This window comes from Thalassophryne amazonica, chromosome 6, assembly GCF_902500255.1.
Source record: "Thalassophryne amazonica chromosome 6, fThaAma1.1, whole genome shotgun sequence".
NCBI lineage: Eukaryota > Metazoa > Chordata > Actinopteri > Batrachoidiformes > Batrachoididae > Thalassophryne > Thalassophryne amazonica.
In genome coordinates, this window is record NC_047108.1 from 91,291,222 (window position 1) to 91,412,104 (window position 120,883).

The window sequence follows — 120,883 nt, forward strand, 5'->3', positions numbered from 1 at the left end:
ACCACTGATATTACTGCTAAAGTTACTCTAACGTCTCAGAACCACTGCTAATTTAATGTATAGAATTCACGCCTTGTGAGGTATTTGCAAGATGTACTTACTCAGATTGAAGCCAAGTGATGACAGTTCTGAGTCAAACACACAAAACAGCAACCTTCTAATGTGTTAAATCTAAAATGCTGCATCCGAGCAAATTTTATATCCTAGTTACAGAGCAGAGCTGTAACCCTGAGGGGACGGTATGACTGTGCTCGATGTTTGTCAGAGGTCCAAATCTAGTTTCAGTATGACTGTGTCAAAGCACCAGCCACGAAAAACACAACTGCATACAAGTTAGCCAAGAGACGACGGCCTTACTGTAATGACTCACTAATATCTCGGTGTTGTTAAAAGGGCATGCACACTCATAGGATTCAGTACAAACCTTGGACCAAGGAAGTCCATTACCTGACTGGCTCTCTGTGCACACAGGTTGCCACTGTTATGTTCAGTGTCACGCTAAACTCGGCCTCATGCGAGGTGAACCTCTCTCTTCATCTTTCTCTCCCCCTGCCTCCTACCACCTCTCATCTATAATTGATTGCTCTCACTGTACTAACTTCATTTGCTGGTTGTGAATAATGAATGAAACACGGTGTGGAGGCGCTTTTTCTTATCCATTGGTTTGATACCAGATTGGCCATTTACAGTGTATCCGTGGTATCTATCTGTCACCAGGCTTGGAGCTCCCAACGTGTAAAGAAATGCTGCCAACAAGACTGGCCTGCCTCATACCCTTCAGAATTTTGGGAATGTATTTTGATTCTAAATTAAACTCCATATTGAGCTGTGTTTTTTATTGATAGCTTATTAAGGCAACAGTAAATGACCAAACACTTATTAACATCACAAAATATAGGGTTGTGATCATCCTGGATCAAGACTAAGATCCCGGCTTTCATTACCATCCTGGGCTTGACCATCAAAAGTATATCTGTATGTGGAGAAAGTGTTGAGCTTGTAGAGATATTCAGTTATCTCTGCAGTGACATACATGTTTCTGAGTCCTTGACCTTTGAGACTGACACGCATGGGAAGAGCTTATGGATTCATGAGTTTGGTGGACAAACCAAGACTTCAAGACTTGGTGGCAATCTGATCGCGCACAAGCCCATTTTTGCAGGGAATTTTCACATAAACAAGTTCAGCTCTTTATGTTATCCTGTTTACATCCAGACGACACAAACCATGACAAAAAGCAAGCATTACACAAAGCCTGATGATTAGAGGACGATCTCTGTATTTTTTGTATTCTCTTTGGTGGTGAACACAGTAGGCAGAAGGAGCAGCCAGAAAAACGTCTCAACATGGGGCATGTTGCGATCACCGGTCTGTGTGTGGAGGGGGCATACTGGTGCCAGGCAGTCACAGATGCCATGGCCAACTCGATGCTGTCTGCTGCGGGATTGACCAGATCGGAGGCTAACAACAATGCTGCAGCCACTATGACAGGGAACAGGGAGTCCTTTATGAAGAAAAACGGAGAACGGAAATTGAAATTCAGGTACCAAGACACATTTTGATGCTGGATAGCAGTGTACATTAGTTCCATTCTTCTAGGTTTTTAAGTAAGTCGCACCGAAAACATAACATTTCCGAGTGTTTTCTGACAGCATTTATGTAACTGAGGAAAATGTCCCAGCGTGCACTTCAATAGAATGTAGCTGCTAACATTAAGAACAAAGCCACAGATTAACTGCAAAGTTTCCATAAGTATGATGTCGTGTTATGGCAACTCATTTTTAAGTCTTCTTCTTTGTCTTTCGGCTGTTCCCGTTAGGGGTTGCCACAGCAGATCAATCATTTCCATCTCACCCTGTCCTCTGTATCTTCCTGTGTCACACCAACCACCTGCATGTCCTCTCTCAGCACATCCAGGAACCTCCTCTTTGCCCTCCCTCTTCTCCTCCTGCCTGGTGGCTCCATCCTCAGCATCCTTCTCCCTATATACCCTGGGTCCCTCCTCTGCACATGTCCAAACCATCTCAATCTCGCCTCTCTGACTTTGTCTCCAAACCGTCCCACCTGAGCTGTCCCTCTGATATGGTCATTCCTAATCTTGTCCATTCTTGTCACTCCCAAAGAGAATCTCAACATCTTCAGCCTCTGCCACCTCCAGCTCCGCCTCGTGCCTTTTTGTTAGTGCCACCGTCTCTAAACCATACAACATAGCTGGTCTCACTACTGTTTTGTAAACTTTCCCCTTCACTCTTGCTGATATTCTTTGGTCACAAATCACTCCTGCCACCTTTCTCCACCCACTCCACCCTGCCTGCACTCTCTTCTTCACCTCTTTACTACACTCTCCATTACTGTGAACAGTTGACCCCAAATATTTAAACTCATCTACTTTCACCACTTCTGCTCCTTGTAACTGCACGATTCCACTGGGCTCCCTCCATTCACACACATGTACTCAGTCTTGTTTCTACTGACTTTCATTCCCCTTCTCTCCAAAGCATATCTCCACTTCTCCAGACTAGAATCAACTTGCTCTCTACTCTCACTACAGATCACAATGTCATCATGCAAACATCATAGTCCATGGGGACTCTGTCTTATCTTATCTGTCACACCTGTCCATCACCACTGCAAACAAGAAAGGACTCAGAGCTGATCCTCTGGTGTAATCCAACCTCCACCTTGAATGAGTCTGCACTGCCCTAACATACTCTCTGCCACTCCAGACTTCCTCATACAATACCACAACTCTTCTCTGTGCACCCTCTCATAAGCTTTTTCTAAGTCCACCAAACAAACAGTGTAACTCTTTCTGGCCTCTTCTCTGTACTTCTCCAACAGTATTCTCAGAACAAAACATTGCATCTGTAGTGATCTTCTCGGCATGTAAACCATATTGCTGCTCACAGATCTTCACCTGTTTTCTAAGCCTCTCTTCTACTACTCTTTCCCATAACTTCATGCTGTGGCTGATCAGCTTCATGCCTCTGTAGTTACTGCAGCTCTGCACATCACCCTTGTTCTTGAAAATAGAACCAGCACACTTCGCCTCCACTCCTCAGGCCTCCTCTCACTTTCCAAGATTTTATTAAACAATCTGGTTAGGAAACTCTACTGCCATCCTCTCCTAGACATTTCCATGCCTCCACTGGAATGTCATCTGGACAAACTGCCTTTCCACTCTTCATCCTCTTCATAGCAGCCCTCACTTCTTCCTTGCTAATCTCAGGTATTCATCATCACCCCTTCAATTTCCAGCTTCACATCATCACCCTGTCAGACACTCGCTTAACCTCCAACACACTCTTTTAACATACTCTTCCTTTAAAATGACCCCAACACCATTTCTCTTCCTGTCCTCACCATGGTTACAAACAACTTGTACCCACCGCCAATTGCTCCTGCTTTTACTTCCCTTCCACTCGGTCTCTTGCACACACAATATGTCTACCTTTCCTCCTCTCCATCATGTCGGCCAGCTCTCTCCCTTTACCAGTCATACTACCAACATTCAAAGTCCCCACTCTCATTTCCACACTTCTAGTTTTCTTCTTCTCCTGCTGTTTGTGGCAACGTTTTCCTCCTCTTCTTCGTCATCTTCGCCCAGCAGTAGCCAATTTTCCACCGGCACCCTGTTGGGCAATAACACCGGTGTCGGACGTTGTTAACCCGGGCCGCGACAGTAAAAGCAGCAGCTGCTTTCCATTGTGAGAAAACATAGAGCACGTGCACATTCATCATAAATGCAACCTGTTAAAAACAGTTTGCTAGAGGCTCACCTTTGTGCATGGTAGTATTGTCATCAATACAACTGTGAAAAATCTAAGGAAATCTAAGAAATACATCTGTGTGATTGACTTTGCTTGGTGAAAAAAAAAACAGACTTAACATTAAAATGATTATTTTCTCATATTTTGAAGTTACACTATTGTTTTTTTACAAGTTATATGATTTATATGATTTATATGATTTAACTACTGCATCAGTTTTAAATTACTTACAGTAGTTTGTAAGCTATCACATATCCACTACTAAGGCGCCTCTATTAGTACAGCAGATAACTGCAAAAATCATTCAAATCCAGTTACAAGCACCAAAATTTGACTGTGTATACCTTTTGGTACATATCGTATAAAATAACTTTAGCATTTGAATTTTCAATAGGGGGCCAAGTAGGGTCAATTGAAGAATTGCACAGGGTCAAAATTAAAAAATGTTTCCAATCATATTGAAAGTGATACCACATTATGTATTTGATGACATTGATTCCAAAAAGGTATAGTTTGGACTATCTATAACTGAATGTTCTGGAGTTATGGGGTAAAAACAGCAAGAATGGTGACAAAGGTCAGTTTCAGTTTGTACAGGGGTCAAAAGTTAAAGTTTTGGCAAAACGTGGTGCAAATTACTGGCTGAACTAATAGGATTAACAAATGGAATAGTTCTGACTGTGTTTAATGTTTGGTCTCCAAAGTAAAGGTCAAACAATGTCGACGTCCATTGGATTCTATGACGTGACATATGTTACCCCGTAACATGATAACGAAGCATGACACATGGTGCAAACTATTCCTTTTTAAAATCCTACTAACTCAACCAATAAGTTGCATCATGTTTTACCATAACTGGAGCAACTTTAACTTTTGACCCCTGTACAAACTGAACGTTGTCGCCATGCTGGCTGTTTTTACCCCATAACTCCAGAACATTCAGTCACAGACAGTCCAAACTATACCTTGTTGGAATCTTTGTGATCAGACACATAATGTGGTATAGCTTTCAATATGATTGGAGCATTTCTTTTACCCCTATGCAGTTCTTCAATTGACCCCTACTTGGCCCCCTATAGAAAATTCTAATGGCTAACATTATTTTTCTAAAATATGTACCAAAAGGTATACACAGTCAAATTTTGGTGCTTGTAACCTGATTTGAAGGATTCCTCTGCAAATATTCTGTTATCTGCTGCCCTACAATTTGCAAAAGACTTTTCATTGACAATAGTTTTCATGTCTTTAAGTGTATTATTTAGCAAAAGTAGAGGGTGCAATTATTGATTTGTTTTGTAAAATACACTTATAATTTGATGAATGTAGAATGAAAGCAATGAAAGCAGAATTAAAGTTGATTAATGCAGACAGTCAGTCCATTTGTGTAATATACTCAACAAAAATATAAACGCAACACTTTTGGTTTTGCTCCCATTTTGTATGAGATGAACTCAAAGATCTAAAACTTTTTCCACATACACAATATCACCATTTCCCTCAAATATTGATCACAAACCAGTCGAAATCTGTGATAGTGAGCACTTCTCCTTCGCTGAGATAATCCATCCCACCTCACAGGTGTGCCATACCAAAATGCTGATTAGACACCATGATTAGTGCACAGGTGTGCCTTAGACTGCCCACAATAAAAGGCCACTCTGAAAGGTGCAGTTTTGTTTTATTGGGGGGGATACCAGTCAGTATCTGGTGTGACCACCATTTGCCTCATGCAGCGCAACACATCTCCTTCGCATCATCCGTGAAGAGAACACCTCTCCAACGTGCCAAATGCCAGCGAATGTGAGCATTTGCCCACTCAAATCGGTTATGACGACGAACTGGAGTCAGGTCGAGACTCCGATGAGGACGACAAGCATGCAGATGAGCTTCCCTGAGACGGTTTCTGACAGTTTGTGCAGAAATTCTTTGGTTATGCAAACCGATTGTTCCAGCAGCTGTCCGAGTGGCTGGTCTCAGACGATCTTGGAGGTGAACATGCTGGATGTGGAGGTCCTGGGCTGGTGTGGTTACACGTGGTCTGTGGTTGTGAGGCTGGTTGGATGTACTGCCAAATTCTCTGAAACGCCTTTGGAGATGGCTTATGGTAGAGAAATGAACTTTCAATACACGAGCAACAGCTCTGGTTGACATTCCTGCTGTCAGCATACCAATTGCACGCTCCCTCAAATCTTGCGACATCTGTGACATTGTGCTGTGTGATAAAACTGCACCTTTCAGAGTGGCCTTTTATTGTGGACAGTCTAAGGCACACCTGTGCACTAATCATGGTGTCTAATCAGCATCTTGTTATGGCACACCTGTGAGGTGGGATGGATTATCTCAGAAAAGGAGAAGTGCTCACTATCACAGATTTAGACTGGTTTGTGAACAATATTTGAGAGAAATGGTGATATTGTGTATGTGGAAAAAGTTTTAGATCTTTGAGTTCATCTCATACAAAATGGGAGCAAAACCAAAAGTGTTGCGTTTATATTTTTGTTGAGTGTATATTACAGACAATACATACAAGATAATAAATAAATAATGATGAATTTCCCCTTACAGGGGATGAATAAAGTATTTATCTCTCTATCTATCTAAATAAAACTGACCAAAGTGCTCTCAGAATGGACCAAATTGCACATTTTTTTTTCAGGGGGGAATGCCCTTGGACCGACCTCGTGCCCGCGGCGCTCATGCTGTGTGGCTTTACCACACAGGTCGTCCACTCAGAAAATGTTCATTAAAAAAGTTTTCAGTTGCTTGCAGCCATGTGAATGGATTTCTGAGTATCAAAGCAATGTATGGTATGTCCTTGACAACTTCTGTGCCCCTCCTCCTCCTCCTCCTCCTCCAAAAAAAGAGAAGTCATAAGAACTTAATTATATGAAATCATAACAATCTACTTTCTCTGACAAAATGTTAAATTATAGAAACGCTGAATTCAAATGGGTTTAATTCCAGAGTGAACTTTGTGAACCTTCATGTTTTGTGTGAATATAAACCCTGTGACCTATGGTGAGAGCATAAATTACTTCCATTTAGAACCTCACACTGTCAGCAAAAGGCCTCTGAACAGAGCTCAATGTTTGATGCCACTATGTGATGTGTTACAGTAGTGTTCAGAATAATAGTAGTGCTATGTGACTAAAAAGATTAATCCAGGTTTTGAGTATATTTCTTATTGTTACATGGGAAACAAGGTACCAGTAGATTCAGTAGATTCTCACAAATCCAACAAGACCAAGCATTCATGATATGCACAGTCTTAAGGCTATGAAATTGGGCTATTAGTAAAAAAAAAAAAAGTAGAAAAGGGGCTGTTCACAATAATACAATAATAGGATTAATCTGGATTAATCTTTTTAGTCACATAGTACTACTATTATTCTGAACACTACTGTAGGTAGACAAGGTTCACATTATCTGAAACGAAACAGGCATGACTAATCACAGTTCTGATTAATTTAGAAATATGCATTTAAGGTACTTACATTAGGAGTAGTCAAAAGAATTATTCAGGTGAAATTGCAACTCTGACACTTAAGCTCCTGTCACACATAACAAGAATGTGCAGGAATCATGCCCGACATAGCAAATATTGCTATAATCCAACGCAGTTGCGAGGAAAAAAGGAGTGGTCAGAACACATCCGGAATACCTCGTCCACACCTGCACCATGGCATCCAATGTGCACGTAGACAACAAGTAGATGACACAGACTGCTGTCAGACGGCCATAAAAGGTGCTGGACTACCCGATGTCCAAATGTCTGGGTGGCAAATACGGGTCCAGAGTGGGAGGCAGCGCTGTGTTCCTCACACGGACGTGCACTCTGCGCACATGCGTGGGGCTGCAATTATCACTCAGCCGTGTCTGTGTGTGTATGCATAACGCTGCATGAGCCACTAAGTGCATGCATGCAGGGCGCACGTGCACCCACGTGCCACTCAACAGCTTCGCTGAAAGTTTGCTGGCAGTGCGCCATGTTGTCCCCTGCGTCAGACGCAGCGCCTTTCCAGAGAACTTCAGGAGCACAACGCAACTCTGGACATGGTTGATGGTTGGATTATCACATGGGACTTATTTTTTTATTTTAGGTGAAAGGATTTTAACCACAGGCTGCAGTCCGGCTCCACGTCCGCGCTGTGAAACACTCCTGGACCGCTGTTGGAGGTGAGATTTATGTTTATTAATGTTGTCACGGCCTGGCACAACAGCTCCATGTCATATCTCTTACAAAGTTTGAAGGTGATCATTTATTACAGCGTGACATCTATTCAGCTCCAAGCCAGATGCGTGTAATGACGCGTTAGTGCACACCACAGAGAGGCGCAGCTGCACATGTTATATACAGTTATGATGGAGACAATATTCTGATTATTTACATCAACCATGGGAAGCAATGGACAAATATCTGTACTGTAAGGTCTATTGTCAGAACGTTTTGGAACTGAAATCCGACATTTTTTGGATGTGCGCCGATTTGTCATTCTGATGCCATTCTGTGTTATTCTGGCTATGTGTGACAGGGGTATTATTCCAATCAGAGATGTACTCTATTCAAAATTAACAACACAGCTGGGATTGGAGATGATTTTAATACACTTTAAGTTATGTACCAAAATAAAATAAAAAAAACCGAGCAATCTATGATATCTATAACAGTCTATTATATGTAAACTGATTCTGTAAATTATATGATAGTGCTAGTGAGTTTGTTGCTGAGTGCTCTTTAACTTGGTGCTAAGTTTGTCGTGTGTGTTTACAGATACATAACTTGGAGAGATTTGGGATCATTTTTTGTGCATCAACTCTCACATTCCCCATTAATTCATTAAAGAAATGCATTCAACTTTCTAGCATTTTCAGAATCCCCTTTGACATGCATGTTACCTTACTTAATGTTATTTAACGTGCTAACATCCACTACAGTGGGGGATTTTCAACTTGCGCCGCCATCTTGAAAGCAAGACTTCCAGTTAGTGAGCCTCTCATGTGTTTGGCGTCATTAGAAACAACAACTTGTTATGACGCGTCAAGGAGCGGCTAACCGATCGGATGTTATGACGCCTCAAGGAGCGGCTAACCGATCGGATGTTATGACGCCTCACGGAGCGGCTACCCTATCGGATGTTATGACGCCTCAGGGAGCGGCTACCCTATCGGATGTTATGACGCCTCACGGAGCGGCTACCCTATCGGATGTTATGACGCCTCAGGGAGCGGCCGACCGATCAGTTGTTATGACGCCTCACGGAGCAGCTAACTGATCGGATGTTATGACGCCTCAGAGAGCGGCCGACTGATCAGTTGTTATGATGCCTCACGGAGCGGCTACCCGATCGGATGTTATGACGCCTCAGAGAGTGGCCGACTGATCAGTTGTTATGATGCCTCACGGAGCGGCTACCCGATCGGATGTTATGACGCCTCAGGGAGCGGCCGACTGATCAGTTGTTATGACGCCTCACGGAGCAGCTAACCGATCGGATGTTATGACGCCTCAGAGAGCGGCCGACTGATCAGTTGTTATGATGCCTCACGGAGCGGCTAACCGATCGGATGTTATGACCCTTCACGGAGCGGCCGACGGATCGGATGTTATGACGCCTCAGAGAGCGGCCGACGGATCAGTTGCTATGACGCCTCATGGAGCGGCTAACTGATCAGATGTTATGACGCCTCAGGGAGCGGCCAACCAATCAGTTGTTATGACGCCTCATGGAGTGGCTAACTGATCGGATGTTATGACACCTCAGGGAGCGGCTAACCGATCGGCTGTTATGACGCCTCACGGAGCGGCTGACCAATTGAAGCTGGACGCTGGTTAAACGATGTCTCTGGATGTCAACCTAACTTCAGATTTCTTGTTTCTTTTTAGCTTCGGTGTCATTCGTTAGTGCCATGTGACTGGGGCTTTACATTTGTTGATAAGAAAGTTCAACAACCAAAATACCAACATTCTGGGTGCACTGAACATGTTTTTACTATTATTTGATTTCTGATGTCATTATTTAAGCCTTCAAAAGGCTATTCCTACTTCCACACACCTCCAAACAGCGACCAGAAAGTTTATTGACAATTCTTGTTGTTGAACCAAACCGCTTCTCACTAACCAGACAGAGTTGTGACGTCATCATGCATGTGCATAGACACTGCTCTAATGCAATTTGATTAATATGCAATAAAAGAGGTCAGAGTTTCGGCAAACTGTAAATCATCAGTCAATTCAATTCAATTTTCAGCTTTATCGAAAGACAGATATTCATTTTTGAAGCCAGACATGCTATGTAACCAAACACATGCACACAATAAATAAATAAAGTGCTTGGACATCAGATGGCCAAAACGTTAAGTATCTACATTTTTGCCACTTATGTGTATCATAGGCAGCTCTGGAGTAAGCCTTCCTAGGGCTCTACCCACGTAAGCATTTCAGTAGCCTCATGAGGCAAATGACAGTTTCCTTTCAATCCTATGTTTTTAAGATCACTTTCTCAAATTCTGTTCTGATTGTATAACACCCCTATTTTCTATAGCACCAACAAGACATATTTATTCACGGCACTGGGACCAACTTTGTGAGTAAACAACACATACGTATTGCAAGATGTATTTATCTTTTCTGTTATTAATTTTGCTTTTATACAATACCATGATTAACTATTGATTGTTTACTTGTTAATGAAGTACAAACAGGAATCAAACCAGTGACCTGATGCTTGTGAAAATAAGAAACATGAGGACAGAAGACTAACCTTCAGAGAACAGCCATCCCCGAAGAGAGGCTGTCTCTTTCCAGACATTGTCAGTTTTTTCTTTCTTTCTTTCTTTCTTTTTTTTTGTTCTGTCTTTAGGGTTTCCCAACTTTTCCAAATTTTCAGTTGTGTTGGAACAAAAGTCTAACTGTTATGCATTTTCAGCAGCATTTGCTATTCCTTTTTGTAGCTGTTGTGTACTGCATGTGTGAATTAACAATATGTACCATATTTTCAGGCGTATAAGTCGCACCTGCCCAAAAAAAGCTTCTTTGGAGAAAAAAAGAAAACATACATAAGTCACACCAGAGTATAAATTACATTCAGACAGACAGATGGATTCTCTATTGTCATTGCACTTGGCTCTATAACAAAATTCTCTTTGAGCGCAATCCTTTTCACATATACCACTTCATGCAACAAGAAGCAAAATAAATTTAATCTGTGCATTATTTATTTGTAAGGTACACACAGCATTAAGAAGCACAATTAATGAGCTAATTAATGTTACTATACTAGGCACATACACATAAAAAGTAAACTGCTTCTTTAAGCCACTGAATAGAGCATCATATGTGAGGTAAACGTGCAATGGAATTAAATGTTTGAAAACTCCTTTGTAATTCATTTGTAAGAGATAAACTCATTGCCAATTTTCTTCTTGTTGTTCAGATTTTGCACAGGATTTTTAAAAGCTGTCCTTTTTGTTTCATATAGTCCAAATAAGTTTTTTCCAAACAGAATAAAAAAATCTTTTTTATTCAAGAGTGTGGTCTTCCAGTTAAAAAAAAAATTTGTTAAGAACAAAGAACATTGTTTTTCTTCTTCTTCATATCATCTTTATACTAGAAGAAGATAGCCTCTGCTAATATATTAGCCTACACTTTTGGGATAACTCCGGTTCGTGATCTTACAAAATATTGAGAGTCAATGTACACAGCATTGATTATGCTGTTTGATGACAATGGATTGTCATATGTGGATCTGAGGATTTGAGCCCTTTAACAGCACTGACTCCACTGTTGGAAACATAGCAGTTAGGTTGTGGAGTTCTTTGTATGTGGAACATTTCCTGGAGTGAATGACAGTGGTACAACAAAAAGGTGAGTCCAGTGCAATCCCAGTTCACCGGGGCATTTAGCTGTTATTGCTGACATTTGGTTTTCTGGTGTGTGCTGCATCAAAACATCTCTGGTAGCAGTATGGAGGAATAGACATCCATTTTGTCAGTTCTTGGTGTTATTGAACAGGATCTTTTGCTGTTTGATAAAATCACCCATTCATATTTGCTTGAAATGGGCATGACCACATCTCTCTCTCTACACACACACACACACACACACACACACACACACACACACACACACACACACACACACACACACACACACACACACACACACACACACATACATATATATAGATAAGATAAGATAATTATAGTGGGCGATTTTAACATCAATCAATCAATCAACTTTTTTCTTGTATAGCGCCAAATCACAACAAACAGTTGCCCCAAGGCGCTCCACATTGCAAGGCAAGGCCATACAATAATTATGAAACACAGTCTACGTCTAAAGCAACATAACCAAGGGATGGTCCAGGGTCACCCGATCCAGCCCTAACTATAAGCCTTAGCGAAAAGGAAAGTTTTAAGCCTAATCTTAAAAGTAGAGAGGGTATCTGTCTCCCTGATCTGAATTGGGAGCTGGTTCCACAGGAGAGGAGCCTGAAAGCTGAAGGCTCTGCCTCCCATTCTACTCTTACAAACCCTAGGAACTACAAGTAAGCCCGCAGTCTGAGAGCGAAGCGCTCTAATGGGGTAATATGGTACTATGAGGTCCCTAAGATAAGATGGGACCTGATTATTCAAAACCTTATAAGTAAGAAGAAGAATTTTAAATTCTATTCTAGCATTAACAGGAAGCCAATGAAGGGAGGCCAACACGGGTGAGATATGCTCTCTCCTGCTAGTCCCCGTCAGTACTCTAGCTGCAGCATTCTGAACCAACTGAAGGCTTTTTAGGGAACTTTTAGGACAACCTGATAATAATGAATTACAATAGTCCAGCCTAGAGGAAACAAATGCATGAATTAGTTTTTCAGCATCACTCTGAGACAAGACCTTTCTGATTTTAGAGATATTGCGTAAATGCAAAAAGGCAGTCCTACATATTTGTTTAATATGCGCTTTGAATGACATATCCTGATCAAAAATAACTCCAAGATTTCTCACAGTATTACTAGAGATCAGGGAAATGCCATCCAGAGTAACGATCTGGTTAGACACCATGCTTCTAAGATTTGTGGGGCCAAGTACAATAACTTCAGTTTTATCTGAGTTTAAAAGCAGGAAATTAGAGGTCATCCATGTCTTTATGTCTGTAAGACAATCCTGCAGTTTAGCTAATTGGTGCGTATCCTCTGGCTTCATGGATAGATAAAGCTGGGTATCATCTGCGTAACAATGAAAATTTAAGCAATACCGTCTAATAATACTGCCCAAGGGAAGCATGTATAAAGTGAATAAAATTGGTCCTAGCACAGAACCTTGTGGAACTCCATAATTAACTTTAGTCTGTGAAGAAGATTCCCCATTTACATGAACAAACTGTAATCTGTTAGACAAATATGATTCAAACCACCGCAGCGCAATGCCTTTAATACCTATGACATGCTCTAATCTCTGTAATAAAATTTTATGGTCAACAGTATCAAAAGCAGCACTGAGGTCCAACAGAACAAGCACAGAGATAAGTCCACTGTCCGAAGCCATAAGAAGATCATTTGTAACCTTCACTAATGCTGTTTCTGTACTATGATGAATTCTAAAACCTGACTGAAACTCTTCAAATAGACCATTCCTCTGCAGGTGATCAGTTAGCTGTTTTACAACTACCCTCTCAAGAATCTTTGAGAGAAAAGGAAGGTTGGAGATTGGCCTATAATTAGCTAAGATAGCTGGGTCAAGTGATGGCTTTTTAAGTAATGGTTTAATTACTGCCACCTTAAAGGCCTGTGGTACATAACCAACTAACAAAGATAGATTGATCATATTTAAGATTGAAGCATTAAATAATGGTAGGACTTCCTTGAGCAGCCTGGCAGGAATGGGGTCTAATAAGCATGTTGATGGTTTGGATGAAGTAACTAATGAAAATAACTCAGACAGAACAATCGGAGAGAAAGAGTCTAACCAAATACCGGCATCACTGAAAGCAGCCAAAGATAACGATACATCTTTGGGATGGTTATGAGTAATTTTTTCTCTAATAGTCAAAATTTTGTTAGCAAAGAAAGTCATGAAGTCATTACTAGTTAAAGTTAATGGAATACTCAGCTCAATAGAGCTCTGACTCTTTGTCAGCCTGGCTACAGTGCTGAAAAGAAACCTGGGGTTGTTCTTATTTTCTTCAATTAGTGATGAGTAGAAAGATGTCCTAGCTTCACGAAGGGCTTTCTTATAGAGCAACAAACTCTTTTTCCAGGCTAAGTGAAGATCTTCTAAATTAGTGAGACGCCATTTCCTCTCCAACTTACGGGTTATCTGCTTTAAGCTACGAGTTTGTGAGTTATACCACGGAGTCAGACACTTCTGATTTAAAGCTCTCTTTTTCAGAGGAGCTACAGCATCCAAAGTTGTCTTCAATGAGGATGTAAAACTATTGACAAGATACTCTAACTCCCTTACAGAGTTTAGGTAGCTACTCTGCTCTGTGTTGGTATATGACATTAGAGAACATAAAGAAGGAATCATATCCTTAAACCTAGTTACAGCGCTTTCTGAAAGACTTCTAGTGTAATGAAACTTATTCCCCACTGCAGGGTAGTCCATCAGGGTAAATGTAAATGTTATTAAAAAATGATCAGACAAAAGGGAGTTTTCAGGGAATACTGTTAAGTCTTCTATTTCCATACCATAAGTCAGAACAAGATCTAAAATATGATTAAAGTGGTGGGTGGACTCATTTACTTTTTGAGCAAAGCCGATAGAGTCTAATAATAGATTAAATGCAGTGTTGAGGCTGTCATTCTCAGCATCTGTGTGGATGTTAAAATCACCCACTATAATTATCTTATCTGAGCTAAGCACTAAGTTAGACAAAAGGTCTGAAAATTCACAGAGAAACTCACAGTAACGACCAGGTGGACGATAGATAATAACAAATAAAACTGGTTTTTGGGACTTCCAATTTGGATGGACAAGACTAAGATACAAGCTTTCAAATGAATTAAAGCTCTGTCTAGGTTTTTGATTAATTAATAAGCTGGAATGGAAGATTGCTGCTAATCCTCCGCCCCGGCCCGTGCTACGAGCATTCTGACAGTTAGTGTGACTCGGGGGTGTTGACTCATTTAAACTAACATATTCATCCTGCTGTAACCAAGTTTCTGTTAGGCAGAATAAATCAATACATTGATCAATTATTATATCATTTACCAACAGGGACTTAGAAGAAAGAGACCTAATGTTTAATAGACCACATTTAACTGTTTTAGTCTGTGGTGCAATTGAAGGTGCTATATTATTTTTTCTTTTTGAATTTTTATGCTTAAATAGATTTTTGCTAGTTATTGGTGGTCTGGGAGCAGGCACCGTCTCTACGGGGATGGGGTAATAGGGGGATGGCAGGGGGAGAGAAGCTGCAGAGAGGTGTATAAGACCACAGCTCTGCCTCCTGGTCCCAACGCTAGACAGTCACAGTTTGGAGGATCCCAAAAAATTGGCCAGATTTCTAGAAATGAGAGCTGCTCCCTCTAAAGTGGGATGGATGCCGTCTCTCCTAACAAGACCAGGTTTTCCCCAGAAGCTTTGCCAATTATCAATGAAGCCCACCTCATTTTTTGGACACCACTCAGACAGCCAGCAATTCAAGGAGAACATGCGGCTAAACATGTCACTCCCGGTCTGATTGGGGAGGGGCCCAGAGAAAACAACAGAGTCCGACATTGTTTTTGCAAAGTTACACACCGATTCAATGTTAATTTTAGTGACCTCCGATTGGCGTAACCGAGTGTCATTACTGCCGACGTGAATTACAATCTTACCAAATTTACGCTTAGCCTTAGCCAGCAATTTCAAATGTCCTTCGATGGCGCCTGCTCTGGCCCCCGGAAGACAATTGACAATGGTTGCTGGTGTCGCTAACTTCACATTTCTCAAAACAGAGTCGCCAATAACCAGAGTTTGATCCTCGGCGAGTGTATCGTCGAGCGGGGAAAAACGGTTAGAGATGTGAACGGGTTGACGGTGTACACGGGGCTTCTGTTTAGGGCTACGCTTCCTCCTCACAGTCACCCAGTCAGCCTGCCTTCCCGACTGCACGGGGTCTGCCAGGGGGGAACTAACGGCGGCTAAGCTACCTTGGTCCGCACCGACTACAGGGGCCTGGCTAGCTGTAGAATTTTCCACGGTGCGGAGCCGAGCCTCCAATTCGCCCAGCCTGGCCTCCAAAGCTACGAATAAGCTGCACTTATTACATGTACCGTTACTGCTAAAAGAGGCAGAGGAATAACTAAACATTTCACACCCAGAGCAGAAAAGTACAGGAGAGACAGGAGAAGCCGCCATGCTAAAATGGCTAAGAGCTAGTAGCTACGCTAAGCTAGCGGATTCCCAAACAGGGAATCCGACACTAGACAGGCTGTGGAGCAGCACAGGTAACGCACGACAACAGTGCTAAAATAAAATAAAAATCCACTAGACAGGCTGTGGAGCAGCACAGGTGACGCACAACAACAGTGCTAAAAAATAAAATAAAATAAAAATAAAAATCCACTGGACAGGCTGTGGAGCAGCACAGGCAACGCACGACAACAGTGCTAAAACAAAATAAAAATCCACTAGACAGGCTGTGGAGCAGCACAGGTAACGCACGACAACAGTGCTAAAATAAAATAAAAATCCACTAGACAGGCTGTGGAGCAGCACAGGTAACGCACAACAACAGTGCTAAAAAATAAAATAAAATAAAAATAAAAATCCACTGGACAGGCTGTGGAGCAGCACAGGTAACGCACAACAACAGTGCTAAAAAATAAAATAAAATAAAATAAAAATAAAAATCCACTGGACAGGCTGTGGAGCAGCACAGGCAACGCACGACAACAGTGCTAAAACAAAATAAAAATCCACTAGACAGGCTGTGGAGCAGCACAGGTAACGCACGACAACAGTGCTAAAACAAAATAGAAATCCACTAGACAGGCTGTGGAGCAGCACAGGTAACGCACAACAACAGTGCTAAAACAAAATAAAAATCCACTAGACAGGCTGTGGAGCAGCACAGGTAACGCACAACAACAGTGCTAAAATAAAATAAAAATCCACTAGACAGGCTGTGGAGCAGCACAGGTAACGCACAACAACAGTGCTAAAAAATAAAATAAAATAAAAATAAAAATCCACTGGACAGGCTGTGGAGCAGCACAGGCAACGCACGACAACAGTGCTAAAACAAAATAAAAATCCACTAGACATGCTGTGGAGCAGCACAGGTAACGCACGACAACAGTGCTAAAACAAAATAGAAATCCACTAGACAGGCTGTGGAGCAGCACAGGTAACGCACAACAACAGTGCTAAAACAAAATAAAAATCCACTGGACAGGCTGTGGAGCAGCACAGGTAACGCACAACAACAGTGCTAAAACAAAATAAAAATCCACTAGACAGGCTGTGGAGCAGCACAGGTAACGCACAACAACAGTGCTAAAACAAAATAAAAATCCACTAGACAGGCTGTGGAGCAGCACAGGTAACGCACGACAACAGTGCTAAAACAAAATAAAAATCCACTAGACAGGCTGTGGAGCAGCACAGGTAACGCACTACAACAGTGCTAAAACAAAATAAAAATCCACTGGACAGGCTGTGGAGCAGCACAGGTAACGCACAACAACAGTGCTAAAAAATAAAATAAAATAAAAATAAAAATCCACTGGACAGGCTGTGGAGCAGCACAGGCAACGCACGACAACAGTGCTAAAACAAAATAAAAATCCACTAGACAGGCTGTGGAGCAGCACAGGTAATGCACGACAACAGCGCTAAATAAAAATCCACTGGACAGGCTGTGGAGCAGCACAGGTAACGCACGACAACAGCGCCCAAAAAAATAAAATAAAAATCAAAATCCACTGGACAGGCTGTGGAGCAGCACAGGTAACGCACGACAACAGTGGTAAAAAATAAAATAAAAATCCACTGGACAGGCTGTGGAGCAGCACAGGTAACGCACGACAACAGTGCTAAAAAATAAAATAAAAATCCACTGGACAGGCTGTGGAGCAGCACAGGTAACGCACGACAACAGTGCTAAAAATAAATAAATAAATAAATAAATAAAATAAAATAATAAAATAAAAATCCACTGGACAGGCTGCGGAGCAGCACAGGTAACACACGACAACAGTGGTAAAAAATAAAATAAAAATCCACTAGACAGGCTGTGGAGCAGCACAGGTAACACACGACAACAGTGCCAAAAAAAATAAAATCAAAATCAAAATCCACTGGACAGGCTGTGGAGCAGCACAGGCAACGCACGACAACAGTGCTAAAACAAAATAAAAATCCACTAGACAGGCTGTGGAGCAGCACAGGTAACGCACGACAACAGTGCTAAAATAAAATAAAAATCCACTAGACAGGCTGTGGAGCAGCACAGGTAACGCACAACAACAGTGCTAAAAAATAAAATAAAATAAAAATAAAAATCCACTGGACAGGCTGTGGAGCAGCACAGGTAACGCACAACAACAGTGCTAAAAAATAAAATAAAATAAAAATAAAAATCCACTGGACAGGCTGTGGAGCAGCACAGGCATCCACACAGATGCTGAGAATGACAGCCTCAACACTGCATTTAATCTATTATTAGACTCTATTGGCTTTGCTCAAAAAGTAAATGAGTCCACCCACCACTTTAATCATATCTTAGATCTTGTTCTGACTTATGGTATGGAAATAGAAGACTTAACAGTATTCCCTGGAAACTCCCTTCTGTCTGATCATTTCTTAATAACATTTACATTTACTCTGATGGACTACCCAGCAGTGGGGAATAAGTTTCATTACACTAGAAGTCTTTCAGAAAGCGCTGTAACTAGGTTTAAGGATATGATTCCTTCTTTATGTTCTCTAATGCCATATACCAACACAGTGCAGAGTAGCTACCTAAACTCTGTAAGTGAGATAGAGTATCTCATCAATAGTTTTACATCCTCATTGAAGACAACTTTGGATGCTGTAGCTCCTCTGAAAAAGAGAGCTTTAAATCAGAAGTGCCTGACTCCGTGGTATAACTCACAATCTCGTAGCTTAAAGCAGATAACCCGTAAGTTGGAGAGGAAATGGCGTCTCACTAATTTAGAAGATCTTCACTTAGCCTGGAAAAAGAGTCTGTTGCTCTATAAAAAAGCCCTCCGCAAAGCTAGGACATCTTTCTACTCATCACTAATTGAAGAAAATAAGAACAACCCCAGGTTTCTTTTCAGCACTGTAGCCAGGCTGACAAAGAGTCAGAGCTCTATTGAGCTGAGTATTCCATTAACTTTAACTAGTAATGACTTCATGACTTTCTTTGCTAACAAAATTTTAACTATTAGAGAAAAAATTACTCATAACCATCCCAAAGACGTATCGTTATCTTTGGCTGCTTTCAGTGATGCCGGTATTTGGTTAGACTCTTTCTCTCCGATTGTTCTGTCTGAGTTATTTTCATTAGTTACTTCATCCAAACCATCAACATGTTTATTAGACCCCATTCCTACCAGGCTGCTCAAGGAAGCCCTACCATTATTGAATGCTTCGATCTTAAATATGATCAATCTATCTTTGTTAGTTGGCTATGTACCACAGGCTTTTAAGGTGGCAGTAATTAAACCATTACTTAAAAAGCCATCACTTGACCCAGCTATCTTAGCTAATTATAGGCCAATCTCCAACCTTCCTTTTCTCTCAAAAATTCTTGAAAGGGTAGTTGTAAAACAGCTAACTGATCATCTGCAGAGGAATGGTCTATTTGAAGAGTTTCAGTCAGGTTTTAGAATTCATCATAGTACAGAAACAGCATTAGTGAAGGTTACAAATGATCTTCTTATGGCCTCGGACAGTGGACTCATCTCTGTGCTTGTTCTGTTAGACCTCAGTGCTGCTTTTGATACTGTTGACCATAAAATTTTATTACAGAGATTAGAGCATGCCATAGGTATTAAAGGCACTGCGCTGCGGTGGTTTGAATCATATTTGTCTAATAGATTACAATTTGTTCATGTAAATGGGGAATCTTCTTCACAGACTAAAGTTAATTATGGAGTTCCACAAGGTTCTGTACTAGGACCAATTTTATTCACTTTATACATGCTTCCCTTAGGCAGTATTATTAGACGGTATTGCTTAAATTTTCATTGTTACGCAGATGATACCCAGCTTTATCTATCCATGAAGCCAGAGGACACACACCAATTAGCTAAACTGCAGGATTGTCTTACAGACATAAAGACATGGATGACCTCTAATTTCCTGCTTTTAAACTCAGATAAAACTGAAGTTATTGTACTTGGCCCCACAAATCTTAGAAACATGGTGTCTAACCAGATCCTTACTCTGGATGGCATTACCCTGAGCTCTAGTAATACTGTGAGAAATCTTGGAGTCATTTTTGATCAGGATATGTCATTCAAAGCGCATATTAAACAAATATGTAGGACTGCTTTTTTGCATTTACGCAATATCTCTAAAATCAGAAAGGTCTTGTCTCAGAGTGATGCTGAAAAACTAATTCATGCATTTATTTCCTCTAGGCTGGACTATTGTAATTCATTATTATCAGGTTGTCCTAAAAGTTCCCTAAAAAGCCTTCAGTTAATTCAAAATGCTGCAGCTAGAGTACTGACGGGGACTAGAAGGAGAGAGCATATCTCACCTATATTGGCCTCTCTTCATTGGCTTCCTGTTAATTCTAGAATAGAATTTAAAATTCTTCTTCTTACTTATAAGGTTTTGAATAATCAGGTCCCATCTTATCTTAGGGACCTCGTAGTACCATATCACCCCAATAGAGCGCTTCGCTCTCAGACTGCAGGCTTACTTGTAGTTCCTAGGGTTTGTAAGAGTAGAATGGGAGGCAGAGCCTTCAGCTTTCAGGCTCCTCTCCTGTGGAACCAGCTCCCAATTCAGATCAGGGAGACAGACACCCTCTCTGCTTTTCAGATTAGGCTTAAAACTTTCCTTTTTGCTAAAGCTTATAGTTAGGGCTGGATCAGGTGACCCTGAACCATCCCTTAGTTATGCTGCTATAGACGTAGACTGCTGGTGGGTTCCCATGATGCATTGTTTCTTTCTCTTTTTGCTCTGTATGCACCACTCTGCATTTAATCATTAGTGATCGATCTCTGCTCCCCTCCACAGCATGTCTTTTTCCTGGTTCTCTCCCTCAGCCCCAACCAGTCCCAGCAGAAGACTGCCCCTCCCTGAGCGTGGTTCTGCTGGAGGTTTCTTCCTGTTAAAAGGGAGTTTTTCCTTCCCACTGTAGCCAAGTGCTTGCTCACAGGGGGTCGTTTTGACCGTTGGGGTTTTACATAATTATTGTATGGCCTTGCCTTACAATATAAAGCGCCTTGGGGCAACTGTTTGTTGTGATTTGGTGCTATATAAAAAAATTGATTGATTGATTGATATACGAGGTCTGTCTGAAAAGTAATGGACCTTTTTATTTTTTTCAAAAACTATATGGATTTGAATCACGTGCGCTTGCATCAGACAAGCTTGAACCTTCGTGCGCATGCGTGAGTTTTTTCACGCCTGTCGGTTGCGTCATTCACCTGTGGGCAGGCTTTGAGTGAGCACTGGTCCAGCCCCCTCGTCGGATTTTCATTGTCAGGGAAATGGCTGAGAGGCTGCTGCTTTGCTCCATGAAAATTTTTTCAGAAGAGAGACAGCCAGGTGGAAACCATTCGGAAAATTCAGATGGCTTTTGGTGAAGATTCTATCTGCGTCGCACAGATTAAGGAGGATTACAACCGGATTAATGATGGCACACAGCAGCGGAGGGCGCACCGCACTTCGAGCGGCCATTGACGGGCTGAAACGACCAGATGATTTCCAAAGTGAAGGCTGTGTTGATCCAGGACGTCATCTGACTACCACAGAAATGGCAGAAGACGTGGACAACAAGACTTTTTTGGCACATTCCACTGTTACAGGAGTTTTTGTAATGAAAGACGTGCGGAGGAATTCGCGCCAGCACGGAGCCGCTCATGGCGCGCAACAAAAAAAAACACCTCCGTGTTGGAAACCATTCGGAAGATTCAGACGGCTTTCGATGGCTTTTCAGTCGAGTGAGTATCCGAGAAATTGTGTAACAGCTGGGCATGCCACAACATGTCCTGTGAGACTTCCAACACGGAGGTGTTTTTTTGTTGTGCGCCATGAGCGGCTCCGTGCCGATGTGCGAAATCCTCCGCACGTCTTTCATTACAAAATCTCCTGTAACAGTGGAATGTGCCGCAAAAGTGCTATGTCCAGCTCTCTTGCCATTTCTGTGGTAGTCACACGATGTCCCGGATCAACACAGCGTTCAGTTTGGAAATGATCTGGTCGTTCCAGCCTGTCGATGGCCGCTCGGTGCGCCGCGCACCCTCCGCCGCTGTGGGCCATCTTTAAAAAGGTTTAAACACTCCTTAATCCGTGTGACGCCGACAGAATCTTCACCGAAAGCCATCTGAATCTTTTGAATGGTTTCCAACTGGCTGTCTCTAACAGTTTCTGAAATAAATTTCATGGAGCAAAGCGGCAGTCGCTCTGCCATTTCCCTGACAATAAAAATTTGACGAGGGGGCTGGACCAGTGCTCACTCAAAGCCTGCCCACAGGCGAATGGCGCAACCAACAGGCATGAAAAAACTCATGCATGCGCACGAAGGTTCAAGCTTGGCTGATGCAATCACATGTGATTCAAATCCATATAGTTTTTGAAAAAAATAAAAAGGTCCATTACTTTTTGGACAGACCTTGTATATATATATATATATATATATATATATATATATATATATATATATATATATATATATATATATATATATATATATATATATATATATATATATATATATATATATATATAATGTATTATTATCTGAATAATCCGAATGGTTTCCACCTGGCTGTCGCCCAGTTTCTGGCAAAATTTGATGCAGTCGCGCTGCTCCAGTCATTCCGCCATTTCCTTGCAAAAAAAAAAAAACGAGGACAAACTACACCCATCCTCACACAAATGCTGCATACAAGCAAATGATGCAACCGACAGGCATGAAAAAAAATCACGCATGCGCACGAAGGTTCAAGGTTGGCTCATGCAAGCACACGTGATTCAAATCCATCAGGTTTTTGAAAAAAATAAAAATGTTGGATACTTTTCTAACAGACCTCACTTTTGGTTTTTCTCCCATTTTGTATGAGATGAACTCAAAGATCTAAAACTTTTTCCACATACACAATATCACCATTTCCCTCAAATATTGTTCACAAACCAGTCTAAATCTGTGATAGTGAGCACTTCTCCTTTGCTGAGATAATAAATCCCACCTCACAGGTGTGCCATATCAAGATGCTGATTAGACACCTTGATTAGAGCACAGGTGTGCCTTAGACTGCCCACAATAAAAGGCCACTCTGAAAGGTGCAGTTTTATCACACAGCACAATGCCACAGATGAAATGTTGTGGATCGAGTGGCCCATGGTGGCGGTGGGGTTATGGTTATGGCGTCTGTTATGGACGAAGAACACAGGTGCATTTTATTGATGGCATTTTGAATGCACAGAGATACCGTGACGAGATCCTGGGGCCCATTGTTGTGCCATACATCCAAGAACATCACCTCATGTTGCAGCAGGATAATGCACGGCCCCATGTTGCAAGGATCTGTACACAATTCTTGGAAGCTGAAAATGTCCCAGTTCTTGCATGGCCGGCATACTCACCGGACATGTCACCCATTGAGCATTGAGCGTATACGACAGCGTGTACCAGTTCCTGCCAATATCCAGCAACTTCGCACAGCCATTGAAGAGGAGTGGACCAAATTCCACAGGCCACAATTGACAACCTGATCAACTCTATGCGAAGGAGATGTGTTGCACTGCATGAGGCAAATGGTGGTCACATCAGATACTGACTGGTATCCCCCCCAATAAAACAAAACTGCACCTTTCAGAGTGACCTTTTATTGTGGGCAGTCTAAGGCACACCTGTGCACTAATCATGGTGTCTAATCAGCATCTTGACATGGCACACCTGTGAGGTGGGATGGATTATCTCAGCAAAGGAGAAGTGCTCACTATCACAGATTTAGACTGGTTTGTGAACAATCTTTGAGGGAAATGGTGATATTGTGTATGTGGAAAAAGTTTTAGATCTTTGAGTTCATCTCATACAAAATGGGAGGAAAACCAAAAGTGTTGCGTTTATATTTTTGTTGAGTATATATATATATATATATATATATATATATATATATATATATATATATTTATTTCTAGTGTCAGATGATCACCAAAGATATGAAGAAAAGTTCAAAGTAGCGATGCCATCATGAAAATTCAGTAAGGTATATCTTGATGATCGTGATCACTCAAATAATTAATGCCTAAAGTTTGACCGACTCCCGCCCCGCATCAAAGTTTCCCCCTCTCACTGTCATATATATATTTCCACTGTAGTTAAAATGTACAGAACTGTGATTTTTGTGATATATCCCAGGAACTAGTAAAACAACACGGCTAATACTCCGGAAAATATGGTATATAGTAGTAAATTCAAATCTACTTTAAAATCTGGACTGTACAATTAATAAAATTCCATTAAATCATCATGCCCACCAATAAAATCTCCTGGAGCCGCCACTGATTGAAAGATATCTTTGAGTTGTTAGAAGACAGAATGAAACTGCATATCTGTAAAATGCAATTAGGAGCAGTCAATTCAAGCTTTTAATATTTTATTCATATGTTATGCCATGTGCTACACAGTTCTTACATTCTCACTCTTCTCAGCAGACTTTCAAACTATACGTCAAGCCCACTCACACCCTCACACTGTCACTTAAATTCACACTTAACAGTAATTAGTAATGGCATGTTTCACTTCCACAATGTGCTGCAGAAGTGAAAGCTTTGCAGTTCATAAATTGGAGGATTAAAATGACGTTACTGGGGTTTTTTTTTTTTTTGGGGGGGGGGGGGTTGTCAAAGTTATATAAATGAAAAAATCTGACAAGGTTCCTCACTACAAGTATTCTTGAAAGACTGGCTGTGTGTGGTATCCCCTCTTCTCACTGTACCAGCATCTCAGGCCCAGACTCACACGTGTGCCCACACAGTTTATATTTATATCCTCATTCATGAAACAAAACATTTGCTGACAGACTTACATGCAAACAAATAACCAGCCTGATGCTGGAGACTGTAGCAACTTTTTTAGTGATGTAATCTAAAAATGAGGATGCAGTGGAAGAGAAGTGGAGGGTGGGAGTGATGATGACAATGATGGTGGCTGCAGCTCCATCTTCATCTCTTTCTGTGGCCACATCCAAACAAAAAACAAAAAACAGTTTGTGTGTGACCCTGATAAACTCAAGAAGTATCGGAGTCTTGGTTTGAGGTTTGAAGTTACAGTAATGAAGTTAGACAAAGGATTGTGAAAAAAAGCACGCACGCACACGCACGTGCACACAAGAGAGCGTGAGAATGAAAGATGCACTATAGGGAGCTGGAGGGCGATGGAGAGAAAAAGCAAGCGAGAGACGGAGGGGGAATAGATGAGCGTGTGTGAGAGAGAGATAAATAGAGACAGAGAGAGCAGCAGGATGAGGGAGTGTAAACAGCAGAAGGTTCATTGGGTTCAGCGTGCAGTGGAAGAGCTGGAAGATGGGCATCAGATCTCACAGGCCGGCAGGCTGGATAGTGGTGCATGACTCAAATACTCATGCACGCACTCAGGCACGTGCACACATATGCATGCGTGCAATTAAAAATACAAATGCTGCTTTGTTTCTAATCATGAACAAAGATACATTCATACCTTAGGAAGACTAACAAACAAATAATACATTTACATTTCATTCCTAGGCTTTTCCAAAGCCAAGGTACCCTAACCCCTGAAGAGGAAAAACACATGTATAAGTCGCGCCTGTTTCTACATTTATTCTTTTATTAGTGGAGTTTATTTTGTTTTGTACTTTGATTTCTGGGACAATCATATATAAAATGTAAATTGTTATTAGAATTATTAATAATATTGTTGTTGTTGACTATTAATAACAACAATAATATAATATTGTTATTTTTAAATTGAATTTAATTCTTATGATTATAGTTTATTAATATTATTATTAATAATAATAATGAACATACATGTAATGAACATTACATATACCGTATAAGTTGCACTGGAGTAAGATAAGTTGCAGAACCTCCCAAGCAAATGAAAATAAAAAATAAAAAAGCTGCAACTCCCCAAATATGAAATTCATAGTTTGATACGATGCGCTATAAGCTGTCCAACAGGTGTCAGCGTTGAGAATGTCTTCTTTTGACAAAGACTCCAGAACGATGTTCCAGGTCAAACAGGTCACTGTTGACTAAAAGGTCAGTGTTTTTGAGTAAACCATCAATAATTTGCAGTACTGACAAAAAGTTCTGGCACCAACCCCAGCAACACACTTTATCCATCTTTTAATTCAGAATTAAATTTTCTGTTCTGTTGTACATTTTGTCTTGTATAGGCATAGACATCATATTTCTACCATTTTGTAGCGTAAAGCTAACATTCTGGAGTGTGTGTGTGTGTGTGTGTGTGTGTGTGTGGGGGGGGGGGGGATTGTTCAATTGTACTTTTCATCTTTGAGTGGATGAAAATATTCTTTCCATTGCACAAATCTAAAACATCCATTATTTGTTTTATGTGACACCTACACAGATTTGTCTAATTTATAATTGTTATTTTATTAATATTTTACTCAAAGTTAGAGAGGTGTTTCTTCTTGGAAGTAAGAATCAGAGGGCAGGAGGACTAAGTAGTCACTCTGGCAAACCAACTCTCTGAAACACTGCGGAGCAGAACAAGAGCCGCTGAGAAGTATTTCTATGAAAAGCGAATGGAGGCATGCAATAGAGCAAATCGATTGGGAAAATGCACAATAAACAGCACAGAGATGCACAATAGTGACGTCGCTCATATAATGGACAACTAAGGAATGTCACGTGACATACAATCTACTAATGAAACTACAAGGATCTGTTTAACTGCCATATAATTTCCTATAGAAGGGCGCAAGTAAACGTCACTTTTGGCGAAGTGGCGAATCCGAAGGCAAGAATTCGTACTTCTGCCAAATGAACCATTGTACATTAAATTGATGTTATTGACAAGTCTGATCCCTTTGAAAAGTGACCAAATTACATGTATTTGTATTGAATTCAGCAATGTTTTCAGCGTCCAAAAATGGCCACCAGAAGGTGATCAGGTGAAAGTCTGTGCCCTCTTACACCCCTTAAAATATTTTTACTTATTGCATTTTACTTCATTTATTTTATTGGTATTTGATCTTAATTGCATTTTGCAATTATTAAGTTGTTATTATTTGTATGTGTTTTTTAAATTAAATGTATACACAATGCTGCAAAGCTTGAGAGATGCCTTCAAAGTGTCTTTGTAGTGTAGCTTCGGTCTACCAAGACAGCGCTTGCTTGTGGACAGCTTGCCATAGAGTAGTCTTTTAGGGAGATGACAATCGTCCATGTGGTAGATATGACCAGCCCATCGAAGCTGAGAACGTATAAGGATGGCATGAATGCTCTCCATCTTAGCCCGCTGGAGCACATCGGTGTCTGCGACTTTGTTGTGCCACGTCACATGGAGCAGGGTCCTGTGAGACATCTCATATGGAAGGTGTTGAGCTGCTTGGCATGACGACTGTATACGGTCCAAGTCTTGCAGGCATATATCAGCGATGGCAGAACTACTGCTCTGCAGACTTTGAGCTTGGTGTCAAGGCTCAGTCCTCTACGCCCCATACCCAGTCCCTAAGCCTACCAGAGGCAGTGCTAGTGCTCGCGATTCTGTAGGCCACTTCCTCATCAATATTAGCGGAGCGTGAAAGAGTACTGCCAAGGTAGTTTTACACACACATATATACATACAGTATATATACATACATAGAGTATACAGTAGGAAGTGTTTAGAGGCTGTTATTTCTACAAAAGGAGGATCTACTAAATATTGGTGTTTTTTGAGTCAGTATCTGACATAATAAGTCAGTATCTGACACAATGAGTCAGTATCTGACATAATAAGTCAGTATCTGACACAATGAGTCAGTATCTGACACAGACAGCAACAAACCTGGGTGTAAAACTGGACATTCATTCATTCATTCATCTTCTACCGCTTAGTCCAATTAAGGGTTGCGGGGGGCTGGAGCCTATCCCAGCAGTCATAGGGCGCAAGACGGGGTACACCCAGGACAGGACACCAGTCTGTTGCAGTGATCTTAAATTTGATGCTCAGATTAGGTCAGTAGTCAAGTCCAGTTTTTATCAACTTAGACAACTGGCCAAGGTGAAGCGATTTCTTTCACGCATCATTTTGAGATTTTAATTCATACTTTTATCACTAATCACCTGGACGTACTACTGCAATGCACTTTATGTTGGGCTGAATCAGACACAGCTTACCCAACTACAGATGGTACAAAATGCTGCTGCTCGACTTTTAGCTGGTGTTAAAAATGCGAACACATTACACCGGTTTTAGCCTCACTACACTGGCTCCCAGTTGGCTTTAGAATTTATTTTAAAATTCTTTTATTTGTTTTTGTGGCTCTGCCCCACTATATCTGTCTGGCCTGCTCCATTATACGTCCCTTCACGCTCAGGTCAGCTGATCTGTCACTGTTAGTTATCCCAAGGTCAAAGAGGAAGCGTAGAGGTGACTGCGCTTTTTCAGTCGCTGCCCCAAACCTGTGGAATGATCTTCCTTTGCACATTAGGCAGGCTGATTCTCTCTCTGCTTTTAAATCTTTTCTTAAAACACATTGAATGAATGAATGAATGAATTGAATGAATGAATGAACATGTCACTGTGGAAATGTCTTATGTATCAATTTTTTGATGTTGTTGAGTTTGTGTGCCAAATAAATTCATTCATTCATTCAAACACATTTCTTCTCTTTGGCTTTTAACTCAGTTTGACATGTTGGCTTTTATTGTTTCTTGTTTTACTGTGGTTTATTTATTTTTATGTATTTTAACTTGCCTGTTCTTATTTGTGTACAGCACTTTGGTCATTGGTATTGATTTTAAAGCGATTTATAAATAAATTGAGATTGAGAGAGATTGACATTTGTTTTTTCTGTTGGGGTGCCCAAATTTATGCACCTGCCTAATTTTGTTTAAATAATTATTGCATTTCTGTTAATACTAGAAACTTCATTTCACTTCTCAAATATCAGTGTGTTCATCTGCTATATGATATATGTAACTGAAATTTCTGATCCAGACAACCAATGATTTATAAAGGAAAATCGTGAAAATTATCAGGGGTGCCCAAACTTCTGCATACATACTGTTGTATATATAGTAAACAAAAAGTGCAAATAGAACAAATTGAACATTGGGCATTTCCGATAGCAGCAAAAAAACTTAAATGAGCCATTACAATGATAGGAGTGACGCAGACAGACGCAGATACAAGAAGCATATATAAATGTTCGAACCCTGTCTTTTCTTGGATGGTGGGGGCTGGTGGAGGGGGCTTGAATTCCAAATTTTAGTTAGAGGACACAAAAAAAAAAGCTGTACCACATGCCGAGTTGACCGCTGGTGGAGCCGAGTAGACCGCGCGTACGAAACGAGTACACCTCGCATGCAGCGTAGCGCTAGCTAATCGAGCGATGCCTTCTATCGATAACGACCAATCAGATAAAACGATACAACGCCTACTTTGCCTGTCAGTTTGTTGACAAGATGGCAGAAGACAGGTTTGCGTCTGTTAGCGACGCTGCCTAAAAACGAATTTTACACGAAAAAGATGCGAAGAACACCTGCAGAAATACACAGTCAGCAGCCAAGCTGTTTCGCAAGTATGTCACTGAAAAGGGACATGCACCCAACTTTGAAACTTATGACAGATGGATGCTTGACGGAGTGCTCGGTCGATTTTACGCGGAAGCTACACAGGCGAATGGCGAACTTTATAAGAAAACAAGCCTGATGACTCTTTGTCACGGACTTAACAGGCATCTCCAGTCGATCGATGGGATATCAGTTGGTGCAGTATGACAGTAATAATACAGAGTGGAAGCTTGAGATTGATTTTTCAGTTTTAGTATGTTTGACAAACTCCCACTTTTCTTGTTTACCATATAATAAAGCAGTTATAGACTTTTGATTTCGGTATACCCGTGATTATGAGGACCTGGTCCTCATAATCACGGGTATACCGAAATCAAAAGTCTATAATTGTATATTGTATGACAGAATGTTTTTTTTTCCCTGAAAATATATTCAGATAAATTCATCTAATACATTTATACAACATTTGTTACCTACCCGCAGTGTAATGCAGATGTCTCCAATATCACAGATGTAATGCAGATGTCCAATATCACATTCACAAAACACTAAATATAAGCCTTCATAATTACAGGTCACCCCCATACATTTTAATGTGCGGTTTGCCATTTTTAATCTAACAATGACTAATATCCACAAGTAAATAGTCAGTTCACTGCTGTATATCAGTGGCAACACACAGTATGGCGAGTCAAAGCGATACTGTCAGTCACACGGTGTAAGCAGTCTGTTCGCTCTGCAGCCGTCTCATTCAGATGAAGAAAAATACTGCACACATTTTTAAAAAGTGACAACACAAAGCATCCACTCATCCCTAAAGTACTCCATCCAAGTGCAGACGATCACGTCTCTTCCACAGACAAATTTGTTTACTGCACGCATTTTAAACAAAGTGCTGACCAAAGTGTCATTCAAATATGGAAAAACAAATCTAAAAAGCATTCAGACAGAACGTGTCTCTACCAAGGGCACCCATCTTCTGTTTATCTGTCTGCGCGCTCAAGTGCAGGTGAGGACACCGTTTCTCCAAAGTACAGAATACATGAAAATTATTTTGAAACATCACAAAAATACGGTTTAAAACGGAATCTGGACTTGCACCCGGTGCACAACTGAACCAAATTCACGATCTGTGGACTCAGTTGCCACCAAAGTACTTTCTACTTTTATCATGCTGGCAAACAGACAAATGAAGACAAACAGTTCCCCCCCTGGAGAGGTTGTAGGTTCTTATTCAGTTTGTGCACCAGCACCAACAGGTCTCAGGGCTTATATAAGAATTTTACTTTTCTGTCTAAAAGTGTTTCCAAATCATCCAAATTTGATTTGTCAGAAAGATGATTGTTATGATCTTTCAAATGTGCTATTTTTCTATCTACTGTATGTTGTTTGCGCGAATTAATAACATTTACATAGTTGGCATTCAAAATTCACTTTCAGTACAAATTCTGTTGCCTTACTACTAAATAAGCAAGACCCCACCGTGGGAAAGGGTCACTGAAACTTTCATCTGAAAGAAGCTGCGACAGCTGAATTTATGTGCTGTTGTCGCATATGAGGAAGTTCTAAAAGAAAGAAATGTGACCCAACATATGGAACTATACTGTAAATCTATTTTTCAAATTCTTTGCAGCCAAGGTTGAAAAGCAAACATTTGAATGGTTGTATTATAAAGCATTGATGCTTTCACAAAAGCAGTCTGGTTTGACAAAGTTCTCTTGTCGCACTAAAAGATTTGCGTCTCTGAAGCGAGGACAATCTATAATCTTTCTACCATCTAACCTCCCAGTCACACAATGGTTAATTAGCACCTTGACGGAGCTGCGTTATCTCAGAACAAAAGCATGGCTCCTGTCGCCTCTGCATCCTGCTGCATTTAGCAAACAGCACCTTGATACAGAATCATTACATGCTCCCAGGCAGAAGTTGAAGCACTGGCAGGCAGGTGTGCGTGCTCATGCACGTGGCACTTGGAGGTCTGTTGCCATGGTGACCCCTAGACTATCCCCACACAGCAAAATGAGATATTTTTAATAAAGTCTGAGGACTTTGTTTTTTACTGTCTGGAGCCTGAAGTCGACGAGAAAGTCCACCGGGTTCACTCAGCAGACAAGAAGGTCCTATTTATAAGCCTTTACTGTTACCTGATGAGGATTTAGTGCATATAGCGGTGGGGCTAGTGAATGTTATCTTTCACAAGTTAACAAGTAAACATTCTGAGCCTGACCAGTTAACTAGTAAGGTCAAAAGAGACTTTAACAAGAGCAATCCAAGATTTCTGACATCCGCCAAGTGTTGACGAGGAATCAAAATAACATATGTGATTCACACTGTGACCCGGACTTTACCTGGATCTGGATTCCACAACACAGTGTAATAACTGCATACTGATCCAGAATGGCCCGACTGATCAAGATGTTGCAATCTGATATTTAATTCACAAGCTGAAACAAAATAGTGTCCTCCTGATCTTGGTTTTACATCGTGATGTCGTACCAGTGAAGAAGTTTTGACGTAATCCTTAAAAGTTTACAATGGGAAATCGTGATCCAGAATCCGGATCCAGATCATCTCCAAACTTTAATGGAGTCCTAACAACACCAATGTGTGGTGAAAAGTTGGTGAAAATCTGTTAGCTAGTTTGAACGTAATCCTCAAAATCCAACAAGAGAAGCGTATAAATTGAAATCCTGATCCAGAATCCAGATCAGGATCACTTCCAAAATTCAGCGGAGTCTTCCATGGTCTAATATCTATCTGTGGTACAAATGTGGTGAGAATCCAAGGAGTAGTTTTAAAGTAGTATGCATCTAGTATGTATCTATTTTATCTAGAACATTTTGGACATTACTAGTTGAGTTACAGTGTCTCTCACTAGTGTAAATAATGGATATTTCTTACCTCACTATTTAACTAGTAAGGATTCTGAGCATCGCTTGTTAACTACTGAGGTTCAAAGAGGCTTTGATGAATTTAACCAGTGAGCTTTTTGGCCTTAACTTGTTAATTACTGAGTATTTTGTCTATCACTAGTTCAACTAGAACATTTATGATGTTACTAGTGGACTAGCTGAGTCACAGTGCCTCTAACTAATGTAAATAGTGGATGTTTCTTACCTTACTAGTTGACTAGTAAACATTTTGAGCGTCACTTGTTAACTACTGAAGTCAAAAGAGCCCTTCACGAGTTAAGTAGTGAGAGTTTTGCCCCCAGTCTCAATTCTCTTTTGTTCCCCTTCCCCTTGGTCCTACCGCTATGCCTACCCCTTTAAAACAAGGGGTAAGGAGAAGGGGTATGCCTCTAGCCCTATGAATTCAGACACCCCTCTGCCTTAGGAAAAAAAAAACAAAAAAAACTGCCTGTGTCAAACTGCCGTCTTCACTGTTTGTCAACATGGCAACCGAAACGCAACTTGCTGCAGTAGCCTGTTTGCTCTTTTTATTTTCTCACCTTTCTGTGTAAATGCAAAGAAATAGAAGTCACAGACTTCTTTGATGCATCGCAATCATGTCATGTTAATTCATGTAATTAATTTGTAATTTATAATAATAATAATAATAATAAACAGTATTAATAATTAATTAATTAGTAATTAATTAATGTTAATAACACTAATAATAATTGATCAATAATAGTAATAATTAATATTGTTTGATTAATCATTAATTGATTGATTAGTAATTAATTAATTAATTAGTAATTAAAATAAACACTTGAAATATATCAGTCTGTGTGGAATGAATGTATACAAGTTTCACTTTCTGAATGGAATTACTGAAATAAGTCAACTTTTTCATGATATTCTAATTATATGACCAGCACCTGTATGTATTTTATGGGCTGCATCTGCTTCTATTAACCTTATATTTCTTTTTCAAATTCTCCCATTTTTTGCATCCAGCCCTATTTCCTTTAGAAATTTCCTTGACAAATAATAGTAGTCTATTAGGACGTCAGGTTATGTGTTACACATATACATGTGTGTATATTTTTGAACATTGGTGAAACTTCTCCTCATTTTCTGCCTGAAAGCTTATTAGGAGACGAGCGCGCTCAGGGCTTGCTGTTTGTTTACAAAATACACACACGGGTTACAGACCTTGAAATCCAACAGCAGGGGTCGCTATTATCCAAAGATTTATGAACATACAAATTAACGTGCTTACCCTTTATCATGATTTTCTCCATTGTGAGATATAAAAGTGTTTTATCGTAGTGTTCGTGTGTATGCGCATTATGGCCTCAGTGCATGAGCGACGTTACGATATTCTTCAGAACGACAATATACGCAACATGCATCCAGCAGCATACGTTGCTGTCATAGACAACTGCCTGGAAAGTTTTTTGGCAAGTTCTAACTTTCTAAACAGTGTAATTTGTAATGAAAGCCGCTTCATTTGTGCGGCTCTTTTGGCGCCATGTTTGTTTCTGTGGAGACAGCGGTAAGCTCCTCCTACCCTCCAGATTCACTCCGTTTGGAGGGTTTTAAAGGGTACCCAGGGCCCAGAGCATGGGGGGGGGGCACACAAAACTGGCATTAAATACATTTTTGTGCTGCATGTTATTAATGTCCATACAATTCATGTTGTAAAATAATATAATTAGAATGAATGTATAAATGTTGTGAAACATAATTCTATTCTAACAATACTATTGAAAGATCTCTGACGGCCCTTCCACCCCTGCACAGTTGTACATTGGTTTAGTCCAGGTGCACAGGCGGCACGCTGCCACACACACAGACACACACACACACACACACACACATCCCAAATGGGATCTGACAGCATGAGGAGAGGTGTTTAGTAGAACTGAAACAACTAATCAATTTAATCAATTAAAATAGCTGTCACCTAATTTAGTCATTGATTAGTTGCTAAATAACTTTGTTTTACCACAAATATTTCATTGCTTCCATGTAAGCAACCGTTTCTGCAGCGTGCGTTTGCTTTGAATCTTGAAGCAATGAAGCAGTGCTTCGATGTGCTGCTTCGTTGGTTCTTTGTTTTATTTTGCTTTATCTTAATTTTGCCCCGCAAAAAAACCCTAAAGAGCATATGTCTGCGAGTAATATTTACATTTTTTATGTTAAACCGACCTGTCATAGTCTTCTGAAACAGTTGATAGATGTATCCCTTAAAAACAGGACAGATACTAACGTGTTAGCATGTCTATGGCGTTTTCAATGTTAAAGTTAGCATTAAGCTGTTCGCATCTCAGCACGTTTGTGTGCATTTGTTTTCTGTCTAATAATTAATGGCTCAGCGTTTGTTGTCATAAAAGAGTCAAATGTATTACAAATTGTATTTTTTTTATTTATTTTTATTCATATATTAATAATAATAGCAGCAACAACAACAATAGCAATAATAACTCATAACACTACAATACAATTTTAGAGAAACAGACAAAAAGAACCTGATAAAACAAAACACAACAGAAAATATAAAACCAAGTAACAATGAACATAAATAAATAAATATAGAAATAAATAACTGTTTCCTGTGAACACCTAGTGACTCTTACACCTCCACTTCATCCGTGTTTTATTTAAGTTTAATGACAATTTATTTTGGTCAAACCACATCTAAGCTGTGTTTTTACACAAGAAAAAAATAAAGTGCAGTAAACTGCACATTTGTGTCTTTTTTCATGAAAATATCTTATTAAAGATCACATATTACACTTTAGTCATTCCTTTAAAATACTTTTGTGGACTCTTGCTGTAATATGTTGTCAGTGGTTGAGATAGTTGCTGTAGGCATCTAAAATGTTCATAACTGGGTTAAACCTGTTGGAAATCTCTTTGTGTCGGTGATGTATGTGTGTGCAAAATTAAACAAAACATTACTCCAGGTATGTTTTTGACAAGAATGTAACATCATAACTTTGTTACAAGGTCAAACATTGATGTTGCATGATAAAAGCCTTTTAATAATAACTTACTTCAAGAAATAATGGCAAAACTCACAAATAAGTAAAGAAAAAAATGATTAATCGAAAAAATAATCAACCGGTTAATCAATTACTAAAATAACTGTTAGTTACAGCCCTAGTTTTTAGGCTGAAATAAGACATGGCTTTCCTAAAAAAAAAAAAAATCAAAGTCCGGATTTCACAAAAGAAGAGGAAAAAAGGACAGGGAAAGCAAACTAAACGAGGGAAAACAGCTGCTAACCAAATTCTTTGAAGAGAGGTGAGCTTGAATACTAGCTATGTTGAGTTACGGGGTCTGGGGGACCAAATTGCACAATTTGGTCCCCCAGACTCCCCAACTCAATGTTGCTCCCCTTTAAAAACGTTAAAAAGGATTCTGACTCCCAGGTGTGATCTAAGGTATATGACATGATTTAGACCTGGTTTGACTACACATTAGAAATTTGGTGTTTGTGTTAATAAAAAGAACATAACAGTGGAGGGGAGCTTCAATATGGCTAGTACTTAGGGCCCAGAATTTGGTGCTACGCCCCAGCTAGCAACTCGTGAGGTCCAACCTATCCACCACTTACAGTACTGACAGAGATTTTGAGTCAGTTAGTAAAATCCAGAATATTCATGAGCTAAAGTAATGAAAGCCAAAATGCTTCAAAACCTCTTCGAAGCATTTGAAGCCTACGACTAGTAAGTAGGCTTTAACTAGTTAGCCAGCCTTCACTGGTTGGCACTTTGGATCTCAGTTAATTAGTGCAGATAATTGTGCATTGCTAGTTAACTAATGAGGTGAATAGGTGTTTGAATGGTTAACATGTTAGGGTGTTTGTAGCTCACTCGTTAACTAGTAAGATTTTCAGTTAATGTTCAGCCAGAGGGACACTAGTGCATCACAAAGCAGGATAGTTGGGACTAATGCAGCAGACAGTAAGGTTTCAAATCCATGACAAAATCCCAACAGAAAATGGCCCTGTGGACAGAATCCCAACACCTTATTACAAAAATGGACAGACTCCCAGTCTCATTCAAAAATCCCATTTCACTTGAACCCTAACCCTAACCCTACATTCATGTAGTACACTAACTCTAACCCTACATTAATGTAGTATACTAACCCTAACCCTATATTAATGTAGTACACTAACCCTAACCCTAAATTAATGTAGTATACTAACCCTAACCCTAAATGAATGTAGTACATTAACCCTAACCCTACATTAATGTAGTACATTAACCCTAACCCCAAATTAATGTAGTACACTAACCTTAAATTAATGTAGTACACTAACCCTAACCCTAAATTAATGTAGTACACTAACCCTAAATTAATTTAGTACATTAACCCTAACCCTTAATTAATGTAGTATACTAACCCTAACCCTAAATGAATGTAGTACATTAACCCTAACCCTACATTAATGTAGTACATTAACCCTAACCCTAAATTAATGTAGTATACTAACACTAAATTAATGTAGTACACTAACCCCGACCCTAAAGTAATTTAATACATTAACCCTAACCCTTCATTAATGTAGTATACTAACCCTAACCCTAAATTAATGTAGTACATTAACCCTAACCCTAAATTAATGTAGTACACTAACCCTAACCCTAAATTAATTTAGTACATTAACCCTAACCCTACATTAATGTAGTATACTAACCCTAACCCTACATTAATGTAGTACGCTAACTCTATATTTTATATTTATTCATGAGACTGGTATTTTGTTCACTTTTGTAGTAAGTAGTTGGGATTCTGTCCACTAGGATTCTGTCCGTTGGGATTTTGTCCTGTCACCGTAAGGTTACTGTTGGAACTAGTCAACAAATGTATCACTAGTTATTGAAAAAGAGTGACTAGTAAGAATGTTTGGTCAACTAGTAGAGCAAAATGCCAAAGCAGTGACAACAAATGTTCAACTAGTAGATCAAAGATATCGTCAATATGACTTAGGCCATTGTTTTAGGAAGGTGATGATATGGAATAAATGTCTAAAGTGCTTTTCATGGTGTGTTGTGCAATCAGTGTGTAACGTGAAGGCAAAGGGAACACTTCCTGTAGTCACCATGCGTTGTTTGCGTAGACGTGTTTACGCTCTGGTTGCGTCTTTGTGCGCGAGCATATGTGTATATTTACCACAGTATGACTCACAACCCACATCAGAGATGCTGCTGCAGATAAATAGAGACAACACGGTTTCAGAGAGGAAGCCGGCGCTGACAGAGCTGAAAGAGCAACAGGCACAAAATACTCATCCACCCCGCGTTCACCAACCCATGGAAATCCCCTTCTGATCACCTGAATGAATTCAGTCTGGAAGCATGTGAGGCACTTATTACTCACAAAGCACTGATGACTGTTTTCTCAACACCACAAAGCACACTTAAGTGAAATGAATAATAACAATGAAGAAGAAGAAGAAAAAAAATCCCTAAAAATTTCTTGTGATTGTAATAACATTTTCTCTTTCTATCATTATTTTTTGCAGAAGTGAAAAATAACTCCTTGAGATGCAGAAAATGATGCTTTTGAAGAGCAGTAATTGCGCACAGCAAAGTTGAGGTGTAATACACAGTCTTCACCAGCAGATGACAATATTGTCTAACCGATGTTTTTCTATGAGACCCTATTGAGATTTAATGTAAGAATGACCTGTCTGAGGCCAGCATGATTTGCATCTATTTCAAATTTAAGCCAAGGGTCTTGTTCCAAACCTACATGTGAGGCGAGCTGATAGACCCACATTCCATAAGATGAGGTCTTCTATGGACTCTATACCTCCTGTGCGTTTTCCGAGGCATTAGTGGTTACAGCAGAATGCTTTCTTCCATCTGATGTGGTGTAATTGCTTGTTAGAAGCCTCTTATTAGGAAAGAGGGTGTCACGATCTGCACGAATGCATGAAGCTAAGTGACTATTAACCCCCCGCATGTGTGGCACTTACTGTGCTCGTGGCTGTGTGATGTTATAGGCTGTTTTGTTCACATGGATGTGTGCTTAATGCATACTTAATTACATGCAAATCTGTTCAGTCGTGGTACTGTGAAGAAACCTTGTGAAAGACCACAAAGCATTTGTGAGAGTAAAAGATTTAAGCACGCTGCACAAGTCTGCAAACCTCCGCAGTGATCCAGTTGTGTGAAAGTATTACAAGAGAAAATTAGGAAAATGTTGCCACGAACAGCGGGAGAAGAAGAAAACTAGAAGGGTGGAAATGAGAGTGGGGACTTTGAATGTTGGTAGTATGACTGGTAAAGGGAGAGAGCTGGCTGATATGATGGAGAGGAGAAAGGTAGACATATTGTGTGTGCAAGAGACCAAGTGGAAGGGAAGTAAGAGCAGGAGCATCGGCGGTGGGTACAAGTTGTTGTACCATGGTGAGGACAGGAAGAGAAATGGTGTTGAGGTCATTTTAAAGGAAGAGTATGTTAAAAGTGTGTTGTAGGTTAAGCGAGTGTCTGACAGGGTGATGAGTGTGAAGTTGGAAATTGAAGGAGTGATGATGAATATGAATATCCCCACAGGTAGGTTGTGAGATGAAGGAGAAAGAAGATTTCTGGAGTGTGTTAGATGAGGTGGTGGAGAGTGTGCCCAAGCATGAAAGAGTGGTGATAGGAGCAGACTTCAATGGGCATGTTGGTGAAGAGAACAGAGGTGATGAGGAAGTAATGGGTAGATATGGTATCAAGGATAGGAATGGGGAAGGACAGATGGTAGTTGATTTTGCAAAAAGGATGGAAATGGCTGTGGTGAATACCTACTTTAAGAAAAGGGAGGAGCACAGGGTAACATATAAGAGTGGAGGAAGGTGCACACAGGTGGACTACATTCTTTATAGGAGATGCAAGCTAAAAGAAATCACAGACTGTAAGGTGGTAGCAGGAGAGAGTGTCACTAGACAGCATAGGATGGTTGTTTGTAGGATGACTTTAGAGGTAAAGAAGAAGAAGAGAGTGAGAGCTCAACAAAGGATCAGATGGTGGAAGCTGAAGGAGGAAGACTGTTGTGTGAAATTTAGCGAGCAGGTGAGAGAAGCACTAGTTGGAGAGGAAGCAATTTTGGACAACTGGAAAAGTACTGCAGATGTGGTGAGGGAGACAGCTAGGGCATTACTGGGTATGACATCTGGACAGTGGAAGGAAGACAAGGAGACTTGGTGGTGGAATGAAGAGGTCCAGGAAAGCATAAGGAGAAAGAGGTTGGCGAAAAAGTTTTGGGATAGTCGGAGAGATGAGGAAAGTAGACAGGAGTACAAGGAGATGCGGCGTAAGGCGAGAAGAGAAGTGGCAAAAGCAAAGGAAAAGGCATATTGCGAGCTGTACAAGAAGCTGAATAGTAAGGAAGGAGAAAAGGACTTGTACCGATTGGCCAGACAAAGGGACAGAGCTGGAAAGGATGTGCAGCAGGTTAGGGTGGTAAAAGATGCACATGGTAATGTGCTGACAAGTGAGGAGTGTGTGCTGAGAAGGTGGAGGGAATATTTTGAAGAGTTGATGAATAAAGAAAATGAGCGAGAGAAAAGGCTGGATGATGTGGTGAGAGTAAATCAGGAAGTAAAAGAGATTAGCAAGGAAGAAGTGAGGGCTGCTATGAAGAGGATGAAGAGTGGAAAGGCAGTTGGTCCAGATGACATTCCAATGGAGGCATGGAAATGTCTAGGAGAGATGGCAGTAGAGTTTCTAACCAGAGTGTTTAATAAAATCTTGGAAAGTGAGAGGATGCCTGAGGAGTGGAGACAAAGTGTGCTGGTTCCTATTTTCAAGAACAAGGGTGATGTGCAGAGCTGCAGTAACTACAGAGGCATAAAGCTGATCACCACATCATGAAGTTATGGGAAAGAGTAGTAGAAGCTAGGCTTAGAAAACAGGTGAAGATCTGTGAGCAGCAATATGGTTTCATGCCGAGAAAGAGCACTACAGATGCAATGTTTGCTCTGAGAATACTGTTGGAAAAGTACAGAGAAGGACAGAAAGAGTTACATTGTGTGTTTGTGGACTTAGAAAAAGCTTATGATAGGGTGCCAAGAGAAGAGTTGTGGCATTGTATGAGGAAGTCTGGAGTGGCAGAGAAGTATGTTAGGGTAGTGCAGGACATGTACAAAAATAATGTGACAGCGGTGAGATGCGCAGTCGGAATGACAGACTCATTGAAGGTGGAGGTGGGATTACACCAAGGATCAGCTCTGAGTCCTTTCTTGTTTGCAGTGGTGATGGACAGGTTGACAGATGAGATCAGACAGGAGTCTCCATGGATTATGATGTTTGCAGATGACATTGTGATCTGTAGTGAGAGTAGAGAGCAAGTTGAGTCTAGTCTGGAGAAGTGGAGATATGCTTTGGAGAGAAGGGGAATGAAAGTCAGTAGAAGCAAGACTGAGTACATGTGTGTGAATGAGAGGGAGCCCAGTGGAATAGTGCAGTTACAAGGAGTAGAAGTGGTATAAGTAGATGAGTTTAAATATTTGGGGTCAACTGTTCAAAGTAATGGAGAGTGTGGTAGAGAGGTGAAGAAGAGAGTGCAGGCAGGGTGGAGTGGGTGGAGAAAGGTGGCAGGAGTGATTTGTGACCGAAGAATATCAGCAAGAGTGAAGGGGAAAGTTTACAAAACAGTAGTGAGACCAGCTATGTTGTATGGTTTAGAGACAGTGGCACTAACAAAAAGACAGGAGGCAGAGCTGGAGGTGGCAGAGCTGAAGATGTTGAGATTCTTTGGGAGTGACAAGAATGGACAAGATTAGGAATGAACATATCAGAGGGACAGCTCAGGTGGGACGGTTTGGAGACAAAGTCAGAGAGGCGAGATTGAGATGGTTTGGACATGTGCAGAGGAGGGACCCAGGGTATATAGGGAGAAGGATGCTGAGGATGGAGCCACCAGGCAGGAGGAGAAGAGGGAGACCAAAGAGGAGGTTCCTGGATGTGCTGAGAGAGGACATGCAGGTGGTTGGTGTGACAGAGGAAGATACAGAGGACAGGGTGAGATGGAAACGATTGATCTGCTGTGGCGACCCCTAACGGGAATTATCATTCGAAAAATTTATCTGGCTTTTGGTGAAAATGTTACGGGCTTGGTAGAGAATAAGGAGTGTTACTGTCGCTTTAAGGACGGCCCCCAGCGGCTGTGGGGCACGCTGCGCTCCGAAGCCGCCATCGACAGGCTGAATGACCATTTAATATCTAAACGGATGGCTGTCTGGATCCGTGACCATCGTGTGCCATTTCTCTGGTTATCACAAGAGCTGGACATCAACCATTTTCCGGCAGATTTCACTTTTAACAAGAGACTTTGTCATGGAAAGCCGAGCAGAGGCTTCGCGCATCACGATGGATTCGCTACTGGAGCGAGACAAAACCACCTCCGTTTTGGTCTCACAGGACGGCTTTGAGATGGCGTTCAGACAGCTGTCGGTGGTTTTTCCATTGAGTGATTATCCGAGAAATTGTGGATGTGCCTGCACATGCCAGAACATGTCCCGTGAGGCTTCATCACGGCGTTGCTTTGCGCCATGCGGCACCGCCACGACACTCGAAACCTCCGCTCCTCTTTCCATGACAAAAACTCCTGTAACAGTGGAATGTGCCGTTCATTTCCAAACTGAACGCTGTGTTTTATCCGGGACGTCGTCTGACTAGCACAGGAATTGTGAAAAGACGTGGACATCAGCACTTTTTCGGCACATTGAGACAGACGTGCGGAGGCTTTGCGCATTTCAGCGGTGCCGCATGGCGCACAGTAACGCCGTGATGAAGCCTCACGGGACATGTTCTGGCATGTCCAGGCACATCCACAATTTCTCGGATAATCACTCGATGGAAAAACCACCGACAGCTGTCTGAACGCCATCTCAAAGCCTTCCTGTGAGACCAAAGCGGAGGTGGTTTTGTCTCGCTCCAGTAGTGAATCCATCGTGATGCGCGAAGCCTCCGCTCGGCTTTCCATGACAAAATCTCTTGTTAAAAGTGAAATCTGCCGGAAAATGGTTGATGTTCAGCTCTTGTGATAACCAGAGAAATGGCACACGATGGTCACGGATCCAGACAGCCATCCGTTTAGAAATGAAATGGTTGTTCAGCCTGTCGATGGCGGCTTCACAGCGCGGCGTGCCCCACAGCCGCTGGGGGCCGTCCTTAAAGCGACAGTAACACTCCTTATTCTCTACCAAGCCCGTAACATTTTCACCGAAGGCCAGATAAATTTTTCGAATGGTTTCCAGCTGCCAGTCTCTAACAGTTTCTGAAAAAATTCTGATGGAAAAAAGCCCAAATCATTCCGCCATTTCCTGACAATGAAACAATGACGAGGGGGCTGGACCAGTCCTCACTCAAAGCCTGCTCACCGGCGAATGACGCAACCGACAGGCGTGGAAAAACTCACACATGCGCACGAGGGTTCAAGCTTGTCTGACGCAATCACACGTGATTCAAATCCATATGGTTTTTGAAAAAAATAATAAGGTCGGATACTTTTCTAATAGACCTCGTATATTGATATATCCCTTTACAGAACCCAAGGGGCAACCAAAGCACTTTCCAGTATAACTAAAAATAGACAACACAAGGACAATATACAATAACAAAATAAAATAAGGATAATAAATATGCAGCCCAGTCTCACATTGTTTTTTTGTGACGGGGTTTTTTAACTCACTATTACTAACCCTACTCCTACCCCCAACCCTAACCTTAACCACCTTGACCCCCCCTGCACGTTTAATTACATGCAGCCATGACGGAATGAATTTGTGCTGCCATGATGAAAATTTTGCACTTTTTGTTACAATATGACGAACCAATAGATTAATGTATATTTCATGCTGCTGAATCACGACATTCCGTGAGACTGGGTTGTAAATATGTGGGTAAATAAAATCAGAATAAAATGTCACAGCACTACTAAGTGTTAAAACCCATTTAAAAAAGTCTTTAGTTTTAAGAAGACCTAAGTCAGTGATGATGCATAGATCAGGGGGGTGCTTGTTCCAAAGGCTGGGCCCAACGACTGAGAAACCCCGGTCATGCCAATGTTTCAGGGTTGTATTGGGGAACAGATGGCGATTGGATGACCTCAGAATCCTGCCTTGGTTATGTAACACCAATAACCCACTCAAATATGGTGGTGCAAGACCATTAAGAGCTTTAAAAACAAATATTAAAATTTTAAAACCAATTCAACAGTGGATGGGAAGCCATTGCAGAGAGTAGAGAACTGGGGTGATGTACTCACATCTGGGGGTGTTAGTTAAAAGGTGGGTTGCAGCATTTTGCACCAGCTGTATGCGATTAATTGCAGAATGAGAAATGCCAGTATAAAGTGCATTATAGTCATTGAGTCTAGAGCTGATGAAAACATGAATAGCTTTTTCAAGGTCAAAATGGCTAAGAAAAGGTTTGACTTTTGTTAAAAGGCACAAAAAAAGCTAGATCTGAGTACTATCTCACTTTGTCTCAGTTTTAAAAATACTGTCAAATGATAACCCAAGATTCTTAACTGTAGTCTTAAAATCAGAAGGCACCACACAAAAACCAGGCTTTTCCCTATTCCCAAACACAATGGATTCAGTTTTTTCTTCATTTAAGTGAAAGACGTTTGATGATAACCGCTGTTTGATATCAGCAGTGCAATCCATAACAGTCTGTAGAGCTTTGCTCTTTGGTGGTCCCACAGGTAAATAAATTTGAACATCATCTGCATAGCAGTGGAAACGTAGATTATACTTAGCAATACTTGACCCAAGCGGTAGCATAGAGCAAGAACAGTGCAGGGCAAGAATCGAACTTTGTGGTTCCCCACAAAAAATAGAAGCACTACAGGAGGACAAATCACCAACCATGACAGAAAAACCTTGGTCAGTCAGGTAAGAAGAGAACCACTTAAGTGCAATGCCAACATATTGGCTCAGGTGGGATGAGAGGACTGAGTGGTCCATAGTATCATATTCATATTTAATATATTCATATCTTACCATATTTATTTATGATTCATTCATGGGCATGTATATTTTTCCGATGATTCTTATTATTGTCATTCCTATGGCTGTCTGTTGATATGATGACGATGATGCTATCTGGTTTTATATAACGGCTGAGTGGATCCTTGTCATTTGATTGGTGCTTTGTATGTCACATGACATGTATTAATTCATCCCATTTGTGTGCATTTAGAGTGCAGTTTGGTTCCATGTTAAGTACAAATTTGGTTCCATACGTTTGGTACCATTGCACTCTGCACACGTGTGCACACACACACACACAAACGCGCCCACGCATGCGTGCGCACACACACACAATCCGCGCATGCACAAACAAATCCACTGTGCTGTCTGGAGGCTGTTGGCAGGAAGTTGGAATGAAAAGCTGAACTAATTTCTGATGTGATTTTTTTCGCTGCACTGAGGATGTACACAGTCTTTTTTGGTAATACACGCATGCACAAGCGCCGATCAGGTTGCGTATGTGTGTGCACACAGGGGACAACGCCTCTACCGAGATATGATTTGATTGAGCTAACTGACGCTGCTATTTCTTGTAACACATACACACACACACAAAACAAATCCACTGCACTGTCTGGAGGCTGTTAGCAGGAAGAAAGAATGAAAAGCTGGACTAATTTCTGACTTGATTTTTTTTCACTGCACTGGGGATGTACACAGTCTTTTTTGGTAGTACACACACGCACAAGCGCTGACCCGGTTACACGTGTGTGCCCGTACGCACACAGGGGACAAAGACACGATGATCTGATTGAGCTAACTGATGCTACTAATTCTTGTAACACACACACACACAAAATCCACTCCGCTGTAAGCCGTCTGGTTGCATGAAGAGCTGTTCAGATGAAAAGCTGACATTATTTTTGGCTGGTCTGAGGAACTACACAAAGTCTTTTTTTTCTTCTTCTTCTTTTTTTTTTTATGGAAGTCCGAAGTCAGTGCACAGCATCACTGGACTACACATCACAATTTGGACTTTAGCAGCAGTGGAACACCAAAATGTAAGTCACTTTTCTGTTGTTTATAAATTATTAAAATGTCAAATGACAAGGATATAGTTTAGCCATTATATAAAACAAATAATTAATGTTTTTACATTCTTTCAATGGAACAAACCTCGTTGAATGGTTTGTTCTAGCTTTCACCTCATGAAATATTCGTATCATTGAACTCATAAACATTCATTATTTGTATACTGTTCCCAAATCCCCTCCCGCCATTTGCATGCAAAAAATAACATTACTATTTGTAATTGACAGATATCTTGAATAAGCTATACAAAGTGGGTGATCATCTCCTGCAGGCCCTGAGATGGGAGCAGAAGCCGATACATAATCCCAGATCAAAGGGCAATGTGGACAGGGGAAATGGGGTGCAGGTGCTGCACCAAACAGCAGTTCAGAGTCTGAGTGGGATCCTGGAAAAGGTTCCTGCTGGAGACTCCTTAGTTTTATTGGGGGACTTCATTGAGGAATGCCCCCCCACCCCACCCCCGATCTGAATCTGAGTGGTGTTTTGTTGTTGGATGTCTGTGCTAGTCATGGATTGTCTATAACAAACACCTTGTTCGAGCACAAGGCTGTTCATAAGTACATGTGGTACCAGAACACCCTAGGTCAAAGGCTGAAGATCGATTTTGTGTAAGTGTAAGTCAGTGCGTAAGTATGAAATAATTATTTCCATGTTCTTCTGTCTTTGTTGAACAGTCACAGCCCAGCAAATCGGTGTGGACATGCATGTGTCTTGTTTGTCCAATCTGAACTCAGTCACTCTCTCTCTCTCTCTCTCTCTCTCTCTCTCTCTCTCTCTCTCTCTCTCTCTCTCTCAACAGATGAGAAAAACAAAAAAGGGGGTCAGAAAAACAAATCACTTACCATGTTTTGTTTATTCCCATTTCAGAAGAAAGCCTGGGTCCTTGCATGAAGTCATCCTCAAAATGCATCCTAAATATAAATCCATTATATTACTGTCATGCATTCAGTATAATTCTCACATTCTGCCTGTCGTCCCTCTCCTTTCAGCACTGAGCCACGATGCAGCTAGCAGGCATATTTCCACTCTGAATGATACCTTTTCTTATCAGTCTCAGAGGTCCAGTGCCTGTGGTTTCAAGCTGAGCAAAGTGAAGACTTTCTGGAGTGACATCTCATGCTCTTCACAGATCTGTCTATATATCGATCTACGTGCACCACGTCCAGTGCATTCTTCCCACCTTCTCACTTGGACCAATGAGATCACACCACGCACTGACCATTTTCTCACCGAGTCCGTCCAGTCCTTATAAATACTATGCTACATGTTGCACTTTTTCATTTGTTCTGCAAGTTTTCCTGTGTCTGCGACAATGAACTACAATTCTCAACTGTAAGCTCCTTTTTGTGAGCTGTCCATGGTGCTGTTCGGACGCTGCATCATGGACACCTTAGCCACAGGAGCTTGTGGACCCTTTCGGCATCGTGCTTTGAGAAGCATGCCTAAAACTGTAAAAGAAGACACCACTCCTTCACATTGTTATCAGTTGAAACCGAAGTAATTGTGCACAGCAAATTTTGCAGAGCAAAATAAACTCTGCTGGAACTATACTTAGTAGCTCTCCAAATAGAGTTAAATAAACTATTACAGTGTTTAAATCAACCCTGCCATGCTATGAACGACTCTTATTGCAGTTGAAAAACTTGATTTGACAAGATGATAGAGCTGATTTCACACTATAATAGAATTTATTAACTGTTCTTGGAGTGGGATCCATTGTTGTCCCTGTAGAGTAAATTTTACTCTGCAAAATTTACTGTATGAAGAATGTGATCCTGTATTTATACTAATACTTGCAATAGAAGAGGTGGAATCCTGTTGAAAAATGTGCCATAGAATGTGATAAGTTTCAAAAGAAAGTATTACCAATGTATTGCAAGTTTCTATAACATGGCATGGATGTACCATCATAGCACAAGTGTGAAGAGGTTGTAGTGAGAACTCCAGTGACGTAGCAAGAACACAGTGACAATGCAGTGAGAACCACACACGGCCTTTCCCGTCCACGTCATGCTTGTACTCCATCAATGAAGTCTCTAATAGGTTTGAGTTAGAGCAGTGCCATCATGACTCTATCATTAAGTTCTTACTCTGTCCTGAGTCAACCACATCCTCATTGCATTTTTTTGACATGTCAAACGTTTGACCATGGTGACCAGATCATGTCTTTATCAGTTTCTACTGCATTCCAACTATGTTGTACAAGTTCTTTCTGCAGCCACTTGTGTTTTGGAGGACATAGTGGGAACATGGCTGAATGTGATGGGGAGCTACAACATGCTTGTGGTCAATACTCACTCAATGAACTCTTCTATTAAGCTGCAGTCCTGCAGTCTCCAGCATCTTCCCATGAGAGCATGATTGATTTATGTAGTTACATTATCGGGATCAGAATACCGTGTCTAGCAGTGCTACTTTGGTCAGTGGGTGAAAGCAGGATCCAGCAACATGTAGTCTAGTATTTAGCATTTGAAAAGTTACAAAGTAGTGAGACATTTTCACCACATATGCCACATTCATGAGGTCTAATACAGTTTTCATAACCAGCAGTTAATTCCAGTGGTTGCATTAAAACCACTAACAACCATGAGCATGTCATCTCTGCGGCAGTTGTCAATCACCAAGAGACAGTGCAAGTAAAAAGTCTTCTTGACTGACATATCACTCACTGTAGGCTTACCCAACAGAAAGGACACGCAAAGAATGGCTAAGTCCGAGCGTCATAATATGATATCTGACACCAAAGGAAGGAGACACTATTCGTCTGCAGACCATTTCATCTTCAACCGCTTATCCAGGGGGCGGCAGCTCCAGCAGGGGACTGTTGGACAATATGTTTCATGGCCTCGGTCTATTTGATAACTTCTTCATATCTCCTCTGGGACACCATGGTGCATACTGTTCTTTTGCTCACCATGCTACACAGACAAAACACAGTTTTGCTTTTACACATACCAGTTCAGATATACAACACAAGCAGTCACTGCATATGAATGTCAAATGCAACATTTTTCAACCAATCACATAACTTTAAGGATCCACGCTCAGGGCAACGGCCTGTGAGGTCCAGTGCAGACGTAGGGAGAGCACGGGGTGAGACACCTTTTAATATGACATCTAAAATTGAAGTCCGTTTCCTGTCATTCTTCTCAGTTTGCTCCCCAAAATTAAAATACCGGGAGGCGGGAAAATTTCCAACAGGACCCCAGACTTTCCTTTCCCGGGCCACATTAACCATGTTTGATTGGGGGATCCCAAGGTGTTCCCAGGCCAGTGTGGAGATATAATCTGTCCACCTAGTCCTGGGTCTTCCCCGGGATCCTCTCCCAGATGGATGTGCCTGGAACACCTAGGGAGGTGTTCCAGGGGGGCATCCTTACCCCCGAACCACCTCAGCAGACTAATATGATTTCATTTAATTCTATATATATCATGCCAAATCACCCTAAGATGTGTCACAAGAGCAGAATCAACACCAGCAGACCTGGTTCAGTTGGGTTGGCACCAGCAAATAACAGTTACATTTAAAACAGTTAACATAAGCAATACAAATGTTGTGGTCTGCCTTTGTCCTCCCCGTCTGTCCTTTGGTGTGTTGTTTGTCTTGTTTCCCTCCAGGTGGCGCACTGCAGAGCTGAGGACCAGCTGAGATTCATCAACTCCTCCCACCTGTGATTCATGAGCTCCTGATTATGAGCGGGCTACTTAAACCCCGGCTTTGAGCTCAGTCCGTGCCAGATTCTACTATGAGCTATGCCAGATTCTTCCATGGCCTTGCCTACTCCAGAATTGGTGCCAGAAGACACCAGAACCTGACAGCAGAGTGTTACGCCAGAATTTGAGATCAGCCTGAGTCCCGTCTGATGCCTACTGAGAGATTTCACAGAGAGTACTTCAACGTGAATCCCGAGCGTCCCTCAGTTTCTCTTCAAGGAACGCTCAGCTGTGCCTCTGTTCATCTGCAGTCTGCCTCAGAGCATGCCACTCTGCTCCTGTCAGCTACGTTCCTGTTTGTCTCTGAGTTCTGAGATTCTGCTCTTACTCAACTTCTGTTTGTGAACTACGTCTGTTTATTCCAAGAACTGTATGAACTGAGTACAGAACTATTAAGAACTTCCAAGTCATTCATGAAGCCGAGTTCCAGTTAAACTGAACTGCAGCTGCTGAACATTCTTCAATTGAGCCACCTGTGTTACGAGTGCATCAACTCACCTTTGTCTCCTCGTAAGCGGCTACCTGGCACCAGTTCCAGCCCTGGAATCAGCACCTTTTCCTCCTGCCTGGTTCGGACTGCGCTGCAGCTTCTGGCTGCCACCGCCTGGAGTGGGCCCTATCTGCAATCTCCAGGCTTCCTGACTCATTGACTCTATTCTGTTGCACTTTATTGTAAATAAATCTCCTTTTGTTCACACCTGTTCTTGTCATTGCTCCCAGCATTTGAGTCCATCGCCTGAACTGGTCCGGTCACATCCGGACCTCTAACCATAACAACAAATGCAGGTGTTAGTCAAGAAATCAATAAACAAATAAGATGATACAACTACAGTGAAATACTCACGGAATGTAATAACAATTAAAATACAATGAGAGTAGATTATGGTTATAGTTTATTTTCTGGCATACCACAGTCCAGCATTAGAGGTCTCCAACTGGTTCACATTGCTGCTGCTAGATAGGAGAAGAAAGTTTGACCATATTATCCCAGTTCTGGCCTCGCTTCACTAGCTTCCTGTATGTGTAAGGTCACATTTTAAGGTTTGTTATTAAGACAAGATAAGCTTTATTTATCCCACAGCGGGGAAAATAACTTGTTGCAGCAGCAAGAGTCATACAGTAGTAAATAAAAGAAAAGAAAAATATTTACATTAAAGAAAGGTGACTAAAGTATACTGTAATGTTTGCTGGTGGGTGCATAAATACTAATGTGAACAGATTACATGAAAAGTAGAATATAATTGACTATATATATATATATATATATATATATATATATATATATATATATATATATATATATATATATATATATATATATATCCATCCATCCATCCATCCATTTTCTTCCGCTTTATCCGGAGTCAGTTCGCGGGGGCAGCAGCTCAAGCAAAGCCGCCCAGACCTCCCGATCCACACACACCTCCCACAGCTCCTCCGGGGGAACCCCAAGGCGTTCCCAAGCCAGCCGAGAGATGTAGTCCCTCCAGTGTGTCCTGGGTCTTGTCTATCTCGGCTTTCAGTGCTTACCAGTTGAGTGAGTATAAAAGAACTTGTGGAGAGCTGGACATGTCCCAACTTGTCCTCTAACACGCCGAAACGGAGGTGTTCCTTTGTCTCGCTTCATCAGCGAATCGGTCGTGACGCGCGAAGCCTCCGCGCGGCTTTCCATGACAAAATCTCTTGTTAAAAGTGAAATCTGATGGAAAATGGCTGATGTCCAGGTCTTGTGATAACCAGAGAAAGAGCACACGACGGTCTCGTATCCACAGAGCCATCAGCTTAGAAATGATCCAGTGGTTTGTGCCGCATCGTCGCAGCTCGCAGCGCGGCACACCGACCGTCCTTGAAAGGGGTCCTTAAACCTGTAGTTAAAGTCCTTATTCTCTGTGAAGCCCGTAAAATTTTCACTGAAAGCCAGATAAATTTTTCGAATGGTTTCCAGGTGCCAGTCTCTAACAGCTTCTGAAAAAATTCTGATGGAAAAAAAGTCCTTTTCATTCCGCCATTTCCAGACAATGAAAATCCGACGAGGGGGCGGGACCACTCCTTCCACAAGGAGTGCTCACAGGCGAATGACGTCACCGACAGGCGTGGAAAAACTCACGCATGCGCACGAGGGTTCAAGCATGTCTGACGTAAAAACATATGAATGAAATCCATATAGTTTTTGAAAAAAATAAAAAGGTACGATACTTTACGGACAGACCTCATATATCCCCAAACGACGAATCAGGGATATTACTGTTTTTCGTGGCCCGCCACCGTGTCCGCCACTGCAGAGTTTTCACATTAGTGCTTTAACTTCAAGAACTACAAGAACATTCATCCAATTCTTTTCAAGTTATCTGGAAATATTCATGACCTCCATTAGGTCAAACGTTTGAATTAGGATTAGTGTATCTTCAATGTGTATACATTGCAGAATTGACAAAGTTGAGTTGAGTTGACTTCGATTTGATCATTCAGTTACAGGGGCATCCTACTGTCTGTTGAACACTGTTGGTTGCTGTGTAACGATTTGATAAATGTCTGCAGCTGAGCAGAATTGATTTGACAAAGTAATCAAAGATATGCTAATTTAGGGTCTGCTCCTTTCTCTGCCCCTGACTAAAGCAGCATCTCTACATCTGGAGTTGGTGCCCTGGCCAGACTGTGGCTGCCCACTGCTCCTAGTGGTTGGATTGTGTCTAACTGTAATTTGGATGGGTTAAATGCAGAGGACACATTTTGTTGTATGCACTCAACAAAAATATAAACGCAACACTTTTGGTTTTGCTCCCATTTTGTATGAGATGAACTCAAAGATCTAAAACTTTTTCCACATACACAATATCACCATTTCCCTCAAATATTGTTCACAAACCAGTCTAAATCTGTGATAGTGAGCACTTCTCCTTTGCTGAGATAATCCATCCCACCTCACAGGTGTGCCATATCAAGATGCTGATTAGACACCTTGATTAGAGCACAGGTGTGCCTTAGACTGCCCACAATAAAAGGCCACTCTGAAAGGTGCAGTTTTATCACACAGCACAATGCCACAGATGTCGCAAGATTTGAGGGAGCGTGCAGTTGGCATGCTGACAGCAGGAATGTCAACCAGAGCTGTTGCTCATGTATTGAATGTTCATTTCTCTACCATAAGCCGTCTCCAAAGGCGTTTCAGAGAATTTGGCAGTACATCCAACCAGCCTCACAACCGCAGACCACGTGTAACCACACCAGCCCAGGACCTCCACATCCAGCATGTTCACCTCCAAGATCATCTGAGACCAGCCACTCGGACAGCTGCTGAAACAATCAGTTTGCATAACCAAAGAATTTCTGCACAAACTGTCAGAAACCGTCTCAGGGAAGCTCATCTGCATGCTCGCCGTTCTCATCAGGGTCTTGACCTGACTCCAGTTCGTCGTCGTAACCGACTTGAGTGGGCAAATGCTCACATTCACTGGTGTTTGGAATGTTGGAGAGGTGTTCTCTTCACAGATGAATCCCGGTTCACACTGTTCAGCGCAGATGGCAGACAGCGTGTGTGGCGTCGTGTGGGTGAGCGGTTTTCTGATGTCAATGTTGTGGATCGAGTGGCCCATGGTGGCGGTGGGGTTATGGTATGGGCAGGGGTCTGTTATGGACAAAGAACACAGGTGCATTTTATTGATGGCATTTTGAATGCACAGAGATACCGTGATGAGATCCTGAGGCCCAAGGTTGTGCCATACATCCAAGAACATCACCTCATGTTGCAGCAGGATAATGCACGGCCCCATGTTGCAAGGATCTGTACACAATTCTTGGAAGCTGAAAATGTCCCAGTTCTTGCATGGCCGGCATACTCACCGGACATGTCACCCATTGAGCATGTTTGGGATGCTCTGGGCCGGCGTATACGACAGCGTGTACCAGTTCCTGCCAATATCCAGCAACTTCGCACAGCCATTGAAGAGGAGTGGACCAACATTCCACAGGCCACAATTGACAACCTGATCAACTCTATGCGAAGGAGATGTGTTGCACTGCATGAGGCAAATGGTGGTCACACCAGATACTGACTGGTATCCCCCCCAATAAAACAAAACTGCACCTTTCAGAGTGGCCTTTTATTGTGGACAGTCTAAGGCACACCTGTGCACTAATCATGGTGTCTAATCAGCATCTTGGTATGGCACACCTGTGAGGTGGGATGGATTATCTCAGCAAAGGAGAAGTGCTCACTATCACAGATTTAGACTGGTTTGTGAACAATATTTGAGGGAAATGGTGATATTGTGTATGTGGAAAAAGTTTTAGATCTTTGAGTTCATCTCATACAAAATGGGAGCAAAACCAGAAGTGTTGCGTTTATATTTTTGTTGAGTGTATGTGCAATGACATACACTCTATTCTATTCTAATTTGTGCAAATGGCTGTGATGGCATATCAGTGCAAGCATAGCAGAGCCAAAATAAATCAATAACATCAAAGAAGAGACATGAGACGGAAGGGTTGTAATCCTGGTATATTCCTGACTATTACGTCAAAAGCCTGATCCTGTTGACCCCCTTCTTGTCACCAGTTGGTACAGGCCACAGTGCGGTAGCCCACTGTGGCTCTGCCCTGTCCCTAAGCTGCACAGCTCCTCACATACACCCTTACTGAGCCTGTCTGACAGTGAGAGCAAAGATCGTGTTGGTGTGTGAGTCTTCAGAGGGAAACAGCAAAGGCGACTGGCAGAGAGGAGCAGGGAGGCAGTGAATGCAGCGAAGAGCCAGAGCACAGTTGGAGAAAGGGAGAGGCAAAGACGGGATGATGCCAAGACATTATCTTTGATAGTCCTGGTAGCAAAGTGCTGCGCTGCAGTGAGCAGATGACTGTCCACTGCACACGCCAGCATCCTGTCCTGGAGGGTTAAGACAGACTCGAAGGCGAACACTCTCCACTACCAGTCCTACGCCGAGTGGATCATGTCATCCACTGGGTCAACCAACCACAGCAAGTGTTTGGCATGTAAGTAACGAATAACTTACCACTTGCAGTACTTTGTAACCTCTGTCCTGAATTATGAACTACTTACGTATAATTTAATTTTAATTTTACCTTTATTTAACCAGGTTAGTCCCACTGAGATCAAGACTTCTTTTGCAAGGGAGACCCAAACAATTATAAAGTTTCCAATTCACCTAACCTGCATGTCTTTAAATGTGGGAGGGAACCGGAGCACCCGTAGGAAACCCATGTAAACATGGGGAGAACATGCAAACATACACGGAGAGAACATGCAAACTCCACACAGAAAGGCCACAGGTGGGAATCAAACCAATGACCTTGTGACTGTGAGGCAACAGTGCTAACCACTAAGACCCATGTTGCCACTTAAAGTACTTAAGGCTTACTTACCGTACTTAATGCTTGATGGCCCTTCAATTGCCACAAAACTGACAAAAGTGAATTTCTACCAAAATCTAAGTGTTCTAATTAGGGAATAAACCCCTTGTATCTGATGATTTGCAGACGTTCATGCTCATGCAGACGTGTTAGTGGAGCTGGCAAAACGGATATTTGCGACTGTATAACATCGTGAATGTCCACAATTTCTCAAACACAAGGGGATTAGTCCCATTCTAATCCAGTTCCATTGTTTGCACGGTTTATTTTTCTGTAGGTAATTTGGTCGGCAAGGCAGCAAATGTGCAGGTGTGCGCATATGCAGTTGCACGGAGAACAGGAAAGATATTCAACAGGAATGACATCTCGTCAGAACACCAGTAAGGGTGCGGAGTAATACATCCAAATGTGAAACGGTAGAATATTTTGCCACCGTTACCCCGATATTATACAGTCTGAAATCTCACACAATTAACCAATGAGATTTGCAGAATAAATGTAATTGGATTAGAATGTAGGTTTATTTTTGTAACATGTTGCAAATTTTCCAACTCATTTTAATGAAGACAACATATTTACATGAGGGGACGTCCATAGTAAATACTGTCTTTTCCTTTTAACAATGTCTAAGTTGTGGGCACATGCGTGAGGTTTTTAGAATACCTTTGGTGTTATCTGGTTTCAAAAACAGCATTTTTTAGATTTAGAAGAGTTTATTTCTCACTAACGTTTACAAAATAATAAGAAACACTCATCTTCAACCGCTTAATCCAATTAAGGGTCACGGGGAGGGGGAGAGGGGGGAGCTGGAGTCTATGCCAGTAGACATAGGTCGTAAGGCGGGGTACACCCTGGAGAGGAGTCGGTCACAGGGCCACATGTAGACAAACACATACGAGGTCTGTCAATAAAGTAACGGACCTTTTTATTTTTTTAAAAAACTATATGGATTTGATTCATATATTTTTACGTCAGACAAGCTGAATCAAATCCATATAGTTTAAAAAAAATAAATAAAAAGGTCCGTTACTTTATTGACAGTCCTCGTACATTCACACCTATGGACAATTTAAAGTTCCCAATCCACCTAACCTGCATATCTTTGGATGTGGCATGAAGCCGGAGCACCTGGAGAGAACCAACGCAAACATGGAGAGAACATGTAAACTCCACACAGAAAGGTCACAGGTGGGAATCGATCCCATGACCTTCTTGCTGTAAGGCAACAGTACTAATCACTAAACCACCGTGCTGCCTTTTTATGAGAAACATATCAGAGTTATACAGCAATAAGCCGTTTTGGAGCATTTTCCACCTTTTTGATTTATTTTGTTACAGCAAAGGCAAGAAATTTTAAAATTTATGAATCCATCTTTTAAACAATAAGGAATAAAATTATAGTGGTAGCAAAGAAAATTCTTTTTATCAGGTAAATCTTAAAAGAAAACAGGTAGTACAACTTTAAATTTTTGTGTTTCACTTGATCTATTCGGGTTTTGTTATACATATTTTTTGCTATAAGTATAGCAACATTGGGCATGCTGTGTTGATTAGCATTCACTAGTCTGGTTTTGAGCATACTTTAACTTGTAAGACAGATTAAAGCCTTCACACATTATAAAACCACTTTAATATGGCATTGCAATAACACTAGATGATTCTTTATTATTTCCTATTTGCCCTTAACTCAAACATAATAAGTAATTGTTCTGTTTGTAATTGTCCAAAGTAATAACAGCTTGGGTTATGTCCTGACATCCTTGATGCTAAATGCATGAGGATGTGGTCTAATGACACCGAAGAGATAACGACTACTTTGACTGTACAATCTATAGCGATAGAGTGTGTCTAGACACTTGGTGGACATACTAAATGCTACCTGATGACCTCACTAGTGCCATTTGGTGTATTTAAGAAGTCACTGCCCAGTCACTGGACGGAGGCAGAGAGGATGTGGGGGGTCAGAAAACTGGTCAGCGGGTTTACAGTTTTCTGAGGACATAGTGAAACAGAATCCTGAGGGAGTGATGAAGATTTTTTTCTTCCATGCTGCTGCACATCAACATGATCTAAACAAACGTGGCTGGTTGAATTAACAGGTCTCCAGTTCGACATCACAAAATGCAGAAGAATAAGTCAGACGCATAAAGCAAGCCTATCACTACCAGGAGGTTAAGGGTTAGGGTTAGGGTTAGGTTAGGGTCAGGGTTAGGGTTAGGTCTTTACTTCATTTTCTTTATCCAGAATTATTGCTGTCATATTGAACATCATTGTCATTTTGCATATATAGCAGACCAGGTAGGTCAGTCGGATAGGAGTTGGACTACCCCTATGGAGTCATGGGTTCAGTTCCTGCTTACACAATCTGTCTCTGTCCTTCACAAGACAAACAATGGGTACCAATGCTGGGGGGGGGGGGGGGGGGGGGAGTATTCTGTGATCAACTGGCATCCCATCAAGGGAGACCTATAAACGCTCATCTGCTTCACCCTACAGAATCTGGAGATAAGCACCAGCACCAACAGTCCTCAGGGTCTATATAGGTCTTACTTCTTGCATAGGTACAGTCCCTGAGCATTCCATGATCATCCCTATACTAGCATTACTAATTATTCTCCAAACTTTGTGCTTTAATCAGCTGGCATATGTGTTGTTAGGTGATAGTTTTGTTCTCATTATGTATTTGTGTGCTTGAATACGTGTAGCACAAGTAAAGGTGCTCCTCAAAGCCCTCTATCAGTCACTTGTAATCTTAGTTAGTGCTTTTATTTTGAGCAAGTGCCAAGTGCAGGCCAGACAAAACTATAATAGAAGGAGTTATGAGCTACCTCTTGAGTTACGTACTATTCCTGACCTAGCACTTTTTAAATCTAAGTTAAAGACTTATTTATTTAAATTGGCTTTTAACACTTAGTGGGGAGGTGACATGTTCTGTTATTTTTCTGTTCCTTTTTTATGTGTCGTTTTAAAATTTTATATGTGTTTTATTTTTGTAAATTTGTGTTTTTAATGTTAAGCACTTTGGACACCAGTCGGTGCTGTAAAGCGCTTTATAAATAAATGTTGATTGATTGATGTTGATTGAGTTAAGTCCAAAATTGACTTAAATCAGACAACACAACCATACAACCATAGCAATGTTACATTGATGCTCAAAATGGAGTAGGGAGAAGTAAAACTTATTAAACCCCACACCAAGTTACAAAATAATACACCCACAAAAAACAAAAACAGTCGCTTCCTTACTAAGTCATTTCAGAAAACCTCATAAACAACCAGTCAGAATGTTATGCACGTGCAAACTCACACATACATAATAACTTGTATCTTATATACAGAATTACCACAAGTAACAATGTTTTTTTATACAAACAATGGTAATGGAAATACCACTAGGGTAAGTAACAGTGATGTTCTGATACCAACAACGATAAATGGAATACCATAAGGGTAAGTAACATCTAATTTGACACAAACAAAATAATACAGTCCATCCTCACTATCTCTATATTGTGACCAGATATTTTGTTTATAAAGAAATTTAACCTGATAGATGCTTTGACATTGCTTTATTTCAAGCCCCAGACTGTTCCACACCTTAACACCTCATGCATACATAGAAAACCTTCTCCTGGTCGTTCTCACCTTTGGAACTATAGAGTTCCCAAATGCTGTACGACTGATCTCTAAGAGAAAATATGTTTTGAATATTGATTGGTAATTAGTGATGAAATACTTTGAACGTGAATTGTACACTGTATAATTTTACAAGATCATGAAGTTTTAATAGTTTTGATTTAACCTCTTAAACTCGAGAGTCGCCAAATTTGTGGACTTGCCCCATTTTGGAACATTTAAATGCTCATAACTAACCAATGCTGATACCAACATACACTTATTATACATCAAAATGTCAAGCGATGTCTCCTCTACAAAGGTATCCCCTTCGATCACATATCAACTAACCACAGCTCAAACGCCAAGCAAATAAAGACTTAAATTGGAATTCATTTTTGGGGCAAAAAATAAATAAATAAATAATTTACTCCTACCAAGTATTATTTACTTTCTTTCTTTCTTTTTTTTTCTTTTTTTTTTTTTTTTTGGCATCCACAACATCCCCTAGGACCTGTCTTTTACCTGATCCAAAGTTTTGCATTTTTGACCTTGTACACCTTGTACAAGTTGAGAAATAAATCATAATGTATGGGTATGTGATTTTGGTGAAATAGGCCCTAGGGCTTAAGAGGGAAAAAGAGGATTTGTATGTTTAAGATATCCAGCCTTGTGAATAGTTCATATGTCTGTTTTTGTAGTAAGAATAGTGATTAAATTGATTGCTTATAATTATTGACCCATACTTCTACACAGTATGTCAGGTATGGAAGAAGGAGAGAACAATACAAGATATGTAGTACATTGTGATCAAAAATATGTTTAACTTTATTAATTATTGCAAGACTTTTGGAGACTTTGGTTGATATACGAGGTCTATTAGATAATAAACTGACCCTTTTATTTTTTTTTTAACTATATGGATTTGAATGACGTGCAATTACACCAATCATGCTTGAACCCTCGTGCGCATGCGTGAGTTTTTTCACGCGTGTCAGTGACATCATTTCCCTGTGGGCAGGCCTTGAGTGAGATGTGGTCCCGCCCTCTCGGCTGAATTCCTTTGTTTCACACGCTGCTCGAGACGGCACGCGTTGCTTTATCAAAATTTTTTCTGGACCTGTGAGGAATATCCGAGTGGACACTATTCGAGAAATTAAGCTGGTTTTCGGTGAAAAGTTTAACGGCTGATAAGAGATTATGGGGTGTTTCTGTCGGTGTAAGGACTTCCCACGGAGCGGGACGTCATGCAGCGCTTCCAGGCGCCGTCGTCGGCCTGTTTCGACCTGAAAACATCCTAATTTAAGGCTTAATTCACCCAGGACGTCGTGAGAGAACAGAGAAGATTCAGAAGAGGCCGGCATGAGGACTTTATGCAGACATTCCACTGTTTAAGGACATTTTACAACCTCAGAAGATTTCAATGTTTTTTTTAAGCTTTTGGGTGCATGCTTTTCAACCTCCCTAGATAACACACACACACACACACACACACACACACACACACACACACACACACACACACACACACACACACACACACACACACACACACACACACACACACACACACACACCTCTTACACCTGAAGCTAAAACTGCCTCTGGTAGGCCGTTTTTTTTTGTTTTTTTTTAATTCCTGTGTGCATTTTATGCATTGACGTTCGAATCGTACTAACCAGTTGAACTCGGGTTGGTGGAGAAGAAAGTGAAAAGAACAACAACACCATCAAAAAGCACAATAAATGCACAAACAATTTTCAAACTAATTCAAGTATACTGTGTAATTTAACGCACAGTGAGGTGCATTTTTGTCAGTTATGTAAGTCGATGTTTTACGTGTTGTATATTTTTATGGGACAATAATTATGGCATGTGGTTCTGTGGGTTGATAGATACGCGCGGGCGGTGAAGGGAGTGGAAACGCTCCCCGGGGGCCTGGGGGGCGGGGGGCTGTTGTGGTGCAGTGATCTCACTCATAAATGATTTACACTTGATGGACTGCTGTGGCTGCACAGAGTCAGCAGAGGAGAGAGGAACTGACTCCTTAAATAATAGCAGTAATTCCCCAAAAAATGATGTGACTGTAGACAGCTGAGAGCAGCCTGACATCATCCAGAGGCACAGGAGGACTTGTAGATAGATGGGCTGTCAGCGAGGACTGTCCGTACACGCTGGCTTACTACGGCAGCTCGGTCTCACACCGTCTCTCTCTGAAAACAGAAAGATGATCATGGGGTTTCTTTCCTCTTGCCATGAGGAGATTGAATGCTCCACCATGTGACTCTCTGCTTCAATAGCACCATTTGTTCCCTGCTCCCAGTGCACTTCTCAACACTTTTTGATGTATGATTGCACCATTTATTCTACACACTGCAGCTAATGAATTACCACAGGAAGGATGCTGATGAGGTATTCATGAAAAGATAAAAAAAAGAAACAAAAAAAAAAAAAAACGATTGGCAGTCGAATGTAATTCATCAAGCATGAATAAGAATATCATAAATATGTGAAGTGAGCAGATTACCAGGCGAAAGGGATCAGACCGAGGAATGATCATGTGCTTCAGCTCGACTTTCACCTCCGGCATCCGACCGTCAACGCTGAGCCCCTCGCACAAACGCGGTGCGACGTTAGGCTCTTAAGCGTGACAAAAGAAATGCGAGAAAATGTTTAAAAGAGTAATAATCTGCACAATCAAAATCTTAATGGCAAAGACAGCAGCATTCATTAGAGATCATGGTTTTGTCACAGGCAAGTTCTGGATCTTTTTATTTCATTGTTTGAAATATTAATTTATTTGTTGCAGTAATGATACTGACATCATTTAAGATAAAATAGCCTAGTTTTGACTTATTTGTTGTGCAGTTGGACATATATATTTGGAAAGTGACACAGTTTTTGCACCACAATGGAAAATAAATATGTTCCAGTGTAGACTGTAAACATAGAATAAAGCACAGAATACCAGTCCAAGGTGTGTGATAGTGATAAATATTTTTTTTAACCCATTGATAACTATCTGTATCTGCGTATACACAACATGCAATAAATAATAAAGGACACAGGATATTGCACATATGAAGATGCTATAAGGATAACGTTGCTACCAGATGCTACAGTGTATTCTATATCCTACATTCCATATTGCAAAGTTCTTTTTTTATTTTTATTTAAAAGCCTTATGGCAGTTGGGTAAAACAGTACATCTACAGTACCATCTACCTGAGGGCAGGAGGGAAAACAGATTGTTAAAGGGATGTGAAGTGTCCCTAATTATCCTTCTTGCCCTTAACAAGCAGTGCTGGTCTGCCAGTTCACCAATGGTTGGCAGCCTGGCTCTAATAATCTTCTCTGCTGCCCTCATGACCCTACCCTGCAACTGGACAATCTAAATATAAATTTGTCCAGAGTAGGCAGTTCTCAAAAACTGAGTGATGGTGCAAGGACAAAACCTGTGAGGGAAGCTACCAAGACACACCGATGTCGCTTAAGGACTCATCAGCTTTAGTGCTTGCAACTGCAGAAATTGTGTAAATGGCAACTTTTGCATCACCAGTTACGTTATAAGAAAGACAAGAAATTTCAGGTACAGTTTTCCAGAAGGCACACAGGAGATTTTAGCCAAGATCTGAAACATTTTCTGTTCCACTCCACCATGACACAACAGACAAAAGCAACACGGTACATACAAGTCAGATCCACAGAAGCCTAGAATTCTGTGTACCTTGGTGGTTTCCCCTCACTAGTCTCCTACTTGCATGGTCAGTTTTTGTGAGCTGTTTACTCCAGAGAGATTTACCATAAAATACCACAATACTGTGTGTATTTCTTAATGATCTTGTAAATAAAGTCCAAGACACATTCATTGACTTGGAAAAGCTCCTGATTTGTCTGATGTAGTTGTAAAAGTGATGATTTGTACTAACAGTTATCCTTATATTTAGTTTGCCCAATTACTTATGAGCTCTGAAAATGAGGGGACTGTGTATAAAAAATATTGTAGTTCCTAAATAGTTACTTCAATATTTTTGTTGAGTCCCTTGAATTAAAACTGACAATTTAGACCATCTTAATTCAATTCATCCATCTTCATTTCAGTGTGATTATGTTGGTGTACAGAAGCAAAATGAGAAAAAGCTGTCACTGTCCAAATACTTATGAACCACACTGTAGTTTACTGTAAGCTGAAATATACTGATCCACTCAGTCATTGACTAGATGACTGTGAATCATAAAAACGCACAGTAAGCTCAAACTTAAAAGCACTACAAAGTTATTTTCTCTTTGACACACATACAGTATAATCCTCCATGCATGTATATGTAAGTATGACAGTGAGTTCATGCTGTACGCTGATCTAGTAGTTAAAGGCGTGCACCAGCGTTATGCAAGATCAAAATTTAGGTCACATTGTTGGCTGAGCAGCAACAAGAATATCTGGATGACAGCCAGAAAAAGATCACATTGACAGGGAATTAACAAGTAATCCTTTCTTTGTTAGAGTTTTCCCACGTTTGAAGCTTTTATTTGTGAAATTCCTTTGGTCGATTAAGCCAGCAAGCTTTAAATGTGACGTGTAAAACCAGTTTCTATTTACCATTCAGGGGATAGATGTAGGTGGTATTTCATGTCAAACATCCCTATAGTGTTTCAGTGTTCAATGGCTGTACATGTCCAAATATTTCTACTATAAGCAAGTTAGTCCTGAAATAGCCTGTTTGAGACTACCCTGACACATGTCACAGAAGCAAATCTCTAGACTGCTGTTTGGTCGGAGACAGACCTATTCATTCCAGAGATATATCCTCCCCACAAGGAGAGATGACATGGGACTGACCTTGGACTCTGTTGGCTTGTCCTTAAGGTGGACTTGCACCATTATGCACTTTTTTGGTAACTGCTTGTAACTTTGTAACTGTTTGAATGGCCTAGTCAGTGGAGGTTTCTTCCTCAAGAATGCCACAGGGAGCTTGTCCTTCCCACTGTCACCTATGTGCTTGCTCAGGGGGTTTGGTAAGGGTAGGCTTTACCTGTGTGAAGCACCTTAGGACAGCTTTGTTGTGATTTGGTGCTATACTAATAAAATTAATTAAATTGAAATGACCCTGGGACCTGATCCTGGATAAGCGGTTGAAGATGAATGCTAGGGAAATTGAATTGAAATGCCAACAGCATCATGTTCAGAGAACAAAACACTCCCTCTGTGCTCTGAGCTTTTCTTTCCGCGTTTGCATTCTCGGTCTCTGAAAGCAAATTTAGTGTCTGTCATTTCCTATATATATGTATGCATGTATGTATGTATGTGTGTGTGTGTGTGTGTGTGTGTGTGTGTGTGTGTGTGTGTGTGTGTAATATGTATGTCATCCTTGTATTAAAGGATTATTAACCGAGCGCAAGGTCTGTACGGGAAAATATCAGACCGAGGTGTTGACATTAAAAAACAAAAACACAGAGGTCTGATAATTTGTTTATTATATGGCTATTATATAAATATAAACGTGAACTTCCGGTATTGCCTGAATTTGAAAGTTGCTGACGGTGTTGGGCTCGTAGTCAGACCCGTTTGGTTTTATTACCTCCATGAAGAACTTGCTAACAGATGGTCCGGTCGTTAGCTGGTAAGCTTTCAATCTGTGTGTTTTTTTCCGATGCTGTTTAGATATTTATGGAGTTGGTTTTTCTAAACGTGTTTTTAGCGTTCTGGATTGTAGCGTTTTGGAGCGCCTTGGGGCAACTGTTTCTTGTGATTTGGCGCTATATAAGAAAAAAGTTGATTGATTGATTGATAGCGTTTTCAATCTGTTCTTGACTGTTCGGAGGTGTGTTTTCATTTTGTTGGCCTTCATTAAATTTTTCACATCTACTTTGAGCTCATTTGCTGTTAATTCCTCCATTTTCTTTGTTCAATTTTTGTTTTGCTTTATTTCGCACTGTGAAAATTCTAAACAAAGTCGCAAATCTGATACATAATCCGGACCGATTATCACGGTAACAGTCTGATATGGGAACATATCAGGCTGGAAATTAGCCAATCACATATATATATATATATATATATATATATATATATATATATATATATATATATATATATATATATATATATATATATATATATATTGTTGTTTGTTTGTTTTAAATACAACAGTATTATTCCTACATAGATTCTTGAAAGTACAGCAATTGCCTCTAAATGAGCAGAGTACTTATTGCATGGGAGAAAGTTCGATGTAAAGTCCTTGCTTCTTTTGCCAGTCTTGTATCTGAGCTTTTCTAGAGGTGGAAAGGAAAACACCTCCTTCAACCACTGAAGAAATGAAAGAATGGGGTTTCTTTGCCTTCCAGTTAAAGAGAATCAGTCTGCAAGCAAGTAACTAAGCAAATGCCAAAGCATTCGCCTGCAAGTTTGTGACCTTACAATTTGATTGATTTAAACCCCTTATCAAAGTGCATATCGCCAAAACCCATTTCGTCTCAAAGGGATCGAGCTCTAAGATGCTGTCTAATTGGCTTTTAGGTGGCAGGTAAGGAAAAGAGAACCCTTTCTTGGTGAAACTACATACTTGAAGATATCTAAAGAAATGAGTGTTGCATAAATTGTGGTCTTTCTTGAGTGTCTCAAATGAGGAGAATGTGTCATTTGTAAACAAGTCACTGAAAAATGTCAGTCCCTTTCCATGCCAATGTTGAAATGCATTTATCCAATACAGACAGGGGAAGAAGGGATTATTTGCTACTGTAAAAAACCAACTGGCCTGTTTTAATCCAAAATGTCTCCTGAACTGGAGCTAAATTTTTAGTGACTCTATTATGTGCCACTGGAGTAGTGGACACAGGCTGCGGTGGGCCTGGTCCAAAGTCGTGGCTCAGCAGCTCCTGCAGTATCTTAGCCATAGCCTCGGTAGGCCGCTGCCTCCGCTGTTCTCAATTCCCTCCTTTATCCAGATAATGCGAGCATTCCATCAGTACTGCCGTCCTTCCAAGTCCTCTAGCTTTAGCCGTAGCCGACGTCTCGCTCCATATTCATTGTCTTATCCGAGTACATGTTCAGTCAGTCTTCCAGATCCTTCACCCGAGTTTCTTATTTCACCATATCGTCCCGTATAGAATCTATTTTGGCATGTAAATCACGTGTGCATGATTTTATTTTTTTATCCCATGGGATATAAAAGCTTTTTAACATACCATCCCTGGTTCTCAAGACCAGGCACCTAAGTGGCTCTACTCTGCTCTTTTCTGCTCTCCTATTTTACTCTTCCTTTTTAGATATACCTTTGTATACTAGCATAGTTCCACCTTAGAATTGGAATATAATATATAAGATATACCTTCCTGAATTTTCATGAGTCTATACAAGACAGTATCTTGCTCTCACTTCTTGCGATAGCCGCCATCACTTCAGATAAGTCCACAGCCTCATTGCTCCAGGCTCTAGAGCAGGGGTAGGCAACCTGTTCCAGAAAGAGCCATGAGGGTGCAGGTTTTCTTTGCAGCCACTGACTCCACCAGGTGATTTTACTGATTAATATCACTTTGAGCAGATGGAATCAGTTAATCAGTGAAATCACCTGGTGGAGTCAGTGGCTGCAAAGAAAACCTGCACCCTCATGGCTCTTTCTGGAACAGGTTGCCTACCCCTGCTCTAGAGCCTGGAGCAATGAGTCATAATAATACATAATTTGATGTCATTGACCTTCAGTCGGTGAGGTGGCACAGCATAAATGTCAGCAACATATTACTGTTTCTGACAGTCATCAGGATAACTTTAAAAAGCAACATCATGTTGCACATGGAAGAAAAAATGAACAGTTTTATCTTTATGTGTGGCTTTTAATGCCATCCAGAGGTTGTAGCAAAACGGCACTGTATTTTGGTGCCGCGTCAGCTGCAAGACACGTAAACACGAGCAGATTTGAGCTCTTCTCAGTCCGAGCAGCAGTCTGCCATCACAGCGATTCTCTGTTCCTTGATCCATGAATCCCCCATGTGGCCAGCGTGCCATCAGGCTGAAGCACCATCTTACTAAGAACACCAGAAATACTTCTTTCATGCCTTCGGGAGGTGATAATTTCTCCAAGACAAGCTGACAGGCCGTTGCATGAGCTTGTTTTAAATAACATCAAAGTCAGCTTTTGCTCAGGTAGTATTTGATACTATTCATTTCGAAACGTATTCTTGTTTTCTCATCATGAGTGCAGGCGTTTATTTCACTGCCTTTGGAATTGGTCCACTTGCACCACTTGGATTTGAAAAGACATATTTCACATACTGTAAATTTTCAGTATTACAAATTGCTCTTCCTCCTCAGCAGACTTTCCCTCAAGCTTAACACTTTTAACAGTTTAGTATCTGCTTCGTAAGAAGTGTGTTTTTTTTTTTGTTTTGTTTTGGGTTTTTTTTTTTAGCTTTTTATGTAATGCCCAATTAATTTCTTTCAATACTGGCATTCAGGTCAGGATTTTGGACTCCGTGTGGGATTGTGACCCCTTTGGTCAAAAATCTTATTGTTTGCAGCAGATGTAGATTATTTTTCACCTTGTGATACAGTTTAACTAAATATTTTTAATCAGCTGCCCCGAAAATGCTTTAAAACAGCAGTGATATGTTGTTATATTGTTTGAGTTCAAGCTTGGGGAACGCTTCCTTCGAGATGCCCGTTGTTGCAGTGGCGACTCCAGAGGCATATTGTTGGTGGGGCTAGGGTCGAAAATAATTTGTTGTGAATGAACAAAAAGTAAATTTCAAGGGTATGCAACATTATTGTTGCAAACATAAACATACACAACAGACAGTAAAAACAACACCAAAAGCTGTTTAAAACAAACAATTATCCTTCTGCAAGGTACGGAGACACCTAGCGTAGAAGTAGGTCAGGTCAGGTTTGGGATCATCTGATGGTCCTGCGTCTCACAGCTTCAGTCACAACACCTACCTGCCACAGTCAGGTGGAACATAGACATCTAGTGGTCACCTGCTGTCACTGCTTATACCCCCATCACACTAGAGGCCAAATGAGCCCGAATTCCATTTGAATGAAAATTCAGCTCACATTCGGGAGGTGTTGAGGTGCATTCATGGCCGTTGGACAGCATTCTGAACGCAGCCTAAACAGTCCGTCACAGTTGTGTGGCCGCCTCGAATATTTGTGGCACAGCTGAACAGTCGAAGTGCCGTCTGGCCGCAGTCTGACTGCATTCTAAACAATCAGACAGCATGAAAACTGCATTCGTGGGATTCTGATTGCATTCAGGGGGACATTCTGCATTTTCCGCCATGGCCAAATGTCCCAACTGTGCCTGAATGCACCACGAGTACTGCTGGATCATATTTTCTCCACCAGAAATTGGACTTCACTCGTACGCCCCTGTAAGTGCATTTGTCATAATCTCACTGCATTCTGACAGCTGTCTGGGTAATCCAAAAGTGTTCCACCTATATTTGTACCGCGTTCGAAGGCTCATGCGCATGACACGTGGACGAATCAATCGCGGCGGGTGGAAGCGCAGTCTGGGTATGCGGACAGCTGTCCGCCGCGATTGTTATTGTTCCCTGCCCGGATGTGGCGAGAGTCCTGGTTTTTTGACATTCTGCTTAATTCGGCTTGGCTTGTGCTCATTCATACTAAGTGTGATGGGGGGATGAGGGTCGTAGCGTCAAAGTGCCAACCATACAGTATATATGCAATGTGTATGCAATAATACGGCGAGTGACTGACATTTTGGCAAACACTGCATTTCTTTTGCAAATCTGTTGTTGTTTACACACAGCCATCAGCTCAAAGAGATTAATTCTGGCTGATTCTGGGTCTCGATGCCAGTCCCCTTGCAGCTATGGAAGCGACAGCATCACATCAAATCACATCACATCACAGCTCTCCAGAGTCCCCCATGTGTCATCGAGGCTGTTCAAAATTTGTTTTCTGAAAGAAGATGAGGATTGTGCAGTTGCACAGTCCTGCATCACAGAAAAAGTTGAGTGGACCAAGAAAAACATGAAAAAAATGGGTGGATGAAATAAATCATGGAGGAGTAAAATATTTTACAATAGGGCAGCGCAGTGTCGTTAAATCCTGTGTGATATGGTGGGATTTGACCACTTATGCGGACAACCGCTCCTGTTGTGCAATATATAAACAGCATAACTTCACACGGGAAAATAGTGTACTGTTTTGTTTTCGGCTGCAATCACTGAAGCAGTGGAGAAGGGAAAACGAGGTAAACGTGAGAGATCGTGTTGGTAAGTGTTAGCCTACACAGCTAACCAGGGTAGCTGTGTTCTCACCTGCAAAACCGCCACAACACATTTGAGCTCCGTGGAAGTCTGTGTCATTGCTATGGAACATTTCTGCTGTTGAAATTCTAAATTACTCTTACAGTTGATAAATCTTTCAAAAGAATTAGATTGTAGACTTGCCTGGGTATAACTGTTGGACATCTGACTGCAAATCATACACAAGGAAACAAAAAATGAACAAGAAAACAGGCCTCTGAAAACTGTGCTTCCCTCATGTTTGGGGCGGCTCCCTGTGACCCTGTGGGAGGAGGGGGGGTTGTCGGGGGTGCGTTCCGGCGCCGTCGGGCCGCTCCCCTGTTGGTTTGCTGTGCTGCCTGGTGGCTGTGGGGGCTGCCTTTCCTGGCCCCCGTGCCCTTCCGCTGCCCCTTTTCTCCTGGCTCCCTCGGGGCCCTGCGTCCTGGACCCACTTCCGTCTTCGCTCTCGGCCGGCCGTGTGGCTTCTGATGTGCTGGAGTATCCATGTCATATGGTAAGGTTCTGTACTCTTGTCTTGGCCCAACACACCAGCCACAGTAGTGATCGGATATTTAGTTGTGATCTGGGTCTCTGTGTATGGATGGTCGCGTGTTTGTGGCTGTCACCACAATTCAGCTTTTGGGTGCTCTTAAGAGGATTAACACTACGGCGTTCTGGATTAGGGTATGGATGCTCACTAATTAGACAACAGACTGTTGCTGTCACTCTTTGTCATGGTATGTCGTATTGTTGGGGCCCCGTCTCCTCGGTGTCTCACGTCAGTTATTGTTTTCACCACTTATCTCTCGTTCTTGTCTGTCTTTGTGTTGTTTTGGTGGTCGGCCCTTCCTGATAGAAGCTGTCGGTTGGCTTTGAGTAGGATGTTGTAGGCTGATCGGGAAGGGCGGATGGGGGTCACACACACCACATTCACTCATGCACTACATACCTTCTGTCTTGCAAGAATAAATTGCATATATGCGTATTAATGTTCATAAATGGTTCTGCCAGTGTGGCGCTTACCATTACTATATAAGCAGGCAGGGAAAAAAAAAGAAAAGAAAAGAAAACAGGCCTCTGGAAGCACAGATGGCTTCAAGGCATTACATTTCACCCATTTCCATACAAAACTCATCAAGCTAAATTAAGATATCAATGGGTGAAGATGTGTCTTAAGGCCGACAACAAAGGACCAAATTAGATACAAATGACTCACCATTGTGGACAACAGTTCTGCGTCATTGGTATTACCATTCGTGATCGTTGTCTTCTCTTGTCGGTAGGCCAGTATCATCCTCTCTCTCCACCAAATCTAACAGCTCCTGCTTTCTGTAACCCGTGGTTGAAACATTCCTATCTTTTAAATACTCTCTGATGCTTTTAATCGTCCGTTTCTTGGCCAGGACATTACTTTGACTACCTAAACATAGATTCCAAATGACTTTGCGGTTTGTTGTGCCTAGCCAGGCTTGTTGCTAGGTTGGTGGCACATGCACACAATCGACCTACCAGAGCGCCCCCTAGTATCTTTGAATGTGGCTGTTCCTGTTTAGTTCCACTGACGTGAGTCCCTCAATGATCCATTCTGGGTCCTTTGCCATTTTCGATTCATAATCAGGTTCTTGTTTAATGTCTTGTAACTTTGCAATGTGAAAGTCATATACTACTGAAGGTACGACATTCAAGATAATGCTGTTTTTACAGGGGGAGGGGGACATTTGTTGATGAATCTAGGCACCACATGAAGACGGTTGGTGGTTAATAACCCCAGACAAGAGCAGGGATTTCCCCTGCAGAGGCACTGAGCACCATCTGGGTCTCACACAATGCATGATAGTAATGTAACCTAGCTAATGTACATGAAGAGCTCCCACATGTCTTTCACAGCAGGCTGGTACAAAACTCGGGTTGGGATGAATCAGCCTTTTCAGTTGTTCTCCCACGCAGTAACAGACAGATGGAGAAATGCAGCTGAGTCTGTTGTACGTGGGCTGGGCATGTCCATTGGCTCACTCAACTTCTGTAGTGATTCTTGATTTTTAGGGAACATATACCAAGAGAAATGCATAGAGATTCTTCAAGGAGAGTGGAAGAATGCCAGCAGGCAAAGTTTACCCACGCAGTGACATTTCATCATCACTATGCTATAACAACAACTTTATAATACTTTGTTTGTCTGAGGCATCACAGAGCTGGCTGTAAGCACACAGATGGTACAGATCACAGCATGTTGGAACTAGAGGGCATGCACAGAGCATAATGTCAAACAACTATTACTCCATAGAGGAGGTGCCAGAATTCAGATTTCTAATGCTGTGTGATGTCATAATAATAATAAAAAGAATTATAAGGATATATATATATACGAGGGCTGTCAATAAAGTTACGGTCCTTTTTATTTTTTTCAAAAACTATATGGATTTCATTCATATGTTTTTACGTCAGACATGCTTGAACCCTCGTGCGCATGCGTGAGTTTTTCCACGCCTGTCGGTGACGTCATTCGCCTGTGAGCACTCCTTGTGGGAGGAGTCGTCCAGCCCCTCGTCGGAATTCCTTTGTCTGAGAAGTTGCTGAGAGACTGGCGCTTTGTTTGATCAGAATTTTTTCTAAACCTGTGAGACACATCGAAGTGGACACGGTTCGAAAAATTAAGCTGGTTTTCAGTGAAAATTTTAACAGCTGATGAGAGATTTTGAGGTGATTCTGTCGCTTTAAGGACTTTTCACGGTGTGAGACGTCGCGCAGCGCTCTCAGGCAGCGTCATCAGCCTGTTCAAGCTGAAAACCTCCACATTTCAGGCTCTATTGATCCAGAACGTCGTGAGAGAACAGAGAAGTTTCAGAAGAAGTCGGTTTCAGCATTTTATCCGGATATTCCACTGTTAAAGGAGATTTTTTTAATGAAAGACGTGCGGACGGGTCCGCGCGTCGGGACGCAGCCGACGCGGTGCGGCGGCACAGGAAAAACACCTCCGTGTTGATAACCATTTGTAAAATCCAGGCGGCTTTTGAGGGCTTTCAGTGGAGAGAGTATATGAGAAATTGTTTAACAGGCAGGACATGTTCCAACTTGTCCTTAAGGCTTTCAACAGAGGTGTTTTTCCTGTGGCGGAGCGTCGCGGCGGCTGCGTCCCGACGCGCGGACCCGTCCGCACGTCTTTCATTAAAAAATCTCCTTTAACAGTGGAATATCCGGATAAAATGCTGAAACCGACTTCTTCTGAAACTTCTCTGTTCTCTCACGACGTCCTGGATCAATAGAGCCTGAAATGTGGATGTTTTCAGCTTGAACAGGCTGACGACGCCGCCTGAGAGCGCAGCGCGACGTCTCGCACCGTGAAAAGTCCTTAAAGCGACAGAATCACCTCAAAATCTCTCATCAGCCGTTAAAATTTTCACTGAAAACCAGCTTAATTTTTCGAACCGTGTCCACTTCGATGTGTCTCACAGGTTTAGAAAAAATTTTGATCAAACAACGCGCCAGTCTCTCAGCAACTTCTCAGACAAAGGAATTCCGACGAGGGGCTGGACGACTCCTCCCACAAGGAGTGCTCACAGGCGAATGACGTCACCGACAGGCGTGGAAAAACTCACGCACGCGCACGAGGGTTCAAGCATGTCTGACGTAAAAACATATGAATGAAATCCATATAGTTTTTGAAAAAAATAAAAAGGACCGTAACTTTACTGACAGCCCTCGTATATATATATATACACACATACATACACACATACATACATACACACACACACAGGATGGGCCAATAAAATGTTACCACTTTTTTAATTCGTAGGCAATTACAACAACCCACAGAGCACTGAGGCTCTGAATACCAACATCCGTCAGAAAATTCAAAGAATCCTTCTTGAGATGTGTGGTAATGTCAATGTGTATGTTGCAGCTGTAATCCAAAGAAGGGGAGCGTGGATTGAACATGCCATCAGTTACTGAACTGTGCGGAAAACAAGAGACAAAGTAGGAAACCATCCATCCATCCATCCATTTTCTTCTGCTTTATCCGGAGTCGGGTCGCGGGGGCAGCAGCTCAAGCAAAGCTGCCCAGACCTCCCGATCCACACACACCTCCCCCAACTCCTCTGGGGGAACCCCAAGGCGTTCCAAAGCCAGCCGAGAGATGCAGTCCCTCCAGCGTGTCCTGGGTCTTCCCCGGGGCCTCCTCCCAATGGGACGTGCCCGGAAAACCTCTCCAGCAAGGCGTCCAGGGGGCATCCGGAAAAGATGCCAGAGCCACCTCAACTGACTCCTTTCGACAAGGAGGAGCAGCGGCTCGACTCCGAGCTCCTCCCAAGTGACCGAGCTCCTCACCCTATCTCTAAGGGAGTACCCAGCCACCCTGCGGAGGAAACTCATCTCGGCCGCTTGTACTCGCGATCTCGTTCTTTTGGTCATGAGCCAAATCTCATGACCATAGGTGAGGATTGGAACGTAGATCAATCGGTAAATCGAGAGCTTTGCCCACCTACTCAGCTCTCTCTTCACCACGACGGTCCGATACAGTGACCGCATCACTGCAGACGCTGCACCGATCCGTCTATCGATCTCACGCTCCATCCGTCCCTCACTCATGAACAAGACCCCGAGATACTTAAACTCCTCCACTTGAGGCAAGGACACTCCACTGACCTGAAGAGGGCAAAGCACCTTTTTCCGGTCGAGAACCATGGCTTTGGATTTGGAGGTGCTGATTTTCATCCTTGACGCTTCACACTCGGCTGCAAACTGCCCCAGTGCACGCTGAAGGTCCTGATTTGACGAAGCCAACAGAACCACATCATCCGCAAACAGCAGAGACGAGATTCTGTAGTTCCAAAACCAGACCCCCTCTGCACCCTGGCTGCGCCTAGAAATTCTGTCCATAAAAATAATGAACAGAACTGGTGACAAAGGGCAGCCCTGGCGGAGACCAACATGCACTGGAAACAGGTTTGACTTACTACCGGCAATGCGAACCAAGCTCCTGCTGCGGTCGTACAGGGACCGGATAGCCCTTAGCAAAGGACCCCGGACCCCGTACTCCCGGAGCACTCCCCACAGGGTGCCCCGGGGGACACGGTCGAACGCCTTCTCCAGATCCACAAAACACATGTGGACTGGTTGGGCGAACTCCCATGAACCCTCAAGCACCCGATGGAGCGTGTAGAGCTGGTCCAGTGTGCCACAACCAGGACTAAAACCACACTGCTCCTCCTGAATCCGAGGTTCGACCATCGGTCAAATTCTCCTCTCCAGTACTCTGGAATAGACCTTACCGGGGAGGCTGAGGAGTGTGAGCCCCCTATAGTTGGAACACACTCTCCGGTCCCCCCGGGAGGGACCACCACCCCGGTCTGCCAATCCAGAGGCACTGTCCCCGATCGCCACCTGATGTTGCAGAGGCATGTCAGCCAAAACAGTCCCACAACATCCAGAAATGTAAGGTACTCAGGACGGATTTCATCCACCCCAGGAGCCTTGCCACGGAGGAGCTTTCTAACCACCTCAGTGACTTCGGCCTGGGTAATGGATGAGTCCGCCTCTGAGTCCCCAGTCTCTGCTTCCTCTTCGGAAGACGTGACGATGGGATTGAGGAGATCCTTGAAGTACTCCTTCCACCGCCCGACAACATCCCCAGTCAGGGTCAACAGCTCCCCACCCACACCATAAACAGTGCTGGTGGAGAGCTGCTTCCGCCTCCTGAGGCGTCAGACGGTTTGCCAGAATCTCTTCGAGGCAGACCGATAGCCCTCCTCTATGGCCTCCCCGAACTCCCCCCAGACCTGAGTTTTTGCCTCTGCGACTGCACGAGCTGTGGCACGCTTTGCCTGCCGGTACCTGTCAGCTGCCTCTGGGGTCCCACCTACCAACAAAGATAAGTAGGACTCCTTCTTCAGCTTGACGGTATCCCTTACTTCCGGTGTCCACCACCGGGTTCGGGGATTGCCGCCGCAACAGGCACCAGAGACCTTGTGACCACAGCTATGAGTGGCCGCATCGACAATGGAAGTGGAGAACATGGTCCACTTGGACTCCATGTCTCCAACCTCTCCCGGGATCTGGGAGAAGCTCTCCTGGAGGTGGGAGTTGAAGACCTCGCTGACAGAGGGTTCTGCCAGTCATTCCCAGCAGACCGTCATGATACGTTTGGGCCTGCCAGGTCTGACCGGCTTCCTCCCCTCCCAGCGGATCCAACTCACCACCAGGTGATGATCGGTCGACAGCTCTACCCCTCTCTTCGCTCGAGTGTCCGAGACACGTGGCTGAAGGTCAGATGATACGACTACAAAGTCAATCATCGACCTTGGGCTCAGGGTGTCCTGGTGCCACGTTCACTTATGGACACCCTTGTGCTCGAACATGGTGTTCGTGATGCACAAACTGTGACTAGCACAGAAGTCCAACAACTGAACACCACTCGGGTTCAGATCGGGGAGGCCGTGCTTCCCGATCACCCCCCTCCAGGTCTCACTGTTGCCGCCCACGTGGGCGATGAAATCCCCCAGGAGAACAATGGAGTCCCCAGTCGGAGCGCTATCTAGTACCCCTCCCAGGGACTCCAGGAAGGTCGGTACTCTGCACTGCTGCTCGGCCCGTAGGCTGAGACAACAGTGAGAGACCTGTCCCCGACCCGAAGGCGTAGGGACACGACCCTCTCGTTCACCGGAGGAAACCTATGGTATCAAATGTTAATTTGATGCTTCTGTTACAAGTCTGTAAATAAAATTTCCAAATAAGTTCTCATTTCAAGAACTTGTGTACAATCAAAAAGTGGTAACATTTTATTGGCCCACCCTGTGTATACATATTTATATATATTAATCAGCATATATAAAACTGAATTAGTTAAAAACTTATCAAAGGGAAAAAAAATGAGGCGTCATCAAAATGGATAATTTTTCCAAAAAAAAAAAAAAAAAAAAAAATCCTCTAAATCTGTGCTCCACTTTTGGGGGGTAATAACCTTTGCCCACCTCTTGGTGGACATAAGCACAAGGCAGGCAAAGAAAGCTTACCACTGCCAAGTGCCAACAGTTTTATTGTTTGCCTGTCTGGCCAGTGTAATACAAATAATGAATGTTTATGAGTTCAATGGAACGAATATTTAATTTGGATTTTGTGTGTGTGTGTGTGTGTGTGTGTGTGTGTGTGTGGCAGCGTCAGTTAGGTCAATCAAATCATCGTGTCGTTGTCCCCCGCGCAACCAGGTCGGTTGACTGTGTACGTCCTCAGTGCAGTGAAAAAAAAAAATCACGTCAGAAATGAGTCCAGCTTTTCTTTCTCTCTTCCTAACAGACAGCACAGTGGATTTGTTTTGTGTGTGTGTGTGTGTGTATATCTTACAAGAATAAGCAAAGTGTGCAACCCATCTGCACATGTGTGGGTCAAACGGGGGCAAAAATTCCAGCTCCCAAACTCACACCGCTCCCATTGAATTTCATATACAGTAGCATTAGTGGACTGTAAAAGTTAAGGCTTTTACAGGGATTGTTTCAAAGCCTTTAAGCCTTAAGCGACACATACAGTAATGACAGGGGCACATTGTGCTGTTTTCAAATGCTCGAACGGAATTTCTAGGCTTGAAAGTTGGCTGAAAACACACGATTGCAAAGCTCCGCCGAGTCCACACAAAGACGGAAAGAAGAAGAAATGTGGTCGTAAACCTCCGTTCATTCTACACAATGTCGCCACAGAAAAGAAAGATTCAGACGGACGTAAAAGACAGACTGAAATTGTAATTTTCTTGCGCACATTTATTTTGTCAATATCCTGAAACCGTGCCGCCGTTTTCGTGCATCGGCTTATGACTGTAATGTTGTGCCATGAATGACGTGGCGCGTAATATGTAAAATTGACATTTTCTTTAAACAAACTGCATGCATGCACATATTGTATGTCTGTCAACTTATCAGAACAAACATGACACCAAAGAGGTTATATGTGAGACTCACCGTCATTGTCGTCATTATGAAGCCGGCGGAGTAACGATTTCTCATCCCTGCTTAGCAAATATTCTGCAATATCCACAGTTTCAGTCTGTGGACTTCGTCTAACCATCCGTCAGCTGCCTTCAAGGGATCAGAAATTTGTTTGTCTCCAACTATCAACAAGGACTTCTCATTTTCAACAGCAGCGCGCTCTTCCTCTTTTGTTGGCACTTCTGTAACAATGCAGCACACGCAAGCACAGCCAGCTCTTCTTTCCGTTTCTGTCCACTGCCGTACGTAGTCCTGGTTGTAACAGGCAATCCGCGGAGCTTACAAAAACGCTTTAAATCGTCAACTTTCCAGCAGTTGAAATGATCCAAATCACAGCACTCCTTGCTGCTTTCCGCCGCCATAGCTTGTGGGTTGGTAGTCGAACAATTTAGCCTACCCATAATGCACTGTGCGGCCTGAGATGCACACTTCGCTTATTAGCAGCATCAGTTAGCGCAATCAAATTATGTCTTGGGAGAGTCGCTGTCCCACACGCGCATGCGCACACACACACACACACACAACCTGGTCGGCGCTTGTGCGTGCGTGTACTACCAAAAAAAGACTGTGTATGTCCTCAGTGCAGCGGAAAAAAAAATTAATGTCAGAAATGAGTCCAGCTTTTCTTCTCTCTTCCTGCTAACAGCCTCCAGGTAACACAGTGGATTTGTTTTGTGTGTGTGTGTGTGTGTATGCACGCGTGTTGTGCGCACGCACATGTGTGGGCGCACGTGCATGTATGTGCACAAGCATGTATGGGTGCGCATGTATTTGTGCACGCGCCCATGTGATCGTGCAAACACGCAACCACGTGTGCGCGTGCACATGCAGAGTGCAATGGTACCAAACGTATGGAACCAAATTTGCACTCTGAATCGAACCAAGCCGCACTCTAAATGCAATGCAATGCAATGCAACACAAATGGGATGAATTAATCCATGTCATGTGACATACAAAGCACCAATCAAATGACAAGGATCCATTCAGCCATTATATAATATATTTAAAAAATGTCCATTTTGATCTAATGAATTGCGCTGGTGTCATGCAGAATTAAAGGGAAAAAAATAAAGATATTTGGATCTGTAGCCAAATGTAATGCAGTTTATATTAATTTTAGGCAATTCTGAATTGTTTTGAGCATTAATGTGTAGAGCAGGGTTTCTCAATGCGGGGTGCATGGATGGGGCCCACTCTGTTTTGGCCCGTCATGGTGATTGACAAACTCTGAAAATTAATCAATTGCAAAGTCAGATGAAAGAGTCAAGCTTTCATTATTTAGAATAATTTCTTAATATTAATGATAATTTTCCATAAACATAATATTTTTAATTTTATGTGTGTCATTCATGGCAGCACGGTGGCTTAGTGGTTAGCACTGTTGCCTCACAGCGAGAAGGTCATGGGTTCAATTCCCGCCGGTGGCCTTTCTGTGTGGAGTTTACATGTTCTCCCTGTGTTTGCGTGGTTTCCTGCGGGTGCTCCGGTTTCCTCCCACATCCAAAAACATGCGGGTCAGGTGGACTGGAATCTTTAAATTATCTATAGATGTGCGTGTGGGTGTGTCTGTGTTTGTTTGTGGCCCTGCAACAGACTGGCGTCCTGTCCTGGGTGTACCCCGCCTCATGCTGTATGACTGCTGGGATTGGCTCGAGCCCCCCGTGACCCTTATTTGGACTAAGCGGTTGAAGATGAGTGTGTGTGTCATTCACACACAATCAGCATTTATCTTTGGCCAGTGGCTTCCATCCATGATATTTTATCAACCTTGTCAATAAAGAATTTAAGCACCTTTGGTTTAATCTTTAATTTGTTCCCTGGCTGAGCAGCTTTCAAAATGTGCAGTGATTATAATGGTGAATTATTATTTTTATAAGTGTACAGGAGATGCTGAAACTGTGACAATAAATGTACTTTCATATATACAGATGTCAGCTATCACCGCCACTACCACCACGAACACCTGTTTACAGTGCATAAATATGGATATTTCACTTCATCCTCAAAATGTCTTTTTCAAACGGAAGCCTTCAAATGATTAGCTTTTTTTTTTTTTTCAAAAGCCAATTAAATATTCATACAGTTATGGTATCAGGTTTTACAGTAAGAAATGGCAGGACACAATTATAGGACTCAGACAAAAAGCATTTAGGGTTAAGACACTTTACTGTGGTCGTAAGCTGGGTCCAGTACACAAAAAGGCAGTTCAAAATAAACAACAATACCAACTTCATCAGGAAAAAGATGTGGCCAAATAAACAGGCAGATGGTCAAAAAACACAAGGAGGCAAGCAAGATGAGAAAACATTAGGAACAAAGCTGAAAGCGAAGGAACAAGGTGGCAGGGAAAAGGTGAGTCAGGTGAGGCTTAAATACACCCAGGTGATGAGCTAATTATGAGAAACAGGTGTGTGAGAAAGAACCAGAACAAGGGCTTGGCCAGACAGAGTGAGACGCCCACCACCAAACACCAAGAGACAGACAAGAGAAATAGAGAACCCCAAGCAGGAAAAAAGACAAGCAAGAAAAATCACCACATAGAAAAACAGTCCAAACTAGATTACAAAAATACAAACGCAATCCATAAAATCTAAACCCTGACATACAGCAAGTATCGGGTATTTTTGTTTTAAACCACGTAATTTTTTCCAACACATCCTATGTTACAAGGTAACTCCCAGAACTGATTTTTGGACAGGATGTATCATGTGGACTTTGATTTCAAATTATTTGAAGACACAAAACAATTTCCCTTCTCCATGATCTCACTTTAAGGTGAAATTTAGAAAGTCTAATGTAATTTTTCAACATCGGCTGACCGATCAGTTGCTATGACGCCTCACGGAGCGGCTGACTGAACGGATGTTATGACGCCTCACGGAGCGGCTGACTAAATGGATGTTATGACACCTCACAGAGCGGTTGACTGAACGGATGTTATGACGCCTCACGGAGCAGCTAACTGAACAGATGTTATGACACCTCACAGAGCGGTTGACTGAACGGATGTTATGACGCCTCACGGAGCGGCTGACTGAACGGATGTTATGACGCCTCACGGAGCGGCTAACTGAACAGATGTTATGACGCCTCACGGAGCGGCTAACTGAACAGATGTTATGACGCCTCACGGAGCGGCTAACTGAACGGATGTTATGACGCCTCACGGAGCGGCTAACTGAACGGATGTTATGACGCCTCACGGAGCGGCTGACTGAACGGATGTTATGACGCCTCACGGAGCGGCTAACTGAACGGATGTTATGACGCCTCACGGAGCGGCTAACTGAACGGATGTTATGACGCCTCACGGAGCGGCTAACTGAACAGATGTTATGACGCCTCACGGAGCGGCTAACTGAACAGATGTTATGACGCCTCACGGAGCGGCTAACTGAACAGATGTTATGACGCCTCACGGAGCGGCTAACTGAACAGATGTTATGACGCCTCACGGAGCGGCTAACTGAACAGATGTTATGACGCCTCACGGAGCGGCTAACTGAACGGATGTTATGACGCCTCACGGAGCGGCTAACTGAACGGATGTTATGACGCCTCACGGAGCGGCTAACTGAACGGATGTTATGACGCCTCACGGAGCGGCTGACTGAACGGATGTTATGACGCCTCACGGAGCAGCTGACCGATCTGATGTTATGACGCCTCACGGAGCGGCTGGCTGAACGGTTGTTATGACACCTCACGGAGCGGCTGACCGATCGGTTGTTATGATGCCTCACGGAGCGGCTGACTGAACGGATGATATGACGCCTCACGGAGCGGCTGACCGATCTGTTGTTATGACGGTTCACGGAGCGGCTGACCGATCGGTTGTTATGACGCCTCACGGAGCGGCTGACCGATCTGTTGTTATGACGGTTCACGGAGCGGCTGACCGATCGGTTGTTATGACGCCTCACGGAGCGGCTGACTGAACGGATGTTATTACACCTCACGGAGTGCCTGACCGATCGGATGTTACGACGCCTCATGGAGCGGCTGACTGAACGGATGTTATGATGCCTCACGGAGCGGCTGACCGATCGGTTGCTATGACGCCTCACGGAGCGGCTGACTGAACAGATGTTATGACGCCTCACGGAGCGGCTGACCGATCTGTTGTTATGACGGTTCACGGAGCGGCTGACCGATCGGTTGTTATGACGCCTCACGGAGCGGCTGACTGAACGGATGTTATTACACCTCACGGAGTGCCTGACCGATCGGATGTTACGACGCCTCACGGAGCGGCTGACTGAACGGATGTTATGATGCCTCACGGAGCGGCTGACCGATCGGTTGCTATGACGCCTCACGGAGCGGCTGACTGAACAGATGTTATGATGCCTCACGGAGCGGCTGACCGATCGGTTGCTATGACGCCTCACGGAGCGGCTGACTGAACGGTTGTTATGATGCCTCACGGAGCGGCTGACCGATCGGTTGTTATGACGCCTCACGGAGCGGCTGACTGAACAGATGTTATGATGCCTCACGGAGCGGCTGACCGATCGGTTGCTATGACGCCTCACGGAGCGGCTGACTGAACGGTTGTTATGATGCCTCACGGAGCGGCTGACCGATCGGTTGTTATGATGCCTCACGGAGCGGCTGACCGATCGGTTGTTATGACGCCTCACGGAGCGGCTGACTGAACGGATGATATGACGCCTCACGGAGCGGCTGACCGATCTGTTGTTATGACGGTTCACGGAGCGGCTGACCGATCGGTTGTTATGACGCCTCACGGAGCGGCTGACTGAACAGATGTTATGACGCCTCACGGAGCGGCTGACCGATCGGTTGTTATGATGGCTCACGGGGTGGCTGACTGAACGGATGTTATGACGCCTCACGGAGCGGCCGACCGATCGGTTGTTATGATGGCTCACGGGGTGGCTGACTGAACGGATGTTATGACGCCTCACAGAGTGGCTGACCGATCGAAGCTGGACGCCACTTAAACAATATTTCCGCAAGTCAACTTAAGTTCAGATTTCTTGGGGGTTTTTTTTGGCTTTGGTGTCATTCGTTAGTGCATGTGACTGGGGCTTTACATTTGTTGCTGGGAAAGTTCAACGACCAAAATACCAACATTCTAGGTGCAATGAACATGTTTTCACTATTATTTGATTTCTTTGTGCGGCTGACATCGTTATTCAAGCATTCAAAAAGCTATTCCTACCACCATACAAGTCCAAACAGGGACCAGAAAGTTTCTTGACAGTTCTTGCTGTTGAACGAAGCCGTGTCTCCCTAACCGGACAGAGTTGTGACATCATCATGCACACAAGGGAGAACACACAAACTCCACAAAGCAAGGACACAGGTGGGAAACAATCCCATGACCTTCTTGCTGTGAGGCAACAGTGCTAACCACAAAGACACCATGCTGGCGCACTAATTCACTGATGTCAGTATTCTTGCTTTTCTTCATGACAGATTCCATATAAGAGCTTTTTACTATTAAAGACCAACATAATGTGACAACATGAATTTTGGCCTTAAAAAAACACCTCCAATGTTTCTATTTAATTAAAAATCTATTATAAAAACATGACTTCTTATTTTATATAAGACACACATTTCCAGTAAGATTGTTGGGGAAAGTGTAATGCACGGCCCCACAACAGGGGGCGCAAATGAACGGTCAATAGATAATCCAATAAATACAATTTATTGTGGCAAATCTGCACAACAGGTCGAATACTGCTTTTAGACAGTCAATTACAAAATACAATAGGTGACGTGTGGGCAGGCCCGACGGTAGGAGACGCCTATCCAGAGAAGAGCCGGGGCCCACAAGGTTCCGCCGCCAACGAAGACCTGCAGTACACTGAAGACGCCAAGTCCCGAGTCCCCAGGTGGCCTCTGCTTCAGTTGTCAGATCCTGTACTGCTGGCAGGAACAAAAACAGGTTAATGGTGGGTGTGTGGGCACCCAGTAAGCAGTCAACAATTCACAGTTCTTATCTACTTGGAGGGAACACCTCCACCTCCAACTCTGGAACACGTTAACGGCAGAGCCTGAACTACTACTTATCGTAAGTGGAATGAGGAGTGAAGATTCTCACTCCTCCACCATCCACAAACCCAGCTCCAGCTGCAAGTAGAGTTCCAGGTACTCCTGCAAAAGGTTCAGAACAAGCAAGGTACGTGCGTTTGGCACAGAAAAATGGCTGAGAGAATTATCTGAGTGGTAAACAGATATCTCGTCAGAGATGTGGTGTCTCCTCCAGGCTTTTATGGTGCAGTGATGATGATTACTGACAGCTGTCACTCCTGGCTCCTGGGTAGTGACTGCGCCCTCTGGTGCCTGAAGCCCAACTACAGGCAGGGCACCCTCTGGCGTTGGCCAGCAGTACCTCCTCTTGGGGCGGCCCACACAACAAAGATAACACTATTATGGAAGCCAATTATATATATATATATATATATATATATATATATATATATATAGAGAGAGAGAGAGAGAGAGAGAGAGAGAGAGAGAGAGAGAGAGAGATATGAATGATCTGGACTTTTGTGTTATGCTTTGTTCTGTTTAGTTCTGCTTAGTTTAGTTTTGATTGTTTTGTCTGTGTGTGATTTCTCTTGTTGGGTTTTTCCTGCTTGGGCTTTGTCTTTCCCTATCTCTCTTGTCTGTCTCTCTTTGTGCTTGGTGGTGGGTGGTGCACACTGTGGGCCACACCCAGTTCTGGAGCTTTCCACACACCTGTTTCTAATTTGTAGCTCATCACCAGGGTGTATATAAGCTTCACTGGTTGCACTAGTTCCCTAGATTGTTGTTTTCTCAATGTTTTTGTTTCCAGCACTGTTCCTGTGTTTTCCTAGTCCTACCATGTTGTGTTTTTTGACCACCTGCCTGCTTTTTTGACCACACCTTATGGCCTGATCTTTCTGATTTTGTTTACTGAAATTGGACTTTTTGTGTATCGGACCCTGCTTTACCAACCAGTAAAACGTCTTAAAAACCAGTGCTGATTGTCTGCTTAAAAGTTGTAAAACTGCTTTAAAGCAGGAAAAGAATGTACTACACTGAAAAAGTCTTGCTTCTAACTGCGACCTGATCCCGGGTAAGCGGTTGAAGATGAGTGAGTGAGATCTTGCAGACCTACAGACCAAAATAATAGCTCTTAAATAATCAACATTCTATCTGCATTTATTGAGCAGCTGCCTTTGCCTTTAGGACTTGAGCTCATTTTGCACAGACCTGTCCATGAGTGTGTGAAATGAGTGCGCTTATCAGTTAGATCAAAAATCAAAAGCGCAGTAAAATAACATTTTGACAGGTGGTTTCAATGCCTTTGTGTAAGCAGATTTTCAGTGCAAAACATTCCAAACTTAAAAAAAAGAACTTTATTACCATTTTAAATTCTGTGTCTCATTAAAAGTCCCCACCAATTTGAATGTTCAAAGAATTGCTGTTCATGTTTCATGGGACAAAAATAAATCATGTGTCCACAGAGGACTTTTCTTTATGAAAAGGTGGATTTTACCACAATATACACAATGGATTTGTTGGGATTACAAGAAGCAACAGTAGCCGTAGTGATCAACAGGATCCTGCCATTAGCAACTGCTTGCAAACAAAAAAGCCTACTTCATATGTAACTGCCAGAACAAGCTTAGACATATCCTTCTGTGCTAACAGCCCTATTGAAACTGAAATATAAAGGAATATCAGCTAATGTGGCTCAAAATCAGAGGCCACTGGTCCTCACATATGCACTGAACAAAAATATCAACGCAACTCTGTTTTTGCTCCTATTTTTCATGAGCTGGACTTAAAGATGTAAAACATTTTCTATAGACCTATTTCTCCCTAGTATTGTTCACAAATCTGTCTAAATCTGTGTTAGTGAGCACTTCTCCTTTGCCAAGATCATCCATCCCACCTCACAGGTGTGGTATATCAAGGTGCTGATTAGACAACATGATTATTACACAGGTGTGCCTTAGGCTGGCAACAATAAAAGGCCACAGATTTAGACAGATTTGTGAACAATATTTGAGAGAAATAGGTCTTGTAGAATGAGTTGGAATGGCGTGTGAGTCCAGAATGTTTTTAGAACCTTAAGCCTCAAACATTTTTAGAAGAACTCAACCCTTTTTATTTCCTGCTAATTATGTTTTTTTTTTATTGTTAATTTACTGTCTTAATGTATTCATAAATTGTTTTGCGTTTGGTTCTTGTTATCATATACACTGTTATTATTTTATTTCTACTTCTATTTTGTCATTTGTTTTTTAAATGGATCACAATGGAAATAAGTGTTTTCATTTCCTCGTGTCATCCGTATATTTTTAACATATTTACAATTATATTATGTGCTTACATTGAACTTAAAATCACTCACCACTAAACATTTCTCTCATGGTACCAATGTGAAAATGAAGTCACTCATGGTAATAGCAACATAAGACTTATCTAAGCTGATTAAACCAAGTGAATTACAAAAACACAATAAATCAATAACACTAACAGCACTGTTAAACTAACATAAACCACAATAACAACATTTAAAACCTCAAAACCCCCAACTTGCATGGTGCATTGCAGCACAGCATCCACTGAATTTCTCCAAAACTATTTGTCCTATCAACTTCCGTTTTCACAGGGTTCACCCTTGACCCAAAATACATAAGTATGCAAATGTCAGCTCTCGCCGGTATGCGTGATTGAAGCCATACACACGCACACAGAGACCACTTGGCTGTTATAATATAGGTTTTAGATCTTTGAGCTCAGCTGATGAAAAATGGGAGCAAAAACAAAAGTGTTGTGTTTATATTTTTGTTAACTGTACCTATCAGAATCCAAATTTTCAAAGCTGAATATGCAGCAGTTTTTAATTAATTTGTGAACACACTTTGATTGTGTATTTGTGCACATCTTATTTATTTTGACAGCTGACACAGGCCACTCATTAAGGTTTTTGGACAATGATTTGGCCCAGCAGGGGAAGCTGAAGGAGAGGCAACGTTTTTTTGAAGAGGCTTTCCAGCACGAAGTGGACAACTGCCTGCCCTCTACTCACCTGCAAATTGACTGCAGGAAACGTAAGCACCTCTGAATTCTCACATAATCAGGCTTACGGGATTTTGTGCAAATGCACAGGCAAACTGATTCATAATTTAGGATGGATTTTTAAAATCAGATTTTTTACAAATCCTTATTCATGGTGACAGCAACTCAGTTTCTTGAATCATGATGCAACCAGCACAGTGGATAAGGTCTTAACACAGTTGTAAATCTTATGAGAAAAGCATGAAACCTCGAGCATAGTTAGTGTGTACAAAATGTTTATGTTCAGATGTGAGGGAACTTTGATTTTGTTATGTGCCGATGCGGGTTGAGGAGCGGACCTGCGTCTGACTGAACCCAGCGCTAAATAACCAGAAAGCGGTTCCAAAAACAAAACATTTATTTCCCTTTCTGTGCAATAATTGTGTACAACATAATATATGGTTTGTCTGGCGGAGTGAAGGACGGCGCGCTCTCCAGCGCCCAAAGGGATTGAAGCCCGACGCTTCTGGACTCAAATTCACCGCCAAACACCCCCCAGGTGGACACGACAAACTGACTCTGTGAAGGATAGAAGAGGTGAGGTAAGTCAACAGCTACAACTAATATCCTTCAAAGGCACACACTATCAGCAACACATTCAGGTCTGAATTTAAGCTTTATGTAAATGAGCAGCTTCTCACAACAGGTGGAGGATCATCAGTCCGCACGCCACGGCCGTGAGAAGCGAGCTGCACAGTTCTCATCAATGTCCAAGTATACTGCGTAACAAAATACCAAATTACTATTAACACTTATTCAGACAATCATTCACCTCTGATGTGTGCTGACAGCATGTGTCCCTCACCCGTCCTCCTTCACAGGCATGATGTGTCAAACCCAGGCGCGGTCCTCAGCGTCTCACAAACGAACGTCACAAGGTCGAGTTAAATGCAGAACGCCATCTCATTATCTGCTTCAGCTGAAAGTCTTTAAGTCTGCACGTGAGCATCATCCACAGGTGCTGCGAGTCATTAGGCCTGCACATGAACATCCTCCACAAGTGCAGCCAATAATGTTGATGAGGGTGAAGGATTCTTCTGCCAGCACCTTCTCCATAGACAAAAAACCAGTTTGCATACCACCTGGAGAGCAAAGAAAAGAAAACAACACAAAAACATCCAGCCAAACCCCCCAACACACAACAGATTTGGCCACTGTGGACCATGTGAGGTCAAATCCAAGTTTAACCTTGTCTGTCTCCACAATCAATCAATCAATCAATTTTTTTAATATAGCGCCAAATCACAACAAACAGTTGCCCCAAGGCCCTTTATATTGTAAGGCAAGGCCATACAATAATTATGTAAAACCCCAACGGTCAAAATGACCCCCTGTGAGCAAGCACTTGGCTACAGTGGGAAGGAAAAACTCCCTTTTAACAGGAAGAAACCTCCAGCAGAACCAGGCTCAGGGAGGGGCAGTCTTCTGCTGGGACTGGTTGGGGCTGAGGGAGAGAACCAGGAAAAAGACATGCTGTGGAGGGGAGCAGAGATCGATCACTAATGATTAAATGCAGAGTGGTGCATACAGAGCAAAAAGAGAAAGAAACAATGCATCATGGGAACCCCCCAGCAGTCTACGTCTATAGCAGCATAACTAAGGGATGGTTCAGGGTCACCTGATCCAGCCCTAACTATAAGCTTTAGCAAAAAGGAAAGTTTTAAGCCTAATCTTAAAAGTAGAGAGGGTGTCTGTCTCCCTGATCTGAATTGGGAGCTGGTTCCACAGGAGAGGAGCCTGAAAGCTGAAGGCTCTGCCTCCCATTCTACTCTTACAAACCCTAGGAACTACAAGTAAGCCTGCAGTCTGAGAGCGAAGCGCTCTATTGGGGTGATATGGTACTACGAGGTCCCTAAGATAAGATGGGACCTGATTATTCAAAACCTTATAAGTAAGAAGAAGAATTTTAAATTCTATTCTAGAATTAACAGGAAGCCAATGAAGAGAGGCCAATATGGGTGAGATATGCTCTCTCCTTCTAGTCCCCGTCAGTACTCTAGCTGCAGCATTTTGAATTAACTGAAGGCTTTTTAGGGAACTTTTAGGACAACCTGATAATAATGAATTACAATAGTCCAGCCTAGAGGAAATAAATGCATGAATTAGTTTTTCAGCATCACTCTGAGACAAGACCTTTCTGATTTGAGAGATATTGCGTAAATGCAAAAAAGCAGTCCTACATATTTGTTTAATATGCGCTTTGAATGACATATCCTGATCAAAAATGACTCCAAGATTTCTCACAGTATTACTAGAGCTCAGGGTAATGCCATCCAGAGTAAGGATCTGGTTAGACACCATGTTTCTAAGATTTGTGGGGCCAAGTACAATAACTTCAGTTTTATCTGAGTTTAAAAGCAGGAAATTAGAGGTCATCCATGTCTTTATGTCTGTAAGACAATCCTGCAGTTTAGCTAATTGGTGTGTGTCCTCTGGCTTCATGGATAGATAAAGCTGGGTATCATCTGCGTAACAATGAAAATTTAAGCAATACCGTCTAATAATACTGCCTAAGGGAAGCATGTATAAAGTGAATAAAATTGGTCCTAGCACAGAACCTTGTGGAACTCCATAATTAACTTTAGTCTGTGAAGAAGATTCCCCATTTACATGAACAAATTGTAATCTATTAGACAAATATGATTCAAACCACCGCAGCGCAGTGCCTTTAATACCTATGGCATGCTCTAATCTCTGTAATAAAATTTTATGGTCAACAGTATCAAAAGCAGCACTGAGGTCTAACAGAACAAGCACAGAGATGAGTCCACTGTCCGAGGCCATAAGAAGATCATTTGTAACCTTCACTAATGCTGTTTCTGTACTATGATGAATTCTAAAACCTGACTGAAACTCTTCAAATAGATCATTCCTCTGCAGATGATCAGTTAGCTGTTTTACAACTACCCTTTCAAGAATTTTTGAGAGAAAAGGAAGGTTGGAGATTGGCCTATAATTAGCTAAGATAGCTGGGTCAAGTGATGGCTTTTTAAGTAATGGTTTAATTACTGCCACCTTAAAAGCCTGTGGTACATAGCCAACTAACAAAGCTAGATTGATCATATTTAAGATCGAAGCATTAAATAATGGTAGGGCTTCCTTGAGCAGCCTGGTAGGAATGGGGTCTAATAAACATGTTGATGGTTTGGATGAAGTAACTAATGAAAATAACTCAGACAGAACAATCGGAGAGTAAGAGTCTAACCAAATACCGGCATCACTGAAAGCAGCCAAAGATAACGATACATCTTTGGGATGGTTATGAGTAATTTTTTCTCTAATAGTTAAAATTTTGTTAGCAAAGAAAGTCATGAAGTCATTACTAGTTAAAGTTAATGGAATACTCAGCTCAATAGAGCTCTGACTCTTTGTCAGCCTGGCTACAGTGCTGAAAAGAAACCTGGGGTTGTTCTTATTTTCTTCAATTAGTGATGAGTAGAAAGATGTCCTAGCTTCACGGAGGGCTTTTTTATAGAGCAACAGACTCTTTTTCCAGGCTAAGTGAAGATCTTCTAAATTAGTGAGACGCCACTTCCTCTCCAACTTACGGGTTATCTGCTTTAAGCTACGAGATTGTGAGTTATACCACGGAGTCAGGCATTTCTGATTTAAAGCTCTCTTTTTCAGAGGAGCTACAGCATCCAAAGTTGTCTTCAATGAGGATGTAAAACTATTGACGAGATACTCTATCTCACTTACAGAGTTTAGGTAGCTACTCTGCACTGTGTTGGTATATGGCATTAGAGAACATAAAGAAGGAATCATATCCTTAAACCTAGTTACAGCGCTTTCTGAAAGACTTCTAGTGTAATGAAACTTATTCCCCACTGCTGGGTAGTCCATCAGAGTAAATGTAAATGTTATTAAGAAATGATCAGACAGAAGGGAGTTTTCAGGGAATACTGTTAAGTCTTCTATTTCCATACCATAAGTCAGAACAAGATCTAAGATATGATTGAAGTGGTGGGTGGACTCATTTACTTTTTGAGCAAAGCCAATAGAGTCTAATAATAGATTAAATGCAGTGTTGAGGCTGTCATTCTCAGCATCTGTGTGGATGTTAAAATCGCCCACTATAATTATCTTATCTGAGCTAAGCACTAAGTCAGACAAAAGGTCTGAAAATTCACAGAGAAACTCACAGTAACGACCAGGTGGACGATAGATAATAACAAATAAAACTGGTTTTTGGGACTTCCAATTTGGATGGACAAGACTAACAGTCAAGCTTTCAAATGAATTAAAGCTCTGTCTGGGTTTTTGATTAATTAATAAGCTGGAATGGAAGATTGCTGCTAATCCTCCGCCCCGGCCCGTGCTACGAGCATTCTGACAGTTAGTGTGACTCGGGGGTGTTGACTCATTTAAACTAACATATTCATCCTGCTGTAACCAGGTTTCTGTAAGGCAGAATAAATCAATATGTTGATCAATTATTATATGATTTACCAACAGGGACTTAGAAGAGAGAGACCTAATGTTTAATAGACCACATTTAACTGTTTTAGTCTGTGGTGCAGTTGAAGGTGCTATATTATTTTTTCTTTTTGAATTTTTATGCTTAAATAGATTTTTGCTGGTTATTGGTAGTCTGGGAGCAGGCACCGTCTCTACGGGGATGGGGTAATGAGGGGATGGCAGGGGGAGAGAAGCTGCAGAGAGGTGTGTGAGACTACAACTCTGCTTCCTGGTCCCAACCCTGGATAGTCACGGTTTGGAGGATTTAAGAAAATTGGCCAGATTTCTAGAAATGAGAGCTGCTCCATCCAAAGTGGGATGGATGCCGTCTCTCCTAACAAGACCAGGTTTTCCCCAGAAGCTTTGCCAATTATCTATGAAGCCCACCTCATTTTTTGGACACCACTCAGACAGCCAGCAATTCAAGGAGAACATGCGGCTAAACATGTCACTCCCAGTCCGATTGGGGAGGGGCCCAGAGAAAACTACAGAGTCCGACATTGTTTTTGCAAAGTTACACACCAATTTAATGTTAATTTTAGTGACCTCCGATTGGCGTAACCGGGTGTCATTACTGCCGACGTGAATTACAATCTTACCAAATTTACGCTTAGCCTTAGCCAGCAGTTTCAAATTTCCTTCAATGTCGCCTGCTCTGGCCCCCGGAAGACAATTGACTATGGTTGCTGGTGTCGCTAACTTCACATTTCTCAAAACAGAGTCGCCAATAACCAGAGTTTGATCCTCGGTGGGTGTGTCGTCAAGTGGGGAAAAACGGTTAGAGATGTGAATGGGTTGGCGGTGTACACGGGGCTTCTGTTTAGGGCTACGCTTCCTCCTCACAGTCACCCAGTCAGCCTGCTTTCCCGGCTGCTCGGGATCTGCCAGGGGGTAACTAACGGCGGCTAAGCTACCTTGGTCCGCACCGACTACAGGGGCCTGGCTAGCTGTAGAATTTTCCACGGTGCGGAGCCGAGTCTCCAATTCGCCCAGCCTGGCCTCCAAAGCTACGAATAAGCTACACTTATTACAAGTACCGTTACTGCTAAAGGAGGCCGAGGAATAACTAAACATTTCACACCCAGAGCAGAAAAGTGCGGGAGAGACAGGAGAAGCCGCCATGGTAAATCGGCTAAGAGCTAGTAGCTACGCTAAGCTAGCGGATTCCTAAAAACACGCAAAGTGAATAATGTGTAAATAATTTAGAGGTGATTCAGCAGAAGGAGTGCTTTAGTTAAGGCACATAAAGATTACACTGGGAAACAAATCGTAATCTAGGTAACTAGATCAATCTAACTGCGCAGATTAAACAGCTAACAGATACAGCAAAACACCGCTGTGCTCCGGAACAGGAAGTGATACAATACCGCAGTGAGAGCCAACCACCAGTAGAGGCAAGAAAGACAACAAAAGCAAAGTGCAGTACACCTGAATGCAGTTTTGGTGCACATGCAAAGTCCAGTGCACCTTTTCTTACAGTAACAGTAGTTTTTATTCATGGCATGATTTTGATGCTCCAGGGAGTGTGGGCCAAAGAAGCTGCCACCCAGTTCTTTCCTTGTTCTAGTCCTAGTCAGATGGTTCTGGCATCTCTGGATCCTTGACCAATGCCCGGTTCCCACTTTTGGTCTATTGCTTGTGCACTTCGTCTTTTCTATAGATTTTTTTGTGTGAAGAGTTTGTTTCATTAATTTCACAAAGTACTTCACATCTGAAAACAGACGTCACTGGATGCACAAATTATGCTAGCGGTATCATGCTTTTCTCTTTAAATCCACAATAATTGTGGTTATCTACAACACTTAAACAATTGCAACATTTAAATTATGATCTCACTGAGATATGAGTGAGAAGCACTCAGTGGAATGTGTGTAGTTGTGCATTTTTTTTAATATTATGACTGTATTTGCAGCTCCCATGGGCAGTATCTCATCCATGGAGGTGAATGTGGACCCACTAGAGCAGATGGATCTGATGGACATCTCTGACCAGGAGGCCCTTGATGTCTTTCTTAACTCGGGCTCTAGAACAGACGCAGCCACTTTAGCATCACCACTACCAGGTGCAGTGTTTGTCATCAACAAACACTAAAACGTCTGGAATAAAAAATACAGTTGTGCTCAAAGGTTTACATACCCTAGTGATTTTGGCCTGATACCATGTACACAAGTTCACACAAACAGGTTTGAATGGCTACTAAAAGTAACCATCCTCACCTGTGATCTGTTTGCTTGTAATCAGGGTGTATGTATAAAACATGGGTGCTCAAGTTCGGTCCTCGAGATCTATCTTCCTGACACTCTTAGTTGTCTCCCTGCTCCAACACACCTGAATCCAAGGCTCACTAAAAGCCTGCTAACGAGTCTTTCATTGGACTGCGGTAAACCAGAAACTAGAACATCGTAGTAGTCCAATCTAGAAGAGATAAACTCATGGATCAGGGTCTCACCATCAGCCATAGACAGGATTAGATGAATCTTCACTATATTTTGCAAGTGGAAGAAAGCAGTCCTCGTAATATTTCTAATGTGGAAGTCAAAGGACAATGTAGGATCAAAAATTTCCCCAAGGTTCCTCACTTTGTCAGTGTGATGTATGACACATGCACCTAGGCTCAGCATAAACTGGTCAAATTGATGCCAATATTTTACTGGACCAAGAACCATCATTTCAGTCTTATCAGAATTTAAAAGTAGGATGTTTCTAGACATCCAACTTCTCACTGATGCAAGGAAATCTTCTAAGGATTTTATGTGAATGAGATTACCAGCAGTTATCGGCATGTATAACTGAGTATCATCAGCATAGCAGTGAAAGGTAATCCCAAAACGCTGCAATATGTGCCCAAGGGATGCTATATAAAGAGTGAAAAGAAGGGGGCCCCCAAATTTCATGTCATTAAGGTTAGAGGTAGTGTTACTGTACAAAACACAGTAAGAACACCTGGTCAAGCATGACGTCAACCATGCAAGGGCACTCCCAGTAATCCCAAAGTGATTTGTATATGATGATCACCTTATCAAATGCAGCACGAAGATCTGACAGCACCTGAACCGTCGTGGTGTCCAAATCCATTACGAACAGAGACAGCTCTCCCCACTTTAGCGAGAGCCGTCTCTGTGGAATGATATTTTCTAAAAGCAGACTGCAGTGGCTTAAAGAGATTATTCTCAGTAAGATAGTCCACGAGCTGCCGTGACACAACTTTTTCCAGAATTTTATATCAAAATGATAGATTTGATATGGGCCGGAGTGTTTCAATACACTAGGGTCAAGATTAGGTTTCTGAAGTAATGGCTTAATCACTGCAGATTTGAAACATTTAGGAACAGATCCAGAAGTTAAAGAAAGATTAATAATTGCCAGCACAGTTGGCTCTAGAGTGGGCCACAGGTCCTTAAACAGTTTTGTTGGTATAGGATCAAATAAACAGGTTGTGCTTTTTGTTGATGTTACGAGTTTCATCAACATGCCTAGTGAGATACTATCAAATTCTGTAAATCTGGGTAATACCTCAGTAATGGCACCCACCTCAATAGTAGGGTGTCATGGCTGGGTTGAGGCATGCTGGGATTTAAACCTAATGTCTTCTATTTTCTTCTCAAAGTAATCCAGGAAATCTTGTGCTGTAAAAGGAGAGCAAGCTACAGGTGGTTGTCCATGAATAAGTGTTGCCACCATGTCGAACAAGAACTTTGAGTTATGCTTGTTTTTGTTGATCAAATTGGAGTAATAGGTCCACTTTGTAGCCAGTAATGCATGCTTAAAGTCTTAGATAGCATCACGCCATGCAAGGTGGAATACTTCTAATTTTGAACTACGCCATTTCCATTCTAGACCTCTTGCTTTATGCTTGAGGTCATGCAGGTAATCATTGAACCAAGCTGACTGCTTTTTGGGGGAGCGCGGTTTTAACACAGGTGGCGCAATCATGTCGAGTTTAGTTTTGAGCACTGTGTTTAAACTATCCACAAGACTGTCTACTGATTGGGTATTTGCCATATGTGAAGCTAAGACATCAGGCAGTCTAGCTTCGAGTTCAGTCTTAGTTGAGGAGTTGATGCATCGCCATAGTGATGTATAAGGTTGTTGTTCCACTAAACACGGCAGTGAAATTGTAAACTTAATAAGTGAGTTATCAGAGACCACTGATGTAAGAGGCATGATGTCAATATTCATGACAGCAATACCATGTGCGAGAACCAGATCCACGGTATTTCCACTAATGTGCGTTGAGTCCTGAATGCATTGCCGAAAACCTAATGCATCCACAATTTCCATAAATGATTTGCAGAGGGGATTAGAAGGCTTATTTATATGAACGTTAAAGTCACCAATGATCAGAATGTTATCTGCACTAGTTGACAAGTTAGAGATGAACGCACCAAATTCATCTAAGAATTCAGAATATGCGCCAGGAGGCCTATATACAGTGACAAAGGAATACGGCTGATTTTTATTCTGACCTTGGCAATGCGTAATATCCTGAGCAGAATGGATAATCAGATGCTCAAACAAGTTATATTTGTGACCCCCAACAGCTAATAAGCTAAACCTAGATTTATAAAATAAGAGCAACACCCCCGCCTTGCTTCACATCATGGGGGGGGGCTGACTGACTAAATGTATGTGCTCTTGGGCAGGCCTCATTTAAAGGGAGACAGCTGTAGGTTTAAGCCAGGTTTTACATAGCCCAATCATATCTAAGTGATGATCAACAGTGCTCTTATATTAATGAGACCCAGACTAAGGACCTCAGTGGGGTTGACAGTTGAACTGTTTGAGTTTAGGGGTGGTTCCAGAGTAGCACATATAAGATGCCTAGAAGTAGGTTTAGGTTTGAGACACTCCACACGCGTTGTAGGTAGCAGACACGAAATCAGGAAACACCATTTAAATCAAATGACACCTCTTCCAAACGTAATACAAACAAACTGCAATTGATCAAAACGTTTTTTCCTCCCAAAATGAGGCATCCTGCGCTGATGTGCAGCAGCCGGCTGAGCTCAGATCAGTGGTATGTAGTGACATTCATGCCAAAATGTCTGAAAGGAAATGCTTTTGACAAAAACTACAGATTTTATTTATGTCCAGAGATCAAGGATCCAGTGACCAATTTAAAATGTTGTTGACATAAAAAAAACTGTACAGCCTACTTTTAGTACACAGAAAATTCAAAAGAGGTATCGATAAGGGAATCGATAAGGAATAGGATCGATAAGCGGAGTCAATAATGGCATTGATATCGATAAAATCTTAATACCCATCCCTATTTCTGAGTCATGGGGAAAGCAAAATAATTGTCACAGGATCTGTGGGAAAAGGTAACTGAAGTGTATAAAACAGGAAAGGGATATAAAAAGATATCCAAGGACCTAAGAATGACAATGTTATCATTCATATTCTCTGAAAAATGGCCAAAAAAACCCCAAAACAAAACAAATCTGCCAGGTTATGTAAACTTTTGAGCACAACTGTAACTGCCAACTGTTCTTCTTTGTCTTTCGGCTGTTCCCGTTAGGGGTCGCCACAGCAGATCAATCGTTTCCATCTCACCCTGTCCTCTGTATCTTCCTCTGTCACACCAACCACCTGCATGTCCTCTCTCAGCACATCCATGAACCTCCTCTTTGGTCTCCCTCTTCTCCTCCTGCCTGGTGGCTCCATCCTCAGCATCCTTCTCCCTATATACCCTGGGTCCCTCCTCTGCACATGTCCAAACCATCTCAATCTCGCCTCTCTGACTTTGTCTCCAAACCGTCCCACCTGAGCTGTCCCTCTGATATGTTCATTCCTAATCTTGTCCATTCTTATCACTCCCAAAGAGAATCTCAACATCTTCAGCTCTGCCACCTCCAGCTCTGCCTCCTGTCTTTTGTTAGTGCCACTGTCTCTAAACCATACAACATAGCTGGTCTCACTACTGTTTTGTAAACTTTCCCCTTCACTCTTGCTGATATTCTTCGGTCACAATTCACTCCTGCCACCTTTCTCCACCCACTCCACCCTGCCTGCACTCTCTTCTTCACCTCTCTACCACACTCTCCATTACATTGAACAGTTGACCCCAAATATTTAAACTCATCTACTTTCACCACTACTACTCATTGTAACTGCACTATTCCACTGGGCTCCCTCTCATTCACACACATGTACTCAGTCTTGCTTCTACTGACTTTCATTCCCCTTCTCTCCAAAGCATATCTCCACTTCTCCAGACTAGACTCAACTTGCTCTCGACTCTCACTACAGATCACAATGTCATCTGCAAACATCATAGTCCATGGGGACTCCTGTCTGATCTCATCTGTCAACCTGTCCATCATCACTGCAAACAAGAAAGGACTCAGAGCTAATCCTTAGTGTAATCCCACCTCCACCTTGAATGAGTCTGTCATTCCGACTGCGCATCTCACCGCTGTCACACTAGTCTTGTACATGTCCTGCACTACCCTAACATACTTCTCTGCCACTCCAGACGTCCTCATACAATGCCACAACTCTTCTCTTGGCACCCTATCATAAGCTTTTTCTAAGTCCACAAACACACAATGTAACTCTTTCTGTTCTTCTCTGTACTTTTCCAACAGTATTCTCAGAGCAAACATTGCATCTGTAGTGTTCTTTCTCGGCATGAACCATATTGCTGCTCACAGATCTTCACCTGTTTTCTAAGCCTAGCTTCTACTACTCTTTCCCATAACTTCATGCTGTGGCTGATCAGCTTTATGCCTCTGTAGTTACTGCAGCTCTGCACATCACCCTTGTTCTTGAAAATAGGAACCAGCACACTTCGTCTCCACTCCTCAGGCATCCTCTCACTTTCCAAGATTTTATTAAACAATCTGGTTAGAAACTCTACTGCCATCTCTCCTAGACATTTCCATGCCTCCATTGGAATGTCATCTGGACCAACTGCCTTTCCACTCTTCATCCTCTTCATAGCAGCCCTCACTTCTTCCTTGCTTCCTGATTTACTCTCACCACATCATCCAGCCTTTTCTCTCGCTCATTTTCGTTATTCATCAACTCTTCAAAATATTCCCTCCACCTTCTCAGCACACACTCCTCACTTGTCAGCACATTACCATGTGCATCTTTTACCACCCTAACCTGCTGCACATCCTTTCCAGCTCTGTCCCTTTGTCTGGCCAATCGGTACAAGTCCTTTTTTCCTTCCTTACTATTCAACGTCTTGTACAGTTCACAATATGCCTTTTCCTTTGCTTTTGCCACTTCTCTTCTCGCCTTACGCCGCATCTCCTTGTACTCCTGTCTACTTTCTTCACCTCTCCGACTATCCCAAAACTTTTTCACCAACCTCTTTCTCCTTATGCTTTCCTGTAACTGCCAACTGTTACTTGGGTAATTTGCCTGTTGACCTTTCTGCAAATGGGCTCACATGTGTTAAATTCCTTTTACATGCATCACTCAATGAAACAGGTGCAGCTGAATAAACTAACACTGGCAGAACAGGAACAAGGAGCAAGGAAGCTTGTTGACTTTAATGTATTCCACAGAAGGGGAGGATGAATATGAAGAGGATGAAGATGCCGAAGTTGTGTACCGGCGGTGTGTTCCCTTGAAGCGGCAACATGAGGTGCATCACAGCTCAAAGTCTCGAATGTCATCGACTTCTTCTGGTTCGTCTGATACCAGTCGAGGTGGAGGCGACACACCTGTGATCCAGTCGGACGATGAGGAAGTACAAGCTGACACGCTGTTGCTGACCTCCACCCCACAAAACAGGGATGATGAGACAGAGGAGGAAGAGGAGGATCGATGCCTTCTAACTTCATCTTCATAAAGACCTTCTGTCAAAAAAGTCCCTCTCAGTCCACTCCTGCAAAGTCTACTCATGAACTCCATCAAGGAAATAATGCTGTCGTTGCCATCTTCTGTTAGTCAGCCAGTTAGTTAATTAGTTAGCTACTTTGTCAACAGGATATCTCAAGAAGACGTGTAGATGTCACTTGGGTTTGGTGGTGACGTAGGCTTTGGTTCAGAGAAATGTTTGGGTACAGATCCAGATAACTGGGTGGTTCCTTTTGATCCTAATCCTGCTTTTGATATCTGATCTGTGATCCCAACTCCTTTAATCCTGTAATCAGAATTGCTGATTAGTTCAGTGATGTGGGTCACAGATCAGGATACACCCTTTGATTGTGTTTCCTTAGAATCAATGAAGACAGACAAATGGTAACAAAGACGACATCCATGATGAGATTTAAAGATCAAAGATAAGATGTGTGATTTGGATCAATGTTCAGCCCTCAGAATGTAAGATCAGGCTCAAGCGAGCATGGTCAGGGTCAAAAGATCACAATCCAAGGTCAGCAGTCAGGATCAAAGATTAAGCTAAACAATGAATAATCAGGCTCAAAGGCCAGAGAACAAATCTAAAGTTCATTGATCAGGATCAAATATCACTGAAGATGAGTAATTGGGATCAAAATACGATGAATACAATCAAAGATCAACCACCAGAATCTAAGATCTGGATCAAAACCCAGTGAACAAGACCAAAGTAGAGCAATCAAGATGAAAAAAACATCAGGATTAAAAAGAGGTAGCTGAGTTCAAAGGTCAGTATACAAACTAAAAGGTTTGCAACCAGGAGCAAACAACAGGATCAGATCACCAAAAAAAGTTAAGTGACCAGGAACAAAGATCAGGGATGAGAAATAACCATGTGGCAGTGAAAAAAAAAATTAAAGGAAAGGAAAATGTCAACAGAGGAAAGATGGCTCTTGATGGAGATATTCGCTGTCTGAGTGCTCTTTTAAATTGAATATTAAGTGCTGTATTTGGTTTTTGCTGAATTATTTGTGGTAGTATCTCAAGTCTTTTGATGGATATATGCTCGATTCCTGCCAGTCCCGTGCACAAAGGTGCATTGTTTGAATTATTCACCTTCAGCTGAGCTCATTCAGTTTTGACAACAGGACAATTTAAAAATGGCTTAATGCTGACAGGCGCTCACTCTGCAGCTCTCACACACAAAAGATCCATTAATCTCAAACAGCTTTACCGTTTGAGATTAATGGATCTTTTTTTTCTGTGATTTCAGCAGATGAGGCACGAATGACTGGCTGGCTGAAAAAGTTGCAGTTGTTTAAATGTTATACCATGAATCTGTTGCTGTGTGCATGTGCAGCATCACACTACAGTGTTTGTAAAATGCATGCCACGCCATTCTTCATGTTTGTAACTATAAAGCCTCGGTCCCACCGACTAACAAGCCATGAATAATGAGCCACGCATGGGTGTGTCAGTAATTATTTGAAGAATGATACTTGTTTTAAACTATCATGTATCCGCTACTAAGGCGCCTCTATGTGCCTCTCTGTACCTTGCATGTGCCAGGTATCAGCCTCTAGTGAGCCACGACTGACCTGCCATTTGCGCCCCATCCAGCCTGGAATGGCTCGTGTTGCCACATATGATCCATGCAGCGCCGTGTAACGCAACATTGGTGCATGTTTAGGCATGGGTTTGGTCCAAACCTCCACCCCCCCACACTTGATCCCTTTTAAAGTGTGGGTTTTCAATTCATAGCATCCATTCAAGATGTTCTCACATTTTTTAAATGCAGTCCAAAAAGGTGCTCCTGTACAGTCCGGCCGGTGTGCGCATCCATGCGCCAGGCTGCTGTTCACCTGTGTTCCAGAGTGTTTAAATGCAGCAGTTCTATGTGTTCACCCAGCTCTCTGTGACCAAAAAACACACCACAGTCAGGTGGCCGCTTTAATTACATACCTGCAACTGTGTAGATTGATTAAAAAAAAAAAAAAACACACACACACATCCATAACCAGAGCAGCTGGAACTGAGCCACAGGTTCCTGGACAGTCGCCTCTGTGCTTCTTCTCCCTGGCTTTATTTCTTCCATGGCTTACAGTCATTTTGACACCATGATCCAACTTTTAACTTTGTGTTCGTCCCCTAATGTCTGCAAAATCGCTCTTTTGTGACCTTGCGTTCTGCGTAAATGCTCGTCTTGAGTGTGAGTCATTGCGTTAGCGCACTCAGAGTGCACCTCATCTGATCCAAGATGTTAAATCTATCTTAACATTTTTACAGCTGCTTATAAAGAAGGAATGAACATGTAACTGTTTTACCAAGCTATTAAAACATTACAAATAATTACCTTTTAGGCTGTTCCAAATACACTCAACAAAAATATAAACGCAACACTTTTGGTTTGCTCCCATTTCGTATGAGATGAACTCAAAGATCTAAAACTTTTTCCACATACACAATATCACCATTTCCCTCAAATATTGGTCACAAACCAGTCTAAATCTGTGATAGTGAGCACTTCTCCTTTGCTGAGATAATCCATCCCACCTCACAAGTGTGCCATATCAAGATGCTGATTAGACACCATGATTAGTGCACAGGTGTGCCTTAGACTGTCCACAATAAAAGGCCACTCTGAAAGGTACAGTTTTGTTTTACTGGGGGGGATACCAGTCAGTATCTGGTGTGACCACCATCTGCCTCATGCAGTGCAACACATCTCCTTCGCATAGAGTTGATCAAGTTGTCAATTGTGGCCTGTGGAATGTTGGTCCACTCCTCTTCAATGGCTGTGCGAAGTTGCATCGACGAACTGGAGTCAGGTCGAGAACCCGATGAGGACGACGAGCATGCAGATGAGCTTCCCTGAGACGGTTTCTGACAGTTTGTGCAGAAATTCTTTGGTTATGCAAACCGATTGTTTCAGCAGCTGTCCGAGTGGCTGGTCTCAGACGATCTTGGAGGTGAACATGCTGGATGTGGAGGTCCTGGCTGGTGTGGTTACACGTGGTCTGCGGTTGTGAGGCTGGTTGGATGTACTGCCAAATTCTCTGAAACGCCTTTGGAGACGGCTTATGGTAGAGAAATGAACATTCAATACACAAGCAACAGCTCTGGGTGACATTCCTGCTGTCAGCATGCCAATTGCACGCTCCCTCAAATCTTGCAACATCTGTGGCATTCTGCTGTGTGATAAAACTGCACCTTTCAGAGTGGCCTTTTATTGTGGGCAGTCTAAGGCACACCTGTGCACTAATCATGGGTGTCTAATCAGCATCTTGATATGGCACACCTGTGAGGTGGGATGGATTATCTCAGCAAAGGAGAAGTGCTCACTATCACAGATTTAGACTGGTTTGTGACAATATTTGAGGGACAATGGTGATATTGTGTATGTGGAGAAAGTTTTAGGTCTTTGAGTTCATCTCATACAAAATGGGAGCAAAACCAAAAGTGTTGCGTTTATATTTTTGTTGAGTATATGTTCTCCACCTCAGGGCACAAGACAGAGAGGAAAAAAAACTCCAAATGAAACGTCCTTTGTGATTCCAGAAGTGATTAGAAGTGTTTTAAACATCGAAGCTCTGACAGAAAATGATTAATCAGCTACAAAATAATTAGTTTATATACAGTGTCTGGCACACAAGGCAGGTGGGATTGTAGTGCGCAAGAGGGCGGAGCCAAAATAGCCTGTCCTGACCTTGTAGCTACCAGATACTTGGATAATGGACTTTTAACAGTCTCATCCTCACCACAAACGTGCCTCTAAAGTCCTTGTTTGTCCTTGTGGTACCTCGTACCATAAATGTATGATTACTGTAAATTTTGAACTTCTTGAAATTAGCACCACACTCAGAGATGAGCCTCGTTAACCAAATATTCTGCCTCTCAAAGCCACTATTCTTCCACTGGACTCGTACGGAAAAAAACAACGTGGCTCATTATTCGGTGGGACCAGGGCTTAAGAAATGAAGTAGACAAAATGTCAAATTGCTCCATGTAGTAAAATATGTTGTTACTGTTAATTATGTGCTGATGAGTCATTTATCTGAAAAATATTTCTTTGATGTGCCTGATCTGAGTGTGTATGAAACTGTTGAAACATGGGGGATGTGTGCACAAAGGGGTGTTTTCCTCATTGAGTGTGTAGTGACCTCAAAATGATCTTTGGTAATGTGTTTGTCTTTTCCATCTGAACATACTGCTTTGAAGTAAATAAAAGTGGTAATAGAAGATGTTTTAGACTTTTGTATGTTACATATTATTCTGTTTACACACACTGTTTGTTCATTATGGTGATCAGGGGCCTGTACTACGAAGCAGGGTTACTGGCTTATCAGGGTAACTTCGGGAGTAAGTTGATGACGTGTGGAGTAACTTCCCGGTTAACCCGTACTACGAAAGGTGGATAGGTTTTGATCGAGGTATGCTGCCATGGCAATTTACACTGCGTGCCAAACCTGCTCCGAGCAGGTTATGTTCTAGGTTAGCTTGAGGTTTTCGCATAACCACTCCCTTTATAAGTACCGCCCATCCACCTTCAATCACTCCGAAGACAATGCCGGCCTACCTGGATGATCCGTTTGATATTGGGGCACAAATTGTGAGGGGCTCTCCTCGCAGGGCGAGGGTTTTTAAAGACCGCCAGAATCCGCTGACATACCCGGACGATATTCTCTATCAAAGATATAGATTCTCAGCCGAGGGAATTCGTCATCTTTGTCAGCTGATCAGGCCAGAAGTCTGTAACATCACCCATCTTAGCAATGCCCTGACGATCGAGCAGATAATGTGCCTTGTGCTTACATATTTTGCCAGTGGACAATTTATGTATTCCATCGGTGATGCTGAACATCTGAGCAAGAATACTGTATGTCGTATGATTCGCAAGGTCGTACTTGCTCTATCTAAACTGTTGGATGCATTTGTCGTTTTCCCTGGCCATTTATCTGCAATGCAAATCAAAGAAGGGTTTTATGCAATCGCGGGTAATTACTAATATCAAAATAGGTCTAATGCATGTCCATTAATTAGGCCAGGGGTGGCCAAGTTCGATCCTCGAGAGCCATCTTCCTGACACTCTTAGTTGTCTCCCTGCTCCAACACACCTGAATCCAATGAAAGACTCGTTAAAAGTCTGCTAACGAGTCCTTCATTGGCTTCAGGTGTGTTGGAGCAGGGAGACAACTAAGAGTGTCAGGAAGGTGGCTCTCGAGGACCGAACTTGGCCACCCCTGAATTAGGCGAAGTAGGGCTTATCAATGACAATTTCTCCTAGGTTTCCCAAGAGTAATAGGAGCCATTGATTGAATGCAAATCCCAATCAGTGCACCCCTGGGAGAGCACGAGGGCGATTATGTCAATCACAAATCTTTTCACAGTATCAATGTGCAGGTATAGCCGTTCTATTCGGCCTATTTCATATACCCATTATCGTGTAGTCCACTCTAAGCTCACCTTTTCACTTATTTCAGCCACATAAGGGTTGCTTTGGTTTGGTTGATTTTTCTAAATATTCCAATATGCAATTACTATAATTACATATTTCACATTCTTTTTCTCCCCACATGGGACTGTCCTGTTGGATAACCTTCATGCCAAAGTGATATATATGTACCTATGTTAACAGAATGACCATTAATGGCTTTAAATCCTTAGATGACATGTGAGCATTTACCCGATCAGCAATACGTTGCCAACAAGCCTGTCTTGCTTTATTGGCAGACGATGTGTTCGATTTCCCCCTTAACGTTAATTTAAATTCCTCGTAGCTCCGCATAATAATCGTGCATTCTTCTTCAGTAAAGTAAGGTGACCGCGCCATCATTGAAAAATGGTGACGTGTGCTGCAACCTGCCCCTTTTATGGGAACGCGCACAAACTCCAATTAGGTTAACCCAGGTTCAACAAATCAACATCTTACTCAGCGTCGTAGTACCGATTAACACCACTTGAGAAAACCAGGTTTTGTCAACCCTGGTTTAAGAGGTTGACCCTGGGTTACATCTGAGTAAGTTAACCCCGCTTCGTAGTACAGGCCCCAGGTCACATCAGACTTGATGTACATAGTCAGTTAGTGAGTGGATTTTTACCCCAAATCAGGGGAGGGAAATTACAGATTTCCAGTGTATAAGTCACACCTTTTCTGTATTATCAGCTCTTTAATTTTCGATTTAATGTGCACTGTTGTTGTACTTTTTATTACTGGTATTTATTATTTTATTATTGTAGTTTACGTTGTTTATCACTTTAATACATGGGAAAGCCCTGTATAAATAGTTATTATTATAACAACTGAGTGGATCCTTGTCATTTGATTGGTGTTTTGTATGTCACGTGACATGGATTATGCATTCCATTTATGTTGCGTTGCATTTACCGTGCAAATATGGTTCCATTTACCGTGCAAATTTGTTCCAAACGTTTTGTACCATTGTACGCTGTGAACCCCGCCCACTCACACACTAGTGGGGGCGGCGTTTAACTAAACATGGAGTTTGTTTTGCTGATGGATGATGATTTGAACGAGCTAAATGACAGTGCTAGTGCTCATTCTTCTAACACACACATAACACAAAACAAATCCACTATGCCATCAGTCGCCTGGAGGCATGAAGAGCTGTTAGGATGAAAACCTGGATGAATTTCTGACGTGATTTTTCACTGGACTGAGGAAGTACACAAATTTGTCTTTTTCTTTTTTTTTTTTTTTTTTTGAAGTATCACGGGCTATATCTTCAGAATTATTCCAAGTTGACTGACAACAATTTTGGACTCCTATTTAAAGTTTGTGTTGGAGTGTTGATGTCAAAGCACCAGTGACGAACACCAAAATGTAAGTACCTTTTCTATTCTATTTTAGCCATTATACAAAACAACTAATGATGTTTTTACATTCTTTCAATGGAACAAATAATTAATTTGGTGAAAGCTGGAAGGCACCATTCAATGAGGCTTAGCTGATGTTGTATCCGTCACCTGTATGGTTTCACCTTCACACATCATAGCGTCATTATTCCCTCAGCTCCACGTGTCTGAAGAACAGTGGTGAGCACAGCTAACCAAAAAGTTAACTTCGATAACCACTAATCCGCTAACTGAAAAGTTAACTTTTATAACATTAAACCAATAAACTGCTAAAAAAAAAATTAGCAGAGGTTACAGCTAACCGCTAACCTTTAGTACTGACTCGGTACACTGTCATCTACTAATAAGCCAGTTTCATGTTTGGCAATCATAAATCCAAAAAACAAACAAGTCAGAGCTTTTGTGTTTATGCCCACTGCCACAAAGACATGTCACTTACTTTTCACACATAACACAGACGGTGGCAGAAGAGATCAAACACAAAGCACTTTTCACTCATGGTTTCATTTATAAACAAAACTAATTCCAGACAGTTTATCAACATTAACAGCAACGGTGTCATTTTTACAAAGTGAAAATATCGCACATATCTTTTAAAACAGAGGTCTCAAACTTATTCCATAAAGGGTTGAAAGGGTGCAGGCTTTCTTTGCAACCACCCACTCAATCAGGTGATTTCACTGATTAACTGATTCCAGCTGCTCAAAGTGATGTTAATCAGTGAAATCACCTGGTGGAGTGGGTGGTTGCAAAGAAAGCCTGCACCCTTTCTGGCCTTTATGGAATAAGTTTGAGACCTCTGTTTTAAAGTAATGCACTAATTCTGAAGGTTTGAGCATTAACCGACACACATGCTAAAAGGCATTATTGGAAATGAGTCTTATCTCATAAATCCCCCCCCCCCCCTTCAAAATGCAGAGAATACTGTCATCTGCTGGATGGGAGTGTGAATAGCGACCAACATATTTGTGAATCTCAAATGCACTCAGAATGTCTCAGTATCGCGTAAGTGAGCAAAGCGATGAATGCGTGTGATCGGTGATCCACAAATGGTGAATTACACTTCACAAACAGATTGTTCAATTTTACAAATGCATTTTTTTTTTACAAATGAAAAATGACATATTTACAAATACACATTTATTTGTAAAAACCAACACCCAAGTTACAAATCAGAAATTTGTGTTTGTGGGTCAGAAAACATGTGAAAATCAAGGACCATTTGTAGATCAGCCTCTATGCATGGTATTAATGAGACAATTTTAACTCTACAAATAAGTGTCTTCACTTTAAAAAAAAAAGGTAAAGAATTGTATGTACACTAGCGCAGACACACTGTCGATCGCTGCTATAATGCATTATGGGAGTTCCGGGTTGGTCTTTAAAAATGATTACTGTAGTACATGTTGGTTTAGCAGTGTTGTTAGTGTTATAGATTTGTTGTGTTTTGATAGTTCATGTAGTGTAGTTAGTTTGAAGAGTTACATTGTGACAATGAGTGAAAGTGCCTTGCATTTGATCTCTTCTGCCACTGTCTGTCTTGTGTGTGTGAAAAGTAAATGTCATTTTTTGCAGCAGCTCGTCAGCAGCAGCAACCCTACCCTCTTCTGCTAGAGGAAGACTGAGCTCCTGACAGTGGCCTGACTATTGCAAAACACACAACAGACAGAAACTACCATGTATGATTTTAGGGTTTACAACTGTTTTTGACCATTAGGTTTTACTCACTATGCCACCAAAAAAATATTAGTGGAACTACATATAGCGGAAGCTAATTGGTCCGCTGATGGTTATCAAAGTTAGCAGCTAAACTAATCGCTAACAAAATTTAGCTTTGCTAATTAGCAGTTAGCAGATTAATGGAACTATGTCCACTGCTGAGGAAGATTGCAGGCTGACACCAACACAGATCCAGAGTTCGAGATTTGAAGGACCAAGACTCAAAACTTGAGACCAGACACTAAGAAAAAGTAAACATGACTCCTCAAGCACCATTCTTGGAGTCAAGGTCAACCTAGAGAAGTTAACATGTGTTAACCCAGAAATGGTCAGTGCATATAAACTACACAATTGCAAGTTTTTGTGCAATCTGTCTAAAAGGCGTGGCACAAAAGGCTTGTATGCCCATAACGCTAGAGAATTCTTACCAGCATGAAGCCCCAGTGACACTGCTGGCAATGTAACACTCATCTCATCCAAACTGTTTAACAAACTACAGGCCGCCACATGGCAGGCCAACAAGAACCTTATACACTCACCTTGCTCAGTGAAGATACAATCTTACACTGACAGAACTTTGACAATGTCATCCATGGCCCCCATTCACCTGATAGTGAGTGAGTTTTGTCCATCCAATCTATATATATATATATATATATATATATATATATATATATATATATATATATATATATATATATATATATATATATATATATATATATATATATATACCTGGATGTCATCGCTGTAACGCAAGTGTTATTACATGTACTCCTACTAAGTCTGTAGCAGGTATGATGTGGAAATGTTTGCCCAGCACATGATGACATAAATAAACATGTAACTCACTTCCGGTACCCTGTACTCCGCAGCGCAAACAGCTGGTCAAGTCACTTTCACCCGGCTCTGCTGCGTGCTGGCAACGTTGATCAGACGACAAATACATAATCCAACTCTGGTATGAATAAATCCCATGTGAAGTGCCATCTCACAACAATAATCCAACTACAGTTGTGTTAAGATGTGTAGCAAAAAAGAGAAAGTCCACTGGCTGCATCTGAAAGTTGCGCACATGGGGGAAGTTGGTGCACTGCCAGCGCAGTTCAACAGCAGTTACGGAGTCCAGACAGAAAAATAAAATCGAGCAATGCAAGTACAGGGTGGGCCAATAAAATGTTACCACTTTTTTAATTCGTACAATTTCCAAAATAACAAAAATTTCTTTTTCATTTACATTTTCAACATCCGTCAGGAAATTCAGAGAATCTCTCTTGAGATGTGTGGCAATGTCATAAACTTCAATGTGCGTGTTGCAGCTGTAATCCAAAGAAGAGGAACGTGTATTGAACATGTCATCAATTACTGAACTGTGCGGAAAACAAGAGACAAAGTGGGAAATGTTAATTTGATGCTTCTGTTACAAGTCTGTAAATAAAATTTTTGAGTAAGTTCTCATTTCAAAAACTTGTGTACGATCAAAAAGTGGTAACATTTTATTGGCCCACCCTGTATGTACTGATCAAACACCTAAAAGGATTTTTCACCAGACTGTACAACAGCAGGCGATCACTGACAGTTGTCAGCCTTTTTGTGCGCTCTGTGGATGGACAGCTCCAGTGCACATGCACCCTACGTGCACACGCGAAGTGGCTGGTACAGCGTTTATGAACACATATACAGTACTGTTCAGAATAATAGTAGTGCTATGTGACTAAAAAGATTAATCCAGGTTTTGAGTATATTTCTTATTGTTACATGGGAAACAAGGTACCAGTAGATTCAGTAGATTCTCACAAATCCAGCAAGACCAAGCATTCATGACATGCACACTCTTAAGGCTATGAAATTGGGCTATTAGTACAAAAAAGTAGAAAAGGGGGTGTTCACAATAATAGTATCATCTGCTGTTGATGCTACAAACTCAAAACTATTATGTTAAAACTGCTTTTTTAGCAATCCTGTGAATCACTAAACTAGTATTTAGTTGTATAACCACAGTTTTTCATGATTTCTTCACCTCTGTGAGGCATTAATTTTGTTGGTTTGGAACCAAGATTTGCTCATTAACTAGTGTGCTTGGGGTCATTGTCTTGTTGAAACACCCATTTCAAAAGCATCTCCTCTTCAGCATAAGGCAACATGACCTCTTCCAGTATTTTGACATATTCAAACTGATCCATGAGACTTGGTATGCGATATATAGGCCCAACACCATAGTAGGAGAAACATGCCCATATCATGATGCTTGCACCACCATGCTTCACTGTCTTCACTGTGAACTGTGGCTTGAATTCAGAGTTTGGGGGTCATCTCACAAACTGTCTGTGGCCCTTGGACCCAAAAAGTACAATTTTACTCTCATCAGTCCACAAAATATTTCTCCATTTCTCTTTAGGCCAGTTGATGTGTTCTTTGACAAATTGTAACCTCTTCTGCACGTGTCTTTTATTTAACAGAGGGACTTTGCGGGGGATTCTTGCAAATAAATTAGCTTCACACAGGCGTCTTCTAACTGTCACAGCACTAACATGTAACGCAAGACTGTCTTTAATCATCCTGGAGCTGATCAATGGGTGAGCCTTTGCCATTCTGGTTATTCTTCTATCCATTTTGATGGTTGTTTTCCATTTTCTTCCACGCGTCTCTGGTTTTTTTTTGTCCATTTTAAAGCATTGGAGATCATTGTAGATGAACAGCCTATACTTTTTTGCACCTACGTATAAGTTTTCCCCTCTCCAATCAACTTTTTAATCAAACTACGCTGTTCTTCTGAACAATGTATTGAACGTCCAAATTTCCTCAGGCTTTCAAAGAGAAAAGCATGTTCAACAGGTGCTGGCTTCATCCTTAAATAGGGGACACCTGATTCACACCTGTTTGTTCCACAAAATTGACGAACTCACTGACTGAATGCCACACTACTATTATTCTGAACACCCCATTTTGTGCTTTTTTTTTTTTTTTTTTTACTAATAGCCCAATTTCATAGCCTTAAGAGTGTGCACATCATGAATGCTTGGTCTTGTTGGATTTGTGAGAATCTACTGAATCTACTGGTACCTTGTTTCCCATGTAACAATAAGAAATATACTCAAAACCTGGATTAATCTTTTTAGTCACATAGCACTACTATTACTCTGAACACTACTATACATGCAGCTGAGCGAACATTTCGGCCACACACTTGCACACTGCTTTGATCACTTGTTCTACACACGCAAGCACAGGCAGCTCATTCAGCCATTGAGAACACGTGCATGCAGCTGAGTGGACACACAGTCATCGCTCGGCTTGCCTGTTCTATGCACGTACACGCGTGCACAAAATCATGTGAGACACACACTGATGAGATGCCAGTTTAGTGCTGGGAATATGAGGACAAGCAGAGATTTGATTGTGTGGGTGAGTGAGTGACAGCTCCAATGTCGGTGTCATCTGACAGCATTCTCTGTTATCTGACTGTTGTCTGAAATATGTTTGGGCCGCATCCTGCAGGTGTGCACGAGGCAGTCCGGATGTATTTGGACCATGGCTGGCTTCACCTCTTTTCCTCCCGACTGTGTCGGATTATGGCAATATTTGCCGTGTTGGAATGGTTCCTCTACATTCTATGTGTGACGGGGGCTTTAGGGTTAGTCTCAGTGGTATGTAGGGTTTGCTTAATAAAATGTAACTTCTGTTTCTGAAGCATTTTTTTTATGCATTTATTTTTAATTAGAGATAGTACACGTGTGTATCTGTTTCTGACCAACCTGTAGACACTCCCTCCGTGCCCACAGTGATTCAGGACCAGCATGGGTGGTGAGACACTACATTGTAGGAGAAGTCACAGAAAAGTCCATTTTGGAGATATTGCTGGCACTGACCTGATCAATTAGTACAATATAATATCCTGCAGTTTCTCCAAAATTTTGTTTCAAATTTAAATTTTATTCCTCCGATAGAGCTGCAAGTTGTTTTAACACTTAAATGGAAAGGAGTGAATTCACTTTGATGCACTGTGTTCCAGCTATGGTAGATTGTTCCAATTTTTTGCTGTGACAGCCAGAGGGCATATTCCCTCCTACCTACTGTGCTGGTTGTGCACATTTGCAGAAACTATTAATTGCATCTTATGTTATTCAGTAATTTGTAAGGGAAATAAATCCCTTATTGCACACTCCAGTCGTAGGTTTCCTGTCAAAAAGTTTGTTGTAGGTGCTCTGGGTTTGGTGCTTGGTTTTGATCTTTTTTCTGCACTTTTTGGTAATTGCTTTTGGAGTACAGACATTGGATCAAGTGCTTGGACTCTGCTGGATTTAAAACTTTAAAGAAAATAAGGACTGAAAAAAAATTGTTGCTAATTATCTACTACCCACTAAGCTAACAGCTGACTGGCTGCTAATCAGCTGATCTTGTAATGAGCTGATGGAATTGAAACCAGTAAGGGAGCAATACAGCATGGAACCAAAGAAGACACCATCAGCTGAGAAGGTGGACGACATTAGAAAATCACTTGACTTTCTGTCGGAGGAAGTCTTTGCTGTCAGACTGCTGTCCTGGAGTTGGTTGAGGAAGTGAAAGCTCTCCGATTCTAAAGTGATGAGAAGGACAAGAGGATTCTGGATCATGACTTCTCGGATGAAGCTGTGATCTTTGAGGTAGCAATAAATATGCTGATCGCAGCATTTGAAAAGCTGAGAGACGATTCAGAGGGCCTAGGTTTGTGATTGTTGTTTATCAAGACTAAGCTCAAGGCTTGCAGTGATTTCCTACACTCGGCCATTGGAAATGTATCAGTATGCACTGAAACTGTTGGACATCCACTTGTGTTAGCAGTGACATTTATGTTTCTGGATTTGGACCTAAAAATTTGCTGGGAAGAGGTTATGGAGTCATGAGGCCGACAGACAGAAGTGTGTGGCGATGCAGACACCTATGCAAGAGAAGGAAGTTCCAAGTTTTTAGGACCCTACTGCTTACAGTCCCATGATATGAGTACTTCTGGGCACTGTGTACAATCTATGCGCTAACATCCGTGGTTACAACAAAACATTTCCACAAAGATAAATGTATCTGTTAACTTCTGAAAACTGTCTTCTGCAGAAGAAGCCAGAATATTTTTTCATGGCATTATGGATCATTGACCTGCACTCACTTCACAAATAATACAATCTACATTGTATTTTAATTTTAGTTTAGACTGTAGTCTGGCATCATCCTGCTGTTTCTGAACTTAAACATATTTTAGTAAAACAAGGAATTGCATATAACATTGTTGAATTACTTTGAATTACTGGGTGTAGTTTATATGTATATTTGTGTAATGTGTGTGTGCGAAAGAGTGCAAAGTAGAAATGGATTTTACCCAGACAAAAAGTATACATGCATACATACATACCACTGGAAAACTTTCTCATGGGCAAAGCTGACACTACCGGTTTTGCAAGTGTGCTATGAGTTTATCTGCATAGGCACTTTTTTTATTTTTGCCTGAGTTACACATCATTGAATTTATTCCTTCTCAGTTGTTCCAATACACAGGCTATAAATCATAAATACTGCAGCAGTAAATCCACAGAGACGTTAGAACTCTGATAGCTGACTCTATACTCTTCAGGTTTGAAATGCTCTCCGACCAAGTGACTGTCAGTCTTGTGTTCCTAGCACCACTACTCAAGAGCAAATCAACTTATTACACTCTGTCGTACATCAGCCAGGTGGAAACCTCATTGGTATTTTACAACCGACACAGGTGTTGTTTTCAGGCCAAGCACCTCACCTAAGCTGTAACAAATGTACTTGCACGAATCTATGTTCCCACGGGTGTGCTTGTCATAAACTGCGGTGCAGTGTTGGAGCATTGCAGTCACGAGACAACAGAAAGCAGCTGTACATTAGTCCAACAAAACATAGTCAAACTTAAGCAGCGAGTGTGTCTGGTATTTATATGGTGCAATATTTGGATACACCTTAATGCACGTACACTCTGGTTGTATCGGGACAAACACGAGCGGTTTGACGCTCCAAATTTCACCATCTTGGCAGTGCCTGACTGCATCTGATGTCCAGCCGAAGAGAGTAACGAGGTAGAGCATGGGCAAGAATGGTGGGACATAGGTAGGGCGAATGAAGGCCAAACGCACCTCCTATCTCATAGTCACCCAACAAGGCAAGCAGGCTAACCTTGGATTGGTTGTTTGATTAACACATATTGTTGCAGATTGGACAACTGCTTTCATAATGGGCAGTTCTTGTGTGAACATTGCAAAGTACAACATTAAAATGCTAAAATACTACCAAGGTGTATTTACCGACAATGTTTGTAGGTAGGAAAACTTACAAAATCGACATTGTATCACATATTTCCTTTCCCCACAGTATATGGACAAATTCCAGAGAAGGATCCTTCTATAACTGATCTGTCTTTGATCAACTTGCAAATTGTAATTCATCCATCTTCTCTTCACTGTTTGCATGTCTTTTGAATCACTGGCCGCTGCAACCACTGGACTCTGTGTACATGTGCATGGTTGCTTCACTATGGAGCTAAATCCAGGCCAAAAATTTTGTAATCTGAAATAAAAAAAAGATTGAAAAATAAATTTTGAAACTGAAAATTCAATGTTTGTTCTTGAATTTTCTAATCATTTAAAAAGTATTATTAAAATAAAAATAAGTGTAAGATGTATATTTTCGTGTGATAACTCTTTGTTGTGCTTTTGTTTTGTCATTTTGTTGTTGCTTGTTTGGCCAAAGCAGATGGTCACCTCACTGATTCCTGTCTTCATGAGGTTTCATTCTGTTATCAAAAAATGCCTGAAGAAGTTGGGTTGTCTTTGAGTTTACTGAGGGACATGACTTGACTGTGAAACTGTAATACAAACAATACAGAATACAATGAATCTATACTCTTCAATGTAATTTAACAACCAAATTCTTATCACAAATGCTAAGTATTTACCATGTGCACAATCATCCTTGAATGAGACACATGAACAAATATGCCGTTAAAGTACTAAAGAAATGCTTACGTATACATGAAACAACAGAATCCTGCACATTTTCCAGACTAATTATTCAAGCTAGCTGCAACACAAAACAAATCTGTCTTATTTAGTTTTTCTGTACATATACATAAACATCAGTCTCTAGTAATGTCAAAACAAAAAAATATCACGCAACTTATGATATGGCCTTCAATTCCTTCAATAAACAGAAAAATATTCCTTCCACAGGACACGAGCAGTACTGGTCACTTCTTTATTCAATAAATTAAACTGAACCTTAACTTAAAACAACAGCCACATTGTTATACTTTGCCACTAGATGGCAGTGTTTCATTAAGAAAACATAGAAAAAGACTTATTTATCTACTAAGACATGGCACAGTCCCTGACAGCGTACATTTTGCATTATAGTATTTCAGTCAAAAGTGCCTCAATCACTCTCCTTTTTTCTGTTATGGATTCACAACCCCAATTCCAATGAAGTTGGGAAGTTGTGTAAAATGTAAATAAAAACAGAATACATTGATTTGCAAATCCTCTTTAACTTATATTCAACTGAATACAACACAAAGACAAGTTATTTAATGTTCACTGGACTGCAGGCAGGCAGCACGGTGGCTTAGTGGTTAGCACTGTTGCCTCACAACGTGAAGGTCATGGGTTCAAGTCCCGCCTGTGGCCTTTCTGTGTGGAGTTTGCGGGTGGGTGTGTCTGTGTTTGTTTGTCTGTTTGTGGCCCTGCGACAGACTGGCGTCCTGTCCTGGGTGTACCCCGCCTGGTGCTCTATGACTGCTGGGATAGGCTCTAGCCCCCTGTGACCCTCAATTGGACTAAGCGGTTGAAGATGTGTGTGTGTGTGTGTGTGTGTGTGTGTGTGTGTGTGTGTGTGTGTGTGTGTGTGTGTGTGTGTGTGTGTGTGTGTGTGTGTGTGTGTGTGTGGACTGCAGGCAGGTCAGTCCATACCTGCACTCTTTTACCACGAAGCCACGCTGTTGTAACACGTGCAGAATGTGGCTTGTCATTGTCTTGCTGAAATAAGCAGGGACGTCCCTGGAAAAAGACATTGCTTGGATGGCAGCATGTGTTGCTCCAAAACCTGGATGTACCTTTCAGCATTGATGGTGTCATCAGAAATGTGTAAGTTGCCCGTGCCGTGGGCACTACCACACCCCCATACCATCACAGATGCTGACTTTTGAACTTTACTCTGGTAACAATCTGGATGGTCTTTTTCCTCTTTTGTCCAGAGGACACGACATCCATGATTTCCAAAAACAATTTGAAATGCGGACTCAACAGACTCCAGCACACTTTTCCACTTTGCATCTGTCCATTTCAAATGAGCTCGGGCCCAGAGAAGGTGGCAGCGTTTCTGGATGTTGTTGATGTATAGTAGAGTTGTAACTTGTACTTGTAGATGTAGTGGCAAACTGTGTTAACTGACAATGGTTTTCTGAAGTGTTCCTGAGCCCACGTGGTAAGATCCTTTACACATTGATGTCGGTTTTAATGCAGTGCCACTTGAGGGATCGAAGGTCACGGGTATTCAGTGTTGGTTTTCGGCCTTGCCGCTTACGTGTAAAAAGTTCTCCAGATTCTCTGAATCTTCTGATTGTATTATGGACTGTAGATGATGGAATCCCTAAATTCCTTGCAATTGAATGTTGTGAAACATTGTTCTTAAACTGTTGGACTATTTTTTTCATGCAGTTGTTCACAAAGTGGTGATCCTCGCCCCATCTTTGCTTGTGAACGGCTGAGACTTTTGGGGATGCTGCTTTTTATACCCAGTCATGACACTCACAATTAGTGTCCTCAGTTCCCAAATGCTTATTGAGTGTTGTTAGAAGGAAAGGTGAAGTAACAGTGGTAAATATACCACTGTCCCAACTTTTTTTGGTTGAAATGTGTTGCAGGCATCCATTTCAAAATGAGCAAGACAATGCAAAGCCACATTCTGCACGTGTTACAACAGCATGGCTTCGTAGTAAAAAAAAAGTGCTGGTACTAGACTGGCCTGCCTGCAGTCCAGTAAACATTAAATATCTTGTCTTTGTGGTGTATTCAATTGAATATAAGTTGAAGAGGATTTGCAGTTCATTGTATTCTGTTTTTATTTACATTTCACACAAAATCCCAACTTCACTGGAATTAGGGTTGTACCTACACCACCAAAATTGGTTGGAGGTTCCAGTTTTATACCTGTCTGTCTTCCAGTTATCAGTCTGAAACCAAGGGCCAAAAAGCAATGCCAAATTATGCAGAGCAGAGATAACAATGTTTTGTGGAAATAATCTGGGGCAAAAAAATTCAGAAACCAGAAAAGTGGGGAAAAAATTGGCAACACCACAAAAAAACTTTAATTCAAGTACATGAACTAAATTCATACTCCTGACATTTGATCACATGTAATTTATCATATGAAAAACTACTTCTAACACGACTTTGACCTTGGAAATTTTTTCCAACATAAAATTTTGTGGAATTGGAAGCGAGTGTTGGTGGAGGTTTGCACTGGAGTGCGGTGCTCTAGTTAATTCATGGAACACACAATATTTGTCTTAAGTTGTACCAACTCCAGTGATGATGTTCAAAGTCATCATAGAGTGACAAAAAGATACTTAATTTTATTGAACTTCAAAATAAAATTGTAATTCGCACACTGAAAAAAATACTAACTAGCAGAGCAGGTTTATGTTTTTATTCTTAATTGTCTTTCAAGTTATATTTCATTTATACATAAAAGATTATTTTTGGAGATTATACTATATTAGGAAGTGGGTATAAGAGAATGTAATTGATTCTGATGATAGGCTCTATTATTAAAGTGGGGGCAGAAGGAAGTAAACTTAAAGTGGTGTGTGTACATTAAAATTGAGTTTCAGAACCACACCTGCAAAACTGCCTCAAGCACATCAGTGATCTTTATTTGACAATCATAATATAGGGTTAGATCGCACGACAGCCCCACAGCAAGAATTTCCTGGCTGTATTATAGATTTTAAATGTACACACGTTTGTACGAGTTTCTGTTGGTAGATGAACTGCGTGAATGTGCCTTTAATATATTCTATAGATTGTTTCTACACTGTTTTCCAAAAGTGGCCATCAAAAATATATATTTATCATCAGTCAATCCAATTTGCTTGAAATTCATACTTGGTTTCTAATGTCTTGGAGGCTTTAAATGCAGGAATGGATGTATAATAACAAATGAAATTATGTTGACACCACAAAACATAAAATGTCTTGGATTCATACGGTCTGTAATGAGGCAAATGTAAGACATCATGGCATTGTTTGTTTGTATGTTTTTTCCATACCATCACAGCTTTTTCTTATTTGGGGTTGTACCCTTACCAAGCAGTAATGTAGCACAATTTTGGTAAAGCACTTGCTTCCAATACAGAGGAGAGAACCTTGTCATGGGTCATGTTTTTGCTGTCGGGCTGTTTTGTTCAAATCATTCTGACTTATTTCTTGAAATTTTCCCTCCGTTATTTAGTGATGTTTATTAGTCATGCTTTTATTCATGTGTTTGTTTGTTTTTTTCCTGTCAATTTGACTTCCAGGTTGTCATCATCCACGCTTATGTGTACCCAAATTTCTTGATTTAATCCCTCCACATCCTTTATAACTGCTGTTAGAATGTCTCATTGTCCAGATTGTATTGGGTTCTACCCTGCTCTCTAGCATTTCATGTTATAGTGGGTTTTTTTTACATTACCAACCTTTGCTATCATTCCGGACTACAATGTTCTTGCCTACTGTTTTTGCTCAGATTACAGTGTTTTTGATTCCACATCATAGACATTTGCTGCCATTCCCAATTCCTGTATTTCATCTGCCATTCGGACTCTGACATATGACAATTTCTGATCATTGAAATTATTCATTGATATCATTGATTTTGATAACTCTGCTGCCAAACCCCTTGAAAGACTGTCAAGACCGGGAACGTTGGTTATTCAACTCTGCCTGGTTTTTGGATTATTTTCCTGTGTTTCCACCCAAGGGGGGGGGCATTTTGGGCTGACTATCGTGTACCTGACCCAAGCCAGTGTTACTGACCATTCCTCCTGCCTATCATTTACTGCTGTAGCTGATCAATATTATTGACTACAATAAAACCTGTTCGCAGGACAATGCCAGGCTACAGTCTAAACTAAAATTAAAATGCATGTATTATTTGTGAAATGACTGCAGCAGTGTGTGTTTCAGTTTTCGGACGTTAAAGCCCCCGTAGCAAGAATGTGGAGGAACCATTCCTACACAGCAAATATTGCCATAATCTGACGCAGTCTGGAGGAAAAGAGGTGTGGCCAGCCGTGGTCCAAATGCATCCGGACTGCCTCCTGCACACCTGCAGGATGTAGCCCAAACATATTTCAGACAACAATCAGATGACACAAACTGCTGTCAGACACCACTGATTTTGGAGCAGTCACTCACTCAACCACGCAATCAAATCTCCACTTGTCCTCACATTGCCAGTGCTAAACTGACCTCATCACTGCGTGTCTCACATGACAGAGTGTGCGCATGCACGTGTGTAGCACAGGCATTCCGAGTGATGAGTGTGTCCACTCAACTGCGCACGTGTTCACAATGGACAGCCCAGTGTCACTTTTTTCATCATCCCGTCACGAAATGAGTCAAATTTTCATGACAGGGTTTTTCTTAACTCACTATTACTAACCCTACACCTACCCCCAACCCTAACCTTAACCATAACCTAATCCTACTCCTTGCCCCCACCCTAACCATAACCACCCCGGCTCCCCGCTTCACTTTTAATTTCATGCAGCCATCACGGAATGAATTAGAATGAATTTGTGCTGCCATGATGAAAATGAGGCACTTTCGTTACAATACCACAAACCAATAGATTAATGTATATTTCGTCCGGCTGAGTCACGACTTGCCATGAGACTGGGTTGCAGTGGCTGAATGAGCCACGTGTGCCTGAGTGTGAAGAACAGGTGATCAAAGCAGTGTGCGAGTGTGTGGCCGAAATGTTTGCTCAGCTGCATGTATATCAGATTGTTTCAGATGCTGTTTTGATGCCGTTAGAATATGTAAATTGTGGTCAGACGGTCGTCAGATTACACATGGATCATTGTCGAATAGGTGTCCCATCTTGACGGTGCCTGGAGAGTTTTGAACATGGGCGTCACCCTTGAGGCCGCCGGCTGATTTTGACCATTCAATTCAATTTCAATTCAATTAAATTTATTTCGTATTTATTTGCCTCAAGGTGCTTCACACAGGTAAGGTCTAACCTTACCAACCCCCAGAGCAGCAGTGGTAAGGAAAAACTCCCTCTGAGGAAGAAACCTCAAGCAGACCAGACTCAAAGGGGTGACCCTCTGCTTGGGCCATGCTACAAACATAAATTACAGAAATAATTCACAGAACAATTCACGGACGAATATACAAAAATTGCTGTTGGTGCACAGGACAGGAGGATCGCCAACACAACACAAACTCCCATCTGCACCCCGAGAACGTAAAGCCCGGGCTGGTACGTAAGGTTTAATTAGGTCAGCTAGGTAGGGAGGTGCCAGTCCATGAATAATTTTATAGGTTAGTAGCAGAACCTTAAAATATGATCTCACTGGGACAGGACGCCAGTGAAGAGACGTCAAAATGGGTGTAATGTGGTCAAACTTTCTGCTTCGTGTCAAAAGTCTGGCTGCAGCATTCTGAACCAATTGGAGACCCCTAATGCTAGACTGAGGTAAACCAGAAAATAGAACATTGCAGTAGTCCAATCTAGAAGAGATGTATGCATGGATCAGGGTCTCAGCATCAGCCATAGACAGGATGGGACAAATCTTCGCTATATTTCACAGGTGGAAGAAAGCAGTCCTAGTAATATTTCTAATATGGAGACCAAAGGACAACGAAGGATCAAAAATTACCCCAAGGTTCCTCACTTTGTCAGTGTGATGTATGACACACGAGCCTAGGCTGAGTGTTAACTGGTCAAATTGATGCCGATGTCTCACTGGACCAAGAACCATCATTTCAGTCTTTTCAGAGTTTAAAAGTAGGAAGTTTCTAGACATCCAACTTCTCACTGATGCAAGGCAATCTTCTAAGGATTTTATGTGAACAAGATTACCAGCAGTTATCGGCATATATAACTGAGTATCATCTGCATAGCAGTGAAAGGTAATCCCAAAATGCTGCAATATGTGCCCAAGGGGTGCTATATAAAGGGAGAAAAGCAAGGGGCCTAAGACAGACCCCTGAGGAACCCCAAATTTCATGTCACTAAGGTTAGAGGTAGTGTTACTGTACAAAACACAGTGAGAACGACTGGTCAAGTATGACGTTAGCCATGCAAGGACACTCCCAGTAATCCCAAAATGATTTTCCAGCCTATCAAGTAGAATATGATGATCCACTGTATCAAATGCAGCACTGAGATCTAACAGCAACAGAACCGTAGTGGTGTCCGAATCCATTGTAAGCAGAAGATCATTCACTACTTTAGTGAGAGCCGTTTCTGTGGAATGATATTTTCTAAAAGCAGACTGCAGCGGCTCAAAGAGATTATTCTCAGTAAGATAGACTACAAGCTGCCGTGACACCACTTTTCCAGAATTTTAGAGCAAATGATAGATTTGATATCGGCCGATAGTTTGTCAATACACTAGGGTCAAGATTAGGTTCCTTAAGTAATGGTTTAATCACTGCATATTTGAAACGTTTAGGAACAGATCCAGAAGTTAAAGAAAGATTAATAATTTCCAGCACAATCGGCCCAAGAGTGGGACACAGGTCCTTAAACAGTTTTGCTGGTATAGGATCAAATAAACAGGTTGTGCTTTTTGTTAACGTTACGACTTTCGTCAGCATGTCTAGAGAGATACCATCTAATTCTGTAAATCTAGGTAATACCTCAGTAGTGGCGCCCACCTCAATAGCAGGGTGTAGTGGCTGGGTTAAGGCATACTGGGATATGTTCAACCTAATGTTATCTATTTTCTTCTCAAAGTAATCCAGGAAATATTGTGCTGTAAAAGGAGAGCGAACTACAGGTGGTTGTCCATGAATAAGTTTTGCCACCATGTTGAACAAGAACTTTGAGTTATGCTTGTTTTTGTTGATCAAATCAGAATAATAGGTCCACTTTGTAGCCAATAGTGCATGCTTATAGTCTAAGATAGCATCACGCCATGCAAGGTGGAATACTTCTAATTTTGAACAACGCCATTTCCGTTCTAGACCTCTTGCTTTATGCTTGAGGTCACGCAGGTAATTACTGAACCAAGGTGACTGCGATTTGGCCAGCTTTGTCGGCTTCCGCAGATAGCTGTCAGAACATTTTGGAACTGAAATTCAACACCTTTCGCATGTGTGCATGAGGAAAACAGCACTCCAGTCTGAGATCCAGACATTTGGAGATCA

The 120,883-nt window shown here is 41.9% G+C and overlaps 1 protein-coding gene across 2 annotated transcripts; it reads left to right on the top strand.

Moving 5' to 3' along the window:
* Window positions 1-53,932: 53,932 nt before the first annotated feature.
* On the top strand, window positions 53,933-109,210 carry LOC117512646 (dysbindin-like). Of its 2 annotated transcripts, XM_034172796.1 has the most exons (6): window positions 53,933-54,332; window positions 85,469-85,618; window positions 91,996-92,145; window positions 97,604-97,891; window positions 108,446-108,451; window positions 109,200-109,210. In XM_034172796.1, exons 1-4 carry the CDS (start codon window positions 54,290-54,292, stop codon window positions 97,888-97,890), a joined length of 630 nt encoding a protein of 209 aa, XP_034028687.1. In that variant the 5' UTR covers window positions 53,933-54,289; the 3' UTR covers window position 97,891; window positions 108,446-108,451; window positions 109,200-109,210. The 2 variants fall into 2 exon arrangements, with proteins under 2 accessions (XP_034028687.1, XP_034028686.1); XM_034172795.1 differs by lacking the exons at window positions 108,446-108,451; window positions 109,200-109,210 and having other exon boundaries at window positions 97,604-98,112.
* Window positions 109,211-120,883: the final 11,673 nt, after the last annotated feature.

Excerpts from the sequence above, each read along its gene's own strand:
- LOC117512646 (XM_034172796.1), top strand. The coding sequence starts at position 54,290 with ATGTCATCCACTGGGTCAACCAACCACAGCAAGTGTTTGGCAT. Across the intron at positions 54,333-85,468 it reads CCACAGCAAGTGTTTGGCAT|CTGACACAGGCCACTCATTA; the intron begins GTAAGTAACGAA and ends TTATTTTGACAG. Across the intron at positions 85,619-91,995 it reads GCAAATTGACTGCAGGAAAC|CTCCCATGGGCAGTATCTCA; the intron begins GTAAGCACCTCT and ends CTGTATTTGCAG.